The sequence below is a fragment of the Meles meles genome, chromosome 10, assembly GCF_922984935.1.
Source record: "Meles meles chromosome 10, mMelMel3.1 paternal haplotype, whole genome shotgun sequence".
Lineage (NCBI taxonomy): Eukaryota > Metazoa > Chordata > Mammalia > Carnivora > Mustelidae > Meles > Meles meles.
The window spans coordinates 5,900,887-6,008,003 of NC_060075.1; the positions used below are offsets into that span (position 1 = coordinate 5,900,887).

The following is a 107,117-nucleotide window of genomic DNA, read 5'->3' on the forward strand; positions in this document are numbered from 1 at the left end:
TTCTCTGAGATAAGGGTCCCCAGTCCTGTACCTGCTACCCTCGCCGCCCCCCCCACTCCTGGCCTTAGAACATCGAGACAATGGGACAGAACTCTCGAAATTGGGCTGTTCTGACTTCCGCGGTGTGGAGTCAAGGTCGAGCCGCAAGTTCTGCGGAGTGCATGACCAGCTCACAAAGGGAACTGTGAGAAGTGGGCACCATGTCCGAGGGGTGAGTGACGGGCAAGAGCGGAGCCCCCAGGGCTGGGGCGGGTGTGTGGGGAGAAGGGATGCCCGGGAGAGGGGGCTTGTGTGCAGGGCCAGCCCTGGCTGGGCCCCGGGCATTCACGCGGCTGCCCCAGCGGCTCCATCTGTGGTGGGCTCTTCCTCTTCAGACTCTCCCGGAGCTACTTAGTCCAGAATCAGAGGAAGGGACTCTTCTCTACCCTCATCCCTCACCCCTACTTCCCACTCACCGTTCTACACCCCTGCAGCATCCCGGGGCTGCACCCTCTCCCTGGAGGGGCCGACTGTGGACGCCACAAGAGGCTTCTTCCTTACAGGGAGCCCCTGAGGGCCATGCCTAGCCTTCACCCTCCCCCCTGGTCCATCAGTGCGTCCCTCCTCCCACCTGCGCGAAGCCTGGGCATGTCTCCTCACTACCACCTCACTCCCCCTCAGGACCCCTCGACACCATGAGCAACCTTAACTGCACATCTCTGAACCCCGACTTCACGCTCCTCAAAAGGCTCAGCAGAGCCCAACCCCCCCACTGTCCCCACTCCTCTGAGGCCCAGATCACCCCAGACCTGCAGCCCTCTCTCCCCTCCTCTCCAGAGCTTACCAACGCCTCTGGGACTCCTCCCACGTGACCCTGCAAGAGCTGCTGGACCAGGAGCAGCCCCTGCTGGAACCTGTGTCGCCCAGGGAGCGGCAGTCGTTCCAGTACAGGCTCTCGTCCGTCTACCTGTGCTACCTGGGGCTGATGCGCAGGTTCGACACCCTCTACGACCAGATGGTGCAGCCGCAGAAGCGGCGGCTGCTGCGGCGCCTGCTGGACAGCGTGGCGGGCCGCGTGCTGGAGCTCAAGGACGACCTGGTGCGCGCCGACCTCAGCGAATACCACTGCCTGGACCGCGTGCTGCAGGACCTCAAGCTCACCCCGGTGCGCCGGCCTGGCAGAGCCACGCCCACTCCAGCGGAGCGGGGGGAGGCGGGGCGTGAGGTGGGGAGTAGCCTGTGACCTTGACCTCCCACGGACACGGAGCCACGCCTCCACCACCTGGGGCAGGACCCGGAGGAGAGGCTGGAGCTGGTCCTGATCTCCGAGGACAACCCTGGTGTTGGGACCTCTGCAAGGGAAGGGGGACGGCGCAGATCAGGGGATGGGGTTTGGTCGGGAGAAGTCGGGGTGCAAGCAAGCAGTTGCGGGATGGCTGGAGAGTCAGGCTGGAGGTTCCGCGGGGCTGGGAATGCCCACCAACGGCAGGGATGGAAGACACCCCCCCCACCCCCAGGCTTGCTTCTCCAAGTCTGCTTCCTGGACCAGCCCCATCAGCAGCACCCAGAACTTTATCAGAAATGCAGAATCTCGGACCAAACAGGGCTAATCTGCTTCTGCATTTTAACAAGGCCCTGGGGTGATGTGAATGCACTCCCCACCAGTCACCCGCCCCAGGGCTTGGTTCCCCGCTTCTCATCGGAAGCAGTCTCAAAGTTTCCAGAACCCGCTGCTTCAAGAAACTCAGCTGCCGACTTGAAAAAACAAACTGACAAAACCGATTCTCCAGGCCCTGCCACTCGGATGTGCTAGTCTGGGGAGGGCCTAGGAGTCTGCATTTTAGGAGCTTCCCCGTTGATTTTGATGCACAGTCAGGACTGGAACCACTGCCCATTACATTTCACGATCCTCCGGAATTCAGCCCCGGTTACACGGTGTGGTAGGGCGATAGAGGAATGAGCTTAATGGGATCCGCCCACAACCCATGAATCTCCCGACCGTCCAGGGGCTCTACAATGAAGGAAGCCATCACCAGGGTCTGTAAGCAGAAGGTGGTGGTATCAGCCAGATGGCCTGGATTCTGAGTCCTGACTCTCCTTCCCCCGTGTTGCCCCAAAGGCAGACCTGGAGGTTCCAATCCCCAAATACTTTCTGTTGGAGCAGTCCACCGTTCTGAAGGAACGAGAGCTGATGCTGGCAGAGATCCTGTCCAGAATGAAGCCAGTGACCTCTGAGGTGGTAAGTCAGGGAGACCCCCTCCCAGATTCCTCTCATACACCCCAGAGCAGAGACACCTTCTTCCAGGACACAGAGAGGACTTGTCCTACCTATAGCTGCCTCAGAGGGCTCCTTGGATCATCCCTGGCCTGCTTCAGGGATGCTCTCATGCTCCTTGAAACCTTCTGACACCGAGATAGAGGACGGGTCTTGGGCACTGAGATGTTCTGGGAGGACCATGTCCCCAGCACGTCCTTTGACGGATGGTCTCCTAGCTGCTAGCGTGAATATAAGCCCTTTCTCCTCTTCTCCTGCTCCTTTGCCCCTGCGGTGGCCAGGGTTTTCCAGAAATGCACCGGACGGAGGCCATAATCCTGCTGCAAAGGGCTGAGCGGGCCAGGCAAGGTCGGCTCCGAGCCACCTTCATGCGAGAGATACGGAGAGAGGAGGAGCGCGATCGGAAGATTCGAGAGGACGGTTGGCACAAGTTTGATCAGGACCAAGCAGCTGTGACCATACAGAAGGTAACCCCCCAGCACCCAGGAGGAAGGTCAGGGTTGAGTCACCCCTTCCCGGAAGGCTGCCTGGCTTAGCGGTTGAGGACTGAGGTGCAGGGGCTTGGATTCTGTTGCCCCCACAACTAGATCCTTAATTCAGGATCTAAGCAGTTAACAAGCTTCTATCTTGTGCTACATCTCATAAAAGCCCCAGAAACAGAAAGATCATTAAGATTAGAGGAGAAAGATCCAGAATAAGGTCGCAGAACAGAGTAGATGATCATTCCAGAAACTCATAAGACTCTTAAAGATGAGTCACTAAAGATGAATCCCGAGACTCCTGGCAGCTGAGGTGAAAGGAATGGTGACCGATGAAACAGTTTGAGAACTGATGTGATCCAGATGTCCTCAAGGCTGGTGCCGTCTGGGTCACCCTTTACTTTACCATGGAAATAACCTAATCGCAGCCCATCCGCCCACTGCAGAAAACCCAGCCCCATCCCTAGGTGTCTCTGCCTTCTTACCATTCCTGTGGTCACCCTCTCTCCTACTCTGGGTGGCCATTCCGTACCTCTCAGTACTTGCCGTCCCGCAGTGTGTGTGTGTGTGTGTGTGTGTGTGTGTGTGCGCGCGCGCCTTCTCTCACTGAGTCCTGCTGACACAGGCCTCCTCTGTTTGGTACTGGTTACCAGCTTAAGGATGGTTACCAGCTTAAGGAGACTGGAGAGGCCCCAGGAAAAGTCCAGTGCAGAAAGGGAACCCTTCGCTCCTACAGCATTGTACCCCCTGAGGCCGCTGCCCTGTCCCGTTGTCGGATGTCCCTTGCCACCTTTCATCTCCAGAAGCAGGCCCAGAACTGCGGAGATGGGGCTGGTCTTTCTGTCTCCAACGAACATCTTCTCCCAGCTTCTCTGTCAAGTCCCAATGCTTCAGAAACTGTCCGCTGGCCTGAGAGAGGGCACTTAGAATTCCTTTCCACCAAAGCCCAGAAGCCAACCAACCAACCAACCAACCAACCAACCAACCAACAATAACTCAAGAGGATATATGCCCTCCAAATGGGATAGGCCTTTTTATTTCTTAAAAAGATTTTGTTTATTTATTTGACACAGAGAGAAAGAGTACAAGCAGGGGAACAGCAGAGGGAGAGGGAAGCTCCCCGCTGAGCAGGGAGCCCAACAGGGGCCTCGAGCCCAGGACACTGGGATCGTGATCCGAGCTGAACGCAGACGCTTCACCAACTGAGCCGCGCAGGCACCTGTAGATTTTTCGGTCTTTAATCAGTGAACAGACCATGTGCATCTGAGTGCCCTGCCTCTGGCTGACTTGCTAATGTCGGGCTGGCCCAGGGATGAGAAGGCCCTGCCCCCACGGGGCTCACTAAAGCAAGCCCTTCGAGGAAGAAGGTCCGTCCCAAAGAGAGAGACCCGCTTCTCCCATGAAAGCCAAAGGAAGTCATTTTGTCCTTGTTACCAGACAAGGAGAATGTGGAAATACTGCAGACAGACGCCGCTCTCTGAGGCTCTGTTATGGAACAGAACCCACCTGGCCGGGCCCGGGTGCTGCCTCCCCCTGCCCGGTGCCCTGTCCCCACCCCCTTGGCACCAGGCTGTCCACAGGGCTGAGAGCAGCCGGCGGACTGGGAGAAGAGCACTGGGCAAGGAGTCAGGAACCCTGGCCCTGTCTCAGCTCTGCCCGAACGGGCTCATAGACCCAGGAGAGGCCACATCCTCTCTCCTGACTCAGTTTCCTTGTGTCAAAACGAGAGGAATTCATCAGGGGAGCTCCGTCGTCCTTACAGCACTGAGGTCTGCGTGACTGTATGCTGGGGGAGGGGAGGTCAAGTGTGTATTCCAAACACTGTGGGAACTCTGAGCCGTGAGAGTGGGAGTGCTTCTGGGAGAAGGTGGTATTTGAACTTGGCCTCAGAAGATATAGCAGATTCGAGGGTGGGATGAGAAGGAGGGAATACCTAGGGATCCCTGAGGGAGCAAAGCTTTGAAGCTGGACCACGTGTGCCTACTGGCCCCGTGCTGTCCTGGGCTGCTCCCACTCAGAGTGTCCCTCGTCCACGAGCTGTCCCAGGAGGTGTCCTCTCCTCCCCCACCTCCTGCCCCAAAGCTCCCCTAGCCGGACCTTTCCTTGTGAGGGGTTGGTGCTTCTCCCTGGGGCTGATCACACGAGTCGCATCCTACAAAAATGCAGTGTGGGGCATATCTGGGCCCGCGTGTCCCCCAGGTGTGGAAGGGCTACCTGCAGAGGAGACGTACTCAGCAGGACCGGCGAACGGAGATGGAGTTCATTGGCATGGTAAGCCCCCGCCTCATCTCAGGCAAGGGCTCGGGGTGAGCCAGAGCATGGGGTCTCCTCCCCTCTTCTTTGTCCCTCTGTGCCCCCGTACAGCTCCACACTGCCCACGCCTCCCGCCGCTCAGGACTGTGTTTAGCAAGAGTGGAGGGGTGCAGGTCTGGGGTTCAGGGTTTGGGAAAGAATGGGAAGGACCAGAAAGCCAGCACCGAGCCCCATCCTTTTGTACCCTCCCTCTCTAAAACCCTTGGAAGGTCAAAGCACAGAGCCTCTGTTCATGTTCATGTTCATGCCCCTGGCTGGAAGGAGAGGCTGAGTGGGGGTGCCCAGCACAGGGAGGAGCCCCAAAGCTAGTGGGACCACCCCCCTCCCCTGCCAGGGCTTTTACAGCCTCTGGGAGAACCACGGGGCCAGGGTGGGATGGAGGGCATGTGTCTCCCTTTCACAGCAGAGCGCTTCAAGCCATAGTCTCCCTGCTTGCTCTGAGGGGCCCAGACTGGCTTCTCTTCTGCACTGCAGGGAGTCTAGCTGAGTGTCGCCAGGGTCCATGAGCACGAGCGTGCATGTAGGGGAGGTCAAGCTTGGGGGTTTGGAGAGCTGGACCCCCAGGAGGCAAGAGCAGGCAGAGAGAGGCCAGGGTCGGGCCTCGGGGGTAGGTTGGGGGGGGCATGGCATGGCGGTGGGTGAGGAATGAGCCTGGCCGCCCGGGCCCATCGACAGTGTGAGCTCAGCGTTTTCAGTAATTGTCTCTGCGCAGAGTGATATTTAAAATACATTTGGGAGCCAATGAGGCGGGAAAGTGGCTGTGAGAGCGGCTGCCAACACGGGCCGCTGGGGCGGGGGTGTGGGTGGGGGCTGGGGCCGGAGGCTCGCAGGGGAGGGTGGGTTGCGGGGAACGGGCAGGGGGGGCCAGCCCAGATGCATCTAGCAAACTCATTATCAGAGTAATTTACACAGGCGAGTTTGAGCTCCGAACACAATTCTTCCTGATGCAGGCATGCCCGTTGTTCCGTGGGGGGGGGGGGCTCGCGTGTGCGGGGCCTCGCGTGTGCGGGTGTGCTGGGGAAGCCAGGGGCAGGTGTGCGTGCCAGAGGCCGGGGGCTGGGTCCTCCCCACTCCCACTCCTGATGCCCTGGGCCTCTCCTCCTCTTCTCCAGCTCCCCTTGCCACCGAACCAGGTGGAGAACGCGGGCGTCATGTATCAAGCCAGCCTCAGGGAGGATATCCGGAGGGTCCGCCAGACAGAGAAGGAGGAAGAGTTCCAGGTGGCGATAGAGAAGACCCATGATTCTATCAAAGAGACAGAGGGGCCTGACATGAAGGAGAAGTTGAAGGAGCAAATTCGACAGTGGTTTATCGAATGCCAGTCAGTGGCCCCAGCCTTCAACCCCTTTCCTCCTCATCACCATGTCCCCACATCTGTTCTGTTCTCTAGTCCAGACTGGGCCCTTTTCTCCATCCACTCCCACCCCCCTTCCCTCGCTGCTCACGCCCTGATTGAAACCTGGGGCCCTCAACCACAGGACCATCTCTGCACATGACTTCTCATTTCCTTGGATGGAAGAGAAAATGCCAAATTTTGAAGGGGAAAGCACCCATGGGTGCCTCCTGAGGGGCTGCTCCTTTTTGTTCTGTAACTCTCTGCTCCTTTCCTCTCATCCTCCATCCCCATAGTCCTTATTCTTTCTTCATCCTTCCCTCTGTTTAACTATCTATCCATTCATCCACTCTTCTACCCATGTATACATCCACCCAGCCACCCAGCCACCCACCCACCCACCCATCCATCCATCCACCCATCCACCCATCCATCTATCCACCCACCCACCCATCCATCCATCCACCCACCCACCCATCTACCATCCACCCATCCACCCACCCACCCATTCATCCATGCATCCACCCACCCATCCACCCATCCATCAATCCACCTATCCACCTATCCACCTATCCACCCACCCACCCAGCCACCCACTCACCCTCCCACCCATCCACCCATCTATCCACCCACCCACCCATCCATCCATCCACCCACCCACCCTTCCACGCACCCATCCATCCATCCACCCACCCACCCTCCCACCCACCCATCCACCAACCCATCCATCCACCCATCCACTTACCCATCTACCCATCCACCCATCCACCCATCCACCCATCCACCCACCCACCCATCTACCATCCACCCATCCATCCACCCATCCATCCATCCATCCACCCACCCACCCTCCCACCCACCCATCCACCAACCCATCCATCCACCCATCCACTTACCCATCTACCCATCCACCCATCCACCCATCCACCCACCCACCCATCTACCATCCATCCATCCACCCATCCACCCATCCACCCATCCACCCATCCATCCACCCACCCACCCACCCACCCATCCATCCATCCACCCACCCACCCACCCACCCATCCACCCATCCATCCACCCATCCACCCATCCACCCATCCATCCACCCACCCACCCACCCATCCATCCATCCACCCACCCACCCACCCATCCATCCATCCATCCATCCACCCACCCACCCACCCATCCACCCATCCATCCATCCACCCATCTACCCATCCACCCATCCACCCACCCACCCATCCATCCATCCACTCATCCATCCATTCATCCATCCATCCATCCACTCATCCACCCATCCATCTGTCCATCCACTCACCTGTGTATCTCTCTGACCATTTTTATGTTTACTTAGTGCCCTTACTGGTCGATTCCCTGATTATCCAGATGAGTCTGTAGGTGGATCCTACCTGATCTTTGCAGACAAGACTCCAGAACAGGTACCCTATAGGTGGAGACAGGAGACTTTCTGTGGTAGGTGGGGTCTGAGGTTACAAACAGTACTGAGTGTAAACTGAGGGGGAGAGGCCAGCCTCAGTAGAGGCAGATGTGGCTGGAGGAAATATGTGTAACTAGCAAGACAGCATGGCGGGGGAGGGAGTGCCTGTGTCTGGAGAAGACATCTTTGGCCATGGATAGAAAGCATGTCTGGTGAGATTCTTTGTGACTTCAAATCTGTATGGGCCAAGAAAGAGAAGAAGTTCTGATCAGAACACCTCTTTCTTCCTGGACCCCAATGAGGTCTCTGAACTTTTAGCTATGGACCCCTGGACCCCAAAAGTGACCCCAGTCAACCCCCATCTGGGGCCTGGGTTCTTTTGCTCCTGTAGAATCCCACTGATCTTCTCTGAAATGTCTTCTATCGTTGGTCCCAGGTAAAAATGGAACTGGAGGCAGAGATCCAAGAGAGCAAAAGAAAGGACCAAGAGAAAAACAAGGAAAAAAAAGAGAGGAAGCAGAAGAAAGGGAAGAAAGATAAGACCAGGAAGGGGGTAAAGTTCCTCTTGGTCTGAGGAGATTTCCGGTGGGAGGCTGGTCTGAGGGGAGTAAGGAGGAGCAAGGACCATGAGGGGGTTGAGATCAAAGGACGTTTCTGTTCTAGGAAGCAGACACATTGCTGAAAGTGTGGCCATCCAAGTTTATACCTGTCATCAATGCCGGACATGAGGAGTACATAAGTAAGGCAGGAGCAGGCTGGGGAAGAGTGTCCAGGCCCTGTGAGGGCCTTGGGGTGACCCCGGGTCCTGGGGAAAGTGAACACATGCTCTGTGGACCATGAGGGGTAGTGTGGGTGTGCGGATGTGGAGGTCGAGAGGAGAATGTCAGAGGAGGACACGCGTGTGGGGTGCAATGCCATTCCCTGGGTGGGGGCAGTTTTGCCTTTGGCCTTGGGGTCAGGCCTCCATGGTCTAGGTAGAAGCAATGCTGGACAGTCCTGTGAGGATGAAGGGACCAGCCTGGGTCAGGTTCCTGGTCCATGTAGGCAAGTGTATGAGACAGACAGACAGATGCAGAGATGGAGCAAGAGACACGTGGACCAGCCTGGGTCCGGTTCCCCTGCCCGGTGTCTGTGAGTGTGCGGGTGCCCTGGGACTCTGAACCTCAGTCTTCTGCTCGTCCGTCCCTGGTTAGATGTGTGGAAGAACCGGTATGAGAGTACGTACCCGAAACAGAGTTTTGACCCCGAGACACTCCAGGTGGAGAAGAGAAAGGAAGTAGAGCAGGAGATCCGGATACAGGTGCGTGAGCTGGCCCAGGGCCTCCCCGCGCCCCTCCCCGCCTCCCCTTCTTGGGGTTCTTCCCCTCAAGCCCCCCGCCCTGCCCCTCTTCTGTGCCACCTCTACACACTGCCTTCTCTGTCATCCTAGCTCCACCTCTGTCCGTCTCGGTCCCCTTCCTCCTCTGTGTCTCTCTGGTCCCTCTCTCCCTGGGGTGCGGAGGGGCTCTGCGCTGGGGTCACACCCACCATCGTGCCCATCAACCCTTCAAGAGCTCCTGCCGTGTGGCCGCAGGGCGTACCTAGGAAGCATTCGATCATGTGACCTTTCCAATATGGCCTTTCCACCCCCGGAGGTGGGCGCCATGATTGTCCCGATGTGAGACAACAGGCTGATGAAGTCCGGCAGCTGCTCACGTGGCACAGACTTTAAAGGGTGGGTCTGGGGCTTGAGCCGGAAGCCATTGACTCTATCTGGGAGCTTCTCCCCACCTTGGTGCCAGGTGAGGGCAAGGCTCCTGCGTGACCAGGATATGGATTAGTATTGGGAGTGGACCGGGGCAGGGGCAGGGGCTGGGACAGCACTCCCTGCTGTCCTCCCAGGTGGACGAGCTGATGCGCCAAGAGCTGAAGAACCTGCGCCTGGTCGTGGACAGGGAGGAGGGGAGACCCTTGAAGCGTGCGAAGGCAAGACGGGGGTGAAGGGTGGGGACACGGACGCGCACACAGCGGGGGAGGCAAGGACCGGAGGACGACGGCTGGTGTGCTTGTTTCCAACCAGAAAAAGACTGGGAAGAAAGCCGGGAAGAAGAAGAAGGAAAAAGATCTGACCACAGACAGGTAGCAGACCCTTTACCTTATCGTGGGAGGTAGAGCAAACCCGGGCCCAGGACCGATCTGACTTCCCGTCCTGGTTCTGTTCTGTGTAACCTGGAGAGAGTCACTGAACCTCTCTGACTCCCTGTCCTCGTTAACCAAGCACCCGCCCTGCCACGCCCACGAGATAGCTGGTGATGAAATAGCCTTCATCAGCTCTGTCCCTATCAAAGCCACCCCGCCCATGCCTCTCTGGACCCTTGGGGAGCTTGCTGGGGGTCCCCGGCTACTCACCTCTTTGGTGAAGTGAGTCTCGAGCACACTGACATCAGCGGCTTCCATGAGCCTAGACGTCAAGTGTGATTTCTAGAAAGATGGTGGTATGTTGGCCAAATGGCTGGATTTCTGAACGTGGGGACCTGAACAGACTGATGAAGGGAGGGTCGCAGAGGGCACGTGTCCTTCTCACACCCCACTCAACCCACAGAGCCCCCACGGTGGGCAGACGGCCTTCTGGGCCAGCGGGTTGGCACTGTGGCTTCTGGTGCTGGCTGTCCTGTGGCACTATGGGTATTTTTGTCCTCAAGCCTGTCACTCATCTCCGTCTCCACTTCCCTTCGTCCTCGGGGACCCGTCTGTGCTGTCCTCTGCAGGTCCGTGGACTCTCTGTTTGAAGAGCTCGTTGTCTCCGGCTTTCTGAGGAAGTGCGAGACAGTGGCCTTGAAAGATTACATTGGTGAGACCCCCGTCCAGCACCTGCTCCCAGGCTGAGCAGCGGCGCCCTGGCCACAGCCCTCCCGTGGCTAGCTACCACCCTCGCTGTGAGCCTTCTCCTCAAGGGGCTCTCTTTTGGCCCTTGTGCCCCCAGGTGACTACCTCTATCTTGGATCCATTCTGAACCTGGCAAAAAAGTTGCCTATGCCTTCCCTGTTTGACATACGACAGAATGTGGCCTTGTATGGGGTCCTTCGCCTTGGTGAGATGCCCCGGGGAGCAGGGAAAACCAAGACTGGCAGGTGGCTCTTGGGGGAGCCTAGGTGCCTGTCAGGGTGGCTGAGGTGGGCATTGTCCCCTGTGCCATGGGCCCCCGCTGGACTCCTCCTGCCTTCCCCAGGCCCTGCTGGAGGTCACACCCAGACTGGGCCACCCCAGAAATTATGTGGACTCTTGGCCTCCCAAGGAATCCACTTTTCTGGCCCCTTTCCCTGCCCCGAGGGATATCCCATAGTCTGTCCCCTTCCCAGAAGACCAGGATCTTTCCGAAGCAGTTGGTCCTGGGCCCTTTAATTCTACCCCTTCATGATCCAGAAGTGGAAAGAGATGGTACAGAAAACAAAAGGGCATTGGAAGGGGCTAGAAGGCTCCCTCTTGACCCTGCAGAGAACTCTTCATAATCGTACCTGGGAAGTCCTCGGAAGCCCCCCAGGCTGCCTCTCTCAGCGTGCCTGCCTGGGGATGGGGTCCCCCACACTGGGGGTCGGCAGGCACCTAGGATCCAAACTTCATCCCACCCTGCCTTGGGTCTTCGGCCTCACCTTACACAGTGGCTTCCACCCCGGCCCCCCTGCCGGCCTACTGCCTGCCTCTGGCCCCTGTTTCCTCTCTCAGGCTCCCCGGATATACACTCCATGGCCCCCTTCATCCGCTCCATCCTCCTGGTGGGCCCCTCCGGAATGGGGAAGAAGATGCTGGTCAAGGCCGTGTGCACAGAAACGGGCGCCAACCTGTTCGACCTGTCCCCCAGCACCCTGCAGGGCAAATATCCCGGCAAGATGGGGACACAGATGATCGTGCATATCGTCTTTAAGGTCGGGGTCCCCCGACTTCGGCACCTCTAGTTCTCGGGCTGAGCCCACAGAGCAGGATGGGCTTTACACTTAGGAGATCCCTCCTCTGCCTATTTGGTGTGACGTCAGGAGCTGCTGAGGTCTCCTTACCAACCCCTGGGAGGACCTTGTGGGTTTCTGAAACCTTGTGGATGGGGAGCATGGCGGGAAGTGGGGAGCAGAGCAGTTTCTTTCGTGATAGAGATGAGGTTTAATATGCAGGGCCCCCACGTGGCGGGGGGCAGGGGCGCGACTCTGTTCCCAGGGAGGTGTGGTGGATGGCAGTGGGCTGAGAGGCGGGGTGGACGCTGCGTGGGAAGTGGGGACCGGAGCTCCAAGGTCAGCCCTTGGACCAGACGGGGGAGGTGACCCTTGCCCAGGGACATCCGATGTCAGGTTTTTATTCTCTGACCTATCCAGGTGGCTCGGCTCTTACAACCCTCTGTGATCTGGATTGGGAATGCCGAGAAGAATTTCTATAAGAAGGTCCCAAAAGAAGAGAAGGAGGTGCGGGGACCTGGGTAGCCGCCGGAGCCAGGGGCAAGGCTGGCTTGGGCTTGTTCAAGTCAACTCCAAACCTCGCCCACCTTGGACAGGGGCCTTGGACAAGTTCCCTGTCCTCCTGCTGCCTTGGCCTTGCCCTGGAAGCAGGACGGGGCCTCCTGGCCACCTCCCTGGATCCCTCCCAGGGTCCGCTGGAGGCTGGGTGTGGACACGCGCTCCGGGAGAATGCAGAAGCCCATACAGGTCCCCACGTTCCTGCCCCCACCCTGCCCCACGCAGATGGACCCGAAGCGGATAAAGAAGGATCTCGCCAAGGCCTTGCGGCTACTGAGCCCAGCAGACCGCGTGATGCTGATAGGGACGAGCGACCAGCCGCAGCTCGCGGACTTGAAGGGGCTGTGCCGGACCTACGAGCGGATCCTCCTCATGCCGCGGCCCGATTACGCTTCTCGCTTCGGTGAGGCCCTGCGATGTGAGGACGGGCCAGACCCGGGATCCAGGGACCGGCCCTGCCCGAGCCTCCTCACCCTTCTCCCCCTCCCCGCTGCCGCTCGGCGACGGCGCCTCCCACGGCAGGGAAGGGGAACTAGACAGGCAGCCTGGCGGCGTGGGTCCTGGCCTGGCTCCGTGGACACGGCAGGCCCCGTAAGTCCTCCGAGTCTCATTTCCTCGTGTCACGTGGGGAGAATGATTCTCACGTCCCGGGAGAGGAGGCACCCGTGAGCCCAGAGCCGCTCTCCAGACGCAGGGACCTCATGTCTGACAGGGGCCGAGGTGCTCACTGCGACTTCTCCCTGCCCTGGGTCCTCCCCGGCTGCCTGCAGTGCTCTGGAGGCAGATGATCGCGGCCCAGGGCGTCCAGGTGGCCCCGAACCTAGACATCAGTGCCCTGGCCAAGGTGTCCGATGGCTACACCCCCGGTCACATTCTCCAAGCCATCCACTCCGTGCTGACCGAGCGGCGGGTCCTGCAGCTGTCCAAGCGGCCCCTGGTGGCCTCAGAGTTCCTGGGGCACCTGGCCAAGCTGGAGCCGGTGTACAGGGAGGAGGAGGAGTCCCTGAAGGTGAGGCTTGGGGGCGTGGGGGGAGGGGGGAGGTGAGGAGGGAGGGTCACGGGTCAGCACTAACCAGGGAGTCAGCCCTCTACAGCCCCCTTAGACACCTCCCTCTGCTCCCCCGTGGAGTCCAGCTGGGAAGGGGATGAGAAATCCAGGAGACGGCCGTGTGGCAGGACCAGCTAACCTGGTGTCCTCAAGGGCTGGAGCCTGAAAGTGCTACCTGGGTTTTAAGAGCTGCGGCTGGTCCCGGCACCAGCAGACACACATCCCCTCCTGAGTCATCTCCCCACCAGTGCCCCATGGGGGCAGTATGGCCACAGAGAGAGGGCTTGCCCCCGACAGTGGCTGAGCCCGTGGCCTAGAGTATTTGGTGGAGAGCAAGGGAAACCGGGACCCTAGCAGGACACCTGAGCTGGGGAGGAGAGGAGAACCAGCTGCCGTGGAAAGGGGAGGACGAGTTCAGGAAACAGAAGCAGGGGTTGGGGGGGTGGAGCCAATGCCCTCCCCTCTCCCCCTCCTCCTCCCACCAGGACTGGTACTTCAAGACTCCACTGGGCAAGAGGAAGGTAAAACTCATCAAGGACCAGGACGCTGAGGAAGCCAAGCTGGCGAAGGAGAAGAAGAAAAGGAAGTGATGCTTGAGGCGGGGTGCCCGAGCTTGGCAGGGGACTGGGGCGCGGCCCGCAGATGAAGGGCCTGGGGCAGAGGCATAAACGTCCACGCAGCTCGGGAGCAGCTCTCTCTGCCCTTCTCCGTGCTTCTCACACCGGTTCTGTGCCCCCTGCCTGTGCCCAGACTCCCCCTCCCGCCCCATCCCTGCTGGGCCTCCGTCCTCACCCACTCGCAGCCTGCACCCTCGGCCCCCAGAGCCCTGTCCTCTGACCCCACCGGTGTCTTCACTCCCGTCCGTTCCTGTCCTGGCTCCCCAGCTCTCTTCCTCCTTGGGGTTTTTAAGAAAAAAAAAATAGGAAAAGAAAGAGAAGGAAAAAGCGAGGGGAGAAGGAAGGTCTACAGTAAGTCTGGAAAGAGAGAAAAACATGCGTAGAAGTCAGCAGACGCGGGTGGTACCCACCTACCTCCTAACTCCCGGTGTGATCTCACACCGGCCTGCCCTGTGCCCGGGCCTCAGTTTCCTTGTACAGCGAGGAGAGGTTGCACCAAGGTCCCTGGTACTCTAGGGTTTGATTATCCTTACAGGAGTGTGTCAGGGTTAGGACTCTTAGGCAGTGGCGGGTGGGGTAGAGGACGCTTCTAGAGAGAAAGGGTGTGATACGTGGCCAGCACAAGGGCCGGGGGTGGGGGGGCCGGGTTTTACGTTCTCTTTCTCCTTGTTATCCTGCTTGTCTCCCCAAACGTAAATAGTCTCGTTACCCTAAGGTGCCAGAATGGGCCACTTCCTCCTCCTCGCTCCCCAACGGAGACCCGTCTAACGTTGGCAGGTAGGGATGGGGGATGGGGGGTCAGCACCCGGGGTGGGCACTGGGAGTTTCTGTGGCTGCCTGTGGGTTCAGCCCTCTCTCCCCCAGGCCGAAGTCTGTCTTCTGGAGAACACCTGAAAGGAAAGCCTCGTGGAGTGGGGACTTCTCGGCCATTCGTCCCTACTGTGGACCCTTTCCTTGGGTTTGGGAGGCAGAAGGTGCAGGGCTGATCGGTGGTGTTTGGGAGGGCAGGAAAAATCGCCGGGCACCCAGAGGCCCTCCCCGTGGGGTCAGAGCCCAGGCCGCCGGAGCCTGGCTGGGTAAAGCACATGAGAGACAACAGAGAGAAGGAAATGGCAGCTGGAGATCCTCCAGGATCTAGCTCGAGATCGAGTCCCGGATCTGCCACAAGCGGTCACCCCTTGGGCAGATCACTCCCCACACCTGGGCTCCGTGTTCCTTTACCTGTGAAACTGCAGGTGGGCTCCCACGATCTGGGCGATCCCTTTTGCACCCTGTGGGCCGTCAGCTCCAGGGTGGACTCAGGGTTGGAGGGCTTGAGCCTCACTCTGCTTTCCAGCTCTTCCCTCATGCCCACGCTGGCCTGAGGCCGCCTTCCTGGGACAGACAGCGCGGCCAGCCCGGGCTATTTATGGCATGGCCTATGTATGCTCCCTGCTCCTCCCACACTAGGCCTCTGCCTGCCGTGGACCCAGTGCCTGCTGCCCAGTCGGCCGGCGACAGCACCCTGAGTCCCACTTCTTCGGCCCCTCTCTCCCAGAGACTGGCCATGCCTGGGAGAAGGAGCTCCCCTCCCCGCTGGGGAGGCCACCTGAGGTGCCTTCCTTCGGCCCCAGCCTGCCGGATCTGGGGGTCCCAGTCCTGCCCAGTCTGGGAACCGACCCGGCGGTCGCCATTGCTATGCCGCGACATGGCCTTGCAGAACGCCCTGTACACTGGAGACTTGGCGAGGTTGCAGGAGCTGTTTCCCCCACACAGCACAGCCGACCTGCTGCTGGAGTCCCGGGCCGCCGAGCCTCGCTGGAGCAGCCACCAGAGAGGTGAGGGACTGCCAGGGGCGGAGGGCTAAGGGGCAGGGTCCTGGGCTGACCCGATGCAACGCCGAGTTACCAAGTGCTTGAGGGAAAGGAGAAGCCCCTGGCTACTTCTCCCCTGCCCAGAGGCTTGCCTAAGCCTTGGCTCGGGAGCGAAGTCATGCGGAGCCCAGAATAGCTTCTGCTGAACCGCGTGTCCGGGTCAGGCTCAGCTCAGGGACACAGAGACCCTCTCCCTCCATCTGTCCGTGTTTCCTTCCTCCTCCTCCCTCCCTCTGCCTCTGACCCCCAACCCCAGCTTCCCCCACTCCTCTTCCCACATGCTCTTACGTGCTCTGTCCTCATGAGCTGGTCCCCAGAAGAGTGCAGGGGGCAGGGAGAACCCCCCGGTGACAGACACGCCCTCTGTGCCAGGCTGGTGGAGAAGCCCAACACAGGGTCTGCCGAGAACCCGGAGTCTGCCCCGGGACCCATCGTCACCCGGACGGCCTCGGGACCTGCCTTGGCTTTCTGGCAGGCGTTGCTGGCGGGGGACGTGGGCTCGGTCTCCCGCATCCTCGCGGATTCCAGCACCGGCCTGGCCCCAGATTCCATCTTTGATACCAGCGACCCAGAGCGATGGAGGGATTTCCGCTACAACATCCGCGCTCTGAGTACGGGCCAGGGGCACGGGGTGAGGGGGGACGGGGGGTTCTGAGTGGGAGAGGGGAGGCTGGCGGTGGAGCTCTGGGCTCCCTCTTGCCAGCCTCCGCCCACCTCCTCTGTTGCCTGGTGGCTGTCAGCCTCCCTGCAGGGTCTGAGGCCCCCGCGCCCTCTCTCCCTAGGACTCTGGTCTCTCACATACGAAGAGGAGCTGACCACGCCGCTGCACGTGGCTGCCAGCCGGGGCCACACGGAAGTCCTGCGGCTGCTGCTGAGGCGGCGGGCGCGGCCTGACAGCGCCCCCGGGGGCCGCACCGCCCTGCACGAAGCCTGTGCTGCAGGCCACGCCGCCTGCGTCCACGTGCTGCTGGTGGCAGGAGCGGACCCCAACATCCCCGACCAGGACGGAAAGCTCCCCCTGCACCTCTGCCAGGGGGCCGGCACCCTTGAGTGAGTGACCCCTCAGCCCCGTCCCCATCCTGCCCTCAGTGGGGGAAGGGGGGTCAGAGCCAAGACCACAGGGAGGATGAGCAAGCAGGTCAGGGGCGTGCAGGCAGGCTTGCTGAGCTCGGCTGGGCTCGGGAGTCGGGATGGGAGTGCTCCCCAAACCATCCTGCCACTGGCCTTGGCCCTGGAACTTTGGAAGGGCCCGTACTTGGGATGGTTTCTGCTTCCCCAGGGGTGTAATAGGACCGTGGCAGGGACCCAGCTGCAGAGCCTGGGTTGGGAAGTTGTCTGGATCCATTGTGGGCAGCGGGAATACTGTTAAGTGTTCATTTTTCTGAGCCTATCCTGTGCTCCAGGCCCCGTGCTAAGTACAGCAGTAACTGAGACATAAGCCTGCCCTCAGGGAGCTGACTCTCCAGCAGTGCTCCAGACAGTCTGGAAAGGAAAGCCGCCCCCGGTTAAGGCATGCATTGATCCCTGTGGGCAGGTCTTGGCATTTTCCTAGTGGTGGCTAACCCTCAGATAAATGGGCCTAGGGACAGAGCTCAGCTAACTAAACTCACAGGAAACTGATAAAATCTTTATTTAAAAAGATGGGTCTATCTGTTTATTTGACACAGAGAGAGAGAGAGAGAGAGAGAGGAAGGCATGAGCAGGCAGAGAGGCAGACAGAGGGAGAGGAAGAGGCAGACTCCCTGCTGAGCAAGGAGCCCAGTGCGGGACTGGATCCCAGGACCCTGGAATCATGACCTGAGTCGAAGGCAGACACTTAACCGACTGAGCCACCCAGGCGCCCCCTCCCTCAATTTTTTGATGAGTGTGGAATCTTGGCAAAGGGAGCCTCGGCAAATCCATGAAGTAACTGTACATGCAATAGAGGCCCTCCCTCTACTGACCGCACACACGATGAATTTCACATCTTGCTCCTGAATGGGGCCAAATTTCTATCCCTTCCATCATGAGCTACTTAACCTCCTGTTAACCTCAGCATCCTTCAGCAGACTCCATTGACTTATTATGGTCGAAGATGTACTCTATACCAGTATGTCCCAATAGAAACACAATGTGAACTGTGAATAGAACACAATGTGTAATTTAAAGTTTTCTAGTAGCCTTATAAAAATAAATGAGCAATCATGGGGCACCTGGCTGGCTCGGTCAGTAGAGTTGGGACTCCTGATCTCTGGCTTGTGAGTTCAAGCCCCACACTGGGTGTAGAGATGATTTTAAATATAGAATCTTTAAGAAAAAAAAACAAAAACAAAAAGATGAAATTAATTTTGAAAATTGTGGTAAAATACATGTAACATAAAATTTACCGTCTTGACCATTTCTGAGGGCACAGTTCAGTGGGACTAGGCAAGTTTACATTATCAGGTGACCGTCACCACCATCTCAAGAACATTTTTAATCTGATAAAACTGAAATTCCGGGGCACCTGGTTGGCTCAGTTGGTTAAGTGTCTGTCTTTCGGTCAGGTCATGATCTCAGGGTCTTGGGACTCCTGAGGCTCCCTGCTCCATGAGGAGTCTGCTTCTCCCTCTCCCTCTCCCCTTCTCTCCCCCTTCCCCTGCTTGTTGTGCTCACACTCTCTCTCAAATAAATAAAATCTTAAAAACAAACACACAAGGGGCGCCTGGGTGGCTCAGTGGATTGAGCCGCTGCCTTCGGCTCAGGTCATGATCTCAGGGTCCTGGGATCGAGCCCTGCATCAGGCTCTCTGCTCTGCGGGGAGCCTGCTTCCTCCTCTCTCTCTGCCTGCCTCTCTGCCTACTTGTGATCTCTCTCTCTGTCAAATAAATAAATAAAATCTTTAAAAAACAAAACAAAACAAACACACAAAAAACCAACCTGGAATTCTGTCCTCACTAAACAACAGCTTCTCATTCCTCTCTCCCTCCAGCCCGTGACAACCACCATTCTTCTGGGTTCTAGAATTTGACTATACTAAGTACGCTGTATGAGTGTACTCACAGGGCATTTGTCCTTTGGCAATGGCTTCCGGCACTCAGCACCATGTCCTCAGGGTTCATCCCGGCTGCAGCAGGTGTCAGAATGTCCTCCCTTTTTCAGGCTAAATGAGATTCCATTGTCTGAAGATGCTACATTCTATCCACGCACCTGCTGATGAGCACTGAGACCGCGCTCATAGTTCGGCAGTTGTGAATAGTGCTGCTGTGAACATGGGTGTGTAGATATCTGTGAAACAAGTGAAATTAATTTCATTTTTAAAAAAATATTTTATGTATTTATTTGACAGAGAGGGAGAGATCAAAAGTAGGCAGAGAAGCAGGCAGAGAGAGGAGGAAGCAGACTCCCTGCGGGCAGAGAGCCCGATGCGGGGCTCGATCTGGGGACCCTGAGATCATGACCTGAGCGGAAGGCAGAGGCTTTAACCCACTGAACTACCCAGGCGCCCCTGTGAAATTAATTGTGATATTATCTTTTGTTTAACCCAGTATATCCAAAACATTGTCACTTCAACATGTAATCAGTACACAGTACTAATGAGATATTTTTACTTTCTCTTTTTTTGTACCAAGTCTTCGAAATCAGCGTGTATTTGACACTCACAGCATGTCTCCATGAGGCATGGTCATAATCCAAGCACTCAGAAGCCACGTGTGCCTGGTGATCACTGAATCAGACAACATAGCTCTACACAATCCCACATTTTTGGCTCTGGCCATGTTCTAGCCCAGCCATATGGAGACCACACCTGGTTGAGAATCATTCTGTCCTTTCCCGAGTAAATGGAAGTATTTTAAAAATTATTATGGATAACTTTAAGCCTATAGAAAGCCTACAGAAAATTATTATGGATAACTTTAAGCCTATTATGGATAACTTTAAGCCTACAGAAAGGTGGGCAGGATAATATGATGGCCCCCGTGATCCATCATCACTCACTCTCCCTGCCAAGGGCCTCTGTCATGGCCTTTCTAGGCATTTTCTCCTGGGCCGCTCACAACTTCTTTCGGTCTAGGTGTTAGCAATTGTCCCTGTTCTGCAAACGAGGACACTAGCTCCAAGAGGCTAAGTTACCTTCACCTTGAATTTCCGTGTACACGATCTTACAGGCACGCATGACCTTCTGGGAGGGCCGTCTTGGAGCAGATCTGGCTGGCCAACTTTGGTTTTGTTGTTCTTTTTCCTATGCCCCCAATTCCGTCTGCACCCACGGCCAGGTCCCATGTCGCCCTTCTTCCACCAGCCCCAGTGTGCGCAGCCCTCCAACTGCCCTCCTGCCCCGGGTCTGAATGCCAGCCGCTCTCTTTCCTGGCTGTGCCAATGTGGGCCAGGTCCTCACACCCTCAGGGCTCAGTTTCTGCCTCAGAACCTAGGAGGAAACAAATGAGTTCGCGTAAAGCCCTCAGAAGGGTTCCCGTTCTCACTGCATGAGGGCTCGTGTGACTCTCACCCCCACAAAGAGTTTAGGGCGCCACTCCTGCAGAGGGCAAGCAGGCTTGGAGAGAAGGCTTGGCTGGCCCCACGACATGGCTGGGATGGAAGGGGACGGGAGGGACAGAAGCAGGAGTCACCCAAGTACCCCCCGGGGCTTGCTCTGCTGGGACTGGTAGGAGTGGAGGACCCTAGTTCCCTCCCCACCCCCATCCTGCCTTTCTCAGGTGTGCCGAACTGCTCCTGAGGTTTGGGGCCAAAGTGGATGGTCGGTCTGAGGAGGAGGAGGAGACCCCTTTGCATGTGGCCGCCCGGCTGGGCCACGTGGAGCTGGCAGACCTGCTTCTGAGACGGGGGGCGTGCCCTAACGCCCGTAATGCCGAAGGCTGGACCCCGCTGCTGGCGGCCTGCGACGTCCGCTGCGCGTCGCCCGCCAACGCGGAGGCCACCACCGCCCGCTGCCTCCAGCTCTGCGGTCTGCTGCTCTCAGCTGGGGCCGAGGCTGATGCTGCGGACCCGGACAAGCAACGGCCTCTGCACCTGGCCTGTCGCCGCGGCCACGCCGCCGTCGTGGAGCTGCTCCTTTCCTGCGGCGTCAGCGCCAACGCCATGGACTACGGGGGCCACACGGCCCTGCACTGCGCTCTGCAGGGCCCAGCTGCAGCCCTGGCCCAGAGCCCAGAGCACACGGTGCGAGCTCTGCTCAACCACGGGGCCGTCCGCGTCTGGCCGGGGGCCCTCCCCAAGGTATGGGGCTGGGGCCAGAGGGAGGGCCGTGGGGGTGAGGGGATGGGGAGCCTCGGACCTGCTCCCGTTCACTCCAGAGGGAGCCTCAGACACTCTTTGATTCATCACGTCAGCGAAGCCCAACAGGGGGCAGAGGCAAGCATGCAGACCAGCAGGAGGGGTGTGCGTGTGCGTGTGCGTGTGTGTGTGTGTGCACGCACATGGGCTCACTCATGCATAAATACATGTGTGCTTGCACGCTTGTGCATGCGTGTGCATGCACCAGTGTGTGCGTGTGTGATGAAGGTGGATGGAGGGCAGGAAGGCAGATAATCACGCACCTGAAAAGCCAGGAGCCAGGGCTGATGTGAGCTTCAGGGAGTTGTTTCTTCGTCAGGGGAGTGAGCTGATGAGAGGAGCACGTGGGAAACTCAGCCTGGCGGTGGGGTCTGTTCAGTGAGACTCGCGTGCACGGGAGAGGCTCCTCCAGGGCAGCGCGAGGAGCTTGGGTCATGAGGTTCAAAGCCTCCTGACCTTGTGCAGACTGACATTGTCCTCGTTTCCGAGAGCTTGGCAGGATATGGATCCCCCACACCTGCAGCCGCTGTCCTGGCACCAGAGAAAACGCCTTTCACCATCAATTTCCTGGCCGTATCCTATTAACAAAATATTCCCGAAGTAGATTCAACTTGAAGACCTGTGCTCCTAGATGCTGTGGTAGGGGGCCCTGTCCCATACTGTGTCATATCTGGAGGGGCCGTATAATGTCACCGAGGGTGCTGGGAGTGGGTTGGGGACCCCTGTTCTCTGAGGAGCTGGGTCAGAATGGATATAGGGCAGCAAGCTGTGGGCAGATCCTTCCGGGCCATCTCGGGTCTTGAACCGTCCAGCCCTGCCTGGTTCTGGACACTCCTCTCCTGTTCCTCCCTTTCCCCTTCACTCACAAACCTAGAAGCATCTGTCTAGATTCCTAAGCAAGACCAAATAATTAAACAGCCCGAGAGTTCGGCAGATTGGTCTCCCCTTTGGGAAAATACAAGAAAATCAACAATTAACACTAATTAATCTCCTATTAACACCAGATAATTAGGAGACGAGCAATTCCCTGTAATCTGACGGTGGCTCTGACAGCTAATGATTTCCCCTTCAGGGAGAGGGCGGGAGGGGGAGGCGGAGCAGTGAAAGGGTTTCCCAAGACCCCACTGCCCGCCCCCGCCCCTAGCCCCGAGCTGCCTGGCCTTAGGGATCAAGGGGGCTGGTACAGCCAAGTGCTCCATTCCTCTCCTTTGTCTGGGTGCCGCATCCCAGGTGATGGAAAAGTTCAGGAAGGAGTCTGCCTCTGTCTCCCACAATCCAGAGCAGCTCCACGCTTGGCTGAGGTGCCGTCTCCCTGCCAGGAGTCATCTGTGATCACTGCCGGCTTCAGCCAGCTCTCCAGGAGCCACTGGGGGCTCAGGAAACCCAGAGCCGGGGTCTGGTTTGATGCTTGTTCCTGTGACTATAGGCAAGTCACTGGAACGCTGTGAATGCATGTTCGTTGCATGTAACCCAGTCTCTAGCGAACAGTGCTGAAAAGCTGCAGCAGCCTCATGGGTGACAGTAAGAAGGAGCACAGCCCTGCCCACCAGCAGACACTATTCTATGGTGTGGTACCTTGGAAGTAAGTGACAACCACGAGTGCAGGCTCTGGAGCCTGGCGCACAAGCCTCGTGACCCTTGGCAAGTTGCTTAATGTCTCCAGGCCTCAGTTTCCTCGTGCATAACACAGGGACGTAAGAGTGTGCCTGCTTGGTAGGGTTAGTATGAGAACTGAGCTCATACACATCAAGCCCTTTCGATGGGATCCTAACCTAGAGTTAGCGCTCAACCCGTTAGCTCATGTTCTTCTAAGTTAGATAACGTGCGGGACAGCTGCTAGGCATTACCCCAACGTAGGGGGAGAGAGAGATGCAGTTTGAACCACCGCACGCGGCTTCCCGGAGTGGAGGGGACTTGGGATGGGCTGGGCTTGGAGATGGAGGAGGAGTCAGTCCCAGACCTGCTCTGGGCAGATGGGATGGGGCAGCGAGGCTTTTCTCGACCATAGGACAAAGCACCCTCCCAATAAGCTCAGTCCCTAGCCTACCTCGTTTTCATTGTAACAGCTTATCTGTGGTTGTTGATGTGTTTACACTGTTTCCTCCCACTGGAATAGAAGTTCCCAGCTGACAAGGACCAGTCATCATCATTGCTGGGTCCCCAGAGCTCAGCCCATAGTGGTCCTCAGTAAATATTTACTAAATGAAGAAATAAAAGAATGAAAATGGCTCCAACCTGATCCCACCAGGCCTCTGTGGGCCTTGTCCCTTCTCTCTGAATCCTCTCCCCAATGGCCTCACTTTAACTTGATCACAACTGCAAAATCCTATTTCTTGAGGTCATATTTATATGTACGGGGATTAGGACTTCAACATATTTCGAGAGGGCGCAATTCAACCCACAGCAGCCGTTCTATCACCGTCTGGCCATTCTGTGCAGACTGGCCGGGGACCCGCGGTGCAGGGGGGAAGTCCAGAAGTGCTCTCTCTGCCTCTTCCAGGTGCTGGAGCGCTGGTGCGAGTCTCCGAGGACCATTGAGGTCCTGATGAACACCTACAGTACCATGCAGCTTCCCGAGGAGGCCATGGGCCTGGTGCCTCTCGAAACACTGCAGGTCAGATTCCAGGGCCCAGAACACACACACACACTCAGTCTGCCTGGCCCCAAGGGACTCTCACTGCCTCCAGGGAAGCTCCGTTCATTCCCCCCAACCCTGTCCCAGAGAAACAACCCAGAGACCCACTTACGTCCCAGCAAAAGAAGACCTACAGGGTGAACACCCAACCTACTTCTAGAGGCTTCCATAGACACCTGCTGGCCACCAGCCTCCCCCCTGCCCCGCTCTAGGAGGAAAGGGTGCCATTTGTCCAAGGCTGCCTCGCTGAGTCCCTCATTCTGTCCCCAGAAGCACCACCGTTTCTATTCCTCCCTTTTCGCCTTGGTGAGACAGCCCAGATCCTTGCAGCATCTCAGCCGCTGTGCGCTCCGTGCTCACCTGGCAGCCCGCCTGCCCCATGCCCTGCCCCGCCTGCCCCTGCCACCCCGCCTGCTCCGCTACCTGCAGCTGGATTTTGAGGACGTGCTCTACTAGGTAAGTCCCGGGTTCCGTGGGTAGCCCCAGCCGTTTAGAGGGATGGGTCGGAGACAAGAGAAAAATTTGGGGCAGGGCCTTGGCCAGAACCAGCCAGCCTCCTGAACCATGGGGCCTCTCCGAATCCACACCTGTCTTTCCAGATGTCCCCTGCCTTTGGGGAGACCTGAAAGCAGATGCCCCAGGGAGGTCCGGTCTGCTGCTCTCAGCACCCCAACCCAGAACTGAGTTGAACTGATTCAGGCCCGAGGTGACTGTGTCAGCAGGACGTCCAACTTCCCAGGCAGATGTTGGTGCTGCCATTCCCACCAGGGAGAGACGCGGACAGACCACGCCGCCAGGTGATGTCTAATGGAGAGACAGCTGGGACTCGTGGCAAGGGATGCACTCCTGTCGGCGGTCTCCCGAGGCACCCCTCTGCTCTACCCGATCCTGGTGTGAGCATTAAAAATCGGCCCGCCTGCGTTGTCTGGTGCTGTGTCCCGCAGGCCTTCCTCTGAGCTGGTCACTCAGGGGACTCAGGTTGGGCAGACTCATGCCCCCCCCATCTGCCCCATGGTGCCAGCTGTGTCCTCGTCCCCCTCTGGCATCTACCAGCTGTTAGCAGTCCAGGCAGACTTGTCCAGTGGCTCACGTGATACAAGGGCCACCAGGTGAGACAGCATCAGGACAACCAGCCAGAGGAGGGGTGAGCAAACAGGCTTCGGTAGAGAAGAGCTGCTGCAGGGATGAGGCAGTGCGGACGGCGGGACAGGATGGGAAAGGCGGCCTCGGGGCGGGGCGCCGAGGTGAAGACAAGGCGGCCGGTGAAAGGTGGGTGCAGGTGTCAGCCATCAGGGAGGGTCACCGTGGCTCAGGCGAGAGTGGAAGATTCAGGTTTGGAATAAACAACCCTCGCTACTGCCTGTCGTCTAGGTCACAGGGAGCCGCCGACGCACACCTGGTTCCTGCCTCTCTCGGATTTAGCTTTGGGGCGGCAGGAGCTGAGCTGAGAGTTAACGCGCCGGGGGTCCCCGTCTCAGCTCTGCCAGTCGGTAGTGGCACTTAAATTTCTTCCCCTCTCTGGCTCAAGTTGCTCACATCTGTAAGACAGGAAAGGAGGGAGTCCCTGAGGGCCTTTGCAGCGCCAGGATTTTAAGACCTCGCAAGGGGCCAGCCCGCAGGAGTGGCCCTGCAACCGCAGAAGGAAGATGGAGTTGACGGGGGACGCAGAGCAGCCAATCAAGTGCACTGTGATCTGTGACGTCACGGGTCGCCGGACAGATTTCCCAGGGCCCCAGAGGGCGCACGCGCAGGTGTTCACAACTTTCCCGCCAACTTCGGGAGGGGAACGAGGCTGCGGGGGGCGGGGTCTGAAGGACGCAGGCGGCAGAGAGAGAAGCCTGGGAGAAGCGGGGCGGAGGTGAGTGGGCCCGGGCCTTCCCACCCGGCCTCAGGGGCCTTGGGCTGACCCGCGCTGTGGGGCGCGACGGGAGGACCGGACCGCCGACGGAGCCCCGGCCTCCCAGCTGTGGCGACGCCGGCGGGTCCTGAGCGCGCAGGCCCGGGCGCGCGGGGTGGAGGGGGTGAGACGGGGGCTGGGCAGCGATTTCCGGGGGCCTCTGCGGAGAGCCCTGGGAGAATGCCCGAGGCCCACGCGTCTGTTGGGCAAGGGCTTACGTGCCCCTGTGGCCAGGTGCCGCGCATCGGCCTGGTTCTCCGGTCCCCACCGGAGTACCTTCTAGTGCGGGGGGACCCTAAGCAAACGGGCGGCAGGGTGCCTCCGTGCTGAGCCCCCCGGGGATTCACCCGGCGATTACCAGTGTGCTTGGAGCGGCTGGAGACCGGGCGACAGGAAAGTCGCCTCTTGGAGGAGGGACATTTGACCTGAGGCCCAGGCGCGCGAGTGGAGTGGGGACGAGCCTTGGAGTGCCATGAATGATGTAGCTTTGAGAAGCTCTCTGAGTGGCTTAGGGGAGAGGCCCGGGAGAGTCCAAGACCATTAGGGGCTTCTGCTGACATCCAGAGCCCCCCGAGATGGGGAAGCAGTTTGGGACCCCCCCTTTGGAGACTCGAGGAGACATGCTGATGGGCTGGACGTGGGGGCTGAAGGAGAGTAATCCCGGATGACTCGGTGTTTGGGCTGAGCAACTGGGTGGGCGGTGGAGCTAATTCCGAAGGCGGAGAAGATGAGCCAGGGACAGGCAGGGGAGGAATGAGCCGGCCACTCTGGGACATAGGAAGTCGGAGCTGCCTGTTACACATCCGAAAGAGGCTATGTCACGGGGTCATTTAGACCTAGGAATCTGGAATTCGGAGATAAGGGCAGGTCTGGCGATATAAATGGGATCGTTGGCATGAGAAAGGTGCTGAAAGCTCTGTTCTAAGAGAATCCTGACTCTGGAGGGCCCTGACTTTCCTGAGAGAGTTATTTCTGCACTCTGATGGTATTTCTGCACTCTGATGGTATTTCTGCACTCTGATGGAACTTGTATTTAATCCCATCCGCATCCCTCATTTTGCACCTCCTAAGTCCCAGGTTTTAGGCACTAGATCTACAGCTGTGAATGAGACTGGTTCCTGCCCTCAGTGAATTCCCCATCTAGTCCGAAAAACAAGTGTGTGAATCACTAGTTCAACTACAAGGGGCAATGGAGTGAATGCAAGACTTGTGGGAGCAGAGGCTGAGGGCATGTAGGGGGCAGGGACCTGGGAAGACTTCCCAGGAGACAGTTGCCTCTCCCAAAGTGTTAAGAAGGGAGAAGGATTTCTGACCATATCTGAGAGTACTGGATCCTCTGAAGGATGCCTTTTTTTTTCTTGAAAAGATCTTATTTATTCACTTGACAGAGAGCACAAGCAGGGCGAGCAGCAGAGGAGAGGGAGAAGCAGACTCTCCACCAAGCAGGGAGCTGGATCCAGGGCTCGATCCCAGGACCTGGAGATCATGACCTGAGCTGAAGGCAGACACTTAACCAACTGAGCCACCCAGGCGCCCCTGAAGGATGCTTTTGAAGGAGGATAGCAGTCAGGGAAGAAAGCCTATGCAGAGTGGTCAGTGTGAGGGTCTGCTGCCCAACTTCATGTGTTCTGCCATTAGCAGGCCGTGTTAGGCAGGTCCTTTCTGGGGTTAGACATCCACAGACACTCTTGCAAGCCGGGGAGCTTCCTCCCCAGCCTCCTGGCTGCGGGTCCCGCGGGCCCAGAACCTCTCCCCGGTAATTGCTTTCCGTAATGTGTTTGCTCCAAACCAATTTCACGCCTCCGTGAGGACTCCGCCCTGCACTGGAGGCGCGGACCTCCCCACCACCGACCTACCCACGTGTAACGCGTGCGCACACACAAACAGCACGCATTTTAGACAACAGATACACGGGGTTCAAGTAACTGGGCACGAAGAATATACATGAACCTGCACGCACGCATACTAGACTTTAAGATTCTTGGGTACAATTCCCCCCTGCCCAACCAGCGCGCTCCCAGTTTGATATCCTGCAGGGGCGCCCAGGCCTTGCGCCCTAGGAAGGCTCACCTGGCCGAGCTCCTGTGCCCTCGCACGTCTCCCAGGCTAACGCCAGGGGGCGCTGCAGTACTCTGCGCTCCGCTCACGCTGACGCAGTTGCGCGCTGCCGCCACCAGAGGGTATCCGCGGGCAGGGCCCGACGCCCATCGCGAGTGGACTGTCTCCCGCCAATAAGTGAGGCGGGGGTACAGACACTTCGGCTTTGACTTTAGAATACTTCGTTGCTGGTATCCTAGGGGCTGCCTTCCACACCATGAAGGGGAGGCCAGATGGGGCGGTCCGATATAGGGACAAGCAGAGAGAGGGTAGGTTCAACGCCTCTTACAAGCCTTGACCCAGCGGGTGAAATCCTGGAGTACGTGGACAGCCCGAGAACAGAAGGCTGCTGTGGACAGTGAGAAGAGCGCTTGCCCGCGGCGGGCCTGGGGGGCTCGGTAAGAGCAGCACAGCCTTCTCCTGGGGAAGAGGGGAGCCGGCTGTGTTCAGCGTTGATAGTGACAGCGTCTCCCCGGTCCTGATGGGGAAGGGAAGGACAGCCGCTGGTCCAGGGACTTTCCGACCACTGTGCTCGCCTTCGTCCATTTAGGACAGGAGGGAAAGGGATGTCGAAACGCATTTCTTCATGTTCGCTTGATCCTTGCCCTGGCTCCTGGGCTAGGCAGAGTAGATCCTAATCACTTGCTCTCACAGGTGGAGCCGAGTCGGAGGGGCCAAGGTTACCTGGCTCTGTGGGGCTCGGAACAGGGACTTAACTCCAAGGCTTGTTACTCCAGCCCGTGCTTCTTTCCGTTGACCATTTGGCCTCGGTTCCACAGCCTGCAAACGGGCAGGGAAGGAGAATGGGCTGCTTCAGCCGCTACGTAGCTGGCTTTTATCCTGGTTAGCTAGTGAATGTCATGGGCTATGCAGAAGTCACATTTCATGACCTAGCATGGCAGGGGACAGGTCGAGGACACAAACAGCTTAAAAATACAGTGTCTCACAGACATGCGGCACACCAGGGCAACACAAAGACCCTGGGGTTTCACTTGCCTCGTTTCAGACTTGGTGGCCTGCTGGGATTTGTTGGCACAAGCTTTAAGGCTGAACCCTCTGCCAGCTTGAGCAGAGGATTTCACTTTACTAAGTCAAGCTCTTGGCTTGAGCTCGTGACATACATCTTCAAGACCAGAGGGTCTTTAACCTTGAGTCCTTGTCAGTGCATGATCCATTCTGTCCTACCAGAGAAGTGACAGGCTTATTAAAGTGGCCTTTTATTGGGGGGCGCTACTGGTGGGAGGGAGATGTTTAATATATATGTCCTTTTGAGCTTTTGGAATTTTGTACTATGTAATTTTATCACCTATACAAAAAAAAAAAATGCCGTTCCTTTAAAAAAAAAAGTCTCTTCCTTCTTGCTTTATTTGATTGGTGTTGTTACTGCTCATATAGCTTTAATTTCAGGGATTGTAACCCAAAGCTCCCTCCATAATTTGTCAAGTCAATAAGCCTCCTGTTGTGTATCCCACACCGTAAAGCCAGCAAACCAAGTACTGACCTGTCGTTTTTGAAGTACAGTACACTTCTGAAGTCTGGTCTTCCCTCTTGGGACCACCAGGTGCTTGGTTAATTTAACGAGGGGTTCTGAAGAAGATCTTGAGGAGGATGTACAAAGACCATCCTAGAACCCTAGTAGTGAGGCAGGGTTCCCAGACCTGAGGCGAGGCCCCCTCTACGTTGTCCGTGGCAGACGTTCTCCCAGCAGACTTGTCTCTACGAGGTTTCATGAGTTTAACGTACAGCCCAGGACAGATCAAGACTTCATGGAAACCACCCATTTCTCCTTTTACCTCTCTGGCGAATTATCCAGCATAACCAAAGAAACGTCTTCTCTAGGATCCCACCCTTTTCTGTCCCACCCCGGTGACCGTGTCTTTCCGGAGGCTGTCTTGTAACCGTCAGTCTGCCGTTAGTGGTGGTTACTAGGCCATCACGACACTCCTGATTTGGACAAATGTCTCTGTGGTCCTGAGTTCGTTCCTGCCCGCTCGGCCTTGGCTCAGAAAAACCAAGACCCTCAGGCACGGGTTTCCCTTCTCACCTGAGCCAAGTAACTTTCCCAGTCTAGGCTACATGTTCCTGAACTGGCCCAGCTTTGCTGTTACTTTTAACTAGCTTGGCTCTCGCCGGCCCCACCTGAATCAGTTTCCCAGCGGCCAGGTGACCTTCATTGTAGCTAGCTAGGCGCACTCTGGATCCCGAAACTCGGGGCGCGCTCCTGTTGACTTGCCTGTCGTTAGCCTTTTTTTGCCGGTTGACCTGGGCCTCCTATCAAGCAAGAGTGCCCGAGACTTTTGCCTCTAGACTGACAACTATACCGCTGGGAACAGGGGGTGGGGGTGGTAAAAGACGCTCGTATTTCTGTGTTGGAGAATGGGGGAGGTGAGCAGAGTCATCTGCAATTAGCGAATAATTAGCGCTGCTGACCCTTGGGGCTCATCAGCGCTCCTGGGGCCAGCCCCCAGCAATCAGCTAGGGCAGGTCGAGAGTGTCAGGCCCAGGAATGAATAGGGCTCATCAGCGGTGCCGCAGCCTGGGAGCCAATCAGGGAAATTAATAGCAGAAGAGAGGGAGAGGGAGGGAGGGAGGGAGACAGAGATAGACAGACAGACAAGAGATACAGATATAGGTGAGAAATGAGAAAAAAGAGAGTAAGACAACGGGGATAGGGAAAGAGAAGTAGGAATAATCAAATTGGAACAGGATAGAAGGACGGGAGGAAAGGGGAGAGTGGAGGAAGGAAGAGCACGTAAGGGATGGGGAAAGGTGAGAGGAATGGTAAGTACTTGGAGGAGTGTGGGTCCTCGAGGAAATTACCCAGAGGCTGCCCTGAGGAGCTGACCTAGTCCGCGCTTGGGAGGAGGGACCGAGGAGGAAGGGGAAGAGCCAGTATCAGGAGAAGAGAGACCGGGGAGAGCGGAATGGGGTCGGGAAGAAACTACGGAGGGGAAAGGGGCCCCCCCAAGAGCTCCGAGCTGCGGCGCCCCGCGGCAGAGCGCGCCCCCTGCCGTCCCGCCTCCCGTTCCCGCCCGAGGGGGCGCGGAGGTCCTGTCCGGCTGGGGCTTGCTCTCCGGGCGGCCGGGGAAGGGGCGTCGGGGGCGGGGAGGCACGCCGGGCACTGGCCCAGGGTCCGGCGGAGGACGGCGGCCCGGGGGCCTGGGGCGTCGTGGTCCCGCCCCGCCCGGTGCGCCCTCCTTGCCCCGCGTCCCGCGCCACGTCCACGCCCGGGCAGGGTGGGCTGAGCGGGGGCGGGTTGGGGGGAGGGAGGGGCACCGGCCCAGCAGCTGCCGCCGCCTTCTCGTCGGCCGCAAACTTTCACAAAGCGGCGTGTCCGGCCTCATCAATCTCCATTAATAATAGTTGGTTGGGCCGCGGGGGGCGGGCGGGGTCTCGGGCCGGCCGGCCGGGCCGCTGGGAACGGGCTCTGCGGAGGGAGCGGAGCCGGGCGCGGCAGCGGCGGGCGGAGGGAGGAAGTGAAGCGTAATTTGAGGAAGATGGATGAGTCCGGAGGGCGACACCCCCAGCCCGCCCGCTCGCCCGCCCCCTCCCTCCTTATGAGAGAGAGGGAGCGCGGCGCCGGAGCCACACTGCGCCGAGCCCGCGCCCCGCCGCCACCTCGGCCGGGAGCCTGGGAGCGAGCCCTGCGTGTCCGCGCGGGGCGCCCGAGCCGCGGGGCGCACGGCGGCGCCCAGAGGGGAGCGCCCCGGGGCGGCCGCAGCTCCGGGCACGATGCAGAGAGCCGGAGGCGGGGGTGCCCCCGGGGGCAGCGGCGGGGGCAGTGCTGGGGGCCCGGGCACTGCCTTCTCCATCGACTCCCTGATCGGGCCGCCGCCGCCTCGCTCCGGCCACTTGCTGTACACCGGCTACCCCATGTTCATGCCCTACCGGCCGCTGGTGCTGCCGCAGGCGCTGGCCCCTGCCCCGCTGCCGGCCGGCCTCCCGCCTCTCGCGCCACTAGCCTCCTTCGCCGGCCGCCTCACCAACACCTTCTGCGCGGGACTGGGCCAGGCCGTGCCCTCGATGGTGGCGCTGACCACCGCGCTGCCCAGCTTCGCGGAGCCGCCCGACGCCTTCTACGGGCCCCAGGAGCTCGCCGCTGCCGCCGCCGCCACTGCCGCCCGGAACAACCCCGAGCCGGGCGGCCGACGCCCGGAGGGTGGGCTGGAAGCCGACGAGCTGCTGCCCGCCCGGGAGAAAGTGGCGGAGCCCCCGCCGCCCCCGCCTCCGCACTTCTCAGAGACTTTCCCAAGTCTGCCCGGTAAGTGCTGGGCCGACCAGGGCGCCGGGCGGGAGGCTCGTTCACTTGGAAATCCCAGGCAGCAGCTTGCTCAGAATCTCAGCACCTGCCTGGAGCCCCGCATCCCAGACCCCCCAGATGTGGGGTTGTGCAGAACCACCTCCAGTTCTTTTCCCAAGGCGGCACCTCTGGACCCCAGAAGCCGCTGCCCTGCTTGGTCTCCCAGAGTGCCTGAAGCCTCACCCACCACCTCCCAGTACTCCCTTCCAAATTAGTACCTTTCCTCCCTGCATTCTCGGCTTCAAGACTTGGCTCCCACTTCTCTTTTTAAGGGTCCCTTCATTTTTCTCCTCTGGGGAGAAGAGAGAAGCTGCAAGTGTGGGGTTCCTGGAGACACTGGCAAGACCCTACGGTGAGGGGGCACGGGGGCAGCTGGCAGTTCAGTAAGGGGACAGCAGTTCTGGCTTCGGAGAAAACTGTACTGACCCCGGATAGGCTCTGTGAGTGCAGGAGCAAAGGGAGGGTCTTAAAGCCATGGTGACCAGCTGGTGACCTGTCTTTGCCTTAGTAGTAGAGGTCATTTCTGAATGGGCATATTTAGAGATCAGTCTTAAAGAACTGAGTAGGACCTAAGGGGACATTAGCTAGCAGGGGGCCTGGCACCTGCTGGACCAGGACTGATTGGGAGGTCAAGATGGAAGTTAAGGGCGGGGCTGGCTTGGGCGGGGCACGGATACCTGGAGTGGAGAATCCTGCTGAGATTCTGGAACCAGGGAGATTCTGCCAAGAGATAATGCAGGAATCCTGGCTTCTCCATGGGAAGATGCCCTCTCAGTAGAGGCAGGGTGTATTAAACTGAACCCCGTTTAGAATCAAGCTACCTGGAGTCCTGACCTTCCTCATCCACCCTCAACCTCTAGATGCGGGAGAAGCTTCCCCCTATCCGGGGCAGATCCAGGTGTGGTGAGATCCAGAGCACACACAATGTAGTGGGCTCTGTTTAAGAAAAACGGGCCGCGTACAAGCGTGGGGCTCCCGAAGCTTAAACTTATCCAGCACCAGGATGAATCCACTTCTGCTTAACCTTCCTTGTATCAGCTTGGCAGGTGAAAGCGGCCCCGGGAGGCCTGGGGGCTGACTCTTGCAGAGGCGAGAAGGAGATCCAAGAGTCCTTTTGTGCTTTGTCAGGAGAAGACAGCTCCTGGTGATAGGTTCCTGGGCCCTTCCTTGAAATTGTCCGAAGGTCTGATGCTCTTCCAGACCCCAAGTGCTGCTACAGGGCCTGTCTTCCTCTCCTTTTCCCCTTTAGCCCTGGGTGTTTCGGCTTTGAGGATTCAGCTGTTGTTTTTGTAACTGGTTGGGCCAGGGGGATCCAGTGACTATAGTCTGAGCAGCACCCCGAAGAGGGATCAAAAGGAAATTAGCAGCAACTGGAAGGTGGGAGGAAATGTCCACAAGATAAAAGGGCCCGGAGGGGAGGGGAAAAGCAGCTGGCAGGACGATCCGAAGAAGGATGGATCAGTAGGATTTTCAGAATAGTAGTCCTAAGGCAGAAAAGAGCAAGTGGACCATCAGAGGGATGGCGTTGGGGACAACAGGAGCTGGAGGAACAACAGACACCTGAGGAAGAAATGCGCTGGTCGGGGAGCAGGAAGGCAGATGACCAAGGGAAGGGGGACCTGGGGAGGAATATGCCGGAACCATGGGAGAACTTGTCCTCCTCTTTCGGGCTCGCCTCCGTTGTTTATTTTGGCCCATTTGTCAAATGAAGGCTCTTTTTCTGAAGCAAATAGAATATTGGCTGTAAAACCGGACAGCAAGAGAGAGAAAAGTAAGCAGAGGGAAAGAACAGAAGGGAAATGTTGAGGAAAGAAGAATAGAGGAAAGGAAGGACCAGCAAATGCACGCTGTCCCCTGATTATCCAGAGAGAGAATATGAGAGAGGAGAGGTCCGTCTGTTGGAAGAGAGAAGTACAAGGGATTTCTCTCCTGGGCTAGATGAAGAGGGAACAGCATGTCTGGACCAGAAATGTGTGTGTGAAAGAATTCTGTTTTGAGAGGCTTGGGAGGGAGCTAACTCAGTGTCCAGTAGGGAACAGGGAAGTGTCCACACTAGGAGTAATTTTTTTTAAAAAGGCTTTTCTATACCGGGAGTGATAGTGAATTGGAATTTATATACAGAGAATGATGAAGGAAAGATCATAATCTAAGGGAAATACTGGAAGTCATCAGAAGACACCTGTTCTTGGAGTAAAGACTAGAACGATGGGCAGGAGATCTTACAGGGGAGGAATTCTGAGAGCTGGTGGGGTGAAGGTAATCACTCATATTGGGAGGAGATACACATAAAGGGTTTATAGTGGGGCTTGTGGAACAGGGCAGGAAAGAGATTTCAGAAGAAGCACTCAAAGAGGATAGTGAATGGGATATCTTTATCTGTGGCCGCACTTCTTATCACTCTCAGTATAGACTCCTGACGCTGCCTCTTCACGCCACTCACGTCCACCTGCCCAGTCTGCATTCCGCTCCCCCCCCCCGAAGTAGTTCAGAAAAGAGGAGGAAATTCCAGAAATATTAGACATAAATTCAGTTTGGGGAGCGACGGCACATGGCCTGTGCTGAAAATAGTGGGAAAACGAATACTCTATTTTGGGAATTGTATTAAAGTATTTATTATGAAATGAGAGTTTTTGCTTGAATAATGGGATTGAAACCTCAACATTAGAAGAGTTTGGAGAGAGAATGCTGTCTTTAAAATGGCAGAGGAGGAATTGCTGTTCCAGTGTGAATGGCTGACACGGGTCTGAAATCATTAATTGACACATGTTTAGTGTTTTACAGTTACTAGCCATGTTAAATGAAATTGTAATGAAGATAGGCCAATCCGGAGAATGATGAATGAAGCTCTTTTGTTGGGAATTACTATTTTTGAAAATTTTTTGCTTCGAGTTGAAAGAGACACCACCTTACTACAACTGCTGATGAAGAAAATAACTTTATTATGATTCAGTTGCGGGGGCAGAAGCTATATTAACAGGCAAAAGAAATACCATGGACAGAAATAATGGGTAGAAAAGGCATTGAGAATGGTAGATTGAAAATAATTCTAGGTTTAGAATGTGGGGACAGTGAGGGTAATTGGGGAAGAGGTCTCAGTAGAAGTGATAAAAGAGGAGAGAATTTTGAATAGACAAGATTTAAAAGTGTGAATCAACAAAAAAGCGGAGTGGTGCTAACAAGCTGCTTATGTAATTAAAACATTAAGAGTCATCTTAAAAAGGTAGAAATAAACAGGTAAAATTAATTTTAATAATACATTCTATTTAGCCCAATATATCCAATAGTATTTTAACACTACTCAATACTAAAAAATTTAAGGAGATATTTGATACCCTCCCTCCATGTTTTCTTTGAAATCCCTGTGTATTTTCTACCTTTAGTGCATCTCAGCTCAGAGTAGCCACGTTACACCCGGTCAGTAGCCTCACGGGGGCAGTTGTGACTTGTATTCACTGGCATCAGAGATCTAGAGAGTCGTGAGGCTGGAGGCATGTGAACATGGTAGGGAAAAGGAGCTTTGAACTATGTGGTAGCAAATGCTTCGCTGTGTTAGGAGTAAGGGAGAAAAGACAGCAGTAAACCAAATGACAGAAGGAAAAGAGAATTCTGCCTTCCAAGAGCTGGGCGGTGATGCTTCCGTTGTGTGTGAAGGTGCGTGGTCTCTGCTGGGAGGCATCAAAGCTGACTGGCAGGCGTGCGCTTGCTTCTCGGCAGCACTGCACGCAGATGACCCTGTGCTGGGGGGACGACGGAAGGTCTGTCCGTCTGGAGAAATGCAGGAGGAAACTTTAAACTGGGGGGCTTAGAGCAATGATTCACGGAGAAAGGAGTTGGATTGCTTGAACAACTTTTTTTCTTTTTTTTTTTTAAGATTTTATTTATTTGACAGAGATCACAAGTAGGCAGAGAGGCAGGCAGAGAGAGAGAAGGGGAAGCAGGCTCCCTGCTGAGCAGAGAGCCCGATGTGGAGCTCGATTCCAGGACCCTGAGATCATGACTTGAGCAAAAGCAGAGAGGCTTAACCCACTGAGCCACCCAGGCATCCCAGGAGTTGGATTGCTTGAAAAAGACTTAAGAAGTGAAGAATGGGGGCGCCTGGGTGGCTCAGTGTGTTAAGCCTCTGCCTTCGTCTCAGGTCATGATCCCAGGGTACTGGGATCGAGCCCCACATCGGGCTCTCTGCTCAGCAGGGAGCCTGCCTCCCTTCCTCTCTCTCTGCCTGCCCCTCTGCCTACTTGTGATCTCTGTCAAATAAATAAATAAGATCTTTTTTTTTAAAAAAGTGAAGAATGGTAGATAATCCATGTATAATTGTTAGATGGATGGGAAAAATGTAGTGGGATTGACATGGCAGATAGTGCCCGTGTTGAGCGCGGTGAAGAGAACACTGAGACGATAGAGGAAAGAGAATATGATGGAACAAAATCAGGAGATGGCAGGAACATTATTTTAAAAACTGAAACTAATTAGCTAATTTTTAAAAGATTATTTTATCTTAGAGAGCAAGTGAGCAGGGGAGGGGGGCAGAGGGAGAGGGGGAGAATGTCAAGCAGACTCCCCGCTGAACACAGAGCTTGACGTGGGGCCCGATCCCAGGGCCCTGAGATCAGGATCTGAGCTGAAACCAAGAGTCGGACACTAAACTGAGTCACACAGGCACCCCCAAACTGGCTCATTTCTGCGCAGTGATTGGCAATAATGATGGAAATCCTGCAAGGAGACTAGGGAAACTTCCTAGAAGCACGATATTTGAGGGCTGATCGCTGTATGCAAAGACCATTTTAGACGCCCCATTGATTAATTTTCAATTAGGTGCCCACTATGACCGTCCAGATGTATTTACTGATGAGAGAGAAAAATGGGAATAATAATGTGACATGAAAGCAGAGACTTCTGTTGTTAGAAACAGGAGGGAAACTTTTCTTGGAAGTGATGGATGGAGACCCATGATTTCCTAGAAATGCTGAGGAAGGCACGCAGTGAGAGCGTTGGTTCCACTGGCATTTCTAGAAAGGCGCGTGTGGCATTGACTTAATGATAAGATTGAAGGAACGTTTATCAAGGAGGCGTGACGCATGCACTCAGGTGTCAGCTCTTTCCCTTCGCTGCACAGCCGTGGCCAGTTGCTTCCTTCAGTTCAGGGAACGTTTACTGTGTGTCTGTGATGGACTTACTTCCAGACACTGCGGGAGATGCGAAGTCGTACAGCGTCTCTTGGCTTTAGTCTCCTCCTCTGTAACGTAGAGGTTGATTCAGGTCATTTTTAATGTTTCTGTCCATTCCATAAAATAAAAGTTTGTTTTTCTAGCTTCAGTGTTTAAAGTAGGGTTCTAACACGGATTTCATGGTCTTATAAACGGATCTATTCATTGTGGGTAGGGAAAAATTACATCTTTATTTTTACTAACTTCTAACTAAAATTTGGCATTTTCTTTAGTTACGAGTGTAGAACAGAAACCATAGTAGTTTCAGCAGCAGAAATTATAGGTCACAGTGACTTAGTCATTAAGCGTCTGCCTTCTGCTCAGGTCATGATCCCAGGGTCCTGGGATCGAGCCCCGCATTGGGCTCCCTGCTCGATGGGAAGCTTGCTTCTCCCTCTCTCCACTCTCCCTGCTCTGTTCCCTCTCTCACTGTGTCTCTCTCTGTCAAATAAATAAAATAGAAAAAAAAAAAGAAATTACAGGTATTTGTGTCACCAGCAGAATTTATAGGTATTTTCTTATAAATGTATAGACTTTGGAGGCATCTTGTTTAATGAATTAATAAACATATATGATTATAACACAATTCATTTTTAAGTATCTGAAAACTGTGTTTTTCTTTAGTTGGCTTCTGATGTAACCCAAGTGTTTTATGTTATATACCTAAAAGCGTTATTCTTTAAATTTTTTTTTTTAAAGATTTCACTTACTCATTTGACAGACAGAGATCACAAGTAGGCAGAGAGGCAGGCAGAAAGAGAGAGGAGGAAGCAGGCTGTCCGCAGAGCAGAGAGCCCGATGCGGGGCTCGATCCCAAAACCCTGGGATCATGACCTGAGCCGAGGGCAGAGGCTTTAACCCACTGAGCCACCCAGGCGCCCCTAAAAGCATTATTCTAAGAAGGGGTTCATAGGTTGTATCAGACTGCCAAGGAGTTCATGTCACGAATAGGGTTAAGAAGCCCTGGTTGAGAGACAGAGATCCCAGAGTGACAAGACGAAAATTTTATCTGGAGGATTGGAATACTGAGGTGTCTTATACCACATGAAGGTGAGAGTTGAGAGGTTTGAGTAGAGAAGGGGGATCTCCGCAGTGGCATGTGGAAATGTGGGGATGTGTGTGTAGATGATTAGGAGGACAATTCCCATACTCAGAGTGATGGGCATAGATGGTCTATGCTGGGAGGAATGGGAGCAAGGCAGTAGTTGGAATAATGAGGAAATTTTTTTTTAAAGATTTTATTTATTTGACAGAGAGAGATCACAAGTAGGCAGAGAGGCAGGCAGAGCGTGGGGGAAGCAGACTCCCCACCAAGCAGGAGCCCGATGCGGGGCTCGATCCCGGGACCCTGAGATCCCGGGACCCTGAGATATGACCTGAGCCGAAGGCAGAGGCTCTGCCTCTGAGCCACACAGGTGCCCCCAAGGGGGAAATACTTTAGTTGAAAGGAGGAACGTGGTATGGCGATCCGAGTGCTTTGCAGTGAGACTAATGTAATGACGGGAAGCTACAGGCAGAAATTTTGCCTCGGAAGTAACTGGGAAAGAAGGATCTTTGCCTTGACATGGGAATTAGAGAATAGAAATGACAGCGTAATGGAGCCGATGTACAAAAAGAGGGAAACTGGAATAGGAACGATGACAGGGAAAGAGTTTTTCTCTAGAGGGAACAACAACAGAAAATGCCCCAAGCTGGGGTAGGAGAGAGGAAGCCCTGGTTCCAAACCAATGGAAAGGACAGAGCCCTCGATGCAGGGGATGGCGCCCATGGCCGCACCGTCCATGACGGCCAGCAAAGAGGTCTGTGATGGGAGTTGGGAGCGATGGAGAAGAGGTTGGGGCTTTTCACTGGAAATATGGGAGAAAATTGGCAACTTAGTCATGTGGAAGAAATACTGATGTGCTAATTGGGAGAAAGAATTTGGGGAGCAGAGATGTTTGAGTCTGGTGCGATAGAACAGCGATTCGCGAGCTGGACTCAGGGTAGTAGACACAGCGGTTGCGCACGTCCTTGGGGAGCAACGTCTTCATTCCCTTCCCACCATGGAAGGGAAAGGAATGACCTTCGAGTGATGAGCTAGAATCCGTGTTAAAAGCAAGGGGGCTGCTGGGCTCACAGAGACTGGGGTGTGAACATGGAGGATGGGAGACACAGAAAGTTACCTCCGACCTGGGGTAATGGGAGACGGATCTCTTGCCTGAATGGTGGAGGCAATGGTATTACGGTGGAAGTCTGCGCTGGGAGCGATGGGAGGAAGACAGAATCATCCTGAAAGTGAAGGTAAGAAGCGCTCGGTGCTGGAATGGGTGACCCCTTTCTGCACGTGATGTGGAGCTCCTGGGAGCGCGGGACTCAGGGACCCCGGCCACACCTGTCTCTGTAGCTTCATTTCCTCGTCAGTACAATTAGGGCTTTGACTCAGATGACCTCCAAGGTCACTTCCGGCTCTATAATTCTGTTTTATATTTAAGGATACCTTTATTAATGCATTGTTTCCTTTATTTAAAAAAAAAAAAAGGCACCCCAAGCAAAGGGGTTGGGGAAAATTCTCTCCTTGCCAGTGCTGAGTTGTGGTAGCCCAAGAGGACGCAGGCTGGGATGTGGGTATCTTGAGGTGGAATCAGGGCTGGGCTTTAGGGTGGAAAAGGCTTTGTCATTTGGGATTGGGGAAGGGTGACTGGAGCCACGGCTGTGTGTGTTTGTCCTATTAAATGAGAGACAGAAACATTTCATGAAGGGGAGCGATCTTGTTGAGGCCAAAAAGATTGGGGATCTGTTGTGCCCCACTTTACCTGGTGAGGAAGGAGGGGAGTGAGGAAAAGAGAAGTTGTGGAAACAGTTCCCGGCCTTCTCTATTCTCTCTCCATCTGGTACGATATTTGTGAAGGGCAACATGAGAATTCAGTGTTTGCCAAAGAGATCGGGGGAGGCGCAGGCGACCGAGCATGGGCTTTGGATACAGACCTTGACGCGACCCTTTTTTTTTGTGAGAGAAAACTCAACAGCAAAATACTCACCTCTGCGGTCACAGCTCCCTCACCAGCAGAACAGCGCGACAACACGGACCTCACGGAGTTAGGGTTCAACGAGAAGGTATTTGCCAGCATCCTGAAGCACTCGGGGTGCAAGGAATTGCTGGTATCGCTCTGGTGCTGGAAAAGGATGGGGAGCGTAGCTGGGAAGGAAGTTGGGGAAGACTTCTTTACCAAGAACTGGCTAGGACACGCGACACTCTCTGCTGATAAGGAGAAACACAGCTGCGAGTGATGGCAGAAACCGCAGTGTGTTCCGAGAGCGGTTTCTGCGGGGAGTGCGGAAGAGAACCAGGGTTTGCATCTCAGAAGGGTCGATTTCATCCTTCTTCCTTTGGCCCTTTCTCCTTTGGTTTCTCTGTCTCCAATTTGGGACATTCTCTGTGGATCCCAAGACCACCCAAAGCCCTTTTTTGCCCACTGGGGCCGCCTTCTTCTTTTCTTTACATTGTATGTATTATAACAACAACAACAAACACACAAAAAAGAAACCACCTCTCCTTTCTTCCCCACAGTTCCTATCCTGTCATATAACTGATCTCAGGTTGATGTTAGGAGCAAAGCTACTGGATTAAAATAATTCATACTCAGATGGATTAAGGAAAAATTTTTAAAGATTATTTATAATCTTTAATAAATTAAATTTTTAATTTTTAATTAACTTTTTAATTAATTAAATTAAATTAATTAAATTTAATTAATTAAATTAATTAATTTTAATTTTATAATCTTTAATAAATTAAAATTATTTATTAGAGAGTGGGATGTGGGGCAGAGGGAGAAGGAGAGAAGCAGACTCCCCACTGAGCGTGGCCCCTGATGCAGGGCTGGATCTTCCAACCCCAAGATCACGACCTCAGCCAAAATCAAGAGTCAGATGCTTAACCAATTGAGCCACCCAGGCGCCCCAGGGAGATTTTTTTTAAAGTCCAAGTGAATTTCAAACTGGTGGACGGTTGGGTGGTGTTCTGCCAGGTAACATGGAAACGTTATCTGGGATGGGAGAGCTGTGGGAGTGAGGAGAGGCTTACTTTCCCTGGGGTCACGTGAGCATCGTCACTTCCAGTTACGGCATTGCAGGGAGAACTCTTCGGTTTGCGAGTGACGGTGGCTCAACTCCAATTTAAGCTAAAATGGTCATTGATTGATTCACAGGACTCTAAGTACAGGGGTTGAGTGGATCCAGAAACGCAAACGGTATTATTAGATCTTTCTTCCCTTTCAGCCCGGCCCCTCTCTTTGCCTCCTTCTCTCCTTAAGAGAAGTAAGGAGACCCAAGCAGCAGCAGATCTAATTTTTTATAATCCCAGGTTGAGCCCCCAGTGGATTCTGGCTTATACACAATTCTGGGGTGACTGATTAACTAACTTGGGTCCAGTCTCCAGGGAGATGGGAGAGATGGGATGTTAGGATTGGTCTGATCCAGGCCACGTGCCTACGTGGCCACAAAGGTGGGGAGGTGTGATTGACGGTCCCACTGTACGAGGTAGCTGATGAGAAGCAGTGCCCAAAGGAAGGGGGTGTTATTAGTGAACAAAGGGAGGAAGGGACGCTGAGCAGACAAAAACAGACCCCAAACAGCTGTCCACCTCCCCCAGAGAGAAAGGCAGGGATGTGTCTTAACCCCTTTTCAGTCTCAGGGAGAAAAACCTTCTCCCTAGCTAGAGAAGTGACTCTAGGAGTGACGGGAGAGACGGCCAGAGGGGAGCTAGGAAGAGAGCCCTGTAATGAGGAAGGTGGGGAGACACGAGAGTGGTAGAAAAGCGTCTGTCTCTCAGCGAGGCCGATTCCTGCATAGAAAGAGCTGCGCTTGAGGGAGGGGGGAACACATTTGTAAACTAGAAGCCAGAAAAAAGGTGGATATTAAGCCAAAACTTTCTGTAGTTTGTCAATAGTATTTTTATTTTTATTTTTTTTAATTTATTTATTTATTTGGCAGAGAGCACAAGTAGGGGAAGTGGTGGGCAGAGGGAGAAGCAGGCCCCCCACTGAGCAGGGAGCCCGATGTGGGACTTGACTCCAGGACCCTGGGATCACGCCCCGAGCCGAAGGCTGACGCTCGACTGACTGAGCCACCCCCAGGCGTCCCAAGCAATAGTATTTTTAAACAAGAAAATATATTTCTAAATAAAAGGACTGCAGACTGGTAGGGTTACATCATACAAAGCAGTAATGGCAGAGAAAAACAGATCTGGTAGGAATTTTGTCTCGGGGAAATGACAGGACAAATAGCCTATTCGAGGACCAAGGTGGAATTTGGTAAGTGGGGCCGCTCCTGTGGCGACTGTGAGAGCCTCCTCTGAGCGTGGTAACGGGAGACATTAACGATCAGGCTAAGGCCCTGGAGTGATAAGTGAAAGGGAGGAAGTCTGTACCGAAACTGGATTTGGTAGCCAGGGCATTTATCTGATGAGGTATCTGGGCATTTCCTTGGAATGGGAGGGGAAGGGGTAGTAGGAGCATTGGTTGGAGATTTCAGGGACCAAGTTTCCAGACATTAATCTGTTTGTAGCGGTTTGACTTAGGAGAATCATTTCATCTTTCGGAGACTCGGTTTTGCACCTGAAACAAGTTTACCAACCTTCTATTAGTGCTACTAATGGGTCTGCTCTGTTTCAATGACTTGCTTCAAGGTAAATAATACGTGTGAAAATGTTGTGGAATGTCGAAGATAACAAGGGTGTCCTTTTTATTGGCAATGGTAGGGCTGCTCTGTCATGAGGGGAGTTCTGAGCAGTGGGGAAACTGCTCAAGGTCGGAGGGGTTCTGGATTGCGATGGTGTAGAGAAAATCTTCATGTCAGTTTGGAGTAAGGAATGCGGAAGGGTCATAGGAAGAGTGGAGAGAGAAAAAGTGAAAGTGAATGTTCCTTTTTTTTTTTTTTAAGATTTTATTTATTTATTTGACAGAGATCACAAGTAGGCAGAAAGGTGGTCGGGGGTTGGGGAACAGGCTCCCTGCTGAGCAGAGAGAGCCCAGTGCAGGGCTCAGTCCCAGGACCCTGAGATCATGACCTGAGCCAAAGGCAGAGGCTTGACCCACTGAGCCACCCACATGCTCTGAAAATGGATGTTCCTTACTGTACCTGAAGTTATAGGGAGGAGGAGTAGGCATGAAATTAGCAGGAACGAGTGAAACACAAATTGGAAGTGAACTAATTGTTGTAAATGATGGGAGAAAGTTCTGTCTCCAGAAAGAACAGAGAAATAATTCTGTCCTGGGCATCATGATGAAGATCTAGAAATGAGAGTGAGGTGGTCAACATGCCTCTTTTTTGAGGGGTGGCTTGGGTTTCTTTCTACTTTTTGACCTCCCTCACATTGTTCCTGGATTCATGAAGCTGAGTAGTTGGCCCAAGACGATCAAGGCGAGACTTATCGTCCTGAAGTAGTTCGGGGAGGGTGAGGGGAAGTCGTATCGGAAGGAGAGGGAAGAGAAGTCAAAACCGAGTGTAACGCGGGGTGGGGGTGGGGGAGAGACTTCTCTTCCGTGGATCGTGAAAGCTGTTGATTTTTATAGAAGCTGAAACAGGAGGGGATGGACGAGGGGCAGCACAGGGTCTCTGTGGGTTCCTGGAGAATACCTACCGTGGATTCTGTGGCCCTTGATTTCCTCCCCAGCCTGACCAGACCATTCGCAAGATGGGCTTTTCGAGCTCTCTGGTGCTGCTTCCCGTCCTCTTGGAAACAAGGCCCCCTGCCTCGTGTATCCCTGGAGCCTGAGTACCACGCTCTGGATGTGGGAAGGTGCCCCAGGCAAGACCTGGCAACCATGGGGCAGACGTGGTGGTTTCTGGTTCTCGGGCTAATCGCGTCCCCTGCGAGAAGTCACAAGAACACTGGGTTTCCTGGTAACAGTCTGCCCCACGCTCATTCCCCCTGGATAGATACCACACTTCTCTCTGACTCTACACACCTACGGAACAAGCTGAAAACATTTTCTTATATTACCAACAACCTCATCTTCACACACAGAGAACAGGACCTTCCTGTCTGTTTGGCCTACCTGTATACATAGTCAAATTGTTTCCAATTGAAACCTGTTCCTTTTGCTAAAAATTATTCTCATCAGAATCATTTCCCATGTAGAATTTTCAATGAAGCCTCATTTTGTAGATCAAGGTTTTTTTTTTCCCCCCTCATATCAACCAATTATAGCATCTGCAATTAGTAATTTGCTTTTATGGACATTATATCTACCAAGTCCAATTATTCCAAATCAAATTTTGCAATTAGAAATTTTATCAGAAAGATTTGCTCCCATCAGGTTTTAGTCAACAGTTTTCTGTGTGCAATTTTTGTTTTATTTTGTTTGATTATATTTACTATTAATATTCATTACAATTCAGATAAAAGAAAGTAGCTTGCTCGTATTTTGTAGCTGGTCCATAAGAAAATAGCCATTTCAGGATCGCTGTATTGTTACGGATTGGGCGGCTGCAGGGCCCTCTGATTGCGCTGAGTATGTGTCCTTTTCGGGTGTCGATTGAGGCTTAAAGTGCTCCATCTTGGTGGAAGGAAGGTAGGGGGTGTGATTTTTCTTGTTCTGTTTTTAAGCTTTTTGCTCTCTTTTTCCCTGATTTTTCCCCCCTATTTTCTAGCCCTTCTCTAAACTTTCCAGCCCCTTCAGTTTCTCTGACTCATCATTTCATTCTCCTACCACTTGTCTCCTGCCCCAGTCCTCTTCCTGCCTGCTTTGGCCCTTTCTTTCCCACATCTCAGTGTCCCTCACTGCCCCAGACCCTCTCCTTGGAGGGCGTAGCTGTATTTCCCCCTCCTCGTTGTTTTCCCGGATTGCCCCACTCCCACCTCCTTCCACGAGGTACTTATCAGAGTCCTCGGTGTCATGATCATAAAGGCTCAGAGAGAAACTCTTGCCCCTGCCGTTCAGCCTCCCACCGGGATCAAGTAACCAGGAGAGGTTGCGGACCTGTGTCCCTTGTATGGCTTTGAAAGCAGCGCTGAGGGAGGTCTGCTTCTGCGGCCTTGATTTTATGGAATCTGTCTGAAGACAGAGGGATGGATGGTATGATCCCGGGAGGGCCCTGCCGGATCCAGGAGCCTGGGAGCCTCATCTCAGTCATCGTCGGTGAGATTTATTGGACACCCCCTGGGTGCTCAGTGCTGTGCTAAATGGTTTCATCCTTCAAGCCCTGAAATTTAGTTTCTGCCTTTCTAGCAGCTGTTTAGCATATGTAATACTGGACTGAGTTTTTACAAGATTTTCTTCTTCTTTTTTGTTATGGACTGGGTTTTAAAAATTTAAAGAAGATTTAGTAGTGATGTGAAGGATTTCCCTTTCTTTTAGCATGAGATCCTGTAGATCCCCACTGCATATGGGCTTCTGCCCAGCTTCGGTGAGATCCGAGGTCATGCTGGAAAGAGGGTAGAGTGATGCTCACGGAGACAATGTCTTCTGGGCGCTGGAGGGCGGGGGCTGTGGGGACTATTTTCGGAGAGGCTGGGGAAAGGAGGAACAGAGGTGGGGACAGAAGACGGAGAGAAAAGGAGGAAGGGAGAGGGAGAGCGTTTGGGAATAGTTTTTTATTTAGTTAACAAGTCAGCAATATATTGAGTGCCTACTCTGGGCAGATGATTTTCTAGATGAAGACACAGCAGTGAAAAAATGTTAAAACTCCCTACCTTCATGAAGCTCATATTCTAATAGGAAAAGACAGCTGGTTAAATGAATAATGTGGTGATATATAGTATAGTAACAAACAGAGAAGGAAGATGGAAGTACTGGGCTTTCACTCTAAGAGGATGATCGGGGAACGTCTTCTTGGTGAAGGACCCGAGGGAGACAAGGAATGAGCGAATGCAGGAATCTAGGTGGACAGCGTAGTATTCTGATCTGAAGAATTGTCTGGGGAAAGATCAGGGGAGAGGAGAGCAGGGGCAGGGGAGGGCAGGGGAGGGCACGTGAGGACAAGAGCAGGGAAACCAGTTTGGAGAACAGGTTGATGAACCAGGCGGGACGTGATGGTGACCGGGACTGTCTGATGCAGGAGACTCCTGGAGTGGGGACGGGTTGTGAGAGAGGAGTGAAGCCTGACTGGAACCAGGAGGGTGGAATTCCCACTAACCGAGCTGGGAAGGACGTCAGGAGTTCTGTTTGGGACATGCCAAGTCTGAGTTCTTTGAAAATGGAAGACAGCGTGGGGAGGAGTCGTTAATGAGGAGAGAACCAAGGATGTGACTCCTGCAGGAAACAACACGGGTTTGGCTAGAATGAGGTTTGGGAGGAAGCGCAGGACGGATGGCAAGAAGCAACCTCTGCAGACAGACCAGTGGACAGACGGACAGACGTCACGCGGGTGCTTAAGAAGCCCGGGAAGCTGCTAGAGGGAGCGGAGAGCACTCCCGGAGGCAGGGCAGGGATGGGCAGGCTGCATGAGCCTAAAACGAGGGCGCGCCCTGCGGGTTTTGAAATTAAATAAAGGAAGCCCTACAGGAAGACAAGGCAGGGGCTGGAAATAAAAATACCCTTGAGGTGTGAAGGACGCTGCGTGAGGGAGGTGGGCGATCTGGACGTGGGCTGAGAAGTCTGGCCTCTCGGGCGGTGTGAACAAGGCTCCAGGACCAGGACGAGGTGTGGCTTGCTGGCGTCCCGGAAGGGGCAGGGGCTTTGGGTTGGGAAGGGCTACCGGGCTGGTCCTGGAGACCCCGAGAAGCTCCTTCTGGAGCACAGGCACTTGGAGAGGGGGCTGGAAGGTGTTCAGAGCGCACAGCTTGCTCCTCTTAATAGGGCATCTCACTGTTCCCTGAAGTTCTTTTACTTCGGGTTGTTTCTTGCCCCTGTCCCGGCAGCGCGCGGTGGTAATAGACAGAGGCGCTCCGCCCTGGGGAAACCCCAAGCCCTTCACACCGTGAGCTCCGGGGCGGCGAGCTGACTCGTTGTGCCGCTCGCCCCGTTCCTCTTGTTCTCTTCCCTACTGGCCAGTTTCCTTCTGACTTTTCTTCGTTGCTTATTGGCTCTTTGGGCAGAAAACAAGGCAGCTGTACAACTCTGCTGCTGAAAACACTTGCGATCCGTCACTTGCCGTTCTGACAAAACTGTCCGCGGCCGAGATTAAAACTGATGACGGAATTAAGTACTAGAGTTACGTATAGATGTAAAACCTCGGCAATGGCTGTGATTGTAACCAGTCATCTACCAAGGGACTCAGATTTCTTCTACCGTTTTCCTCTCCTTGTTGCCCTTCTCGTTCTTCATCCTCTGCCCCCTTGCCTCCAGCTCATCCCGCTGGCATCAAGCTCAGGGGCCTCCCGGTTCGGAGCTTGAGCAGAAAGCAGCTGTGTGTGCTGCTCCTGCGTCCTGCTTGGGAGAGGTGTCGTTTGACAGTTGAGGAGGGGAGACTGAAAGGGGCCTAGGACAGACAGCTGAGGCTGGGGAGAAGCTCCCAGCCTGCCGCTGGGAGGGCGCTCCATTCTGCGCTGGCTGGGTTGGTCAAGAAGACTTGGAAGTAGGGGTAAGGACACCACCCAAATGCCTTGGTAACATTTCTTGGGCCCAGATTTGCCGTGGCGGGGCTGGTGAGAATGGGGAATGGGAGGACCCTTAAGTGTCCATCTGGAAATGAGATTCTAAGATTCTGGATCTAGGGAAGAGGGGAAGTGGGAAGCCAGAAGCCAGAGCAGAGCTCAAGCCCGGGGCAGGTGAGGGTCCCCAGGAGAGTAACAGGCCGGCACTGTGATCTCCCCGTCCACCCAACGTTAGTGCTGCGTCCTGCCTAGAGCAGCAGGAAGGCTGGAGAGCCAGGCCCACGCCGCTTGACGCTGGGACCCATGCTCTCTGGATTGGGAGGGGTGGCAAGTGAGTGACGAGCCCTTGGCCCGGCCTTGGAGAAAGCTGGGAAGGCTAGTGGGTCGGGGAAATGCGGTGGTGGTGGCGAAGTGGAAGCCCGGGAGTGGTATCGCTTTGATGTACACTGACCGCCCCCTCCCCGCACTTGCTACAGTGAGATCTGTGCTGGTTAATACCTTTCTTTCCATCTCTTTGTCTTCCCTGAACCTCTTCCCCACCCCTGTCCTGGATGTGCTGTCCTCGTCTCCCCTCCTCCCCGTCTCATCCTTTCCTTGTCTCTCTCTTCCTGCTGCCGTTCTGTCCGTGCCTGGCCATGGTTCCACGTGCCTCCTCCAACCTGCCTGCCTTTTCCTCGCCTGCTCCTTGCCCATCCATTGGTTTTCGCTCCCCGCAGCAGAGGGGAAGGTGTACAGCTCCGATGAGGAGAAGCCGGAGGCCCGAGCAGGAGACCCAGCAGGCAGCGAGCAGGAGGAAGAGGGCTCGGGCGGTGACAGCGAAGACGACGGTTTCCTGGACAGTTCTGCAGGGGGCCCCGCGGCTCTGCTGGGACCTAAACCGAAGCTAAAGGGAAGCCTGGGGACTGGAGCGGAGGAGGGGGCGCCGGTGGCCGCAGGAGTCACGGCTCCGGGGGGCAAAAGCCGCCGGCGCCGCACGGCCTTCACCAGCGAGCAGCTCTTGGAGCTGGAGAAGGAGTTTCACTGCAAGAAATACCTGAGCCTGACCGAGCGGTCCCAGATCGCGCACGCGCTCAAGCTCAGCGAGGTGCAGGTCAAGATCTGGTTTCAGAACCGGCGCGCCAAATGGAAGCGCATCAAAGCCGGCAACGTGAGCAGCCGCTCCGGGGAGCCCGTGAGAAACCCCAAGATTGTCGTCCCCATTCCCGTGCACGTCAACAGGTTTGCCGTGCGGAGCCAGCACCAACAAATGGAACAGGGGGCCCGGCCCTGAAGGGCTCCCAAGGATTTCGGAAGCAAAGCATCTGTTCCCGGGCCTGCTCGGAGACTGGGTTAGGTTCTGTGCACCCAAGGGGCTCCCGCTGTGATCCTGCCCTGGGAGGGGGCTCGGGTGGCCACGGACTCGTGTTAGGTGTGCTCTCCTGGAGGCCGGGGACTCGGGCACTGGGCCCTGAGCCTATTCCAGAGCCCCTCAGGCTGGGGGCTACAGGGTTCAAGGGGCTTGGGTGCTCGATGCTGAGGAGCTGTGGGGATGGAGGAGGACTCCTGGGGAGGGGGTGGGTTCTAACATGCCGCGGGCCTGGAGGGTTCCCAGGAATGACTTCTCACAGGGGTGGGGAGAATTCAGGATGAAGCCTAGCCAAGCTGGTCGCAGCTCCTTATTTATTTTCTGTAAAGTCTGTATATACGGAGCTATCCGCCTCCGTCTGTCTGTCTGAACCCGAGGCTGGGAAAGGACCGTGTCCCCTCCGTCTTCAGCCTGGGTTCAGGTCCACCTACCTGCCTCGTGCCGGGGCCTGTCTTGTCTGTCTGGCAGACAGGGCACACGAAGAAACAAACTGTCACTAACCTCCGTAGAACCCCTCAGCACGACCGTCTCCCCTTGTCACCTACCTCCACTTCCTGTCTGGGTGCTGCCCACCCTGTCCACACCTCTCGACCCATGTCCCCGCCACAGCGCTTCTCTCTCCCCATTAAACAAGGCGAGCTTCTTCATCTCAGCTTTCTTCTCTTGGCGAGAGCTGGCAGACGTCAGGAGAGGAGACTCGCTCCCTTTTGTATCACGAGGGTCAGTGAAGTGGTTGATCCTGGGCTGGCGGAGGGATGTCCAGGCTCTAATTTAGTAGAGGTGACCAGTCTTGTCCGTGACGAGGGCAGCTTGGGGGCTCACCCTTATCATTGGTGAGCTCAAGCCCCTTCTTCCGTGCAGAGGACACAGCAGCCGAGTCTGTCTCAGCCACTCTTCGGAATTTCCAGATGGGAGGGCCTGGAGTCAGACTCCTTTCCAGTTCTCTTCTTACTGCATTAACTGTGAGGTCTCCTTCTCCCCATCGTGTGGGTCGCGCAGCTTGGGATACCAAATCCTCCTCGGTTAGAAGACGAGATGGGTCGAGAGGGCCCACTGCAAGCGCGAACGTGTGATGTTCGGGACGGTTGTGTACCGTGGGGGAAGCCGCAGAGGTAGGGCCTGGGAGCGTCGGGGCTGGGGCTCTGAGAGCAAACGAACGACGGCCTCGGCGGAAAAAGTCAGTGTGAGGTCAGGAGCCTTTAGGGGCACGCGGGACAGTAACTAAAGTCGTTAGCCACCTCCCCACCTTCGCAGAAGGGCTCCTCTCCTGGGCCGGCCGCGGAGCGGGGCTGCAGACACGGGGGAAGGAGGCGTGTGACAGGAACCAGCTGCAGCTGGGAACATGGTAAGCAGGGCTTCCCGGGGAGAAACGTGGCCTGCACCGAGTCCGGAGAGCCCGGACCGAGAACAGAGCCACTGAGAGGAGAAACCGGCAATCCTCCGGGCCGGGCGAGGAGATTCAGGAGGTCAAGGTCGGGGAGGGAAACACAAGCTGCGTCAAAGACCTGGCCAGCCTCCTCACCGTCCTTGGGAAACGGCGGCTGCTGCCGCTTCCACGAGTGGCCCGCCGGCCACCGCTTACTGAAGCAGCTGCCGCAGGCCTCGGAGGAGCAGACAGGCCTTCCGTGGCCGTCCCTTCCTCCTGCCTGGTTTGGGCGACCCAACAGAACGCGGCCTGGGGCTGTGACTGCTTATTCAGCACCGCGCCACAGCTCCTTAGCTAGGATGCACCGATCCAGGGCAGGTCTTCTCTATTTGGCTAATTTTCAGCAAGCCTTGACCGTTAGGCTAAAATGCACAGTCCAGGCCAGCCCCTTTCCGGTCTCTGCCCAGATAAGGAAGCTACAGGGTTCGATTCTTTTTAGGAGCGAAGCCAGGCAGTGGCTGATGATCCCAGGAGCTGCTGTCACTTTGGCAGTTGGGAATTCATGTCTCCGGTCTAGGGCCAGAGCAGATGCTCTCTGGCTCTTTGCCCCTGGGCAGGTGGGGGCCAGGGGGTCACCAAGAGCCGGATGACCATTTTCCTCTGATTTACCCATGAAGCTCCTAAACTATGCCAGGCAGGGTTCAGCCGCTCGAGCAGCTGGTTTTCCGTAGGTAAAATAAAGGAAGTGATTATTGCTAATAATTTCTGAGCCCAGGAACTCATTGGTATACATACCCAAGGCCCTGTTTAATTCTACTCTTCTCTTTGCTTAAGGCTCTTGTTGGCCTTGCAGAGGGGCTGTAAGTCAAGAAAATACCGTCTGGTTTCCTCTCTGCGTAGCATTTGCCCGGTTATCTCCCTGCAGGCAGGCAGGTGCCCCCAGCCCCGCCACACCCAGCTCGGTGAGTACGGCAGAAAACAAGGGCCACCAGCAAAGTGGTTCTAGGAATGGAAGGTAAGCTCCTTAGAGAGCAGGGACCCTAACCCGGCCAAGGTCTCATCCTTCAAGAAAGGTACAGAGGTGTTTCCCTCAGGTCTTTCTAGGATCAGGGCTAGTCAAAGGGAAAACCGGGAGCTCAGGGTCCTGCCCGCAGCTCGGCAAGATGTGGCTGGCAATCCAAGTGACCGTGCTGCCATCAGGGACCTACCTCCTCCCCTTTCCTCTAAAGCCAAGCCTAGGCGTGGGTCCCTAGAAAGGGCTGGCCTGATAACATCTAGCCACTTACCCTTGTGGCAGCCTCAGAATTCTGGTCCTGTGGCCTGGACGTCTGGCTGTGGAGCTGGTTCCCAGACTCTTAGGAAGGGGGATGATACTTCTGTGCCCTCTCCGGGGGAGCTCTGGCCGGCACCACGTGTGGCACAAGGTTACTGGACACCAGCTGCTGGGGGGGGGGGCAGTAACGGAGGGCAGGGGCGGGCTGTGGGAGGAGGGGAAGGCAGCGCCCAGCTCCGAACCCCCTCCAAGGCGTGGCGGCGCTACTGAGCCACTGAAGGCAAGTCCCGGAGCACAGCGGGAGAAGACAGGAGCAGAGAAAACAGGCAGAACTGAACTGATGGGCCTTTCTGGAAGGGCGGGGACAGAAGAGGGGAAAACAAGGCCACACACGGTCTGGTTTACTGGCTCATCATACACACACACCAGCTATGTACACAAACATAAATATTCCAATGTACAAATTTACACGCGACTCTCAGATCACCTCCTCGTCTCTTTCCTCCAGCACCCCCAACTTGTGCCCTGTCCGTCCAGGCTCCGTTTTAGGAGGAAGGCTTGTAGGGGCTGGCGGTAGAAGGTCGGAATCCGGAGGAGGGAGAGGTCCTGCTCCCCTCTCCTCACAGGTACCTCCAAAGGGTCCTGTCCCTTTTCAGTGGCACCAGAGGGTCGAGGGCTAGAGTAGCTCCACTCCCTCTGCGGCGGCTCAACTCCCAGATGTCGCCTCCGGTCCCTCGGTCTCTCCCACCGAGCTCTTCTCTTCGACTCTCCATTTCCTCTCCTTCCTTTCCGCACGTCCCTGCTTCTCAGTCTCTGCCTTGGCTCCCCTCAGTGCCTGGAAGGAGGAGGGGCCCCAGGCCACGGGGTCCTGCGGCCTTTACAGGAGGCTGGGACTTCGGCGCAGCTCCGCAGAAGCGCTGGTACCGTTGGCAGGCTCTCTGTTGGGGGCAGGGGCCAAGCCGCAGCCCTCCCCAGGACAGCCGTGCTGGATCAGGATGTCTGCGCACTCCTGGCTGCCGGCCCGACGCGCGTAGGCCAGCGGAGTCAGGCCGCGGGCGTCCCGGCTCCTCACGTCCACCCCGTACTGCGGAAGAAAGCGCAATGTCACGGTTGGCATGACGTGGCCAGAACGGTGGGGGTTCTTGGGGAAAAAAGGAGAGGCGGCTTTCAAAGGGCCGGGGCGAAAAGATCAGACAGGTCCGAGGAGCCCTCCAGGGTGGGACTGGAAAGGCCAGCAGGGAGCCCACAACTCACCCAGATGAGCAGCTGTGTGAAGACGACATTGGCCATGGCGCTGGAGAGATGGAGAGCCGTCCGGCCGTCCCCGTCCCCGTAGGTCTCGTTCACCTCCTCCTTGGACCCGTGAGCCAGAAGCATCACCAGCAGCCGCAGGTCGTCCTCCACCACGGCCCGGAGCAGCTGCTGGCCCAGCGGCACGTCCGAGCTCGGCAGCGGGGCCAGGAAGAGCTTCTGTTCGTACTTGGCCCGAATCCAGCGCTCCTTCTCCTCTCTGCAACACAGGTCCACCAGGCCATGAGCCCAGCAAGGGCCCGAGCCAGCGGGCGGGGGCTGGGGAGCGTGCTCGGGGACTGACACGACACCCCGGCGGGGAATCGGAAGGAACAGAGGAAGCGAGGGAAGAGCAGTGGAGAGACAGGCCCGAGACGGGGACCGCGCGCAGGGGGCGTGCAGAGCGGGTGGAAACAGCTGAAAGGAAGGAACACTGAAGGGAGGCCCCTCGGGGGCTGAGAGGGCAGCAGGGTTCCAGGCAGGGCTCCCCTGGTGGCTTATCTGGCCCTGCTGGAACAAAGCGGGTGGGGGGCCTCCACGGGGCCCACGCACCAGCCTATCTCCCACCCATTCTCCCCATCTCCGGGCTCAGGCTCGGGCCTTCACGCCGCCAGCGATAGGGCCCTGCGCATGCGCCTCCCGCTGGCCCCTGACCTGCTGATAAGGCTCAGAAAGGGTCTCTTGTTATGAGGAGCCTGAGTGACAGGCGGGGAGGGGGAGGGGCACCCCAAGGGGCCAACTGCCAAGCAGAGCAACGGCCACTTTTAACTCTTAGAGCACGACTGTCTCCACTCGGCACCCCCCCCACTCCGTTTCCCCAATCCGGGGCGCCAACGCCCCGGCCCTTTCTGCCAGCTCCCCGTGCCCCATCCGCTCACCTGCAGGCGTCAGGCCCGGGCTTGGCATAGCCATCCAGGGCCCCCTCCCACACGCTGTTGGCCAGGGCGTTGCCCATCGCGGTCATGACGGCCAGCAGCTCGGGCGGCCAGTCGTCAAGGTCCAGGGAGCGCACCCGGGACAGGTGAGCCCCCAGGTGTCGGTGGGTCCCCGAGCACTCAATGCACATCAGGGCGCCCAGGTTCAAGCTGGCCCAGTCTGGATCTGGGGGAGGACAGGAAGCATCGTGAGGTCCAGGGGCAGCCAGACGGAGACCCCAGGAAAGGCCCCTCCCTGCCTTCTCTCAGGGCCGACCACAAGCCTCTCGGCCGTGGCTCTCGAACCCACCCGACCCCCGGCCCCGCCGGCCTCTGCACTCACTGGGGGCGTCGCAGTCAATGCAGAAGCTGTTGCCGCGCACGGTGCGCACGGCCTGCACCGCCAGGGCCGCGTTCTGGTTCCCCAGTCGAGTCTGGCCAGGGGAGAGACAAGGGGCGGCCGGTCAGTCACGAGGCCGGCTGGGGTCCCGCCCCCCGTGCGGCCTCCGTGCCAACCTTGTCCTTGGCGCTGCGGCAGCCCTGCAGGCTGGCGAGGATCTGGGCCTGCACGCTCTGGACCCACAGCTCCCGCTCCTCGGCCGTCGAGGCCTCGAAGTGCCACGTCTGCCCGGTGAGGGACACCACCACGAACTCGAACGACTCCTCGGCCTCTGCGGGAGACGGGGGTGATCGCCGCCGTCAGGACGGGGCGCCCCACTGCCACGGCCGCCCCCACGGCTCCGCCCCGCCGGGGTCTCCTCCTCTCCCCGCGCTCCGGGGCCACGCGCCGCAGTGCGCAGGGCCCTCACCCCCTCCGCGCCCGACCACCTGCGGGCCCGGCTGCAGGGCGGCGCGGCGGGGTGCGAGGCTTCCGCCCCCCCTGCCCCGCGGAGAGGGTGTGGAATTCGGAGCGGGGCGCTCCCTGGAGAAAGCAGCGGGGAGCGTCTGGGGAAGGGTGCGGCGGGGCGCTAGGAGGCGATGCTGGGAGCGGGTGGGGGAGGCGGGCGTGGGCACCATCCGTACGCGTCAGCTGCAGCCGCCTCATTTTGCAGCTCATTAAACCCAATATTCCTGACGGCGTCGGCGTGGGGCTCCTGGGAGCGGCCCCTCCCCCACTCGGCGGGCCCAGACAGGCAGGACAAGCGGATGGGGAGAGGGGACGTTTTCCCCCCAAACTGGGATGAGTGAGCAGACAGAGCCCCGAGGACAGCGCCAGGGACATGCACGGTGGGCTGCACTGGGACCCCAAGCTCCGTCCCGCTTAGACAAACGGAGAGCCACGCGAATCCCCATGCCACCGGCCACCACCCTGTGGCTGAACAACTCCTAACCAGCGGTGTGAATGTGTCCCAGAGGCTGCGGAGGGAACTCAGGCCTAGCGGGAGGCACAACACGAGCCAGAGGCAAAGGCCTGGGTCCCAGGTTCTACCCAGGGACACACCGTCCCGGGGAGCCTTCCTGCTGGGCTCCTGCTCTCAGGGCTTCCTCGACGGGAACTGCCTCCGAGAAGGACGCTGGTGCCCCTTCCTTCCCCGGGCTCCACCAGCCCACCTCGCCCTGCTCTCCACACGGCCTCGGAACCACGGAATCGCCGCCCTGTGTGGGGAGCCCGGTTCCAGCTGGGCTCCGAGCCAGAACCGCTAAGCATCACTCTCCCACGGGCAGGCCGGACAGGTAGCTCTTCAGGGGCCACCTCCGCCCTCCGGCCCCCATCCCTGCCCTGGCGATCGGAGAAGTGAGACACTGCGCATCGGTCCAGCTTAGACTTAGGCGGGAGCGGAAAGACTCCAACCACGGAGAAGAGGAACATTTTGAAGAGACTTTGGAGAAAATCAGAGGAGTGCTGCGATTAACACCGGATTATGAGAAAGGCCCTGTGGAGCTGGAATTCCTTAGCCTGAAGACCAGTCAGGAGAGACTTAGCCAGCTCCTACACACATATTAAGCACCTATTGTATGCGCAGCACTCATCAGGCTCAGTGGGAGATACAAGAGCCACAGGAAACACGGTCCTGCCCGCAAGTTGGAAGAGTTACTGGATTAGCCGCCTGCTGTCTTTCCTCTTCTCCGAGGATTTAAAGGTTCACATTTTAGTAAGAAGGGTTTTCATTAGGCAGAAGGAGGAGCTTTTCTAAGATACCAAGTCTGGACGACCAAAAGAATTGCAACTACAGTTACGGCTACTTATCACAAAGCCCTCGCTCTTAAAATGAAGAAAACGGGGTTGCCTTGAGAGTACTATCCCCGAATCCCACAGCCCGCCTCCTGTGCCCCGGGTTCCCTGTAGGTCCCCCTAACCTTCAGCAGCACTGCTGGGGCCGTCTGGTCGGGGGGTCCCGGTGCTCTTTTTCCGCCGGTGCTTCTTCCGGTTGGAGTGGGGAGATGGGGGAGGCTCCAGCTTGGGGCTGGAACTGAGCACCTCAGCTGGGCCACTGGCTGGTGAGGGGAGAGTTGGAGAAGTGTGGGAAGAGGGGACGGTGGGGGGCAGAGCACTCAACCTGCCTAGTGCCACTGGGAGCGCCCCCCTGAGCTGCCGAGGGAGGGGGTCTGCCCGGCCAGGCCAGTCCCAACCAACCCCCCCCCCCCCAGCTTCCCCAGCCCTGGAGGAGGAGAAGGGGAGAGAGGAGAGTGTGGGGAACTCAGGCGGAGCAGGATAGAGGCAAGGCGGAATGGCTGGCTAGGGCTCCGGCAGCCTGGAGGGGTGGCAGGCGGCCCAGGGAACTCACAGGGAGCTGAAGCCCCAGCAGCTCCGCACCAAATTTATCCTCAATCACACTCCCCGCTCCTCACAATTAATAGCAGAATTAGAAACAATCAGGGAGCTGCCTAATTACTGTCAATTAGAGCGCGCTAATCAAGCTCCCGTCTCCCACACCCCGCCCGGCGCTCACCACTAAATGTCAAACTTCATTAGAGGCAGACACGCTCCCTCCCTCCCTGCCTTCCTCCTTCCAGACTCAACAGAGGGGCCCTGCCAAGGCCTCACAGTCCGGACAGTGACTCTGGGAAGCCCCCCAGCTCCCCTTCTCAAGCCCTCCACAGTCACTCCCCGCAAGGAGGCTCACACTTGGATCAGGAGGTGGGCAGCCTCCCTGGGCTGAGGGCACCCCTTCCTTCCTGCACTCGGGGCTCAGACGGGTTAGTTCTAGAGGGACGCGGCCCCTGAAGGTCCAGGAAAAGAGCCTATGGGCCTCGGGCCTGGCCGGGCAATACTGCCCAGCTAGAGGCGAAGGGGGCAGAGCGGACCTGCCCAGGAGGGGACGGGGCCAAGGGAGATGGATGAGAGTAAGATGGGGGGAGAAGGGGGGGGGCAGTGCGTGTGTCCGTGTGCGTGTCCACATGTGCTAAAGAGGGAGGAAAAAATAAGGGGATGGGAAAATGGGAGATGTGAGATCAAGGCACAAAAATGGACAAAAGGGGAAGAAAATGTAAGACGAGCCAAGGAAAGTTAAGAGGAAGGTGAGAAGGCTGGGAGAGAAGGGAGAATTTCTGACCAGCTAGACGGGATGGGGCCTCAGCCTGCCAGAGGCGGCATGGGTAGGAAAACCACCTTTCTGGATCCGGGATCCTATCATCCGGGAACGCCCCTCTCCGTGGCGGGCAGGTTGCCGCCATCAAACCGTGTTTCAAGCCCCCAGCCTCCGACCTCCCTGCTCAGACCTCCCTGCTCAGTCGCTTCCCTGTCCCCCCCCCGCAGTGAGGCTGATGAGCTGGTGCGCAGGGGGCTGATGGAGAAGCGGGAGCCGCCACCAGCCGCCACCAGCGCTGCCTAGGGACAGCAGCGGGTGGGGAGAGAAGCTGCGAGGGAAGGGAAGGAAGGGAAGGTCTCCGGCACCAGCCAGCCGCTGGCAGGGCCCAGGGCCAGGGAAGGGGTAAAGGGGCAGGAAGCTGGCCTGGGCTGCTGGAGAGGGGACGGAGGCTGGACTCCGTGTCTCAGAACCGTGGCCTGGGCCTGCGGCCCCTGCGACAAGCTCTGGCAGGGGCCCCTCCCCTTGGCCTGGGCTCCATCCCAACACAGCCGGGCTGCCCTCCTGTGTTGTGAGCAGGGGCCTGCGTACCTGGGGGCAGGGCATCACTCCACTGGTCGGCGCTGGACACGGAGCAGGAGCGCTGGTGCAGCCCCTCAGGGCGAGGGCCAGCCCAGGCCGGGTTGCTGGCTGAGTAGGGGGCACCTGGGGGCGGGGTGGGCGGAGGGGAAGGGTCAGACTGGGAAGGGAGGCTGCGGAGAGGTACACAGACCCTCCTGAAAGTGATGCTACAGGCAGAACTCAACAAGTTCCAGCAGAATACTGATCCCACATGAGGGCTTTACCAGGTACCGGGCCAGGCTTACTGGAGACCGGGAGGCCTTGCCTGGGGTCCCCAACACCTCAGGAGGCAGCTGGGCTCGCACCACACATCCCTCGCCACCTCTGTCCCCTTCCTGGGAGCCGGGAGAGGGAGGGGCGCGTGGTGCTGACCCCCCCCCCCCCCGGCACCGTGGTGCTCCTTGTCTGGCCACCATCCCCGGCCACCCCCCCCGCCGGATCAGGCCCCTGCACCCCACGTTCTAGTCCGCATATGCCATTTGCTCTGCCTCAGCTTTGATGCCATTCTGACGAGAAATAAGTGTATCAGATTCAAGTAATTATGTCTAATTAGTATTAGTAATTATCCTGTTGGGCTGGAGAAAATTAATCTTTCGTTTCCCATCAGGGAAGAATGGCAGAGCCAAGGGGAACCAAAGGCTCCAGGAGCTCCGAGGCCCGGGCCGGCAGGGTCCCCTGTGCCCTCCGAGCTGTCCCGCCTCCCTCCCTCAGCACCCAGGTCCCTCGCAGGGAGCGCAGGGAGCCCACGACGATTCGAGGACCTCCTCTGCCCTCTCACCTCCATCCACATAAGGACCATGGACAGGGACCGAGGCCAGAAGGCTGCGGTGGTGGGGAGTCTGAGGCCGGGGGCGGGGTGGGGGGCGCATAAGCGAGGTGTCACACCTCGGAACACAAGGCGGGAGAGCAGGCCGGGGGCCGGAGGTTAGTAAGGAGGCAGAGACCCAGCCTGGAGCTGGACTAAGTGGGAGAGAGCAGGCGGCAAACTCGGCCTCAAACCAGTCCCGGGAGGACAAGGGTGGGGTTTCTGGAAGTCAGAGAATGGAAGCCCTGGGCAGAAGCCACTAGAAGGTAAAGAAACAGGCCGGACATCCCTAATGCTCCGGGGACCGTGCAGTGCGGAAAGGTGGAAGGCAAGTTTTGTTCGTCCTAACACCCCGGGCAGGACCAGACCCACAGTAAGTGCTCATGAGTATACGCGTGGTGCCAACACGGCCCTCCAGCCGACCCCATTTCCAGTCCCCTCGAGGCAGCGTGCTGACCTCCCTCTCCGGAACCCCGCCTCCCTGACACTCCGGCCTCACGGGTCCCTGCCAACTCAGCCTTCCTCAGGGGCCCCTTGGCACCCTGGCAGGAGACCTCCCAGAGAGGCAGACGCCGGTCCGAAATTCCCGGAGACCTCGCGTCTCCCCGCCCCAGTCCTGCACCCGTCCCCCTCCTGGGTTCCAAATCTTATCCCTGCCTCCTCCCGAGCCCCACCCAAAGCCACCCCAGGCCCCACTTCCTCCCCAAGCCCCCCAACTCAAAACCCCGAGGGAGGGAAAGTGCATTCCCTTTTCTTTGTTAATTCGTCCCTCATTACGCCTGCAATCCCACAATCAGTGTGCACTGTAATTGTCGAATTTGATGCTAATGATTAATGAATTAAACATGGAGCCATCAATTAGTCCTCGGAGGATAATTCTGCATAAAGCAGCGGATAATGTAATTACAGTAACAAAGATAATGAGATGTTAACATCGCCCGGTGAGCGGGAGACGTGTGAGTGTGTGTGAGGTCGGCGCCCGCGCGGGATGGAGGGACGCGGGCTCGGGGGAGGCTGGCGAGTGTCCGTGGGTGCAGGTCGTCCTGTGGGTGAGGGGTGTGCCTCTTTGCGTGCCCTTCTGCCCCCAGGGGAAGGCTCGGAGGGCGCAGGACTGTGACAGGACAGAGTGTCTTACTGTGTCCCTCCCTTTGGGGAAACAGCCCAGTCCTGCTACCTGACTTCAAAACAAGCCCTCCCCCCCCCCCCCAGTACTGATACTTTCTCCTCCTCGGTGGGATACGAACGCCCCAGGGCAGGTCAGAGGTTGCCGCTTGCTGTGCGCCTGTGGGTGCAGCTCTGGGAGAGCTCAGGGCCCTGGCAGATCCCCAGCCCCTCTGCTCCTGCACGCCCGTGACCTCACAGCAGCCCAGACGCAGCTCTCTGCGCAGAGCCCTGAGGACTGCATGGGGCCACGGTTCTTACCAATGGACCCCCCCCAGTGCACCCCCACGGGAGGCGCTCAGCAGCGCCCCCACTGCCTGCCCCGCAAACGGGGGCGGGGGGCCTTTCTCGCTAGTTTCCTTCCTTCCCTTAGTCCACTGGCGCACTCCCTCTGCACGGTTCATTGGCTTCGCTCTGAGCTCGGGGTGGCTTAGAGGATAAAACACGGCTTTTCGAGTAGGCACACTCAGGTCCAAACCCCAGCTCTACCACTTACTGTGGGATTTTACAGACAAGTTACCGAGCCTCGCTGAGCCTTTGTTTCCTCATCCATTGAGTGGGGCGGAGACTCTCAACTTCGCGGAGCGAAAGGAGCCTGACCTAGAGCAGCTCTGGCGCACGTGTCCATCAGCAGACGGCACCCCTGCCCCACCCCGTACCCCCAGACTGGTCAGCGGGGCCGAACACAGGCCACGGGCTGGGGAGCCAGTTGTCCCTGTGCCTCCGACAAGGAGCACACTCAGGAGGCCACCATCTGGCCTTCTTCTCTGGACCCAGAGTTGTGCAGTGCAGTCCCTACCAGCCTTTTGAGGGAGCCTGTTCCACCCATTCCAGACTTAACACCCAGCTCCCGTCTACTGAATGTCCCCAGCGGCCTAGGACTGTGATGAGCAGAGCACCCCGGGGCAGGGACGCACTGACAGCCCCTGGGAGGGCAGGACAGTGTCCTGAGCAGCTGTTTCTGGGTGCAAGCAAAAGGGGGTCCAGTCACCTGGGACAGCATGGGGAGAGTGAAGGCTTGGAAATGCCAAGGCAGATCTGGGGCCTGGGGTCTTGGGGGGGCAGTGGTTTAGGAGCCCCAGGGACCTCGCGAGGCAGACAAAGCTGGGGCCAGAAGGAACCCTAAGCATCATCCACCCAAACTCGCAGCAGCATCCAGGAAGGTAAGCGGCGCTCAAGGGAGAGCTGTTGCACCGTGAGTTCCGAGTCTCTTGGCCTCCAGCTCTTCTCCCCGGCCTGCCAGACGTGCGGCAGAGTCTGCCCGGCTCGGTCCTCCCTGAGCGGAGACCCGACCTCTCGCTGCAGACCCCAGTGTGCTCGCCAGGCGAGTTCCGGGGAGCTCCGTCCGTGTCCACCTCCCCCGCTGCCCCCCAGCACACACCGGGCTGCGATGCTGCTCCGCGTGCAAGAGACCCCGCGCCCACTGCCACCCGCCCGGGTTGGTCCTGGCAGAGGAGAAACCGAGCCGGGACCGCAGACGGCCCCGGGCAGGACGAGGCTGTCCGGCCCCACCCCGATCTCCACATCGCCTGCCGGGCCCGCACCGGCTGCTCCCTCGACCTGCTCCCGGGAGGCCAGCGCCCAGGCAAATGCATTTGGCTGAGCAGGACTCTGGGGGACGAGCATGCTGGGAGCCCCGAGCACCCAGGCTGGGACAGAGGGAAGCCCCACGGTGCCTACCTCCTTGCGCCTCCATGGCTGCCCTCCCCGATCTCGCCGAGCAAAGCGGCCGCGCTCTCCCGGCCCCCACCCTGGTCCGCAGCAGCCCCTCACCTGTGCCCCCGCCCAGCTGTGAGGTGCTGCGCTCTGAGGCCAGGCCGTTGGCCCGCGGGCTGGTGCCTGGGGCCGTGGCAGGGGTGGCGCGGGGCAGGCGCTTTCCTGGCACTTTCACTGTGGTCCGCAGCAGGTCGATCTCCTTGCCATGGATGTTCTGCATGTAATCCTAAGGCCGCGCGGATAAAAGAAAGGAACACGCATTAGCGCCGCTCCTCATCTCCAGCGCTCACTGCCAGCTCGTACGTCCCCCCCATTCCCGGGTGCTGCAGGGAAGGGGAGGGTAGGCCCGAGGTTTAGTAAGCAGGACGGTGAAGCCCACGGAGTATGTCCAGGTCTGCGTGACACCCAGGGTACTGGGGACCCAGGGCAGCTCTAGGGGGATGCAGGCAGCAGGGGGCAGGAGCAGGGCAGAGAGAAGGGCCTGGACCCCGGAGCTGAGGAAAGGCGGCTCCGGGGGAACACGAACGAGGCCAAATACAGGACCGAGGCGGGTTCAGGAACCGCAGGCCCCGCACAAACGGCCGGGCGGCCCCAGGCTGCAGGTGGCTCGTCACCGGGTACCTCAGCCCTGGTCTCAGAAGCTCTCACCACCACTGGGGCACAGGGAACCCGCAAAGCCTAGAACAGCCCTCACTCCTGACAACAGTGCCCGACGATAAGCATCTCTCGAACAGTGAAAGAAGCCTTTGGAGCCCAGAGACAGTCTGCGGCTCCACAGACGCCCGTGGGCACCTGATGAGCGCAGTAACAGCAGCCGGTATCGTCGTGCCCCCCCCAGCCCATTCACGGGGCCGGCCACTCATGCCCACAGGGGCAGACCGCCGCTCACATGACCCTCCCGGCAAAGGGGACCAGGGCCACTTTACAGCTGAAGGAACCCAGGCTGACGAAGGCGAACCTGCCCGAGGCGACGCCATCAGAAGGCGGTGGAAGCAGACTCGGGCCCAGGCTCTGTGGATTCCCAGGGCTGTGTACTGAAGGCAGATGCCCTGGGCCCGGGCACTCTGCCTGACTTCAAGTCAGCCCCCGAGGGCCCCAGAGAGTGGGAGCCACTTGGCGCCTTGTGGCCCCCACCATTCCTGCCATCTGGACACTGGCCTGGGAGGCCCAGGGTGGCGCGGCCACATGGGGGCCACCGAGCAGAGCCGGGCCCATCCGCTTCCTGCTTTAACCCCGAGCCTGGCCAGGGCCCGAGCTCTCCCCACTGCTGCTGCGATCTCCTTGCCAGACGGCGGATTCCCATTTCCCTGCTTCTAGTACCTGCGAGACCCTCTAGAACCTTCTAGTACCTTCCCAGCTCACATCCCTGATAAAATGTGGCCAAAATCCCTTCCGCAGAGCAGAATCTGGGTGGGAGGCGTCCACTGATCTCTGGAGTTCGCTGGTTCAGACTCCGATCTGCTTTCGCCCCTCAGGACCCGCCCTCAGAAAGTTCCCCGCAGTCACGGTCCGGGTGTCTGTCCAGCACACGCGTCAGACTTCCTGTCGCCCGGCATCTCTCCCACCTTCCCACCCTCGGCTTCAGGGAAAGGGACGGCGTCCTCGACTTGAAGCGCAGGTGGGGAGCGCTGCCATTTGGGAAGCAAGGCAAGGGCAGGGCCGACCGCGGTTTACGGCCGGCCTTCGCTCTGGGGTTGACGAAGAGAACGTCAAGTAGAAAGGGGTCACCTGGCCCCAAGGAGCCGTGAGACAGTGCAAGTGTCCGGTCAGGAAGAGAAGCAAGAACAAGGAAGCAGCTCCCCATGCCAGGCTCACTTCCCAGGCGGGTCCTCGGGGGAGGCGACCCATGGGAGGGCCGTGGGGACGCGAGCTGCAGTGAGGACTGGCCAGGCCCGGAGCTGCCCTTCAGGAAAGATGGGCCTAGTCGGGCCCAGGGGAGAGCGGCCCCCAGCGGTGTGCGCCCGGAGGAGCTCCCTTCCACGCAGCTCTAGGCTGCATCTGTGCATGAAAGGTGCCAGGCCCAGCCTTGGGCACAGTGGGCTTCCTGTCTTGGAAACACAGAACGACAGTCAAGAAGTCAGGGGGAGCAGTCTCCACCCATGGACAGACCTCTGGGATGAGTTTCCCCTAAACGCTATTCCCTGCTGTCAGGATTCTGGCCCTGTGCGAAGCGCCCTGGAGCCTGGGAAGGAAAGAAACCCGGGAGGTCCTTTCCTGCCCCCGCCCTGTGTCCCCTCTAGCCGTCCACCTTCCAGCAAACTCGGCCCCCCACCCAGTCACCGCAGGCCCCCTGGGGTCCTGCTCTTGGCCCGGCATCCGGCATGGGGCCGCCTCACAGTCTCGGGCCCCACGTCCAACTGACCCGGCTTTGGCACGCACCCGGCCCGGGGCCCTGCACACGGTCACATCTTGGATCGGCTGTTCCAGACAACTGTCAACAGCTGGCTGGGCCGAAGGCACAGCTGCAGTCCCTCTCCTGGGGGAGGGGCTCGGGCCGCTCTAGTTCACAAGGAGGTCACGGCCGCGGCAACAGCTTCTAGGCCCCATGACGGCCCGGGGATGCCTGCGCCGGGACACGGCAGACGCCGACCCCGCACCAAGAACACCAGTCAGCTGCCGCCACGAGGGGCCTGGTCCCCGGGAGCAGCCCGACCACAGCGGATGGACAGACGGCGCTCGTGCCATGCAGGCCGGGGCCCCTGGGCCCTTGCCCAGCTCCAGCACCAGGCTGGGAGCCAGCGCCCGACCTGAGGCCAGCGTGGCGAGAAGCGCGCGGAGCAGCAGCAGGGACAGGGACGGCAGGGGCAGCGTGACAGTGTTTCCCTCCGTCAGCAGAACAGGGAGCGCGGCGGCGGCGGCGGCGGCTCAGGAGAGCGGTCACCACGGCTGCCTTTATTACCCACCATCAAACAGCAATTTCTTCCCCAGCCTCCTCGCTAATTACCCAGCCAGCGTTCTCATCTCGTTTTATTACTGGAATTAACAACGAGTTCAGAGCGTGGAAAGCTATTAAGATGTGTGATTAAGCCACATTCAATTAGTTTCTACAAACAATTTAATTGATGTTGCAGATAGAATTAACAGAAGGTGATTGTGTGAATGGCTCCGCGGGCTGCAAATGGGGGAGGCTGTGGCGGGCTCTCTTGGGCCAGGCGAGGCTGGGGCGTGAGGCTCGAGGCCGGCCCAGCAACCCTTCCTCCGGCAGCAGGTGAATCACCCCTGGGCCGAGATGGCAGCAGACAAGGCCGCAAGGGGCATGTGCGCCTCTGGGGGACCCGCACGGCCCCTCGTCTGCACGGCTCCCCCGTGGAGGGAACCTCCCCGGAAGCCGGCCGGGGGGTGCCCGCTTGCAGCCGTGGACCGAGAAGCCCGCGCCGCTTGGGGAAGGGCAGCCGCCAAGGGAGGAGGTCAGGAAGCGAGAGGGGCAGCCGGCGCGGGAGGCCTTCGCTAGCACGGACTCAACCCTGTTCACGACACGCAGCGGCATGGGATGACCCCCGTGGGCCTTCGCTCCTACTTTCATGGCCCCCAAACCCTTCCCACCCAGCCTGTCTCCTGGACGGGAAGAGAAGCATCCACGGGGCAGGGCTGCCGCTCTCCGCGTGAGCTAGCGCCTCCTGGCCTCTCGTGTGCAGGAGGACCTACATTTGGACGCCAGAGCCGACGGGCAGCCGGCGAAGAGCCGACCGAGCGCCTGTGCCCGCCGACCAGGCTTTCCCTCAACCTCTTCCTGAGGCCCCGTGGCCCAGACAACAAGAGGGGGCCTGGCTGGGTCGGGGGGTGGGCAGCAGAACCACGTGCCTCTTAAGACTCACCTTGCAGGAAAGCAAGGACAGGCCTGAAAGCCACGGCACCTGGACTCCGTGCGGGGCCCCTGCACATACCCAGCCGCACCCAGTCCAACACGCCGGAAGGGCATCCGAGCTCCTCCGAGCAGCCCAGGCAGGCGGCCCATCAGTGCCCTCCGTCCTCCTCGCCAACAGTCTAGGCCACACTTGCCTGGATGTGAACCCTCCACTCACCCTCTCAGCCCGCCCCAAAGAGAGGCGTGCTGGGCACAGCGCAGAAAACCCTGCATCCCGCTCCGAGCCAAGTCACGGGCCCAGGTACCAGCTCAGCCACAGGCAGCGTGATCCAGACGGCCCTCTCGACTGCTGGGCGTAAAAGCGTTCCCTTCCCTTCCCGAACCCAAGCCAGACACAAGCACCAGACGCCTTCCTCCACGTCCCGAGACCTCCTTCCCGCCCTCTGCTCCGCGCTGGGCCTCCGGCCTCCTCCAATACCTGAGACATGGGGACAGGCAGAAGGGACACAGCACAACACGAGCAGCACAGAGCAAAAGAACGGGGACGGAGGCAGCGAAGGGGGAAAGCCAAGGCCAGCCCAGCACGGCGGGGGGAAGCGGGGCTGCTTCCGACAGGCTCGCTCCCAGCCCCGCTGCCTAGACCCTGCCTGAGGAGAACGAATCCATCTTGCCCGGGAACAGGGGGGACGGACAAGTCCGGCCAGCTGGGAGTTAGGAGGCATGAGGCTGGCCTACGAACGGGCACGGTGGCCGCTCTTGGCTACGGCACGGTGGCTGTAGTACAGAGGCCCGAGCCTGCTGGAGGCCCCGGGACGTGCTAAGACACCTGGGCCTCGCTGCCTCATGGACTCAGCCACAGGACCAGGTCTGTGCACGAGGCGGCCGCTAGAGTCGGGCCAGGAGCCTTTGGCCCCTGAGTTAAGGGGGGGAGGGCCAGTGCTCAAGGAGTGAGACAGGGAGAAGCCCAGGAGGGCAAGGCTGGGCTCCGTCCTGACCGGAAGCAGACTGCCCGCCAGCTCCCCCCAGGCCAGGCCTCGGCGCATCTTCTCGGCTCCGGTTAGGGCTGGCACCGGGGACCAGTGCCCCCTGGGTCGGGCCTGACACCTCGTGCAGATTCAGAGGCGGGCCGGGGGCCCTCAGAGGCAGGCCCTGGGCTTCGGGGGCCGGGGGCGGGGCCAGCCCACGTGCTGCGCCGGAGGGGCTTCGGAGGAGAACTCATTAGCCCCACAGTGGGGCGGTGACAGAGATGGATTCCGGTGACAGCTGTGCGCGGGAGCCACGCGGTGGTGAGCGGATGGGGGAGGCGGGAAGGGTAGGGGAGCCGCCACGGGGCCACTCTGCCATCGCTGCGCCCCGCCGCCCTGCCGGGGCAGAGGCCGACACCCTCCAGACCCCTCCACCCACCACCACCACCAGTCCGGGGCTCCCCTTCCCCAGCTTAACGGTCACCCCGGGGCCCAGGAACCCAGGGATCCCCCCCGCCGATGTGGCTCCCCTAAGACAACTGGCTGACAACCGCCGGCACCCCAGCTTCAGCAATTCCACGGAAACAGGCCCGGCCCAGCTCTCCGAACAAGGAGCACATGGGCTGCACAGCCCGGGGGCTGCGCTCTCTCGGAAGGGCTCCGTCCCCACGCCGGCTTCGTGGCTAAGTGCTCAGCCCGGGCCGGCGTCTGGGGGCATGTGCGGCCCCCGAACCGCCCAGTGCAGTCCTTTCTGAAGGGCGAGTCCCCCCCAGCTCACTGAGGCCTGCTTCCCCCTTCAGCCCGCGACTCCGCCCCCGCCCCCTGGGCCGCCCAGCTCCCCGCGGGCCCCGCAGACTCACGTGCAGGCTGGGGTGATAGGTGAGCAGCCCGTTGTCACAGAGCGTCACGTACTTCTTCTTCCACTCCTTGTTCAGGGATTTGCCACTCCGCTTCAGCAGCACGCCCTGAGGACAGAGGCTGGGTCAGGGACCGGGCCGGCCCCACCCGTGACAGGCCCCCGGGAAGCGCACAGTGACACAAGGTAACACCATTCTCCACCTCCTGTCCTCGTCAGAGGGGAGAGACGATGAGGACGGGAGCCGGTGGCTATCCCGACCGTCCTCCAGGAAGCAGCCGGGAGGGTGCCCCCCTCCCCCAGCCCATGGACCTCCCTCCACTGACCCCATCCCCCCGGAGTCCTGGGGCCAGGCCAGCACCAGGAGGCTGGGTGTCAGAGGGCAGTGCCGCTCCAGCCATTATGTCTCCAGGGATGGGTGAACAGGGCAGAAATCCCTAGAATGCCCCAGACTCTGCAGTGCGAGCCCCAGCCACTGGGCCCAGGAACCGGATTCTCTGGGTGAGCCCATGAGACTCGGTGTGGTGGGGACAGGAGCGATGGGATGAACACGGGCTCTGTGGCAGCGAGGCTGTCCATGTGTCCTGCCCACAGACACACCCTCAGCACCGTGACCAGGCGTGGGACACAGCAGACGCCCAAGAAACGTCTCTGGAGGGTGCGCTGGGGAAGTCGGTGGGCAGTGGGCAGACAAAATGCCCCCGAGGGGGAGCCCCACAGGAGGGGTTCAAGCGGAGAGGCGTCAGGGCCAGCAGAGGCTAGGAGAGAGCGGGGGAAGCACCCAGACTCCATCCCAGTGGGCACCAAAAAGGGGGAGTTCGAAGGTGTGACTTTGTACCAGCTCCTCCTCGAGAAACAGAGGCCCTGCTCTAAGACGAGGAAGAAAACAGAGGAGCGTGAGGAAACAGCATCAGCCAGGGTCCTGGGCCCCGGGGTGCGGGATAAACCCCAAATCTCTCACACTTCCGAAGAGAAGGCTCAGTCCTGAACGGAGCAGGTGCGCCAAGGGGCCACCGGGCCCTCCTGCCGGACCCGCCCCATGGGAACCCAGACAGGCCGAGAGTCTCCCGCCTCAGCAGATGTTCCCGATCCTCGCTACCACTCCCTCCTCCCCAGCTCCCTCTTCCCGCCTCCCTCGAAAGACAGATGCTGTCGTAGGAGGTGTGGCCACAGGATATCGAGCTGGGAGTTCTGGGTCACTTGAGGACACACTCTACGTCTTGGTCCCCTCGGCGTGAGAGACCCTCACAAGGAGCAACTGAACACAAGTGGTACTAATGGGACCTCCCCTAGACCGTATGGGTAGAACATTCCCGAAGGCAGTCGGACCCCGGCTCTGTGGTCTGCAAAGGAGCCTCAGTGGCCTGCTTCTGGGCATGGCACCCACCCCCTCCCCAGCCAGAAATGAGACAAGTACAGCTGCTCCTTCCGCCCTGCCTGCGGACCACACCGCTCCGGACCGATGGCCACATTCTGGAGAAGGCAGCCCCCGGCCTCCACCTAGGGCCTCCGGGCGGGCTGGGAAGACCACCGCCAGCTCAGCTCACCTGCTGGTCTTCTCCCTCCCTTCCACACCCCCGGCTCTCAGCGGGGAATTCTGCTCAGGCCCCTGTTCTCAAATCCTCCCCACTGGAGCCCTGCCCTCCCTCGCTGGACCCTTCCTCCGCCTCACGGTGAAGCCCTTCCCTCCTGGGTCCTGTCCCGGGTCCCGTCTCAGCTCTGGGTCATGGGAGAGGGAAGCCAGGCTCTGCTCCCGTGTCTGCCCCCAGCTAGCCCTCAACACCAGACAAGTCACGTTAACTGCCTCAGCCTCAGTTTCCCTGGCGGGTGGGGAGAACGGACTTGCGTGCAGGGCTTCCTCCCTCTTCCACACACAGAATCGGGATCAGGATGGGGGCGGTGCGGGGGTTCTTGCCGGGAGGGAACTCTCCCCTACCCAGCACTCCGGCCCCTCCTTCGCCCGGGCAGGGCGCTAATGAGCTCAGCCAGCGCGTGGTGGGCAGGGGTGTGGGAGGACTGGAAGGAGGAAAGCGAGCACAGCTGGCCAGGGACTGGACCTTCCGCCCACTTGCGGCCCCCCATCCCCGGCCCACCTCTCACCTGCCTCGCACCTGCCCGCCCGCGCACCTGCCAGCCCGTGCGGGGATGTGGAACAAGCAGAAAAGGCTGGGCCGGGCTACGAGAGGCCTGATTCCCGTTCACGCACACCCTGCCTTCCAAGGAGGGAGATGAGCTACGGGGGTTCCCGCTCCCCTCCCTGGCCGGCCGGCTGCGCACGGCAGAGCAGGAAGCAATCTGGGGCAGAATGGGAGCGGTGCGGAGGCGACAGCCCCCAGAGGACCCGTTCCGCCGCCGCCTCCCTCCCAGCTCTGCCAGCCGGCTTAATTGCGGAGTCCGGATTGATTGGGAATGCAAATGGCAACTGAAATGCAATCTCCACTCCCAGCAGGAGTGGGGGGGGGATGGGAAGGAATGGGATGGGGAGACCGGGACACGAGGGTGGGAAGAGGGCCACGCCGGCCCCGGGCAGCTGGAGGTTGGGGGGAAGCACCAGGAAGGGCCAAGGCGCTGTGAAAACCAGAGCATGGACGGTCCTCACTCGCCCACGCCGGGAGCCCCCCTGTGGCTCGGGAGCACCTCAGGTTCCTTGCCCGGCAGGGTCCACCACTACTTGGGGATCCCTGAGCTTTCGTGGCCTGAACCAGCCAGGCGACCCAGCCGGCCTGGGGGGGACCGGAGCCCAGGTGCAAGTTCACAGGGCTCCACCCCATCCCACAGCTCTCCTGGCCCTCCCTGTGGGGGACTCAGGGAACTGACAAACCAGCCTGTACCCCCAACAGAAAGGAGACTTCTGGGGCTAACCCTAATCTCAAACTCAGCGCCCCGGAGAAAGCGTTCGTTGATGCGTTACACGCTCCTGCGTGCATCGGGTTCGGAGGGCACCCGCGCCCAAAGCAGAGTGTCAGGCCTGTGGGAGGCGCTGCGTCTGCACCGCCCCCCCCCACCCAGACAGGCAGTCGCACCATCCACGGGTCTGTGGGGTCCGATGCTGCACCCAGACACACAGAGACCGACAAGGCGGCTGGGCGCTGCCCCGGCCTCCCCAGAGGTGGTCCTGCCGGAGCTGTGCCTGCCGGGCCCTGTATGAGGACGTCCCAGGGGAGGACGGAAGCAGGGACACAGGGCCTAGAGTGACAGGTAGTTCCGGGACCGCACACCCTGTCCGGGCTCTCCGTTCTACACGGACCTTCACCGTGGGGTCAGAACGCCACGTGAAGAGAGAAATTCCGTCAGACTGCCCACGGCCCCCAGAAGGCCTGGCCTGGAGGGCCAAACCTTGACCGTCTGCTCAGCAGCCCCGCCCCACACCCCACCAGCTCCGCACAAGGATGCTCTGCTGTGTTCAAGGTCTTTTTCCAGCCCCCGGACCCACTCAGGGCGTCTGGGAAGCTCCAAGCTCCCTCCCGGAGGCCTGGCCCAGCCCTGCCAGGCGGAGACTCGGAAAGGAGGCGCCCGGGAGGGGGCGGCTCAACTCAGCTCTTCCAGGGAACAGAGGCTTCCACGGAGAAAACGGCACCGACGTGCCCCGGGCGGGGAGCAGCCGTCGGCGTGCCCCTCAGTGCGTGCCCCTCAGAGTGCTCACCCCTGAGCTCCTTTTCCCGGAGTGGGGAGTGGGACAGGTCCGCGGGGCCGCCCAACTCCTAACGCCCAGGCTGGAGAGCGGAGGAGGACCGCAGGCGGCTCTCTGCTGCCCCCGTGTGGCCGTGCGGAGGAGCTGCCAAGGCCGCTGGAGCCGCCACGGGACGCCTCCAGCCCAGGCGGCAGCTCCTTCCAGACATTCAGGCCACACGCCCCAGGGGCCCCGAAGGAAAGGACCATCGTCCCAAGTTCTTGAGCCTCATCCCTCATGTCCACCGCTCTCCGGCCACCAGGGAAAGGAGTGCTGACCTGTTTGATGGGGATGGCCCGGCCGCTCCCGATGCTGTCCACCTTGCAGTCGGCAGCCTTCTTGTCCCGGTCCAGGTCGGCCCCCTTCCGAGACTGCAAGAGAAAAGAAGAGGCGCGTTACGAGGGCCCAGGGTCCACGGGGGACAGCAGCCCACCTGGACTCCCCTGCCCTCCCCGCCTCCCTCCTCCTGGGCAGGCCCTAGCAGGGGCAGGGCCGGGGCGGCGGGACCGGGAAGGAACGGAGACACGAGTAGTCCAATGGGTTTATTCTTACACACGGCACCATACAGAGCAGCACAGGTCACTGAGCCAGGCCCGCCCCTTACAGGACAGCAAGGACACGGAATACCGAGGGCGCGAGGAGCCCGCACGCAGCCCAGGGGGCTGGGGCTTAAGAGAAGGGAGGGGGCGAGGAGAGGTGGACGGTGGGGCTGAGGGATGGCGGGGAGCATGGGGCACGGTAACCAGGGAGAGCAAAGTCCAGAAGTGAGCGGGCGGTGGCCCGTCTGCGGCACAGACACCACACGGCACGTTGCACCGAGCGCGGTCGGCGAGGCCCGAGGGGCACAGTGGATGGAGAGAGAGAGGAGAGAGGCCAGAAGAGGCCCTGCGCCCCTGCCAGGCTCCTGGGGCAGAGCCCGCCCCAACGCGGATCCTAGGAAACGGGGAGGCCAAGAGGGGGAAAGGCAAGCGCGCGGCGGTGGCTGTGGTATCCGGAGCGGAGCAGGAACGCAGAAGTCCATGCAGGAAGGAGCAGAGGGGGGAGGGGCAGGAAAGCTCCCCCCAGGAGCAGCTGGGCCGGGCCGGGCGCTTGGACGCCCCCGCCCCTCTGGGCCTTGTTGCGCTGGCCTGGCGCCGGGCGTGGGGCCGAGCTCCCTTCTTCTCCATGCAGCGAGCCTGGCGCAGCGCGTCCAGCTGGGCCTGGTCCCCCGGCAGCCCCCAGCCGCGGGCTCCAGCGTTCCTAGCCTTCCCTGGGGGTGGGGGTTAGTTACAAAGGTTCCTGTGGGTCTCTGGAGTGGGGAGCACGGCGGCCGCTTCTCATCTGAGAGCAGTCCCAGGGCCCGGCCCGCCTCCGGCCCCGCACAGGGAGAATGTCCAGAGGTGCTGTGTATCACCACCTGGTCTTCTAATTTGGAAGGAGTTGGAAAGGCCTTTTTGTTGATGAAAAGTTGGAAACAGTGGCACATATCTGCAAATATCGAAAGAATAAAGATTTTGGCAAGTTATACTCAAGCCCCGCACGAGTCGGTCAGCACTGGTGAGGACAGAGACCCAGGTGCCTGGGGAGAGGCGGCAGCGGGATGAAGAGGAGGAGGAGGACGACGACGAGGAGGAGGAGGACGAGGAGGAGGCGGTGGCGGCAGGGGCCGCGGGGCGGTCCGGCTCATCAGGGAATGTTCGCCACTGGGCGGCTGGGACCCCCATCCCTTCCTGTTCTCCCAGGCCACCAGGAGCCCAGGGCACGGGCTGGGGGCACAGGACCGCCGCCTGCAGGCGGGGGGTGCACAACCATGGGAGCAGGAAGTACCGGGCCACAGGCCTCTGCCCACAGCCCCACCATCGGCACCTGCCCCAGGCTTCTCCTGGACGCCACAGCCTCTGCCCCTTCAGGCCAGGGAGGAGGAAGGTGGATGGGACCGCTGCCACCAGGTCCCCGGACCAAAGAGCTGGGTGGGGGGAGTGGAGTGCGGCCTGCCACGGCCGGGCTGGTGAGCCAAGAGGCCCCCAATCAACCACCAGAGGGTTCCCTGGGAGCCCAGAGGGGCAGCCCCCCGGGGACGAGAAGCAGGGCCAGAGTGGCAACAAAATGAGCACATGAGGTCGTGGGGGAGACTGGGGACATCGATGGCCACATCCAGGGGGTGGGTCACAGGGACACTGGCCACGGAGCAGACGTGGCTCTGCTGGGGACGATGACAAGGGCAAGGAGGTGACCCCGAGAGCGACGATGGTGGGGGAGGTCCCGAGACACACTCCTAGAGACGGACGGGTCTCGAGGCCTCCTCGTGGACAATGGCGCAAGGGAGGTCACCATGGAAACAATGAAAAGGAAAAAATAAGGTCGCCACAGTGAGGATGGAGAGAGGGAGAGGGCCCGGGGAAGGCTGGACGGCAGGCGGAGGCAGCCAAGCAGGCAGCGGGGAGCACGGAGGGCCACGGCGAGGAGGCTGTGAGTCGGGCACGGACGCCGGACAGAGGGCGGCAGGGAGGGCAGCAGGCCTGGCAGCGGAGGAAGTGGGAGGTTCTGGATGGGATACAGGGAGCAGGGGCGCAGACAGTGGTCACTGCAAACACAGGCACCCGGGGGGCGGGCTCTGCAACGGCGGGCACAAGCAGGCAGCCCAGGGCGGTGCGCAGCTCAACGGGCATGAACAGAAACGAGATGCTTCGAGTCTAGGCAGGCTGGGGCTGGGGAAGTGCCATGCGCGGCAGCGGCTGTCAGCGGGAAGGGGTGATCGGCAGGGACGAGGAGGGGGCACGAGGCGGGGACGGGGGTGGGCAGACCGGGCAGCGGTGTGCCGGGCAGGCGGAGGAGAGAATGAATGGACGAGGCCTGGGGGCACTGGCTCTGTCTGGGCGGGGCTCCTCGGCGCCTGGCAGGGCCTGCCCGGCCAGCCGGACCCAGGACCAGGCCGAGAGCCAAGCCCTGCTGCTCGGAAAGAGGCGCGCGGACTGACGCGGAAGCACCGAGGGCTCTTCGGCGAAGCCGCACGGGCAGCTGCCCCGCCCGCGCTTGACCCAGGACTCCCAGAAGGGCCCGGCCGAGTCCCCGCTGGAAGCTGAGAGTGTGGGGCAGGCACTGGGTCCCAGGGGCCGGGCCTGGACAGCCAGCGGACTGGGGGCGCCCCGGGGCCGAGGGGCTGGGCCCCTAGCTGCGCAAGGGATGTGGGCGCCCCGTGGGAGGTCTAAGAGGGGAGAGGACGAGCCCGTATGGGGGCCCGAGGCCGGGCGGTGGGGCGCAGGCTAGGCCGTGGGAGCCAAGACCCAGGGGAAGACGTCTAGGCCCTCAGCAGAGCCGCTGTAACAGCAGGCGGGAAGCTAAGGTCAGGGAGAACGAGCGGGACGTGGACAAGGGGGTCAGACCCCCGGTTCCAGCTCTGCCAGTTAACCCTCCGTGGAGCCTCAGGCAAAGAGCCGTGAGGGTCTGATCCCCAACTGTGGAATCGAGGGTGCCGGGGGCATTAGAGCAGACGTGTCCGAAGACGCCTCCCCAGCTGGGGCCAACAAGCCCTCGGGGCTGGGGGGAGGGGGGGCGAGTGTGCGGCAGAGACAGGAGGGCCTGTGTGTGCTGGCCACGGGCGGCCCCCCGAAAGGCTCAGAGAAACCGTCTGGAAGAGTCTGGATGTGCAGGAGGGCACGGGGAAGGAGCCTAGAGAAGCGGCGTGTGTCTGTGTGGATGGCGTCTTGCTGGCTTGGGCTGCCGCGGCCCCGCATCCGTGGCTCTGGCCTGCGCCCTCCCGGTGGGGGCCTGGGGGCCGGGCCCTGCCTCGCCAGTGCCGGCGGCGGGCCGGTGGGAGGGCGGCGCGCAGGGCACATACCGTGAAGATGTTGGAGCGCCGCTTGGACTGCTTGCGGACGGGTGTGGGGGTGGAGGAGGCCGCCACGGTCTCGATGCGCAGCTCCCGCTGGCTGACGCTGGGGGTGGAGGGGACTGAGGAGGAGTAGTCGCTGAAGGCGCTGCCGCCGCCATTCGTGGCCTAAGGACAGAGAGGGCTGCTGAGGGCTGCCGGGGAGCGGGTGCGGGGGCGGGCGGCAGGCGGGAGCTGGGGGGCCCCCCACCGTGGTGGGGAGACCTGGCCTGGGGCTCGCGGGGCAAGAGAGGAGGAAGGCGGCACGGCCCCGGGGCCGGCACGAGCCAGCCGCCACTGTCGGGGCTGGCCTGGCTAGGGTCCCCGCAGGCGTGGTTCCATGCCTGCCCATGAGCCGGATCGGGGCAGGGTAAGTGCCAGGGGCAGGGGAGCCCTGCCTCACGGTTGGGGCGGGGGGGGGGGGGTGTCGGGCATGAGGGAGCAGGTCCTCTCGGATGAGCCCCCAAGTCTGTGACACGTGCCGAAGATGTGGGAGGCCAGGGTTGGGCGCAGGGTGCTCGGGGAGGCCGAGGTCCCCTCCCGGACAGCATGCGCGCCAGGGGCAGGGTTACGTGAGAGCCGAGGCCGAGTGTGGCCAGGAGCCGAGACTGCTCGCAGAGGAAGCAGCAGATACGGGACAGAGCGGGGAACGGAAGAGAGACAGAAGGGAGCACAGGATGGGGACAGAAAGCGCACGGCTGCAGCTGCTCCCCGGGAGCCAGGAAACACGCGAGGCACAGCGAGGCCTGCTCCCTCGCTGCCCAAGAGGCTCACTAAGCAGAGAACGCATCGCGCCCTGACAGCCTCCTTGAGTCCTCCCCTGCACAAAACGTGCAGAATGCCCCCAACGGCTGCCCCCTGGCCTCAGAGCCACACGGCAGGGCCCGCAGGCCATCATGCCCGACCTCTGCTGGCTGATGAGCAGAAAGACCCAGCGCTGCCCCTTCCTTGCAGGTGGGGACGCTCCCAGGGAAACCCCTGCTGTCTCCCGAAGCGTGAAGGGCGGGCGGGCCTCCGGAAAGGCAACCAGCCGCCATCAGAAAGCCGGGGGGCCGGGGGCCCTCGAGACTCCAGCTCTCAACAGAAGAACAGAGACGGTCAGCTGGACCGCTCAAGCCAGCGCACCTGTGCCCACGGGGGGGGGGGGGCTTCTGCGGAGCGGGGGACGGACTGCAGAAGTCCCAGAAGGAAGCACCGGCCCAGATGCTGAGGGCCCAAAATTAACCAAGCAGGAAGAGGGCCGGCATCCCCAGCGGTGGCACAGCAGGAACGCCAGCGGGACGCGGCTCAAAACACGGCTAACACCCCACACGGCACAAAGGCCACTGGCCCCTGGGGGGAGCCCGTGCTGCCCTTGGAACTGCAGGGCCCACTGGTGAGGAGGGAGCAGGCCTGGGAGAGCCCCTCAGTGCCCCGCGAGTAGGGTTCCACGGGGAACGGCTCCCGAGCCAGCCTCCGGGGCGGCGGGGCAAGCCGGGTGGCAGCAGGGACGGGGACGAGCGGGAAGGCCAGCACTCTGGGGCACAGGGGAGGCCAGGCCGGTCGTGCAGGCAACGGGGAGCTCAAGCCAGCGCTTTCACACTAATCACAAGGCGGGAGACCACGCAGGGGACAAGGGACGGGGCAGGGGGGTGTGGGACAAGCAGGCAGACAGACAGGATGACGAGGGCCGAGGGAGGACGCGCGGTGGGAGGCAGGGAGACTGGCCGCACCTGGTTGATGTGCACGGCCGGGATGGAGGCGGCGGACACTGCCGAGTGGCTGGGGGAGTTGGGCAGTGACTTGCAGGGCCCGATGGCCAGCTGCTGCTTCTTCCGCAAGGCCACTACCTTCTGGGCCACTGCAGGGGACAGCAGAGTCAGTTACCCCTCTGGGGAAAAGGGAGAAGCCCAGCTTAGAGCTGCCCCCCAGGGCGCACAGCCCCACCGCCCACGGAGCCTCCTGGGCCCCTGCTCTGGGCTCTGGGGGCGCCCCCCCCGCCCCGCGCCCGCGTTACCATCCTGGAAGACACGCTCCACGTTGAGCCCATAGGTCGCGCACGTCTCATAGTAGGTGCAGCGCTTCAAGTCCGTGGAGAGCTTGCGGGCCCTGCTGTCGTCGATGACCCGCGGGTTCGCAGCGCTGATGGCGTCTGCGGGAGGGGGAGGGGCACTTTACTCAGCCTGCTGAGAAGCGGTGCCACGGACGGGGACCGGCGGGCAGTGTGGGCTCCGAGGGTGCCAGCGGACCATGCGGAGCGCGAGCATCCGGGCGTCCAGGCCCCGTCCCAGCTCGGCCACCGACTTGCAGTGGAAACGAGCTAGCCGCTCCGTTTACGCATCCCCCAAGACGTGGACGCGGTCGTCACACGGGTGGGAGGCCCCAGCTGGGAACGATCCAGTACACAGGGAGCAAGGAGGTGGTGCCCGCTCCGGGACGACACAGGAGGGGCTCAGAACCAAGAGATACCAGCAGGGGGCTTTCTCCCCTGGCCCCACGCACCTCCATCCCTCCACCCCCCGCCGGAACAGCCCAGCGGGCCCGCTCACCCTGCGTGCCCACCAACACCATGGGCACCTCGCTGGCGTTACGGAAGCTGCAGAGCCGCAGGAAGTAGTTGTACACCGTCTGGAAGCTGATCTCATCCTCCAGGCTGAACACGAACACCACCGCGTCCACCCACGCAGCAAACTAGGGGGACCGAGCAGAATCACTACCCACAGCCATTCTCAGCCGGGCACCGCGCCCTTCTGCACACACACAGCGTTGCCCAGGCCCAACCAGCGGCCCGGGGCCAGGGCAGGAGCATCACCTGGAGCTCAGGGGGGCCTCCTTCATCTCGGATCAGCAGCAGGTAACTCTGGCCATCCACCACAATCTCCTTCTTAAACCGACCCCCTAGGACAGAGTTCATGGTCAGGCCCCAAGTCGGGGGAGCCCACAGCTACCGACAGAGGAGACAGGAGGGCCCGGAAGGCTGAGGGGCTCCAGCCCCCGGGCACAGACGACAGCCAGGAGCCAGAGGGGGCAGAGCGGCCAGCCTCAGAGCCCAGGCAAGCCTGTGACGCTCACCTTCCGGGGACTCCTCCTGGACATAGGTGCCTGTCAGATAGCGGTGCACCAGGGCCGACTTCCCGCTAGACAGGTTCCCCACAATGCCCTGTGGGAGAGGAAGGGGCGAGAGCAGAGGTCAGGGGCGAGAGAGAAGAGACGGGCCAGGAAAGACGGAGGACCCTAGGAAGAGGGGCCGGAACGAAGGACCAGAAAGCTGAACAGAAGTGAGAGGCCACAGAGAAAGGCCAAGACCAGAGAAGGAGGGGACTGGAAGCAGGCGAAGCGATGCCCGGGCCCATCGCACTGGCCTGTGCCCACCCCGCCCCAGGGCGGCCTGGGGCCCCCCCAGATCTCACTCACCACTTTAAGCTCCGGAACCGAGCGGCTCAGGGTCCACTCCTGGCTGTTCACAAAGGAGTCTGCGGGAGAGAAGGCCGCCCATCAGGGCTGGGAGGCACACACACGTGGGCCACCCGCCACCAGCTGTCTCCTACACTGCCCCTCCCTGCGCCAAGGCCAGAAAACAGCACGTCCCCATGGCGAGGCAGCCTTCACCCGGTTCTCTAAAGAGCAGTGGGAAAATCCTTCCAGAGACGATGGGAGCAATGACGGTCCTCAGGGAGAGGACGCGGAGAGGCCCAGCTCTCCTAGCCGGGACCAGGTCCCTCCTCTCCCTTCTGTTCCAGCAAGGTGAGCAATTCCCACCCCGAGCCACACACCCCAGACCAGTAGTTCTCGGCTCAGACCCAAGCTGGGCCGGGCACCTGGCAGCTGGGCCGGGCACCTGGCAGCTGGGCAGGGGGGCCAGCCTCCCGCGGCAGCGAGTAGGAACAGCTCACCCTCACAGGGTGGGGCCGCCCACCGCATTCCTAGGCGGGGTGAGGAGGGAGGAGCCCTCACCTGGCCTTGCTGTGTGAGGGGCAGGTTGAACGGGGAGCTATCCATCCTCCCCCGGCTGGCCCTCCTCCCCAGGCTCCTCCTTGGTGGGAGGCCACCACTCCTTCTTTCCCAGAGAGCCGCCTCCTGGGCTTGCCCGCACTCAGGTCCAGGCCCTTCTCTTCTCTACCCTGCCTCTGGCAGTGTTCAGGGGAAGAGAAGCCTCCAGCTCCCAAGAGCTCCCGGCAGCCCCGCCGCCAGACCCCTTCTTTCCTCTCTGCTCTGTAATGGACATCCACCAGCCAGCTCCAGGAGGCCCTAACCGGGCCGGCCTCTCTGCCTGCTTCCCCTCCCCAGGCTGTCTCAAAGAGTAGCCACCACCACCGATCGGGTCCACAGGCAGTCCCTCTGCTTTCGGGCAGAGGCAGCCAGAGGTGAGGACTCAAGCCCACCTGGAAGCCAGAAACATGTGCGCTCTCCGCCCCTCCCCGGCCTCGGTGCCACGCGTGCCAGCAGGGAGGAACGGGCCCTTCCGTGCTGGTCTCACATTCCACCATGCCAAGGGCCAGCGGTAGCACCCGGTGGCAGGGGACCCAGACTGGACGCACCTGCAAGTCCTCCCCGGCCACAGCCACCTTCTGGGCCACCATGAGTCACCCAGAGCGCCCAGGTCGCCGGTCTCCCTTGGTCCCCGGCCGCAGGGCACACCCACCTCTCCCAGGCGGGCTCCGTGCGTTCTCACACCCGCGCTCAACAAGGGCCTCCAACCAGAGAGGGCTCCCGGCCGGGCTCCGCGCCTTACCACTCTGCGCGCCCAGGAGCCCGGGAGCCGCGGCGGCCCGGCGGCTCCACAGCGGCTCGGCAGGCGCGGGCTCCCTCCGGCGGAAGCGGCTGGTGAGGAGTCTCCAGAGGCCGGCGGCGGTGCGGGGCCGGCCGGGCTCGGGCGCGGCGGCGCGCGGGGCCTCGGCGCCCAGCAGCAGGTCGCGGCGGCTGGGGAAGGCGCCCAGGGAGCTGGCGTCGCCGTCGCTGCGGGTGCGCGCCCGGGGCAGCAGCCCGGACTCGGCGCGCCGGATCTCCTGGCCGCGGCGCAGGCGGAAGCTGAAGCTCTTCCTCAGCGCGGACAGGCCGCGCCGGGGACCCGGGGTGCCCCCGCCGCCGCCGCGCAGCACCTGCCAGCGCTGGCTGCTCCACAGCGAGGCGCCCCGCAAGAAGCCCGCGCTCCCCGCGCGGCCCAGTCCCGCGCCCGCGCCCTCGGCCGCCGCCAGCTCCAGGCGGTTCACCTCCAGGAACGTCATGCTGGTGGGCCTGGGCCGCTGCGCCTGGGCCCCCCGCGAGCGGCTGCGCCGGGCCAAAGCGGGGCTGGGCGCGGGGCTGGGCGCGGCCGAGCCGGGGAGCCCCGAGGGCGCGGGCCGGGGAGCCGGTGGGGGGCCGTCGGCGGGGCCACGGCGGCCCAGGCGCGGGCGCAGGAGGCCGAGCAGCAGGCTGCGGGCGCCGGAGGGCGGGGGCCCCGGGCCGCCCGAGCAGACGCTCCGCGGCCGCGCCGGCTGTTCTCGCGCGGCGCTCAGGGCGGCCTGCAGGGCGGCGGCGGCGCGGCCGGCCGGGGCGCCGTGCAGGTCCAGCGAGTCGCAGACGCTGAGGGCGCGGCGGCAGACGGCGGGCCGCTCCCGGCTGCAGCTGTCCCCCCGCGGCCAGGCCCGCTCCATGCTCAGCGCCCGGGGGCGAGGGCCAGGCCCATGGCGAGGGGCACGGGGCGGGGCCCGGGCCGGGGCCGCGGCCGGGGCGCACGGACCTCCGGCCTCTGGGCACCTGGTGTCGGGCCCACGGAGTCCCTCAACGCTTCCACCTCGCAGCCCGCAAGCCCAGACCTGGAGAGGCCGGGAGCCGGCCCAGCAAGGAGAGGCGGCAAGCCTGGCCTGGAACACCCTGGAACGGTGGCGGGCGGCAGGGGAGTCAGCCTGCTGGGGCAGCCCCCGGAGCCCTCAGAAAACAGGAAATTCCAGCCCAGGGCTCCTCCTCGGGTTGGGGCGAGTAGGTGAGGAGCTGTCATTACCAGCCGGCCAAATAAATAACAGTCCAGAACACCACACACCGGGCCCTGTTTTGGAGACAAGTGGGCCACTTGCTCTTGCTCTAAAGGACCAAACAGTGTCATATGCCCTCTCTGACCCTCAGTCTCCTTGTCTGTAAAATGGGGGGCCTTAGTTTCTGGCTGAGACACTCTGAGGTTGGGAAGCTCCAGAAGACAGCTGCGGGATGCTGCAGGCAGCTAGCTCTTCTGTTAATGGCCGAGGTCATCTTCTCCCTTGGAGACGATAAAATTATCTGGATTCAGTGAAGTGTCCTGCCTAAGGGCAGTGGAGAATCAAAAGGTAACCTTCATTCCTGGACCACACAGTTCTGGACGAGTGACTCACTTTTGTGTCCCTGAGTCTCCAGTCTCCTGCTCCCTGGGTCTCCCCTCCTGTTCAGAGGCCGTCCAGAGGTCGGCTGGCCAAGGTGAAGTGCTGGCCCTCAGTGCTGGCCGGAGCCCGGTCACCCTCTCTGAGCTGAGATGCCTCGTCACCGAGTGTGGGCTGCACCAGAGGCTCATGAGGTTCAGCGCTCACCCCAGGAAGGGGGCAGGAAGCCGGGAGCTGCCCCGCTGTGCTTTCCACTGCATTTTAAACATCAGCCCTCTCCGAGGCCTTGCAGACAAGCTAGTCTACTATGATCCGGAGGACCAGGGGCACACTGTGAGACGGATTGAGAAACCAGTTCAGGTCGTGGCAAGGATGGGAGGGCCTACATGGGCTTTAAAGAAACACTACTCCCCAACTTCCTCCACCTCCCCACCCAGCCCCCCCCGCCCCCCCCCCCCCCCCCGCCCGCCCAATTCCCAGTGTCCATCTCAGCCTCAGAATTCCATCCTTCTGGGTAGAAGCAAACTACAAGATAAAAGTGGCACATTCCTGAGGGGGCTGGGGTGGGGGAATGCCTGAGGAAGGCAGGGCCTCTCCATCCTAGGTGCTTCGAAGAGCCCCGAGCTGGAAACTTTCAAGTCCCGGGCTGGATCTCCCAGGCTGGATCTCCCAGGCCTGGAGAGCCCCTGGGGGTGGTTTCGTATTTTCCCGGGACTACTTATTAACAGTGATGAGGATGGCTTCTCCCTCCCCAGGATGCGTTTTCCCTACCTAATAGAGGGTTCCACGGACCAGCCTTTCCCAGGATCCTTCAGACGTGGGGACAAGAACACAGCCGTGGAGTCCTGCCTCAGTTCCTCACGTTTAAGTCTCCCACACTCCATTTCCCTATCTGCCTATCTGTCTGTCTGCACTCTCTCTCTCAGACACACAGGGAATTACCCCCCCCCCAAGAACGGGGCTGCTCATTACGAACCCTCCCCACCCTCAAACCAACAAAACGGCAAGCGCAGGACAGCAGCTCTGTCCAGGGACTGAGGAGGGACAGGGACTAGATGCCCAGCTGGGGACGGGCTGCTTCAGAACTCCGCTGGCTGTCTCAGCAGAAGACCCCTATGGCCTACAAGGGGCAGAGGTCCCCAAATACACTCATATCTACTGTGGGAAGGCAGGCGCCGGTGCCTCGTCTCCAAGACAGAAGAACATTTTGCGTTCTCCCAGGCCACACCATTTCCCGGTGGCTCCCACGGCACCTGCGGAATCTAGTCCAGGCCAAGTACTCAGTCTGGGTCAGTCCCCAAACCGGCAACAGCTTCCGCTTTCTCCCCTGGCTGTCTCCGTCCTTCCCAGAAGCCTTTCCTGACCCACAGAAGCTAGCCAGAGAAGGACACCTGCTGACACAGAAATATCCCCGGGCCATTGGGCCAGTGGAGGACCTTAGGGAGAACAGCGCAGGCACAAATCTCTCTCTCTTGCTGGCCTCTCTGCACGCAGTCTCCGTGTTCCGCCTGACAAGACTCTGCTCCAGAGAGCTCCACTCAACAGGGCCCGAAAGAAGTTAGGGCCATCCTAAAAAGCTTCAAGCCGGGATGCTGTAAGCAGTACAGAAATGCCACGAGGCTAGCCCTCGCGGGAGTTCTCGGCCTGCTAAGGTCCTCAGACACACCAGGCCAGCTCTGCTGTGAGGGCCGAGAGGCTCCGCGGCCATTTGGGGGGGAATGAAGGATACAGTGTCCCGTGATCCCCCGCAGTGTGCTCTCTGCCGGAGGACGGGGACGGACTTCTCTGGGAGCAGAGTACAGAAAACGAACTGGGAAATCAGAAAGAGCAAGAGCCGACTCTGGAGGTGTCCAGGGCTGGGTGGATCGGACCCACCACGGGGACGGGCCCAGGCCTGGGGACGGCAGGGGGACACGACGGACCCAGACTACCAGGGAGGCGGGAAAGGAAAGACGTCTGTGAAGGTGTGGCATGGGGGGCACGGAAACCAAGCACTGTTTGTGAGCGAAGGGTGGCCCCGAGCCCCCGCACCCCACACGACCTGGGACCTAGTCTCCGTTCAAATATTTGCCGGGGTGACCCACTGATAAGTGCTGAGGTGTGCCTGGCTGAGGCCACATGCACCACCCAGAGCCCGGGCACGTCCTTCCCCGCAGCAGGGAGGGAGGCCCGAGGGCGCACGTGGTGGTGTGGAGGGAGAGACCAGGGCTCCTTCCCGCCGCCCCCAGGGGTCCCAGAGCCGCACCGGCCACACTGGCCCTGCAAAGGCCGCAGGCCTCTCCGTGCCCACAAGGTGGCAGCAAAGCATCTTCCGGCGGCCGAGGAGGGGCAGGAGGCGGGGAGCAAGGCGGGAGCCAGGTGGTGGGAAGAGGGGTGTGGACCGAGATCCGGAGCCCGGGCAGGTGGCCAGGGCCACACCCAGGGCTGCCAGAGGCGGGGTGGCCTCCAGTAAGCTCCGAGCGTGGGCTCTGCACTGGCCTCGGGGTGGGGGACTGGGGAGTCCGCGGAGGTGGGTGGGAGGGGACTCTAGGCCGCCGCCCCCTCCCCCGCTCACCCCCCCCACTGTAATGGGGGCCGGAGACCGCACTGTCCACGAGACCACGGCAGCAGTTCTCCCTCTGCGGAGGGAGGCCGACTGCTAAGAGACGGTCCCTGGCTGGGACAGTCAGCTAAGGAGATAAATCACAGGCACAATCGTCTTGCAAAGACCCCCAGTCGAGAGGCGGGGGGTGCTCTGGAGTGGAGAGAATCGGGTTCAGAGTCAGCCTCTGGCACCTGCTAGCTGTGTGTCCGTCTATAGCCACTTTAACCTCCTCACTGGGTCTCGGGGTTTAGCCTGCAAACCAGAAATCATCTCACCTTGCCCCCGAAGTTGCTACAAAAACCAGCGCCGTGACTGTGGAGGGCCCAACACCGAGCCTGGCACAAAGAGGGGAAGCAGGAAAAGGAGCCGTTACCGGGGGAGAGAGGGAGCAGTGACTCCTGTGAGACGCCGGAACAAATGAAACCAGCTTTCTTCAAGTCAGAAGCCTGGCGGGACGAGCCGGCGGTCACACAGCAGCCCGGGCCTGGCCACTGCCGGTCCGCGTCTCTCCTCCCCAAGACCATGCTGGCAGACCTCGGACACCCCTGGGACCCCTTGGATCACGTCTTTCTCTGAAAATCTGCTGAAAGCTGTTCCAGACACAGTTGTGCCCCCCCCCCCCCCCCGTTCGTATTTTGAAGTCTTAACCCCCAGTCCGGGAGAAGGTGACCTTATTTGGAAATAGGGCATTTGCTGAGATGAGGTCACCTCAGAGTAGGGTGGGTGCCTATCCCCCTAGGACTGCTGTCCCCCCTTTTAAAAGATTTTATTTATTTGACAGAGAAAGAGAGCACGCACAGCAGGGAGCCCCGAGGTGGGACTCCATCCCAGGACCCTGGCATCATGACCTGAGCCGAAGGCAGACGCTTCATGACTGAGCCACCCAGGTGCCCCTATGACTGCTGTCCTTACAGAAAAGGGCAATCTGGACAGAGAGACAGTGAAGGAGAGCGCTACGGAGGGAAGCCGGTGGTCCACAAGCCGAGGAGAGAGGCCTTCGTGGGAAACGCGGCCCTGCCTGCCCACTCCTACCCGTCCTGTGGCCTCCAGACCTGGAGAGAATAAGTGCTGCCAGGGAGCAGGAGGCACAAGGGGGTGGGCTCCAGGGGGCCAGGCAGGTGTGACCGCACAGAAGCGGCCTGGTCCCCGCGCCCTTCCAGGGCTGCTCAGGGGCCCTGGGAATTCCGCCCCCATCTTCCAAGATCAGGACACCAGAGAGCTCTCCTGGGGCTCCATCCCGCCCTCCCAGTGGAGAAGCTGAGAGGACCAAAGGGGCAAGTGGGGGTGGGGGACAAAGGGAGGAAACCAAGAGCGCCCTCTTCTGGGCAGTCTCCCAACCTGGAAAGAGGCTTCTAGCAACCTCGCTACTCCACACTAGTCTCCTCGTTTTTCTTTCTTTCCACAAGCTCTGTGCGAGGCTCGGGACCTCTGAACGGCCTCCTGACCTCGTTCTCCCTCGGCACATCCTAAACCCCGAAGAGGGACCTGGACAGACACCGCTCCCTGCTCAGACCAAGGACAAGGAGCATGGGCCCTGGGCACGCTGTGCTCCGCCAAGGAGAGTCGGCTTGTCATCAGCGTCCACACTCCTCTGACCTGCAGGGCCGGGGTGGGCACTTACCACGCTGCCTCGCTCGGGACAGGATTCCAGACTCCGAATGTACCACTGTGCATGCTCCCTAAAGGCTACCTGCCTTTCCATCCCAGTTCTGACATATATCCTACATTTCATATCTTTAAAAGTGTTCTCTTAAAATTTTTTTTAGATTTTTTAAAAAATTGTTCTCTTCCTTCGAAACTGAGCTAAGGAGAGGGGATGGTGCCTGGGTGGCTCAGTCGTTAAGCCTCTGCTTTCTGCTCAGGTCATGATTCCAGGGTGCTGGGATGGAGCCCCACATCGGGCTCCCTGCTCAGCGGGGAGCCTCCTCCCTCTCCCACTTCCTCTGAGTGTGTTCCCTTCCTCACTGTGTCTCTGTCAGATAAATAAATAAAATCCTTAAAAAAAAAGCACAAAAACCAAACTGAACCAAGGTCCAGGGTAAGTCCCATGAGCTAAAAATCTGCTTCTTCCAGTCCCATGGCTCCCAAAGGCAGTACGGTCGCTTGTCTGCTTTCACCTTATTTTTCCAGAAGTAAGACATCTTAATAACGGAAAGGGGCACCGAGGTGGCGCTATTCACCGACTCTCAGTTTCAGCTCAGCTCAGGGTTGTGGAATCGAGCCCCCAGTGAGCCCCGTGTGGGGCCCCGTGCACGGCCAGGAGTCTGCCTAAAGACTTTCCCTCTGCCCCCCCCAACTCCCACAATCTCTCCATAAATAAATCCTTTTTTTTTTTTTTTAAGGATTTTAGTTATTTATTTGACAGAGAGCGACAGCAAGAAAGGGAACACAAGCAGGGGGAGTGGGAGAGGGAGAGGCAGGCTTCCCACTGAGCAGGGAGCCAGACGCGGGACTCGATCCCAGGACCCTAGGATCATGACCTGAGCCAAAGGCAGAGGCTTAACCAACTGAGCCATCCAGGTGCCCCCATAAACAAATCCTTAAATAAATAAATAAAAAGAAAGATTCCATAAAGTCTAATAATCGTGCTAATTCTGCTCCATGACAGGGGAGCTCTGGAAAGCGAGAGAAGTGGTGCCCAGTGGCTGAGAGCCAGGGCCGCGGGGGCAAGCGCAGAGTCCCAGGAAAGGGGGATGAGGGCCAGTACGTGCTACAGTGGAAGGAAAAAAAAAAAAAAGACTTGGGTAATCTGAGAGTCCACTGAACAGACCAGACCCGAGGGTGTCTGAAGTCCCTTAAAGATCTTCAAAGCACAGCGGGTAACTACTTCCTCAGGCTCTGCGCCATCGCCAAGGCCACACCTGCCACTTCCTGGGGCTGGGGGGCTGGGGGCAGGGGGCAGGGGGTACAAGCGAGGCAGCAGCACACAGGACACGGCCGATCCCCTGGCAGTGAGAGCCACTCACTGGCACAATCAGCCACACTCGGCACCTGATACACTGGGACCCATTTACTTCTGACGGTAACGCTCCGAGAAAGTTAGGTAAGTTCCCCCAAGATACAGATGTGAAAACTGAGGCACAGAGGCCAAACAGCCTAAGGTCACCAGCTAGTAAGTGGCTGCAGATGGCTTTCGAACCCAAGCTGTCTGGCTGCCCCGAGCCCCTGGGCCTCCCTGGCCCGGCAAGATCTCTGAGGACACAGGCTCAACCTGGGCCCAGAGCTTGTCCTGCAGGGAGCCCTGACCCGTCTTCCTTTCTGGGTACGCGCATTGGCCAAGACCAGCCTTGCCCTTCCTAGCAAGGGCCCTCCTTCCAAAAAGACACTCCCCCCCCCAAGTTCCTCCTTCCCTACCTTCCAAACAAACTCCTGGCCCTGTCCTGCCCCCGATTAAGAGAAGCTGATGTAGGATCTGCAGCCCCCCGTCCCAGGGGTGCCTGTGAACATAAGACACTTAGGAAGGAGAAAACCAGCTCAAATGATTACTTCCGACTGACAAAAGGGGGCTATCTGGGGTTGATGCGTCCTTGGCGCACCTCACTTTCATGCCGTGTAGACAGAGCCACGAAGAGGCCGGGCCAGCAGGTCGGGGGGAGGGGAGTCAGTGAGAACCCCCCTCCTGAACTGAAGCTGCTTCCCTTCCCTGGGGAACCACAGGCTTTCTGAGCCAAACGAATGCTGTCCTCCCCACCTGCCCTGCAGGGTCTCCACTGCCCAGAGTCCACCCACACCTGGTGGCAGGGTCCGAGTGCTGTACCAGGCCACATGCAGAAGGGACACGGGGCCCCTCTGTGCACCCTCCTTACACCCCTCGGTGCCCAAAGGCTCTGCTTACCCACACCCCCTGTTCCCTCTGGAGGTCTCAGCCCCCCACCCTCATGGCCATGCTGAGCCTGCACAACGCGGGTCTGGGCAGCTGGGGAAGCCCATCAGCTGTGGAAGTCTGCGTGGGGCAGGGGATGAACCAGGAGATGGTTTGAGGCTTGTCAAATTTAAAGGACAGGAGAGGGGCACCTGGGTGGCTCAGTCAGTGAAGTGGCTGCCTTGGGCTTCAGTCATGATCTCAGGGTCCTGGGATCGAGCCCCGCCTCGGGCTCCCTGCTCAGCCAGAAGTCTACTTGTCCCTCTCCCTCTGTGCGTTCGCTCTCTTTCTCTGTCTCTAATAAATAAATAAATAAAATCTTAAAAAAAAAATAAGGCACAGGAGAAAGAAGATAGAAAGTTCAACTACATAAACATAAAAAAATCCAGAACAATTAAAAATGACAAGAACCCGGGGCGCCTGGGTGGCTCAGTGGGTTAAGGCCTCTGCCTTCGGCTCGGGTCATGGTCTCGGGGTCCTGGGATCGAGCCCCGCGTCGGGCTCTCTGCTCCGCGGGGAGCCTGCCTCCTTCTCTCTCTCTGCCTGCCTCTCTGTCTGGTTGTGATTTCTCTCTGTCAAATAAATAAAATATTAAAAAAAAAAAAATGACAAGAACCCTAAGAAAAACAGAATTAAAGGGAAATCGAGGGGCGCCTGGGTGGCTCAGTCGGCTGAGCGTCTACCTTCTGCTCGGGTCACGATCTCGCAGTCCTGAGATGGGGCCCCACCCTGGGCTCCCTGCCCAGCCAGGAGCCTGCTTCTCCCTTTCCCCCTGCCACTCCCCCAGCTTGTGATCTCTCTCTCCCTCAAATAAATAAATAAAATCCTTAAAAAAAAAAAAAAAAAGAAAGAAAGGAACCCGAAGCCTGTAGGGAGGGCGGGAAAGGTAGCTAGGTCCCTGGATTAGTATTACAAATGTTGTTTAAAAAACAAACGTAAAACCTCCACGTCAGTAAAGAACGTACAAATGGCCAATACAAGGGGACACCACTCATTTTCATTTGATACTCGAGTAAAGAGAAATTAAGAATGTGAATTCTGCTGCTCACTTTCCAAAGCCCTGCCGGTGGGCTCGGGTGCACGGCGGTCCTGGGGCGAGCACGTGAGGCCGGGGCTCCAGCAGCGGCTCAATGGGGGGCAGGGGGCATGATGGCGAAGAGAGGCTTGGCAGCCAGACTCTATGCCGTCGAGGGGACCGCTGGACACAGAGGGAAGGACAGACGCCCGAAGACGTCCAACGCTTCCAAGCAAGTGACAGCAACACCAAACGCCAGGCAACACAGAAATCAGGAAGGCAACGACTGCTGCAGGACCACTTGACACAATGTCGTGGCTGGCTTGCGGTCTTTGTTTTTTTTAAGAAGCAAGAGTGTACGGACCACGGGCCCATGTGCAAGGAACACAACCAAAGGAGGACGACGGCTGACTTGGGGTGGTTACAGGAACAACAGTGATTTTTTTTTCTACTTCTGTTTTTCTGCAAATTGTCTCTCGTATTTACTGTGTTGTCCACAACGTGGACAGGGAGTACACGATTTCTGTAAAAAGCAAATGAAACGGCCGCAGCAGAGCGCTGTCCCACCTGGGGGTGAGGGCCGCCCGCAGAAAGGACACGGGCGGCTCGCCCCCCCCACACCCCCGCTCTGCCCAGCGCCCAGCCCCCACCATCTGCAGCTGCTCTGGGGTCCCCACGTGCTCTAACAAGGACTCGCGAGAGCCTTCCGACTCTGGGTGAGACACGAGATAGGAAAGTGGGTAGAACTGGTACATGTAATAAATGTACACATTCCATCTTTTTAAAATGTTGTTTTGGCGTATAAAACCACTTTCACAACACACTCAGGGAACTGCTTTTTGCCCCTTGGCACTTCCCCATGGGCGGAAGTTTCCAGAATGAGTGTCCAGTCTCTCCCCCCGCCCCGCCCGGAACAGAACTCAGCCTCCGGCATTGCACCAAAATGCACCAGCCGCTCCCCACACGTTCACCTCCATGCCCCCGTCCTGGCAACGTTCTCATTCCCCCTGACGGCCATCTCCAGAATATTTCACAGCGCAGACACTCCAACCTCATCCCACCAGCCCCCGACTCAAGGGCATTGTGGTGGCTTTTTTTTTTTTTTAAACCACCATTAGCTGCTTCTTTGTAGGGGGAAAAAGTAGAACAGCTGGGTTCAGAGACAGACAAATTTTGTGTGTTAATAGACAGCGTCCAAGGGCTTCTCCTTCGTGGGCCCCACGTCACAGCAGCCCGGGGGGGCAGGCCAACACCGGCCCTCACACCAGCATCGAGAATTGTGTGTTTGCCTCCTGCCACAGGACAGGGGAGCCCAGCACCTGTTCTTCTGATGGGAGTCCCTGATTGCTCCTGAGGTTAATATTAAGCACCTTTTCATGATCACCAACGGCGTGCATTTCCTCTTCTCTGAACTATCTTTCTGGGCCTCTGCTCTGCCCGTTTCCCTCAGGAATTTAAAACATCTTCCTCTTCACAGTTTGCGGGAGCTCGATCACAGGCCTCTTAAGCACGTAACTAGCATATGTACATGGCAAGCAAATTCTCCTACTCTAGTCCACAGAAATGTAATTAAATCTGTTAATATTGTAATTGATTATATTAGAACATCTGAGCAACAACAACAACAAAAAACCGTGAGACCAGAGTGAGAATACCAAAGAGTGGGCTGGGATGAAGCTCTTGGTGCAGGAAGGACACCAGCCAGGACTCACGCACCTGAGAAAATCAGCACGTGGCCATCCCAATCCCCCTTCGCAGGCATGGACTGCTGCTGCATGCAGACCCCCGCCCCCCAGCAAGGGGAGGGTCCCTGGCAGCAGCTGACTTCCCTGGTGCCTAAGCAACAGCCCACAGATCACTTAGCAACCACCAAGTGGGAGGAAATGGACCTTCCAGAAGTTAGCTCCTGAACAGCGTGAACAGCAGGGCCAGATGTGACAGGACAGGGGGTAATCCTGTTGAAAGGGTTTAACCCAGATCTCATCAACGCCTCGCCCTCACTCCAGGTCCTGGGCAGCTCCGGGAACAGAGAGAGAACTTCAAGACAGCCAGGCAGCAAGAACATCCGAACCCAGGGCACGGACCTTCTCCAAGAAATCTGGCCCCGCCTCATCCCATCCTGATTCGGAAAGACCAAAAGGGCATGTAAGGTATTTGGGGGAAACCGAGGAAATCTGCTTATGGGTGAGCTCTGAAATGACGTCAGAGGGTTTCTGTCAAGCCTCTCGGGTGTGACAGTGGTTTCTGTTTCCTGCAAGAACGTGCCCAAGCCGGGAGACGGCAGCTCAAGCCGGGAGAAGTGCCATGCCGTGCCGACCGCGCCCACCACCAGAAGGAACAGGAGAGGAAGGAGCAAACACCTTCCCAACTGGTGGTTTCTTCCAAAATAAAAAGCTGGGGAGAAAATTTGTCGCGTCTTCTCCTCTATAAATTCTGGGTTTCCTATCTGGCTTAAGGGAACCCCTCATAGCCCCAGAATTTCTTGAGACAATATTTTTTAAATTTTCTCCTGTACTTGATTTTTTTTTTAAGATTTGTATTTACTTATTTGAGAGAGTGAGCAAGAGAGAGAGCGCGAGCACGAGGGGAGGGGGGAGCAGAGGGGGAGGGAGACGCAGGCTCCCCGCTGAGCAGGGAGCCCAACTAGGAGCACACAGGGCTCGATCCCAGGACCCTAAGATCATGATCTGAGCAGAAGGCAGACGTTTCACCGACTGAGCCACCCAGGAGCCCCCGAAAGCTGTTTCACGACGCAGCAGCACCTACGAGCTGAGACCAAACTTCCTGGGTTTGGTCCTGCCTCTGCCCTAAAATCAAGCAGCCCTGAGCACATCCCTTTCCAGCTCTGTCCCCCATCTGCCGGACGGGGGCGGGGGGGGGGGGTGCACAGTCACCCTGCAGGGGCGTCCAGAGAACCACGAAGAGGCACGCAGGGCAGCTACCGCAGGAAGTGAATCTGGTTATTCGCGCTGTTTCCGAGATCCCAGATCCCGCCACCCTTCACTGGGAACCCCGCCGCCCCCCCCCCCCCCCCCCGCGCCCGCTGCAAGAACTGTCAATCTTACGACATTTGCAGCACAAACACTAAGTACTGCCGTGGGGGGCGGCACATGTGAATGGTTTAAAAACACACTACGCCAGCAATTTTCATAATAAAATCAGTATTCCAGTAAAACAGAGTCTCGCACTGCCGATCAGAGCCGCCGGGCTGCGCCACCGGCTCGCGGTGCAGAAGCCGCTTGCCGTCTAGGACGCCGCCTGTCTTAGACGCGATGCTGAGTTTTCTCTGGTGCAGGACGCACGAACATCTGAGGCTCCCGAGATGAGGGAAGGCCATGCCCTCAGGGCCTGAGCCACGGTCCCCTGTCCAGCCACCCGCAGCAAGGGTCACCCGGGGTGGGCCTGGGACTGGCTACAACATCAACCAGTCACTGGCTCCCCCGCCACCTCCCCCGCCTTCCCGGGGGCCTGACGGACGGAGGGCCACTTCCATGCTTCCCGGGGAGGTTTCCTCAGAGCACAGGGTCCCTCTTCCGACCTGAGCCAGCTGACCCGTCAGCAGCACACACCAAGAAACAGGACACCCGTGTTTCCAATGATTTCCCAGCTCTGACCCCCTGGGGAGGAATGTGAAGACCAAGAGGGAGGACAGAGAACCAGGCACCCCTGCACGCTCCTGCCATCCCTCCACACAAGTCTGCAGCCCGGAGCAAGGCGGCCAAAAGCCTGCCTTGCAAAGACTCATGTGGGAGGCCCTGCCCCACGCTCCTGCCAGTGAGAAGACACAAGGCCCTGTGACAACAGCTGGCCCCCGCCCTAAATGGCCTCCCGACTTCCAGCCCTGCTCCGACGGGGCGGGGTTGCTGTCAGAGGTCTGCTGGCCCGCAGCTCTCCCTGCCCCCCGCTCCTCAGGCCAGCGAGCGGCACACCGGCTGGGACCCGGAGCAGGCCAGCGCACAGTCATACAGGCAGGAGGGTGCCTGAAGAACCTCCTGTGCCCAACAGGGCACCTGGGTGGGTACGGAGCAGGAAGGCCTCCTGGTTGTTGGTCAAGGCATTCTCTGTGAGGCCAGGAGGCCTGCGCAAGACCGGCTCAGGGTTCCGTGTCCACAGGGGACGCGGCGAGTGAAGAAGATAGCAGCTGGGGTGAGAACACCGAATGCTCTAGGCCCTGTGATGGACGAAACTGGAAAGGGGGGCCTTGGAGCTAGACGGACCGGCCTCTGTCAGGCTGTCTTCTCTAGGACAGCAACAAACCCCCGGAGGGACCCCTGTGCCACTTGGGAGCCAGGAAATGACAAGAGAGCATTTCAACACAGGTTCGGGACAGGATCTCTGTCCCAAAGGTGCCAAGGCTGGGGAGAACGAGAGATCTCCAAGATGATGGTTTCTGTCTTCTCAGGTTGGCCGAGGGGGCTTGGAGACGTTCCATCGAAGACATCACGAGGGACTGCCCAGCCTCACCTCTGAGCAGACGGGGCGAGAAAAGCCGCCTTACTGCGCAGTAGGGACGTGGGCTGAGACACAGCAAGAAGCCAGCCCAGAGCTGCTGGCTGAAGGGGGGCTTTATGCTCTGCTGCCTGTCTCCCAGAGTCTGCACACACTTACAACCTCTCCGCTACGATATAAATATGGATCCCGCTATTATATATACATACAACTCAGCAGAAATCAAGGGCAAAACATAAACCGAAAATCCCTACAAAACAGCCCCTGCCTCAAATGCCAGGACGCGGTGGAGAGACTGTTGTGACATTTGCTGGATACACGCATCTCAGCACCACTGACATGGGTCACGGTTGAAGGGGATCGATCATGCAGCCCACCGCCCCTGGTGCGCTGGAAGGAGGTCACCGCAATGCAAAAAAAAAAAAAGAGAAAAGAAAAGCCTACCCAGTGACCTTGAACCCTCCTGTCCTGCAGAGCTCGAGGGCTGGGCGCGCTGCTCTCCCAACTGTGCACTGTGGTCCCAGCCACGCGGTCAGCACCCTGTCCCCGGACGGTGTGCACCCCGCAAGCCAGCAGTCCGGGCGACCTCGTGGCAGGCCGAGAGGCAGATGGCCAGCTAGTCCACAGACCATGCTGTTCACACAAGTCCTGACCATGGAGAGCTCATCCGCCTGCACGTCCACTCCTGGGTAGGGCCACCAACCCAGAGCGTGGGGGCCCCTCCCGCCCATCCCGCAGCAGAGGGAAGGAGCCGGCCCCGCCTTTCCCCGCCAGCCCTTCTTCCCCTGCCCGGAATTCAGGATCACCCTCTAGGCTGGCAACAGGGAGGCCTGGGCCTGAGAGGGGGCAGGGCGGCGCACAGGGGCTGCACCAAAGCGAGCCACACAGGGGCCTGCGGCCAACCCACCCGTAACGAGGCCCTGCCTGCGAGGGGCCGTGACACAACGCATTCATCTTGCAAGAAGGGGCTGGGTTCACACCCCACCTTCCAGCCTGGGGCAGAACCACACGAATGCGGCTCCCAAGTGTGGAGCGTGAGAACCCCGCAACCCTAACAGGGTTTGCGGGGGCGCCCTCGTCACGGCAGTGGTCTTCGGGTTTTCAGAAAACGCATGGCCACGGAAAGCTACTGCAGAATCGGTCCCTTCTCCACGATCCGTCTGCAGTCCATCACCGCGGCGGAGCGGGTGCGCGGCTGCCACACGCCTGTAGCCCGGCTCATGGAGCACGGCCGGGCCTGCAGGAAAGGCCTGTTCCTAGGATGATTTTTTAAAGATTTTATTTATTTACTTGAGAGAGATCAAGAGAGCACAGAGGCAGAAGGAGAAGCAGGCTCCCCCCCCTCGGGAGTCCCCTCCCGAGCAGGGAGCCCGATGCGGGACTCGATCCCCGGACCCCAGGGTTAGGAGCTGAGCCGAAGGCGGAGGCTTCACCGACTGAGCCACGCAGGTGCCCCAAGGCACGTTATTATTACTCAATACTTCAGAAAGCAAAGTCAAAAAGGATGCACTTTTGTATTCACTTTTTACCACAAACAGGTATTCTTTGGTCTATCACGGGCTAAAATTAGAGCTGTTCTCCCCAGCATGCACGGGCCGCGGGGCTACTGAGTGCTTGGAGGCTCAGCCCATCCCCGGAGTGGTGCTATAGGGAGAGCTCGAAGACAGAGTGAGAAAACAGTGTTTAAAACCCATTAATAACTTCTCATATTGATTGTACGTGGAAATGATGACATTTCAGGTACACTGACTTAAAGAAAATAAAATATTAAAATTCACTTCATTTCCTCTTTTTTTTTTTAAACCTTAACACTGCTACTTGAACATTTAAAGGACGCCTCCGAAGCCGGACAGTGCGGGACTGAGTCAGCGGGCAAACAATCAAATAAAGGCAATGCTGGTTGGCCCACGGGACACACTCCTGTGACAAGCTGTGGTCCGGGGTCTGGGCCCATCCGCCGGAACCTCAGACAAATCCTGGGGTGGTTCCTCGCCCCGCCAGGCTGTACCAACTTAACCAAACTCTGCCAGCGCGGACTCTAAGTGCCACTGGAGGGGCCGCAGGCCACAGGGACTGGGCAAGGTACACGCACTCTCGTGCCCTCAGTCCCCACGCCCACCCTGCGAAGGCGGCGACCAGCACCTGGCGTATGAGGGACGGGCCAGGACCCAGCACAGGACGGGCACTTCCGAGGGAATGACAACCACCTAAATTCTCCACGTGCACCCGCCGGCTTCATTCTCACACCTGCACGAGGGAACGGGCGTTTGCTCACCTCATTCTGGCAACAAGGAAAAGCCAAGACACAGGGCGACTCAGCGACTCGCCGCAGGTGGCACAGCCGCCAACTGGTAAGTCTGGAATTCGAATCTAGGCAGCGCGATCCCAGAACCAGGTTCCATAACCATCACCCCGACAGACGAGGAAGGACGCCCAGCATTCTCTCCACCACATCACCCGACGTAAAGCAATCTAGAATAGTCTAGAAGCCATCACCGAGCAGAGGAGTGCTTGGAAACAACTAAAAGGCACCAAAGCTTCATAGTTCTTCACACCAAAGGCTCCAGGGCCTTCATATAGGGCCTGATTCACCAAAAATCCTCAGGGCACAGAAGGCCGCCGGCCCCTCACTGGGAGGCAGCAGGCAGCAGAGGGAGCAGGGCGAGCCCCGAGTGGGGTCCCCGAACTCCCAGCCTCGCCCGCCCCACTGTGCACACAGACACACACATCCCGAGGGGCCAGGACCGGCCCGAATCCCACTCTCCAAGCTGGGGCTCTGGGTTTGCAAGCCATCAAAACATCAAATTAAAAGGCAAAAGGGAAAGTGGCGTAGGCGGGCACACCAACGGTGGCAAGGAGGGGCGCCGACAGACAAGAAAGAGAAAGAAAAACACCCACTGTAAACAAGCACGAAAAACAGCGCAGACATATCCCTCCGAAACCGCGTGTCATGGGGTCGCTCTTCTCGGTGCCCAGAGGTCAGCCTGGTCAGCTCCGCTGGGGTCTGGGCGCCCCCCACCCCACCCAGCACTGTCTGAGGGCTGTGGCTTCCCGCCAACAGACGGGAAAAATTCACATTAAGAGATTAAAACTATCTTGCGTGCCATAGGAAAAGAATAACAAACCAAAAGGAAAATGAATAAAAGACATGAACAGGATTTTAAAAAATGCAAATGACCAAAATCGTTTTAATGTTGACTATCACTAGTCATCAAACCAAAACAAAATAAAACAAGGAAAAAGGGGCGCCTGGGTGGCTCAGTGGGTTAAGGCCTCTGCCTTTGGCTCCGGTCATGATCTCAGGGTCCTGAGATCGAGCCCCACGTCGGGCTCTCTGCACTTCCCCATCTCTCTCTCTGCCTGCCTCTCTGCCTACTTGTGATCTCTCCCTTTCTCTGTGTCAAGTAGATAAATAAAATCTTTAAAAAAAACAAAAACAAAAACAAAAAAAGTGTCTTTAAAAGGCACCCTGCAGCCTTTTACTTTTTTGTGCATTTTTTGTCTACGATTTTATTTCTTTATTGGAAAGAGACAGAGAGTGCGTGAAGCAGAGGGAGAAGCAGACTCCCAGCCCCGCCGAGTAGGGAGCCTGACGCGGGGCTCAATCCCAGGACCCCAGGATCATGACCTGAGCTGACGGCAGACACTTAGCCCACTGAGGCACCCAGGCGCCCTTCAGCCTTTTAAAACAGCAGCAGGTGCTCACTGTGTGCTCGCTCCCTGCCAGGTCCCGCCGTGAGCCCCTCCAGGCATACCCTCAGCAAGCCTATGGGGCACTACCCTGCAGGGAGGCTCTGCTATTTACCCCCGTGTCTCCCAAACGCCCAGATCTCACCCAGAGGAGCTCTGCAATCACCAGCTCCCTCAGGGGAGCCAGGCAGCGCCGGTCAAGGGCAACGTGCAGGAAGTCAACCTCAGCCTGGAGCACCGTGGGGGGGGAGCCTGCACAGCGGACAGGCTACACCCGATGCCAGAGAACCAAGACTGAAGTGGTCCAAGGCCCGTGTGTGGAGTCACGGCAAGCTGCACAGATACAAGAGACTGCGAGGCTCGAAAGAAGACAGGTCAAGGCGCCTGGGTGGCTCAGTGGGTTAAGCCTCTGCCTTCGGCTCAGGTCATGATCTCAGGGTCCTGGGATCGAGCCCCACATCGGACTCTCTGCTCGGCAGGGAGCCTGCTTCCCCCTCTCTCTCTGCCTACTTGTGACCTCTGTCTACCAAATAAATAAATAAAACGTATTTTAAAAAATAATAATAAAAAGAAGACAGGTCAAGCACCCGGTGACCTGCCAGTCGCAGCCTGGCGGGAACAAGAACCCCGGTCTCCCAATTCCCGCACAGGGTGCTACCAGATGAGATGGACGCAGGGCCTCCCATTCTCCCTGCGGGGTGTTTTCCACCAAAATCCCACCTTTGCCGGGAAATGCCAACGACAGCAAATCAATCACAGAGTCGCTGGCAACGGATAAGCGGCGGCAGAACACAGACCCACGGACCCGGACTGGGCAGCCGGCGGCACGTACCTCTGGGCACATTCCTTCTACTTCCTTCTCCATCTGAATGTGCCTTCATAAGCATGCACTACTTTTGCCATTTCCACATCTACTTAAATGTTTTAAATATATTTTACGCTGCTCAGGGAGGGGAGAGACCCTTCCCTGAGCCACCATCTGACGGGGGACTCAAGACATCAGAAGATCACAGCAGGAAAGAACTTCGCCACCCTAAGTTCTCTCTCAGTTGTATTCTAAGCGTCCACAGGTTGAACTGAAGGTCCAAAAGCTTCCCTGAGAGGCATCTTAGGGGAGCTGATGGCATCCGGTCTGACCCAGCAAAGCTCATCCATCCGTGTGTCCACCCATCTGTCCGTCCACGTCCACAGGGGAGGCACCGGCTGTGCAGCTGGAAAACCAGCTCCCACTGCTCTGAGCTACTCAATCTAAGGCCCAGGCTTTGCAAAATGGGGATGAGACCTGCATACCTGGAAAGAGACCCGCCACGTGTTGCAAAGGCCTTACGACAACGACCGGCAGGCAGGCAGACAACGCTAAGCCATGCGACGCGGGACCAGCCCATGCGTACATCCTCGATCGGGTGCTCCAGCCCGCCGCCCTCTCCCACTTCCATCACCCTAGGGCTCAGCCCCATATCCCGAAATCACCTTCCCTTTACCCCTCGGCCTGCAAGTCAGCGAGGGGTCAGAAGGAAAGCAATTCCGGTTAAACCAATTTCAAGTCACCTGCATATTAAACAGAGAAGGTGAGCCAAAGGTCCCCGGCTGGGGTTCCGGTGATGCCGGACACGCGAGTTCTCACGGCCCCAAGTCTGCCCCCCTCCCCGCCCCCAAGCCTCCACTCCCCTAAGCCTGCTTTTCCAGAAGGGTATCTTTGCCCCCTCCCCACTCCTGAGGTTCCGAGGTCACGGACTCCCTGCCAGCTCGCAGGGCAGGCTCACGTGCAAAGGCAGTGTGGACACTAGGGACTTGCGGGTCGGCTTCCCCTCCCACCTGCTCCCCCTGAGACCGCAGCTCCCTCTGCCGTTCGCCCCCCCCACCCCCCACAGCCTCAAGAACCTGCTCTCCACCGCACCTGCCCTAATGCTCCTGCCTCGACCCTCACGCGCCTGCCCAGCTCCTGCAGGATTCTGCACTGCCTTACGTGCTCTCCTGGAACACGGCGGGGTGTAAATAAATCAACACAGGACAAAGCATGAAAAACTCCCCAACCAGGGTCCTCTGGCCTGTCCCCCCGGACTCTGTGCCCCAGATGCGCAGACCAGCCTGCTGTTCCTCGAACACCCCACCGTACTCTCCCCCTCCCCTGCTGCCTCTGCAAGGCTGCTCTGCCCCGGGAACCCCATGCCTGGCGCACACGACCAACTGAGAAAGAAAAGGTAGAGGAAAGTCAGTAGGCCGAGCTACAGGATGCTTAGGAGGACGAATGTCTTCTTTGTAGGGGGTCTTCCTCCAGGCAGAGAGCAGAAGCTCAGTGATAGAGGACAGCCTGGAAGGGGGCAGAATGAGCCATCTCTCTGCCTCCTGAAGTTCTACAGCCCGAGGCGGTGGTCTTTCCATTCCTTTCCTGCGACCCTGAAGAAAGGGGTCTGGAGGAGGACCCTGGGTTTCTTAAAATCTGGGCTTTCTTCCCACCACTCACAGTCCTCACTCTAGCCCCTTCTCTGGGCTGCTCCGTTCAGCCTGCGGTCCAGAGTGCCCGCGTGGCCCCCTCCTCTGCTCCTCCCCGCCTTCCGCTGGGCTCCATGCAACTGGGCCACACAGTCGGAACTAAATAAACGTATCTGGAACAAACGTGGCTTTCCCGGGCCACTAGCACCCACACAGGTACCCTCCTTTTCAAAATTCCTGGAGCGCTTCCGTGCCAAGTCCCACTTAAGCCTCCGGGCCCCCACCAGACACTCACTCCCGCAGCTAACTAATTACCCGCACGCCCGGGGAAGTGACAAACCCAGATCCCTGGGCCCCCATCTCAAACCTACTGAATCAGATCGCTTGCGGGCAGCACCGGAAACGTGTCCCCCAGGCGGGTGTTACCACCGGGCTGGGGACCAGCTACCCCGAGGAAGAGGCAGAAGGGTAACAGAGCCCCGAAGAGAGCTTCCCCGTCTCCGAAACGGAGCTTCCCGCCTCCGAAACAGCTGCCATTGCTCCCCACCTGTGTCACAGCATTCCAAGGGCGCTGCCGGGGTCTCGTCACTGGACCCAGAGGAAGCGGGACGAACTCGAGTCCCAGGCAGGCCTGCGAGGGAGCCTCGCTGCTGAGGCGGGCACCCCCTGCCCGCTCCCTCCAAGCCCTACCCTGCACGCCCTGCCCACAGCTCAGGGGCACGATCCCTCTCTAGCCTCGGCTTGAACCCACCAGGAAAAGCTGCACCTGCTGACCTCCCTCGATCCCAGGGAGTAAGAGAGCCCACGCCCTGGCGTCCGGCCAGCAGAGCCTAAGGAAGCCTTCGAAGGGTGACTTGCTGTTGGAATGCTCAGAGGCACTCCATTGTTTAGAAAAAACATCTTGAGAGGAAAACAAAGGGGACAGCAACAAGTCACCAGCTGACCAAGCCCAGTTCCTGCCCAAGGAGCAGCCACACGGCACAGGAGGCCATGGCGCGCTTCCCCGGCCTGCCCTGGGCCTGCAGGACCCACCCCTGCTCGAACTCCAGGACCCCGAGGCTGCTCCTCCCAACAACTCATCCTGGCTCCTGGCTCACTTGGCCCGGGTGTGAGCAGCAGGCCCCACGTGGCCCGGGTGTGAGCAGCAGGCCCCACGTGGCCAGGCTGTCCCCCAACTGGCCCGAGGCCCAGTTCCTCTGCAGCCCTCTTTCTAGGACATAGCTGGGAGACCCAAGCAAGTGTCTTTCTCCGAGCCTCAGTTTCCCCACCCAGGGAGGTGAGACTGGCTTGGAGGCTCTGCCCGCGGCTCAGTCTTCTATCCCTCTACCCCACCTCCCCGTCACACTTCTTTTATTCCGCAGAACTACAGGATGAGCACCTTTTCTCCTTCCTTAGCCTTTGGTGGAAAAGGAACATTTCGGAAACAGTTCTGTCCCGCCTCAAGCCCTGTCCTGAAACAGGACAGCTGAACGTTCTCTGCTTCCTCCCGCCCTGGTCACAGGGTTAGAGGGGACTGAAGGAAGCAGGGAGAAGACAGGTGGGCAAGGTGCCACCATGTTCCCTTGGTCCCAAGTGGATTCTGACTGCGTCTCCTAGGTCACCTTCAGAGCTGGGACAAATAAATCCTTCACCGAAGTATTACCAGAGTGAGGCAGAAGCTTATTATACACTAGGAAATGTCATCCCTTCCTGCTAAGAGGCTTGGCCCTCGTAAACACAGACGGGCCTCCCCTGGCTACAGATGTGTTATGGAACACGTGGACCCAGGGCCGCTGGGCCCTGGCAGGGGGGCTCAGTCAGGTTCACAGGGAGGAGGGAAATGCGCCCAAGAAGCTGTTCCCCTCCCTCCCCCAAGAAGGGGCTCTGCCACAGGAAGGGTATAGGGAGAAATTGGAGAAGGAGTTTTCTGGGTTGGTTTTTTGGGTTTTTTGCTGCCTGCCTAGAGCTCGGTGACAAAAGTAGGGAAGCAGGGGTTGGGCGGGCACAAAGGTGGGTCCTCGGAGAGAGGCCACGAGCAAAGGGAGAAGCAGGAAGAAAGAAGTGGGAGGCCCTGCCAAGAAAGAGCAGGGAAGCCGGGATCAGGAGAGCCGAGAACGGATGTGTGTGGAGCAGCTGGGCCTGGTGACAATGAGACATCAGGTCCCAGGATTCACGATGGTGATACCAAGCTTCCAGGCTAAGCAGACGGAACATGAGGTACTTCCAAACCGCAATGGGGAAGTTGGTCACGGGGGAGGGCTCTAAGAGGGGAAATTCTGCCTGTCATGTTGAATTCAAGACTGGGATGAAAACTCAGTGCATCCCGGGAACCGTGGCCTTCATGTCACAGAAGATGCCTGGCCAGAGGCCCCCTGAGTTGGGGTTTGTGTTGTGGGGCGGTGGGGGGGGGGGGTCGGGGCGGTCACAGGTCAGTGTTAAGGAAGTTGAAGCTGGATGGGAATCCGGCTGATTCCTGCCCCTCCCTGCTGGGGAGGGCCTCTGCAGCTGGGTCTTTCTTCCCTCTGTCCCTTCCGTGACTATCCCACCAACTCTCTTCAACAAAAGGAGCTGGGGTATCTCAGAGCCCATGGGGAACTTCTGCTTCCTCGGAAGGACAGTGAAGCCACAAGGAATGGCCACTCTCCCTGCCCCACCCGCTTCAGATCTAGGAGAACAATCCGGTCTCCTCTCTTCAGGGCCCTGGGCTCGCACAATGCCATCTCCTGGTCCCCAGCTGCAACGGTGATTCAGGCCATTTACTCAGATCCATGTTAATGAGTTTTTCCTGTCGCCTAATTAGTTCACAGCGAACTCAGCCTTGAGAGGAAAGAGGTAAAAGACGACTGGGGAAAGGACAGAGGAAGTCAGACTGGAACGTTCCGAGAGCTCCAAATGGGGTCCTCTACTCCCAAAATACTGAATGCTCCTTCCCTGGCTAGCGGGACCTCCAACAGCAGAACGGGAGTGTTCAGGTGAGGGAGCCCCCAGAGCCTCACAAAAGAAGATGAGAACGTGGCCCTAACTGTGAGGCCCAAGAAGTGGACAGGCCCCTGCGCACAACTCCATGTCATCACCCAAAAACCCCTGCAGTTTCCCCTGCATTTCCACGACACCAGAACCCACCACCTGCCGGTGGGGTCCTCCTCCAAATGGAGCCAGACAGGAAGCCGGTGACCCAGGGTGAGGCCCGTCTGCCCCTTGGGCTCTCAAAGGTCACAGTGCCACCAGGCTGTTGTGGGTGCTGCGGGTCCCCACCACATCAGGGGGGCGGGGTATGTGCCAGCAGCGGGCACCCACTTCCTCTGCCCCCCCCCTTGGCAGCCAAAGTCCTGGGCCCAAGAGCCTAGAGAAAGGAGCGCTGGGCTGGGCAGTGGCCCGGGGTTCAGGCATTTGACGCCCGAACCGTGTCCATGGAGGTCAGTCAGCTCCCCGCAGTCCCGCGCCCGCCTCCGGAGCGGTTCCCGGGTGCGCGTGGGACCCGGCGAAGGCGCGGATGTACCGGCCGGCGCCTCCCACGCGGTCGCGCCGCCGAAGCCCCACGCCAGGCCCGGCCCGCGCCCGCCTGGCAGCGGCAGCGTAGGGGGTGTGCTTCGGAAAAGGGCGCAGCCGCGAGCGCCACCCTCCGGGCCCGTAGGCGCTGGGCCCGGGAAGGCTGCCATCCACTAACGGGAGGCTCGATCCCCCGCCCCGCCACGGGGCAGGGCCGGGACAGCGGCCCCACCTCCCCGCCCGCCGAGGCCCTCCGCTGCGCCCACCTTCCCTCGCCAGGCCTGGCCAGCTCTGGCCCCAGCCTCCCGGACCTCTGCGGCTCTGAGCGCACCTGTCCCGGGAGCGACACCACCCTCGCGCCCTAGAGCACTAAGAGCAGAAAACGTGTCGCCTGGCACGGGACCGGCCCCGAGCCCCGGTGTCCCCGGACGAGATACAGCGAAGCCTGGACGACCGCTCTGCAGCGCCGGCTATCAGCACACCGCGTGGCCGGGATCTCAGGCGCGAGGACCCCGGACGGGGAGAGCGTGGCCGAGCCGGGCCACCGCGCCCCATCTCCCGCAGACCCCGGCTCCGCTCACCCTCGATGGAGATGACGTGCTCCCGGATCTGGTTCTGCAGCGCCAAGTCCTCGATGCGCTCGATCAGGTCGTAGATGGCGTAGATATTGGGATGCACGGATTCGAAGCGTTGGATCTCGGCCCGGATGGCTGCCGAGTTGGAGAGCGCGAACTGCTGGGGGGGCCCACCGGCCAGCTGCTGCGAGGGGCCGCCGCCGCCCCCGGCCCCCGGCCCCGCGCCGCCGAACTGCCCGCCGCCCCCCGCGCCGCCGCCGCCGCCGCCGCCGCCCCCCGGCGCCGCCAGGCTCGGCTGCTGCTGCGGGCTCTGCCCCCCGCCCGCCTGGAAGTTCATGGCTCTGGAGCCGCGGGGCCCGAGGCGGGCCCGGCCGGGGCCCGGGGCGGCGCTGCGGCGGCGGCGGTGGCGGGCGGGCGCGCGGGGCTGGCGGGGCCGGGACTACGGAGCCGGCGGCGCGGGGCTAGCGCATGAGGCTGGAGGCCGGGGGCCGAGGCCGGGAGGCGCCGCCGCGCACGCTGTGGCCGCCGCTGCAGGGCGCTTCTCGGCGCCGCGATCCCGCTGCCTCGGAGGAGCCTCCAGCGGCAACAACAACGGGACCGGGAGCGCGCGGCCCAGGCCCTCCCCCCGCGTCATGCGCACGCACCGCCGCCCCCGCCAGCTCCGGCACACGCAGCCCGAGCCCCCCTCCCCGCCGCCCCCGCCCCTCCTGCGCGCCGGCCCCAGCGCCCCCGCCCCTCGCTCGCTAGCTGGCTCTGCAGCCTCCACCCCCCAAGCCGCGCGCTCCAGCCCCGGCGCCCGGGCCCCTCCCACCCAGCCTTGGCCCTTCCGCCTGCTCTCCAACCCCCACCCACACCCGCCTTGAGGGCCACCGGCTCCAAGTGGACAGCTGCTCTGGCCTCCTCCCAGCTCCGGCTGTCTCTTTCGCCTCCCTGCTCTGGTCTGGGTGGGGTGTCCGATCTTTGGGCAGTGCCCGAGAAGTGCCCTGCGCCGGAGGGTGCTGATGAACGCGGCGGACGGGCAGAGAAGGGCCACCAGCCCAGGCACAGCTGCGTCTCACTTACTACGGGGTCCTGCCTTTAGGACTGCACAGGCTCCCCTGTTCCCGCCCGAGATCATCCCTGGAGACCACCTTGTCCCCGGGGTTCTCTCTCTGATCGTCCCCGGGTCTCTCCCCAGCAGGCTGCGGCACAGAGCCTGGAAGTCTGGGTCCCCAGCTTCTATTTCCACTTCACCTTGAGAGTTTCATCAGCAAGGCCCTTGGAAATGGCGCTTTAAACAACAGCCCCTCGCTCATCTTCAGGCTTCCCCTAAAAAATTCCCCTCTGGGACTTGGATGGTTTACTGTCTGCTGCGCCCTGGACCAGCTGGTACATGGGCAGGAAAGAGAGAGGAATCCAAAAGGATGCTTTCTTCCCTCACTCACCCCATTCAAAAGATTCACCAGAGCCTGCATGGCTCTCTTACTTGTCCTCAACCCCTTGACCATCTTGTGTTTTTGTTCACTCCCAGAGGGGCCAGGGAGCTCCCTTCCATGTTTCCGTTTCTCTGCATCGCAGTTGCCAAAGCTGTCTGCAGTCCTGCTAGTCAGTGGTCATCCTCAACCTTTGCAAAAATGCCTCTAAGAGAGGGTGTGTGCAGGGCCCTGGCCCCAGCCAGTCAGCCTCCCAGGGCTGTGCCCAGATGTCCTCTGACACAATTGACATATGTCAGGCTTTTTTTTTTTTAATTTTTTATTTCTTTGACAGAGAGAAATCACAACTAGGCAGAGAGGCAGGCAGAGAGAGAGGAGGAAGCAGGCTCCCTGCCAAGCAGAGAGCCCGATGCGGGGCTCGATCCCAGGACCCTGGGACCATGACCTGAGCCGAAGGCAGAGGCTTTAACCCACTGAGCCACCCAGGCGCCCCATATGTCAGGCTTTTTACACACACTTTCATTTCCCAAGCCAAGCTGAATCTTTTCCCAGCAAAGAGTTGCCCCCATCTGGCTACTCACACAACTCTGCCCCAGTACCAATGCGGTCACCCAAGGGTCTTGTACTGTCCAAAGAGCCAGGGGCGCCTGGGTGGCTCAGTCGTTGGGCATCTGCCTTTGGCTCAGGTCATGATCCTGGGGTCCTGGGATACAGCTCTGTATCAGGCTCCCTGCTCAGCGGGAAGTCTGCTTCTCTCTCTCTCCCACTCCCCTTGCTTGCGTTCCCTCTCTCACGGTGTCTCTTTGTGTCAAATAAATGGGTGGAATCTTATTTAAAAAAAAAAAAAAGAAAAGACAAAGAACCAGGTGTGAGCTATTCAACACCTGGGGCCTCCCTAGCTCTTAAGAGGTTCAGGCTGTATCTACATGTTGGACCGTACTGACGGCTTGTACCTTCTCTGTGCTTCATCTGAAAAATACAGTGATTGAGGGGCACCTAGGTGGCTCAGTGGGTTAAAGCCTCTGCCTTCGGGTCAGGTCATGATCCCAGGGTCCTGGGATCGAGCGCCGCATCGGGCTCTCTGCTCGGCGGGGAGCCTGCTTCCTCCTCTCTCTCTGCCTGCTTTTCTGCCTACTTGTGATCTATGTCTGTCAAATAAATAAATAAAATATTTTTTAAAAATACGGTGATTGAGCAGAACACCTAGCTCTGACGCTGTGTAATTCTGAAAGCCACAGCAAACATCTCTTTTAGATGCTTAACTAGAACCGACAGCAAGAATTTGCACCAGGTAGCTCCCAGGAGAAATGCTGAGGGTAAAGAGCTTCTCCTATGTGTTGCATCAACAGCCAGCACAGATCTGTGTTAGGCCCGGTGGGCTTGTCTACATGTTTCTCCCCTATCATCAAATGAGCCATGTGAGGGCAGGGACAAGTTCACCTGTGTGACTCACCATCATATTCCTAGCATCTTGCACAGTGCCTGACACATAGTATAGATTTATTTTTTTTTAAGATTTTATTTATTTATTTGACAGAGATCACAAGCAGGCAGAGAAGCAGGCAGAGAGAGAGAGAGAGAGAGAGGTGGAAGCAGGCTCCCTGCCGAGCAGAGAACCTGATGTGGGGCTCGATCCCAGCACCCTGGGATCATGACCTGAGCCGAAAGCAGAGGCTTTAACCCACTGAGCCACCCAGGTGCCCCTATAGTATAGGTTTAATAAATGTTTCTAGAATAAACGAGTGAATAGGAGGGAAAGAACTAGAGAGAAGTTAGATCTGCATGTTATACATCTAAACTGACTTTCCCAAGGCAGTACCTGTTCCCACTTGGGGTACCTGCCCGGACGAGTAAGCATGAACTGTGGAAACACTAGGGTACATGGCTTTTCCCCAGGACTGGCCTATAAAACCCAGCACATGAGATCTCTGTGGCCCAGAGGAAGGAGGGGAAAAGCCATAGAAATTAGCTGACCCAAGCCAGGCTGCAGATCCAAGTCCTCTACACAGTAACACACTAAGAATGTAGTTTCCAAGCCCAGAGTATTGGTGTAATACTAGGTAACTCGGTACTCGTGTAATACTAGGCGAACAAATACCTAGTGTGTAATGGCTCCCTTACACAGTTTTCATACTTGTTCAATAAAACACTTAATTTCTTCCCTACAATTTCCTTATGAACTATGTTTTAGGAACAAAGCAATTACGACTCAAAGAGATTTCACGTGCCCCCAAGGTTGCACAGTTAATAAACACGGGATAAGATCGGCATTTTGTGCCAGGTTCCGAGGTCTGTGCTTCTCGCACAGTCTTACAGGGGCGGTGTGGAGGAAGGGACCGAGGAGACAGGGCAGCCCAAGCTACTGTGGCCAGCCCCCGTGATGAATGTCCTCAGCCAACCTGATGGGACAGCCCATGGGTACCGGGCTCTGAGCCAAAGAGTCAATTTAAGCGGCCCACGGTGCCTTTTGGCGTCCACTCTGACTTAAGAACAGACCACTGTAGGGGGCACCTGAGCGCC

At 59.1% G+C, this 107,117-nt stretch overlaps 4 protein-coding genes across 8 annotated transcripts; 3 read left to right on the forward strand and 1 right to left on the reverse strand.

Annotated features, from left to right (window-relative positions):
• Window positions 1-200: 200 nt before the first annotated feature.
• IQCA1L (IQ motif containing with AAA domain 1 like) lies at window positions 201-13,918 on the forward strand. The gene is made up of 19 exons (XM_046020093.1): window positions 201-211; window positions 817-1,144; window positions 2,099-2,218; window positions 2,536-2,721; window positions 4,933-5,004; window positions 6,159-6,367; window positions 7,719-7,803; window positions 8,239-8,355; window positions 8,466-8,541; window positions 8,996-9,102; window positions 9,684-9,767; window positions 9,862-9,920; window positions 10,550-10,632; window positions 10,765-10,872; window positions 11,505-11,704; window positions 12,143-12,229; window positions 12,506-12,683; window positions 13,051-13,289; window positions 13,814-13,918. The coding sequence occupies exons 1-19, from the start codon at window positions 201-203 to the stop codon at window positions 13,916-13,918; spliced, it is 2,454 nt and encodes an 817-aa protein (XP_045876049.1).
• Window positions 13,919-16,099: 2,181 nt separating this feature from the next.
• ASB10 (ankyrin repeat and SOCS box containing 10) lies at window positions 16,100-24,357 on the forward strand. The gene is made up of 6 exons (XM_046021580.1): window positions 16,100-16,409; window positions 16,581-16,848; window positions 20,475-20,994; window positions 23,552-23,665; window positions 23,957-24,142; window positions 24,286-24,357. Exons 1-5 carry the CDS (start codon window positions 16,100-16,102, stop codon window positions 24,140-24,142), a joined length of 1,398 nt encoding a protein of 465 aa, XP_045877536.1. The 3' UTR covers window positions 24,286-24,357.
• Window positions 24,358-31,412: 7,055 nt separating this feature from the next.
• GBX1 (gastrulation brain homeobox 1) lies at window positions 31,413-51,920 on the forward strand. Its single transcript, XM_046020436.1, has 2 exons — window positions 31,413-31,941; window positions 48,417-51,920. The coding sequence occupies exons 1-2, from the start codon at window positions 31,413-31,415 to the stop codon at window positions 48,968-48,970; spliced, it is 1,083 nt and encodes a 360-aa protein (XP_045876392.1). The 3' UTR covers window positions 48,971-51,920.
• A 148-nt stretch (window positions 51,921-52,068) lies between these two features.
• AGAP3 (ArfGAP with GTPase domain, ankyrin repeat and PH domain 3) lies at window positions 52,069-103,540 on the reverse strand. Of its 5 annotated transcripts, XM_046020431.1 has the most exons (18): window positions 103,192-103,540; window positions 78,195-78,253; window positions 77,853-77,940; window positions 77,593-77,678; window positions 77,330-77,471; window positions 76,798-76,932; window positions 76,514-76,641; window positions 74,772-74,930; window positions 71,233-71,325; window positions 67,289-67,393; window positions 61,716-61,884; window positions 57,947-58,060; window positions 56,187-56,324; window positions 54,405-54,559; window positions 54,232-54,322; window positions 53,853-54,075; window positions 52,939-53,194; window positions 52,069-52,768 (listed from the first exon to the last, which is right to left on the reverse strand). In XM_046020431.1, exons 1-18 carry the CDS (start codon window positions 103,520-103,522, stop codon window positions 52,562-52,564), a joined length of 2,679 nt encoding a protein of 892 aa, XP_045876387.1. In that variant the 5' UTR covers window positions 103,523-103,540; the 3' UTR covers window positions 52,069-52,561. The 5 variants fall into 5 exon arrangements, with proteins under 5 accessions (XP_045876387.1, XP_045876388.1, XP_045876390.1 ...); XM_046020432.1 differs by lacking the exons at window positions 56,187-56,324; window positions 57,947-58,060; XM_046020434.1 differs by lacking the exons at window positions 52,069-52,768; window positions 52,939-53,194; window positions 53,853-54,075; ... (5 more) ...; window positions 67,289-67,393; window positions 71,233-71,325 and adding an exon at window positions 71,484-72,421.
• Window positions 103,541-107,117: the final 3,577 nt, after the last annotated feature.

Excerpts from the sequence above, each read along its gene's own strand:
- IQCA1L (XM_046020093.1), top strand. Across the intron at positions 2,219-2,535 it reads AGCCAGTGACCTCTGAGGTG|GGTTTTCCAGAAATGCACCG; the intron begins GTAAGTCAGGGA and ends TGCGGTGGCCAG. Across the intron at positions 13,290-13,813 it reads AGGAGGAGGAGTCCCTGAAG|GACTGGTACTTCAAGACTCC; the intron begins GTGAGGCTTGGG and ends TCCTCCCACCAG.
- ASB10 (XM_046021580.1), top strand. The coding sequence starts at position 16,100 with ATGAGCTGGTCCCCAGAAGAGTGCAGGGGGCAGGGAGAACCCCCCGGT. Across the intron at positions 16,410-16,580 it reads CTACAACATCCGCGCTCTGA|GACTCTGGTCTCTCACATAC; the intron begins GTACGGGCCAGG and ends CTCTCTCCCTAG. Across the intron at positions 20,995-23,551 it reads GGCCGGGGGCCCTCCCCAAG|GTGCTGGAGCGCTGGTGCGA; the intron begins GTATGGGGCTGG and ends TGCCTCTTCCAG.
- GBX1 (XM_046020436.1), top strand. The coding sequence starts at position 31,413 with ATGCAGAGAGCCGGAGGCGGGGGTGCCCCCGGGGGCAGCGGCGGGGGC. Across the intron at positions 31,942-48,416 it reads GACTTTCCCAAGTCTGCCCG|CAGAGGGGAAGGTGTACAGC; the intron begins GTAAGTGCTGGG and ends CGCTCCCCGCAG.
- AGAP3 (XM_046020431.1), bottom strand. The coding sequence starts at position 103,522 with ATGAACTTCCAGGCGGGCGGGGGGCAGAGCCCGCAGCAGCAGCCGAGC. Across the intron at positions 74,931-76,513 it reads CGGCCGTGCACATCAACCAG|GCCACGAATGGCGGCGGCAG; the intron begins GTGCGGCCAGTC and ends CTCTGTCCTTAG. Across the intron at positions 56,325-57,946 it reads GAGTGATGCCCTGCCCCCAG|CCAGTGGCCCAGCTGAGGTG; the intron begins GTACGCAGGCCC and ends TCCCCTCACCAG.